A 144,179-nucleotide genomic window follows, 5' to 3' on the forward strand; every position below is an offset into this window, starting at 1 on the left:
CTGTAGCTTTCTTTTACTCCTGCTACGTTACTGAGCCATCCGATTGGCCAGCGGTAGGCCTATAGTGCACTTGATATGCTCTCCGGGCACACCGGTAAAACAAAGTTTGTACCTTCAGACACATTAAATGGTTCAAGATGGCAACAGTTCGCCTACCCGGTGCGCACGGCAGCTGAATCAGGTGCACCTACAGGCAACAGCCTGAGACAAAAAAAAAAATAGGAACGGAAGGCTTTATCGTTGGGTTTTTTACAGAAATGTTTGCCGATCGACTAGGAATGCCTTGGCGATCAACCAGTTGGTGACCGACCACTGCTCTAGAGAGTTGAGTGAAATTACATCTCGTGCTTCTCTCTGTGGGCTGATATTTATTTATTCTGCGCAGCTGTCCCAGGGCAGTTGCGCGCAGTTTAGAGGGATCATTGGTTATGGCCTAAATTCAAAATGGATTAAATAGATTTTTTTTCTCACCCATCTACGCACAATACCCCATAATGACAAAGTGAATACTTGTTTTTAGAAATCTTTACAATGTATTGAAAATGAAATACAGAAATATCTCATTTACATAAGTATTCACACCCCTGAGTCAATACTTTGTACAAGCACCTTTAGCAGCAATTACAGCTGTGAGTCTTTCTGGGTAAGTCTCTAAGAGCTTTCCACACCTGGGTTGTGCAACAATTGCCCATTATTCTCTTCAAAATTCTTAAAGCTCTGTCAAATTGGTTGTTGATCATTGCTAGACAACCATTTTCATGTCTTGCCATAGATTTTCAAATAGATTTAAGTCAAAACTGTAACTCGGCCACTCAGGAACATTCACTGTGTTCTTGGTAAGCAACACCAGTGTAGAGTGGGTCTTGTGTTTTAGGTTATTGTCCTGCTGAAAGGTGAATTCATCTCCCAGTTTCTGGTGGAAAGCAGACTGAACCAGGTTTTCCTATAGGAGTTTGCCTGTGCTTAGCTCCATTCCGTTAATTTTTTATCCTGAAAAACTCCCCAGCCCTTAAAGATTACAAGCATACCCATAACATGATGCAGCCACCACTATACTTGAAAAAATGGAGAGTGGTACTAATTAATGTGTTGTATCAGATTTGCCCCAAACCTAACACTTTTTATTCAGGACAAAAAGTTAATTGCTTTGACACATTGTTTGCATTATTACTTTAGTGCCTTGTTGCGAATAGGAATATTTTTATTCTGTACAGGCTTCCTTCTTTTCCCTCTGTCAGTTAGGTTAGTATTGTGGAGTAACTACAATGTTGTTGATCCATCCTCCGTTTTCTCCCATCACAGCCATTAAACTCTGTAACTGTTTTAAAGTCACCATTGGCCTAATGGTGAAATCCCTGAGTGGTTTCCTTCCTCTACGGCAACTAAATTAGGAAGGACACCTGTATCTTTGTAGCGACTGGGTGTATTGATACACCATCCAAAGTGTAATAACTTCACCATGCTCAAAGGGATATTCAATGTCTGTTTTTTTGTTTTGTTTTTTTACCTACCAGTAGGTGCCCTTCTTTGCAAGGCATTGGAAAACCTCCCTGGTCTTTGTGGTTGAATCTGTGTTTGAAATTCACTGCTCAACTGAGGGACCTTACTATTGTATGTGTGGGGTACAGAGATGAGGTAGTCATTCAAAAATAATGTTAAACACACTATTATTGCACACAGAGTGAGTCCATGCAACTTATGTGAATTGTTAAACAACATAACAAACCATGCCATAACAAAGGGGTTGAAAACTTATTGACTCACAACATTTAAGCTTTTCATTTTTAATTAATTAATTAAAATTCCACTTTGACATTATGGGTATTGTGTGTAGGCCAGTGACAAAAAAAAATCTCAATTTAATCTATTTTAAATTCATGCTGTAACAGTCAAGGGGTGTGAATACTTTCCGAAGGCACTGTATGCATGAAAAAACACTCAAATAAAAGGTGACATTATGTGCTGTCATATGAAACATGCTGTATAGAGTATAGAACCAAATTATTATTTTTTGCATCACTATCCAAATGCATACGTAGTGGAGTGTATATATTGTAGTATACATTTGGGTTTATTTGTATTCTATTAGTTTATGACTACCGTGTATGTTCTTTCCCTTGTTTGTAGATCAACCATCCAGAACCTTCTAAAATATATCACCCCTTCCATTCCTACCAAATAAACCGGGCGATAGCCCTTTGAACTGTACCTTAATCTCCTCCTGTGTTCTTATCAACACACCATCACAGTAGCCCACACCCAAACCACCAGCATGTTCAACTCAAATAACAGTCGTTTCAACCACAACTCTAACAACACAAACGTTCTGTTCAGTTTTTAAAGGCCTTGCTGTTTATTCATCTTTTCCTACAACAGCAAATTACAGAATTAAGTATATAGTAGAAGCAGTATTGAAAATACACTTTTTTTTGTAAAAAGAAGTTGCACAAAATGTTAATGACAGTACAAAACAAAGCAATAATAATCCAGGTAAATGGGGACATTACTATAGGAAATTTGTATACCTTTTTCAATAATGAAAACATCTCAATAATTTGTACATTTCAGAATTATATCACATAATCTGAAACTTTAAAAAATAAGAAAGAATATGAAGTTTTTTCTCAGTTTTTGCTTTTCTTTACAAATAACAACCTTATTGAATATATTTATCAGTGCAACATAGTTTCTTTTTAGTTTCCACGCTACAGTATCCTTTTTCTCTAGTTACCAGACTGAGGCTACTGTCCTCGAAGCTGAATGCACAAAACAGTAAGCATTGCATCAAATGCACAAAACAGTAAGTGGGACATCAAACCTGAAATGAACAAAAGCCAAGCTGAGAATGTGTTCACCACAGCACATGACATAGCACACAGATATAGCAGATGTCGTCCTGTTCAACATCATTATGTCTCTCTGATGGTTGTGGTGTAGAAAATCCACTGGGCATTTCCAATGGTCCTCCTCAGACCTGATACTGTGAGCCTCTTACTAAGTCCTTACTACAGATCCCCTTACTTCCCCATCCCAAACTCTCTAGGAGGATTGATAGCTAGATCCATTGGTAGAGTGAGTCTGAAATCCAAGAGTCTTGAGATTTCAGAGAGTTCACATTGACGCAACTTCAGCTGAAAAAATATGAACCATCGAACATTATCGTTTCTACTGTCAACCCACCTTCCCCTCTTGACTTTGCCGGGAGTCCAGTCAGTGCAATGAAAGAGGTCCATTTACTGTGAACATTTGTTAAAAAAGGGGTGGTTGTGGTTGAAATGCTGCAGTCCAGTAGTAGTAGTATTGTGCTGATAACAAACCCCTCCCCTAGTAGAAGAGGTATCCAATCATCCTTTGGTAATGACAACAGGGCAAGTGGCCTGATTCGCAATGCTTGATGACATCACTCAACCCCTTAGCTCTGTACCAGCGTCCCTTCCTAATGAAATCAGCCTTGACATCACAACGTATGGCTGCTACACGTTACACATAAACCTTACGGCACGACTAGGCCGTAGTAGTGTAAAGTATGTGACAATACAATACAAACTGTGTTATAGTTATGATTATGAGCATCTAGCCTGCAGTATGAATGCGATAGCACCGTTGATATAACTCAGTATGTGTAACCCTCCAACCCTCAGTATATCTCATTAGTGAGGATTTAGATGTTGGATGACAAAGTGCATGGTCGTAAAAGTTAGCACTTTTTTGTAGGACAATCCACAGATGAATGTAGCTGGAGATAACTAGCCACTGGTCAACTCCATGTAGCTAAAGCAAAGCAAAATTTATTTTTTGGTATGCTGGCAGACAGACATTCTACATATCTTCCTCCACTGCTGCCGTTGATATGAGAGATGACAGGCCCTGTGACCACAGAATGATATGGGGTGTGTGGCTGCCATGTGTTAATTAGTGTATAGAAGTTATTAACATGAATACAACTGTTTTCTTTTTTCATTTTGTGTTTATGGTAACTTCTTCTTCGTCCTCCCCGGGGTGCCATGAAGTGGATTGCATCTAGAAAATGTAGAACAAGAACATGTCTTTTTTGAATGTGCACCGGCCTATCTTCACACAGCACACAGAGCCTGCTCGAAATGAAACAATAAAACCAAAACACTTCACTCTTCACAACAACAGACAGATGATTGGATTTACAACACACAACCCATTGGAAAAAGGGATACTGCAGCTTTTTTTCTTTTTTTTTCTTAAAAATAATTAAAATATATTAAAACGTATATACAATTATATGTGGGTCTGGGACAGAGAGAGAAAAGCGCCATGGATGAATTGGATCCTGTTTTGCAGACTTGATTATTAGCTCATTTAAAGCCCCTGCTTCAGATGTCACAACGTTGTCAGAACGTAAGAAATGTAAAAACTCAAAAAATCAACAGAAGAGGCCAACAAATATGTATTAAAGGCACTGTCAGAACCATCTACTGTCAAGGGGCGCAATCTTTACCTTTAACCTCTGACCCACACCTGTAGACAGGGGCAGAGGTCAGGGGGGCAGGGGGGCAGGGGGCACACCCTGCCGCTACTCCACCATGGTGCAGTATGACCAACAACATTGTCAGTTATGGTTAATTTTGGGTTTTGATACTTCTCCTTCAACACAAACATTTCTTTGATTTAAAATAATTATAATAACAAAAAGGTTTCTTCCTCACAGAAAATGATAAATTCTTTAAATATTATGATAATTCAATTGGTCTCAACACCAGCATCATATTGTAAAAATGAATGAAAATCAAATAGAACAATTTAAATAATAATCTAAACATCTGTACATATTTTTTCCTCCTGTATTTAATTTTGTACACAGTGTCCCCTACTGGTATGTTCCCATTACTGCAGCTCCTGAGAAAAGCAATGGATCAGTCACAACCTCCTATTGGTTCCTGAACCTGGGCCTCCTCCAATGAGAGGCCTCCCGCAGTCCCTTTAACCCCAGCCACTCATTGAGTCTTGGCTATGCCTACAGTCTTGTGCACGCTCATGGCGTGCTGCACTCCCCACACACACATCTCACTTCCCCCTTCCCATTCATGCCTCTGTGTATGAGTTCTGTGAGTTGAGTTTGTCCTTCTTTAGCTTGACTCCGTCCACAAGCTCAAAGTTATAGTTCTCCAGAGCGGATAAGTTCCTGTTGGACATGTGGCCATGTGAGCAGGCACAGTAGAGGACTACCCCACAGATGGCCCCCAGGAAGACCCCCAGGGCACTCATAGCGATAATGGTGATGAGGATGGGGTCCAGTGTCTGCAGCATGTTGCCTGCCCCGCCACTGACACCATTGAGGATCTCATTGTTCTCCATGATGTCAGGGAGGTCTGTGATGTCCACAACTACAGGAGAGAAGAAGAAGAGGGTGAGTAGACATGCGTTATGTGAGCTATATGGACAACATTAATCTGATTTTCAACCATCGCACTATTCAGGGAAATCTACAGCTTTGTAGATAGCTGTTGCATATGTTTGGACAATGCTTGTTATTATTTTTCCAACACTGAATCCCTAACCTTTGTGTTACAGAGTAGAGAGAGAGAGAGAGGTAGAGGGTGTGCAGATGGACGTATTAGTGAAATCTACTGTATTGGTAATACATTTCATCATAAGTATGTTACTCTGTTTTACAACACTCAACCCCATAGACGTTTTGTATTAATATGTAATATGGTGACATACTGATTTCATTAAATCGGTCTTCAGGCAGCATGGTCTCTGTGGGAACATCAGGATCTATTGAAAATGACAGGACGAGTCAGTTACAAAAGTCCTTCCCTACAGCACAATAGTAGAAAAATCAGCTCACTCTTTACATTGAACATGACATAGAGGGCCAATTATCCGGACACAGATTAAGCCTAATCCTGGACAAAGAAACACTTTCAATGGCGAATCTCCATTGAGTTAGATTTTTTGTCCAGGACGTCGCTTAATCTGTGTCTGGGAAACCATCCCTAAATGTCAGGCCTGTACACACTGGTGTCCTTAGGTCACTGGTTCAAATCCAGCTCGAAAGATCAATGTAGCAAAGTGACACTTACCCTTGCAGTCAGCCATGTTCAGATTGTCCAGGATCTTGATATCATCCACAGCAATGTCACCCCAACTCTTTCTCTCCACCAACCCTTCAATCACCACCTGGGAGAGAGAGAACAGTTATTATGATTTTTTACCTGTATTTAACAACCTTTTAACAAGCCTAGAACAACCTCTCAGCAACTCATTTCACAATTCTAACTTTATCACCTCGCCAATCACTAAGTAGCACTAATCAAACAAAACGAATCAAACAAAACTGGCCCTGCAATTCAAACATGTTGTATTTATACACGTCAAACATAGTTGTAATGTATATGATACTACATTGATCTGTCCAAGCTTATAGTTCAGTGTATGGAGACTCTCTCTCCATACCATACCTGATAGGGTTTACTGGAGTGCGGCACCAGCACGCGTCCCTCTCTCCAGCGGTTGCCCTGGTGACCGCTGACGGTCCACAGCAGTATGTCAGCCATGCCGTCGACCGTCTCCTTCCTTTGTTTGATGTGCAGCGTGCCAATGTGCGAGCCGAACATGTGGTACCAGAACGACACGCACAAGTCAGACTGACCGGCTGTCACCACCGGACTGACCAGCCTAGCAACCTCAGTTTCCTGGGCGCCCGTCGCTAGGGTGTAGATGAAGTTACCGGATCCGCCTGAAGAGGGAAATTATAAAGTTGGAATAGCCAATGAGAAAAGGGGTAGGTGATGACATCACTCTTCAGCTAAAATAGTGGTGGGGAAACAAATAATCTAGTGACAACCCTTGGTTTTGACAGTTTGTACACTGGACATAAATGACGTATACTGTTATCATTAGCTTCTGTTGTTGTTGCTGTTGTGTCTGTACCTGTGTGGTCCATGTTGGGTCCGGTGTTGAGCGTGGGCGTGCCGCTGGACTGTATCTGCCATCTGAAGACGCTGTCCTCTGAGGTCCAGTCGCAGAACGAGGGGTCGTTGGCCCAGCCAAAGTCACACGCAAACCACAGGAACGCTGCAGACAGGGGGACAGATCACAGGTCAGTGTGTCTCATAAAGATACATATAAATAGGGGCGGTTTCCTGGACACAGATAAAGCCTTGTCCTGGACAAAAACATTTTTTTAAATGGAGATTCTATTTAATTCTGTGGTGTGACAGGGGTCAGGGTAAGAACACAGACTGGTTGAAATAGACCATTGTTTCAACATGGTACTGGGAGATATACTCCGAGAGTATTTGTGATGAGCTGAGGGTCCAGTAGACTAGATTCAGTGAGTCTTGTGGAGGTGGATTATTTAGGTAAACCACTAGAGGGTAGCAGAGAACTGTGAAACTCAAATCTCAGAGGAAAGGGTAGATACAAAAAACAATGACAGAGAAAGGGAGAGAGAATTAGAGGATGGTAAATTCTTGACAGAATAGGGTGGTGGTGGTAGGAGGGGGATAGTGAAGAGACTCAATGCAGACTTTGCAAGGAGTGAGATGTTGAATAAATCCAGTTAATGATCTATTTTAATAAAAGGGCCTGTGAACGTGATATGGGTTCATAAAATAAAGTGTACAATGACAGTAAAGGGCTACATAGCAGGCGAGAGGAGAGAGACGGAGAGAGAGAGAGAGAGATTGTGTGTGTGTTTTCCTTCACAGCAGCCTACTGAGACAGAGCCCATTGGGCACAGACGTCAATTCAATGTCTGTTCTACTTTGGTTCAACGTAATTCCATTGAAATGATGTGGAAACAACATTGATTCAACCAGTGTGTGCCCAGTGTGAGGTCTTTATAATGAGCAGAGCAGAGCCCTGTTGGACTCTAAAGGCAGATATGGCTAATAGAAAGGACTCGCATTCCTGACACACAATCCCTCTATGGACACACACACACACACACACACACACACACACACACACACACACACACACACACACACACACACACACACACACACACACACACACACACACACACACATACACACACACACACACACACACGTGTGAGAGCGGGGCGATGGGGAGCCTTGCTTTCTTATCAAATTGGATAAAGAAAGAGACTTCCAAAGAAGCAGCACAACAGAGATATGTTTAGGATGTCAGCTATGCCTCAGAAACCCTGTGTGTCTGTGTGCGTTGAGCACTAAGGCCCCAGCTCACCAAAGGATAAAAAATGTGAGCCAATATTCCCTAATAATCTCTGGGTTTTAACTAGTTTCTGCAGGCACCAGAATATATTTACCCATTAAACACAAAGGATGGAATTCTCATGTGGAACCACATTTCAGGCACACAGAAACATTTTGTGAAGAAATTCCATTCCCAGTTAAGAGGGCTTTTAGTTTTTTCCATTCTAGGGAGGACTGAAGCAGGGATACTGACAAGCTCCCCGTAAAATGAGCAGCCCCACAGTTCACATCTGAGGAATACTAGAGAACACATTTTTCTTAAATGGTATCCACCCACACACAAATTCACCTCACAGGCGCACACATGCATTCAAAGCCACTCAAACACAAACAGTCACAAGAGTCTATACAGTACATTGATAATACAATGGATCCTAACCTGGGATGGTGTCCACCTCTGTCTTGCCCTCTGGCACTGTGGTTCCACCTGTCAGAACAACAATACAGTGGCAGCACAGTTAGCCTCGCCATAACACATAACAGCGTTAAATATACTGTATATATATGCCATTTAGCAGACGCTTTTATCCAAAGCGACTTACAGTCATGCATACATTTTACGTATGGATGGTCCCGGGAATCAAACCCACTACCCTTTTGTTACAAGCGCCATGCTCTACAAACTGAGTTAGGAGGAGGATGCTAATAACACATAACAGTGTAGCACAGTTAGCCTAGCTTCCTCTAGCTAAGAACACAATGTACCTCAGTTAGCTTAGATAGCTTCCCTCTGGCGGACACTCGTCTGTGTTAAGGCTATACTTAAAAAGGAGCCTTGCTGACAGAAAGAGAAGCATCCTACACATTAGCATCCTCCTCGTTTATTCTGGTTCAAACGGATGCCCCCTCTCATTCTATCTCTCTTAACTCATACCAAACACTTCCACACTCCCTCTTTCACTACATACAGTATAGGGCCAGGAGGGAGAGAACCAGAGTGATGCAGAGTGCCATGCACATCACTGATCGCTGGAGACTGCTGCTTTAAAATAGGGTTAGGAGGGAGGAATAGCCATAAAGATAACTCTACGGCTAAGTCCCAAATGGCACCCTATTCCCTATATATTGACCTACTTTTAACCACAGCCCTAGGGGCCCTGGCCAAATGAAGTGCACTATGAAGGGAATAGGGTGGAATTTAGGACGTATCCATAAGGAACAGCAAGGTATAGCAAGGTTGAAGGCAGGGGCAGTAAGGCAGGTTATAATTAGGTTAGTGGGGAAAGAGGTCAGGCTAGAAAGAGAACACGGCTGTCTGTCTGTCTGCCTGTGTGTGTGAATATGTGTGTATGCTGGGTTAGTACAGTATATAGCGAGAGTAGGGGCAGAGAGGTAGGGGCGATAGCAGTCTCATGAGAGTGATGTTAGCACCTGTCACATCGTAGTCATCACCTGTTCCACTGTGGCAGCTGGCCTGGTCATCATCACACTCGTCTGACAGAGTGGTGGATGCCAGCATGGTGGGGAGGGGAGTGGGAGCTGCGGAGGAGAGAGAGAGAGAGAGAAAGAGAGAGAGAGAGAGAGAGGGCAAGAGAGTGAGAGAGAGGACACATGTTAAACTTGCATTCAGCTGCTCCTTTGTATGGTTTGCGGTACCACACTCACACGCACATACACACACATATACAAACACATACTGGGTTTCAATCACTGGGTTATTAACAGCCCTCCTTTCATAAGGATGCAGAGGGAGGTATAAATAGATATGTTGGATGGTGCATGGTGGATGCTGAGGCTTTAGGTTTAGGTGTGTGTCCCAAATGGTACCTTATTCCCTCTGTCGTGCAATACTTTTGACCAGGGCCAATAGGGCTCTCATCAAAAGTAGTGAACTTTGTAGGGAATAGAGTGCCATTTGGGACACAGTTTGGGTTTAGGCTGGATATGAGATGCATAGGGCCTGGGATTGGGCTGAAGGCTGGGCCCCACCCTGGCCTATCATTAGGGCCCGCTGGCCTTGTTGGATGTGGGCACGGCCCCAACTCTGTTCCACGTTCCGCTAACACACAGCCTGGATGTGTTTACCCTGACAGAGTAATGAGCGGGCTTCCCCTGGACAGAGGGAGGGAGGGAGGGAAGGAGGGAGCGAGAGTGAGAGAGAGAGCGAGCGAGAGGCAGAGAGGCCGAAGGAGAGAGAGAGGGAGAGGAAACAGTGCATGTGTAATCTAGAATTCCCCTCGCCCTCTGCTAGATGAATTATGAGTAACATCAACCTCTGTCAGACTCAGGGTGAAGAGGTCATTGACAGGTTCAGTGTTCTAGTTGGACACTTCCAGAGAAAAATATGGATTTAGCTTTACTCCCTGGGGTTAGTGGTGCGCAGGTCAGCTGTTTGTTCACCCGCCCGCAATTGCTAATAACCCATCCGCAACCGCCCGACTATGTGTGATAAAGTGAAAAACTGAGGCCCGCACCCAACCCTAACTCGCAAATATAGAAAATGCTCCATAGGCTACAGTCAAAGTCGGCAGAACGATTTTCTGACAGGGGGTGCGGGAATTTTTTTGGCCTGATTTAGATATGTTTCTGCTTATAATTTCCGACCTTTTGGTAGGCTATTTGTTAGTCAACTTGTCAATAATTAGATACATGAAGCTTCTATTCTGTAATTATATGTTGCCCTAGAAGACTAAATAAACCCTTACTCACCAGAATGATGTCATAGATCTATAGAATTGAATGCTTCAGTCTAGTTGACATCGGTAAAGTTCTCTCTGTCATCTTTCGTGGAGCAAAAACATTTAGGACTGGGAAGACAACCCAATAACGGAAAAAAAAGATTTTCTGTGCAAAATGTCCAAATGACATCAGTTTGATCGGTTGTAAGGGGAAAAGGCGGTGAAAATGACCCAAAATGTTTCTGATAAGATTTCAGTTCGGCTTCGATGCATTTTTATGTGGTTGAAATACTACCAGCTTTTATGATGCTTTTATGATGAAGACAGCACCTCTACAGATGGTATCTAACTGAGCATTGCATTCTCTCAAGATGCAGAAATAAATCAATCATATTTCTGTTCTAAAATCCAAATTTTGCCTATCATTTTACTGCAAGAAATGCTTAATTCTGCAGGAGTTAATATGATGGCTATGTGAGAGGTTATAGACCTACAGTCAGTGTCCAGATTTCAGTTTCCATTTAACCCATCTAAACAGTAGGCTACAGTTCCCTTGACATGCCATAGGCCTATTTGAAGTCCTGTCTTGTGACTGTCCAACTGGTAAAGCACCTCACAATCATCACACATAACATAGCTGGCACTGCTATCATCCTCTTTTACCCCTTCACCAAATCTTTTCCAAACATTACTTTTCTGGCCTTCCCATCTCTTTATTTTTTTAACTCTCCTTTCGCAGCCTAAAATAATGAAAGAAAAACCTAAATGTAGCCTATATAAATTGCACATGGATTTTTTAAGGTATTGTTTTCTCTTTCTTCAACATGCCCGTCACCCACCCACCCACCCTTCAGCCACACAATATTTAATGACCCTAAACCTGTCCGCCCCGCGGATATAACAGCGGGGACTGAGGGTTATAAGTCAACCCGCGCATCGCTAGTGTGTGTGTGAGAGGGAGAACATATGTGTGTGTGTTTGAGTGTGTGGTGGCATTAACAGTGAAAACAAGCATTATCATCCTTTCTAAGGCCCCCGGTGGGACTCCATGTCTTACACAGGGCTGCGCTCGCTACAGCCTCCCTGAAATCCAATATGTAAATCCACTTAGGCCTGGCAGAGCATGTTCTCATAGCTGAGCTGGTTCTAGTCTAAATGAGCTTTCAGAGAGAGGGGGGAGAGAGGAGAGGGATAGAGAAAAGGAGATGAGAGGAGAGTTGGAGAGGGAAAGAGAGAGAGGGGGAGAAGGGGAGAGAAAGAAGAGGTAGAAAGCGAGAGAGAGGGAGAGAAAGGGGGAGAGGGAGAGAGCGAAGGGTGTGAGAGAGGCCCCAGAGAAAGGATGGAACAGGGACTAGAAGGGGCTTGCAGTAATCCTCAGGCCAGGTGGGGTTTCATTTGATCCCATGTGTAATGTGCATGAGTGGTCTTGCTTCAGGAAAAGCTTTGATGCAGCATGCATGGAGACAAGACAACTGTCCTCTCAGGGAGATAGTGGTGCCTAGTGGGCCTAGGACAGCTGTTGACTCCACAGGGGGAATAATCAGAAGCTTCTTTAAATACCCCCACCTCGACAAACACCATGCATTCAGCTCTAAAACTGTCATCACACGGATGATAGAAGATGTACTGTGTGTGTGTGTGCCTACAATTAAAATGTGTGTGTGTGTGTAGGATTCCATTTGAGGCTTACCTTCGATCTCACAGCCCAGGAGCTCGAGTCGCAGGCCCATCCCAGCAGCGGTGGACCTCTCTGGGTAGACCCTGACATAGCGGGTCAGCAAGGGCTCCACAGTCCTCAGCTCTGGTGTATCGTAGTTCTGATTCCCCTCGAAAATCTGTGGAGAGAGAGGGAGACAGAGAGAGAGAGAAACAGATGTAGAGAGAGGTAGAGAGATGTATTGTTATTTTTATAACCCTTTATTGGCACCATTTAGCTATTGTACATACAAAGCAAGAGAGATATAGAGCGAGACAGATACATTCAGAGAGAGATACAGAGAGATAAAAAAAGAGAGATACAGAGAGAGAGAGCGCAATATTACTGTCTGATAATGTCATTGCTCTGTCTGATATCTCTCTCCTATCACAGAGGCACAAAAGCATGCTTATTTCTTCCTTCTGAAAAGGAGCAGGGCTTGAGCAAGGCTGAGAGGGGGGAGAAAACAATGGAACATTGACCAGATTTTTCTGGCTGACATCTAAAGTGCTGTCAGTGGGACTGCAAACAAGAGCCCGGTGGCTACAACTAGCACCAGACGCCCAGCAGGACACAGCAGTCAAAGACAGACTTAGCTCTCTGCTCAGCCTCTGAAGTTCTCTACTTAGAGGAAAGAGAAAGTGAGAGGCTTGGGGCCCTTTCTTTGGTAATAACGTAGAGAAGAGGTACAATAGAGGAAAGGAGAGGGTTGATGCTGTCTCTCTCTGCTCAGCCTCTGAAGTTGTCTTCTGAAAGAAAGGGGGATTCTCTTTGGGAATAACAGAGGTAGACATAGAGGAGAGGACAGTATAGGAGAGGAGAGTGATGGAATGCAGTGGATTAATGGCCGTTAACACAGAAACAAGTCTTGTCTGTCTTTGATGCTCAGAGGTTCTTAGGGAAAAAGGGAGAGACGGAAAGAGAGAGGAAGAGAAAGGAGGGATATGTAGGACTGGTGGATATCGAGCCTCTCACTCCTTCATAAATCAACCATCAGGCCATCTGGAACACATTTATATCCTGTCGAAGGAGGTTGTAATTGAGGACGGGCTGTAGTGGTACTTCCTGGAAAGGTATGTGTGTGTGTGACACGGTCAAAGCATATCGACGCCGGCAGATACATCTGGGGTCGTTTCTGCGTGTCAGATGCTCTCTCTCAGCTCTGCTGCCTCTTCTCACCTCTCCTCTCTCTTGAGAAGAGCAGAACTCCACTGAAAGGCTTGAGCAACACCAGTAGAATATTAAGAGGAAGGACGCTAGGCAGCAGTAGCACTAGGAGAAGCATTACAGATGGTTATACTAATGTGCTATAGAGTACTACCCAAATGGACTCCGTAAATGATTCAACGGCAACAGGACAGGGATTGTGTGAAAACTTAATTAATGGATTATTACCTGTATCAATGTCACTGTATCTCTGTGGATGGTTTTCAGTTGAAAATATGAAGATCATTTTCCATTAGTTAGTCAACCAACCCCTATTTTTTGTCAACTCCTCAACATGGTAAACACAACAAACAAACAAACAACCAATCAAAACCGTCCTTCCTCTCACCTTTGGCTTGTTGCCATTAGCGTCCTGGACCATCTTCCAATCAGATCCATTGTTACTGTATCCCAGTCTGAACTTCTTCATGAACACCTTGTTCTCTCTGTGTTTCCCTCCCTGGATAATGAGTCCTCTCACCAGCTTCTCCTCCCCCAGATCCACCTGCAGATGAATGGAGATTAAATGCCTTATAAGCAGTTCATAGATATGCATGACAAGTCTTATAACGCATTATGACATAATCATAATGCATTATACCTGTATGCCTTAAGTAAAGCATTACCAAACTGTTTATTTGTAATGTCATCATAATTCTGGCCAAATTCTTTGTACGTGGATGCAGAATATATTCTCAGAAAACGGACATTTCTTGTGATATGTTACTGTATATGAACCAATATATCATAACCATCAAACCATTCTCCAATTACAAAGAGATTAAAAACATAAGAAAAGTATATTATTGTAGGTGATCTAACCTGTAGCCACTCTGAGGTGAAGGGCTGGGGCTGGGGCAGCAGGGTCCACCCGGAGCGGCTGGTCAGCAGGCGGGCGTTCTCAGGTACCCAGCTCCGGTCAGTGTGGGACGAAGCTGTGATCTGGGCATCTGTGATCAGACCTGACACCATGCCAAGAATGCCCGAACATGGGTACTCTGAGAGTGTGAGAGTGAGAGGGAGAGAGAGGAGTTAGCAGAAGTCTTTAATTGAGCAAGAGGTGATTTGAGAGAGAACCAATAAATTATTTGTATCAGCAGCCAGAGAAGGTTGTTCTTCATGGTTTATGTGTTTATGGAGGGAAAGATAGGGATGAGGGGAATGATTGAGACAGTGAGTTATACTGATGAGTAGGGATGGTGTGAGAAACAGTTTCTGTGATGCCTCCACCTCTTTAGCCACTTCTCTCTCTCTCTCTCCCTCTCCCACACCCCCTCTCTCTCTCTCTCTCTCTCTCTCTCTCTCTCTCTCTCTCTCTCTCTCTCTCTCTCTCTCTCTCTCTCTCTCTCTCTCTCTCACACACTCTACCTCTCTCCTGACGTCTTGCATACTAATCTCTCCGCCTGCAGTGATTGTCTCCCGGCAGCCAATTAAAACAATCCTCTCCTTCGGCGTTAGTTTCTACACCTATGCATTCTGGGAGAGATTTTCTTTCATCTCTAACCCCCTCCCTCCCTCTATCCCCGTTATCTCCCCTTTCCTTTTGTCTTTCTATACCTCCGCTCTCATTTAGCCCTGTGTTCTCATTGCTTTCATCCTGAATCTGCGCTAGTTCATTTTCACCCCCTTGAGAACCTTGTGCATTCTACCTTTAATTCTATGTTTCTTATGCCCTAACTGCATGCTGCCAGTACCGATTTTACCGTTTCGTTTGCTCGCAGAAATGTTCCCTCAATGAACCCACACACGCACATGCTGGCTGTCTTGTCTGTCTCCTGGCTGGCCGTCTCTTCTATTTCCTTCCACTTGATCAAAAGCGTCTGAGTCTGCAGTGACCTGCAGTAACCAATATCATCTTTACAATCTGCTCCCAGGGAGAGGGATAAAAGCAGATACATTATTGGAAAGTCTGCATCTGTATCAAACTCAGTGTAACTCTGCCAACTCATCAGAAAAAGGCTTAATTTCAGTCCTGTCTCTGTCGTTATAGTTATCTAATGCAGTTCCTGTTCGAATCAGAGAATAAACTAGTCCAAATCAAATCAGAGAGAACTCCATGGTTCCTCAAGACAGGTCCAAACGCTCATTGGGAGATTTGTCATCCGTTTGAGGGTTCCCTTTCGTCACCTGCCAAGAGCCCTGTGAGTGTGATCTCTGATAGTGCCATGTCAGAGGGAGGCTAAGGCACTCCACTGCGGTGGCTCGCACTCTTGCTCTTTGAAGTGGATGGATAAGACAGAGTTAGAGGGGGGTTCCAGGGGGTTGGGAAGTTTGGGTGATCAGAGCCACCCAAACTGTTCTCATGAGCTGTTAATGCACCTCAGCTGTCTTGTTGGAGATTGTTTGGGACGGCACGCATGGCGGACACACCGACCGTGTATATGTGTGTGTGTGGTGGAACGCCACTGCAAGGGACATGTCTGGGCAGGGTAACCCAGGGTTTGGGTGGAGAATTCTGTGGCTAAACACACACATGGGCTGATTTACCAACAGAACAGCAGAGAGTCAGCAGTCAGCAGGGATGAGGTTAAGGTATTAATAAGTAGCTGTGTATCTCTGACCGCAGAGCACATCTCACATGTGCAAAGACCAGATGTGATTAGACACAGCCTGAAGGCCCTGTTTTTCTGTGGGCTTAGAATGGACCACTTTGGTATCTCATGAAAAGCATTTGTATACTGTCAGTAATCTCATTAAATGATGATTCTCTCTGAATGTATTTGGTTATAGGATTGCCAAGTGGAGCAGTAGGACTGAAAGCTGAAAACAGCCTTAAAACCCCTTTGACCCTTATGAACACGTGGGTGTGATCATTCTACAGTGGTCCCTGCAGCATATGCTCAAACCGGTGTATTTAGAACACTTCATTAGAACATCTAGTTACGATTGACGCAACAGTCAGCGTTTGAGCTGGCCACAGTTTTTTCACAGAAACATTTTGCACAAACACAGTCTTTACAAGGTTATGTCCTCAATGTGAATAGTTTATTTCTGGATGCAATGTTCAGACAGTCACAGAAGTAGCAACAGCATAACTATCGTCATCCAAACCGGAAAATGTAGGCTACATTAGTCCTAGCGCTAACTGAGTAAAGGGTGAGCTAACACAAGCGGTTATATTTAGCCAACTCTCAGCTAATAGTAATTATGCAACGGGTGGGTCTAATCCTGAATGCTGATTGGTTAAAACCGCATTCCGGCCGGTGTCTATTCCACATGTTACCACTGGCTAAATCTATGACGTTAAAATGACTATTTACTCTGTTCCATCTGACTGAGCAATCCACTGTCTCATCAGCTCTGTCAAGCAATTTATAAACTTGATCTCCACTATAAAAAGCATCTAGACATTATCTCACATTTCTTTTAGACTAACATTTAGTCTCTCCAACATTTGCAACATTGTTTCAATATTCAAATTCAATCTCCAGCTGTCCCTTATTAATAAACGTGTCGGGAGTCGGGACGAGTCATACAGGCAGGCAACGTTTCTCAACCAGTCTAAATCATGAATCAGCTGGCATCATTTTTATGGATATATACAAAGAAAATGTCAATTGAAAAAAGGTAAAACGAAACGAAGTGCAGCTAGTTTGCCTTCTTTCCAGCTTCAGTTTGAAGTGTTGTTGGCTAGCTCCTCATCAGTTTCCTGACGAGTGAGCACATTTTCTATGCCAGGCGAAATCGCGCCTCATTAGCTCATTGTTATGGATGTGTCCATATAAATGTCTCTAGAAAACAGCTTAACTGTAAATTAGCCGTAGTTGGCTAGCTAGCAAGCAAAGGATAAGAGCGTTGCCAGCCAGTATGGAACACTTAGATACAGAACAAAAAGACTGAACGACTAGGTCGCGTCTCTAGCAACCGAACCGATAGAACGAAGGACCAGCCGGCTTGGGTAGCAAACCTAGATTTGTGTCAGGACTATATCTTGTGGAAGGATGAAATAATAGTATGAATAAATAATTCAAAATAAAGTTTTTAATGAAAATATGTCAATTATGATTTCAATATGTTGGTAACCCTTTGTATAAAGTGATAATGCCCTCGGATCACCTAACAACACCCGTGCCAATATATCCTCCAAACATCGGCTTCTCTGGCATTATCACTTAATTATAAGACTGGTTGTTTGGATCCTGGATGCTGATTGGATGAGCAGCGTTCCATGCCGTGCTGTATTGGCCCTTACAGACACACCTACTGTATGCCTGCTAATCTGAAAATTATCACTGCGCCTCCATAAGAATATCATGTTCATGTTGCTGTCCGAATCATCTCTTATATTTATCTCAACTTGCACATTATTTTCCCCTTGCTTCCAGCCGAGCATTTAGTTTGGTACAGCGGGGGTTATAAGCCTGTTTCACCTTTTAATTTCGATCTCTGTAGTATCAGAGTGAACAGTGCCCAGACGAGAAGAGACAACATTTTCTGAGCCATTCGAAATCACGCATCAACGTCATTATCATGGACATATCCAAGTAAATGCCAATAGAAAAAAGCTCAAACAAAGTAAATGCAGCTTGTGTACTGTTATTCCAGGTTCAATGTTAACTGCAGTTGGCTAGCTAGCTAGCATGTGATAAGAACCTTATCTAAGCTGCATAGCAACCATTTTTTAAGAACTAATAACCAGATTTTTATGTCTTCTGGTAGAAGAATGAAATTGTATAAATTGACTTATTAAATAACAATTATTACACATTTTCATTAAAACTTTATTTTGATATGTTGGTAACAGTTTTATAAAAGCAATAATGCACGCGAGGCAGTGCTGTATCATGAATACAGTCACTGGTAAATGGGTTGACGAAGAACTCCATTTACCTGTAACTGTATTCATGATACAGCACTGCCTCTTGTACCTTATTGCTTAATTACTATTTACAGTTCATCACATCACAGGTGCACCAGTGGTCGAAATAATTGAGTAAAACACTTTCTAAAATTCGAAAGTAAACCGACGGTGGTTAGTTTGTGCATGCCGCCATGTTCGTTTTTCTTTGTCAACCAAAGATAAGAAGAGGTGACAAGATGAGTTGGGTTTGTTTGCAGTATGCATGTTGAAGGCGAAGGGGGTGTGTCGTCTACCATCATTCACATCCCATCATTCATTTCTGGAAGTTTACTCGAAAGATGAGTGAACCATCCCTTCACCTCGTTTTGCTATAACATCTTTGGTCTGACAGACGTTTACGTGACACCCAGAATGCTTTGAATGATGTCAACAAACATGGATCCACATATAGCTGGCAAATAGCTTAGCTTATCATAATCAGTACAACCCTCAAAAAAGTATTTAATACACGTGTCCATTACAATCTATGCAAGAATTGGAATGAATGATTTGTCACCAGTACTTGAAAACGTGAATAAAACAGTAAATAAAGAAATGATTATCACACAAACCATTTTCTAATAGTGATTTATTGATACAAGTGCCATTGTTATGATACTGATGATTTGTTGCCACAGATGGATTGTTTATGTTTCCACCATTGTGGCTAGATGGAGTAGCTAGGCCTACAACAGCTCTATCTCGTGGTCGCGTCGGGGACAACAGCTGTTGACAACTGTAGCATTGTAGCTAAGCCTAACCCTTTTCCTAACCTTAACCTCATTATCTTAACCTCCTATGTTAATTCACCTAACCTGCTGCATTAGTTCTCCTAACCTGCCACGTTAATTATCCTAACCTGCTATGTAAACAAACAATCTGTGGAGACAAATCATCAGTATCACCACACCGGCAGCCAATCCCGTCAACTGACACTCGGATCCATTCATTGTTGTTGTTTATGTAGCCTATGTAGCTAGTGGGCTAAGCTGTAGCATTAGCAATGTCTTTCAAAAGGAGACAACTCACAAATGCGGAAATTCTGTAGATCTTTGTAGATTTTGACAATGATTATGTTTTTGGTGATGTAGGCAGACCAACAGTGGGTGAAGTACAGTAGGTCTGCGGTAGCTGGAAGGACTCCAGACATTTCACCCCTCCTGGCCCTGCTCTTGGTTTTGATGAGTCCCAGTCTTGAGTGCAAAGACCCTTTTTTTTGTAATTGGACATACAGTTCACATACAAATCAAATATAGTTCCATTATGCAATTATATTGACAATATCTCACCCACCTCCCCACTCCCTCATCATCCTCTCCACTCCCTCATCCTCCCTACACCTACTCCAAACAGTATGTTGCTAGCATACAAAAGCTCGGCACAATCTTCAGCACAAAATATGTTCAATTCCAGTTATGATGTTGGCAAGTTATGTTCAATACTGTGTGTGTGTGTGGTTTCTGAAATACAGAATAAAGAGGAATTATTAGTAATTAGAATACAATATCAGGATATAGCAATAAAACACTATGACATGTAACATAATAACTTTAGAGCTCCACAAGGGGGCAGGGCATAGCTATGCAGGCCAAATACAGGCCAATGCAATGGTCATGATAAGGCCAGCCTGGGTAGCTTCAGGATACAACACAAGTTTTTGCACAGCACACACTTCACAGGGTAGGCATTCCCTAACAGAAATATTCAAATAAATGCTAGAACGCACCAATAGGATATTACTAGCTCATGCTTGGCTCTGCCCACCTCCTTACTTGTTCTGCCCACCTCCTTGCTTGTTCTGCCCACTATGATTAATTTGCTCCCATTGGAAACGACAGGCTCTGGTCTATCTTGGGTTAGTTATAAAAATCTTTGCTAATACTTATTCGATGCCATTAGCATTAGCATTGTTTTACAGAACTAATAGAAAAATGTAACTACATAAGCACAATTCAGTATAACCATGAAGGTTATGAAATCAGTACCTTGCTTGTCCGTGGTTATAAAGGAATACACACAGAATACATTATGCTCCATACATAAATATGGTGAGCTACAGTAGAAATGACATAACACAATATACAGAAACTGTATTATGATAAAGTAATAAGGCACTTACTTTGATACGAACGCACAGAGTAATTACTAGTAAGGAAAACAACAATAAAGGCAATAAAGCCAGGGTGAAAAAGTTCGGGCAGGTTCTGTTCTGTTCTGACTGGAGATGTGCAAATGTCTGCATACTTGACCTGAGGAAACACTGGTGGAATGCTTGGGCCATTGAGCTCTCATTGAAGAGAGAAGTTTGTCCGCCTCATCTAGCTAATCCTTGTCTTACATCAGCATAGCATGCCTCAAATGTAAGTTGTCCGCCACAGTGAAATGGGCTACTTCTATGTGAATTAATGAGGAGGAGGAACGCACCTAATTTCAAACTGTTGTAAAATGTACAAGTTGAAAGATAGCCTATAGATTATTAGCAGGCAGTGTGCCTTGGTTTTTACGGGCAGTGCGCGTTAACTGTCCTGTTGCGTAAGAATCCCATTTTGGAACACTAACCATGTTTCCATCCACAGTTTTTTTGCGAGTAAAGTCATACCGTATAAAAAAAGTCACGACAGCTGTGATGGAAACAGGACGTTTCGGTACAATTTTATAAATGCCGACAGATAATTTGTTTGTCCCACATTGTGGGATCTTTTTGTGTCTCTAAAATTAATTAATAATGTGAGAAATGGCGGTGGAAATGCCTTTATGCTCAAATATTTATATAATAACCATCATATCGAAGTAAACTTGGAGTCAAGCAATGATATGATGTGTGGTCCCCCCACTATGACTCGGGAAAGGCTACAGATTAAATAAGTTATGATGAACTTCACAGGGTGGTGAAAGTGCACTTTCCAATAAATATCAAGGGTGTCATTCTGGTGACATGATGATCGATGCTGGACTACCGTTTGACAAATACAAATATTCTCGCTCTTATCCATAATAACCTCATCATGTAGACTAGAGACCCCGAACAGCCTACCCGCACTGTATCTGCCAGCTGTTGGCTAGAGTGCAGGTGCCAAGAACAGAGTAGGCACATTTGCTATTTAACGCAACTGTTTATTGTGACAAAAATATCAGTAGAGTTGAAAATAGGATGGAAATATATTGAACTTTACATTTTTATTCAGTACATGAAAACTTAAGCGAAAAAGTAAATTTTGTGTGCACTACATCACCACGCATTGATTTTTATCAGCAAAAAGTGCAATTGGTGAAAACATACCACTGGTGGGAAAATGTGCATATTTTCTTTATCCGGATTCTAGAGTATTTGTATAAAAATCTGTTGCCAATTGGATGGAAATCTAGCTACCGAGCAAATTCTGAAATCACGTGCATAAGAATATATATTTGGAACCCTCTCAAACCTGACTTGAGCATTACAAGACCTCTCTCCCGCTCTCTGAGTGCCTGCAGAACATCCCAGCTGGCAGCATGATCAGAGTGGTGCTATGCCCGCCACAGGCTGATGACAGCACAGAGGGGCCCTGTGGAGCTCCCTGCTCCTATGATGTGTCTGCAGTGTGGTCTTTGTGTGTGTGTGTGTGTGTGTGTGTGTGTGTGTGTGTGTGTGTGTGTGTGTGTGTGTGTGTGTGTGTCTGCAGTGCGGTCTGGTCGCACGCCCCAAACACTGCCGCTCCCCAGCTGTGTGCCAGCACTGCACTGCCCTCCTCTCTGCCACAGATGCACATATATGTAGATTCACACACATAGACACACACGCACAAACACTCAAATGCACAGAGACGCACACACATAAAAGGCACAGGCTCTCAGACACACTAACAAGCACAAATACTAATAAACATTCAAAAGCAAGAGAACACAGACAGAATTGCAGACAAACAAATGCACACACATGAAAAAGAACCCCCCACACACATAAAGCCTTTCACATGCCCATAAAATAAATGCATGTTGACAAAATGGGCAGTGACAATATGAACCCAGCCACAATCAAAGCCTTGCAGTGGGTAGAAAGGTTCCAACATCACACTGACGAGGATCACTGCAGCGGGGGACTGAGGCTAGGGAGGTTGGGGAGGAGGGACAGGCGGGTGGACCAGAGCCATGGAGGTGGTGTGTGTGTGTGTGTCTACACAGTAGAAGCAGCAGCACTCAGCTAGGGGAAGGCGCTTGCCTACCCCCTGCTCCAAGAGCTCTGCCTGCCTGCTGTTGAAGTCATCCATATTGAATGAGGTACATTCAAACATCAGGTAACATAAATACGTAATCATCTTCATGTGCCTCTCCTTCATAATGTAGAAGTCAGCACTTGCCTCAGAGTAAACCCTCTCTCACTGGGCTCTCACTACTGTGAGTTAGTAAACCATTTCAGCTAAGAAGAGGAGGAAAATATCAACCAGGTAGGTTACATGAGACGAAAGGCCTAAACAAATCCCAAAGGAGCCCTGTGCAAAAATAGCACTTACTCATTTTACCAAAAAGGTAAAATAGGGTAAAAAAAAATATCATCAACAGTGACTTGCATGCATTTGAATGTTGTTTTGTCATTTGGATGGCAAACTAACATCGCTAAGTAGTGTCTGGCCTGCCAGTGCCAGACAGTGTGAAACGCTGGGATCTCTATGGTACTGACCTGATATCTTACAGCCGTACACCTCGAAGCGCAGAGCAATGCCCGTTTCCCAGGCAACGGGCCGGACCCGGACGAAGCGGGTGAGAGTGGGTTTGGGAAGCATCGTCCTGGTCACGTCAGTAGGGTTGGTGTTCCCTTGGAAAATCTGGGATGGAGACAATAAGTTGTTAGTTATTCACAGTTTGTTTAGTACGTGATGTAGATTCACCAGGAGAGAGGCCTACTGGGCCAACTGAGGCCTGGACTCGCCTCACACAGTGCCCCAGACAGCATGTCATTTATTTTAATGGCCACATTAAATATTTGACTTGTAACACCGCTGCAAAAAGCAACACGGGAATTCAATCTTCTAACCTACAATTTTACCACCAAAATGAGGTACCACCAAACTGAGTGTTGATGAAATGTCAACTAAATTAATACATAAATGTAATAAATGACTTCAAGAAAGGACAGACACAGACAGATGAGTGTACAGTACAGGATAGTGCCCATTCTTCTACTCCATCAGTAATCTGAACAACTTTTATTACAGGTCTTGGATAAAGGTCAGTGATGATGTCACTATCCACAGACCCAGGGTCAGTTCATATGTGTCTTACACACACACACACACACACTCACACACACACACACATACACACACACACATACACAGGACTGGCATAATGTCCTCACTTCTCAGAATTTTAGTTGGTTTACTATTCTTGTGTGGACTTCTGGTACTCACAAGTATAACAAAATGTGTACACACACACACACAGACACACACACACACACACACACACACACACACACACACACACACACACACACACACACACACACACACACACACACACACACACATATACACACACACACCTTTAGTCTCACAGTGATGGTGTGACCTGTTTGACCTGTCTGACTGAGTGACTCTGTACTCTGTAGGCGTCCGGTGGTACGGTGGTGTAAACCCCATGGGAGGAGAGTGCTAGCCAATCAGTAGCAGTGTAAACCTAATCTGGGCTGAAGTGTACGTGACGGTGGCAGCTATGAAACATCAGCAGGCAGGACCAATGGAACCTTTAGTCCATCCAAGAGCCTTCCTTTCCCTGTCCCTATCCTCACTTCCCTGTCCCTATCCTCACTTCCCTGTCCCTACTCCCCACTCCTGGTTCCCTATAGATAATAGTCATCAACTGAGTAACGGAATGAAGGAATGACAAAAATATATAGTTATCCACTCTTAAATGTCATGCCGGTCGGAGTTCCTCTCTCTCTGTCGTATTAGCTGGCTTTTTCCAGCTAGCTAGTGCCATCACCATCACGCTAAAGCTACAAACTGCAGGCTCAGCAACTAGTAAATGGGACCCACTCCTCACAAAAGCACTTTAGAGGCCGGAAACAGAGAAACATGGTTTTCCACATCACCTTTAAGCACCCAGTGCTTTAAAAAGAGAACTGTATACTTTGGAGAGGTACACAATGGTGACTGTTAACAGGTTACACAGATCCTTAGGCTGGTCAAACTAACATCTCGATGGCCCTGTAGAGTGTGAACACCCACAAAGAGAGGTTTGTTTACAGATGGAGAGCCTGCTGGTCTGTTTGACAGGCTGATCAGTGATCGATCGTTAGGTTAGTCACGCTCTGGTCGAGTCTCTATCTCCATCTCGCTCTCTCTTTTTGTCTCTCTCTCTATTTCACTATTAGCCACCTCTACCAGCTGCTCAAACATGGAACCTCTCCTCTTTCCATCAATTCATCTATTTCTCTCTCTCTCTCCTCCCCATTCCATTCATCCATCTCACTCCTGGTTTATTAAAGCCTTTGTTAACCCCTCTCCTTCTTCAGACAAATACCAGAGCCTGACACACAGTAAACAATGACTTCATCCAGCCCTCACTAAATGACTACTGCCTCCTGCCGACTTACTGTAGTCTCTTTATAAGACAGGCAGTAGCACTGCACTGTAAATACAGTCTCTCTCACACAACGTTGTGTGTAATAGCATACCATGCTAAGCACATAATATTATTGTGGGAAAATGTTTGTTCTACACAGACAGAACAGAACACAGACCAGACCAGGGGCATTCCCCTTTTGTTGAGCTATGGTGTGGCTGAGGCAGAGTTCCAAGCCAATATTAAGGAGGAGACCATAATTCAACTCTGGCTGACTATTAGTTTAAACATGACTGGCTATTTAAAGTACTGGGTCTGGTTGGTCATGTCTTCTGCTTTTACTATACTATTCTATTACTACTGCTACTTCTCCAGTAATACATACAGTGCTGAAGTATAGGAAAAGTTGATGTGCTTATGACACCTTGCAATCTTAGAGGTGGGCAGTGGGGTACAGAGTGGGTGAGGAGTAATCTCTCTTACCTTCTGTTTTGACCCCTCCTTCAGTGTGATCCAGTCTTCTCCGTTAGAGCTGACGTCCACCTTGTAGGACTTGATCCAGTAGGTTTTCTTGGTCTCCTGGGAAACGGCCCCCTGTGTTCCGATGGCCGAAACAAACCGGAGGAAACCCAAGTCCACCTGAGAAGAGAGGGAACGGTCAGTAACGTTCAATTCAAACTTTATCTTTTTCATTAGGGAACTTCTTGTGTGGAATAGTACAGCGCATACAGAAATAATGTACTTTTAGTATAAAAATAAACTGTACTGCAAGTAACAAATTCTGACGATATAAAATAGTTATTGGAAAGCACCTTTAGCCCGCACCTCATCAAACTATGACTGACATTTAATAAACAGCAGATGTACGGAATGATATTCTACTGATAAAAAAGGACACTGGATGACAACTTAATTTTCTGCGATTGGGAGAGCTTATTCGATAAAAGTGAATATTGAATGGAATGGAGTCTCCTCATATTCAAAACAGAAAAAAAGATGATATTAGATTGAATTTAAAATAGTACACAGCTGCATAAAAAAATTAGAGCTTCATAAAGTAATCATGAACTGCTGTAACATTACTGATCGTTATTATATTTATACGAGCCGACTGCCAGACTGGGAGAACAGGGCCAAGAGGCTATTGGAGAGAAGAGAGTCAGAACAGAGTCAGTAAGTTTGAAAGGACTGTGATGCTGAACAGACTAAAGCGAAGGAGGTTTCCAAGCATCAGGGTTTCTGAACGGTTACACTGTTTTCTATCAGAACTGTGGACAGTGTGTGTGTGTGTGTGTGTGTGTGTGTCTGTGTTTGTTTGTCAATTCAATTTCAATTTGAAAGTTCCAAATGAATAAAGACATTTCAAGTGTCATATTATGTCTATAGTGTTGTAATGATGTGCAAATAGTTAAAGTACAAAAGGGAAAATAAATAAACATAAATATAGGCTGTATTTACAATGGTATTTGTTCTTCACTTGTTGTGCTTTTCTTGTGGCAACAGGTCACCAATTTTGCTGCTGTGATTGCACACTGTAGTATTTCACCCAATAGATATGGGAGTTTATCAAAATTGGATTTGTTTTCTAATAATAATGCAGAGGATTTTCCAAAGATTGCTGTTGATGCATATCCCACAGTAGTTATTGGGGTCAAATTTGTCTCCACTTTTGTGGAATGGGGTGATCAGTCCTTGGTTCCAAATATTGGTGAATATGCCAGAGCTGAGGATGATGTTAAAGAGTTTAAGTATAGCCAATTGGAATTTGTGGTCTGTATATTTTATTATTTAGGATACCATCAACCCCACAGGCCTTTTTGGGTTTGAGGGTTTGTATTTTGTCCTGGAGTTCATTCAATGTATTTGGAGAATCCAGTTGGTTCTGGTAGTCTTTAATAGTTGATTCTAAGATTTTTATTTGATCATGTGTAAGTTTTTGCTGTTTGTAATAGGGCCAAAAAGATTGGAGAAGAGGTTTATCCATACATCTCCATTTTGGATAGATAACTCTTTGTGTTGTTGTTTTCCAATTTTCCCAGAAGTGGTTTGATTCTATGGATTCTTCAATTACATTGAGCTGATTTCTGACGTGCTGTTCCTTCTTTTTCCGTAGTGTATTTCTGTATTGTTTTAGTGATTCACCATAGTGAAGGCGTAGGCTCAGGTTTTCTGGGTCTGTCTCTGTCGGTCTCTGTCAGGAAGAAGCAAACCCATACTCCTGGCACTGCCTCTCCATGTGTTGACTCCTACTCCTCTGAACAACCAGGACATCTCGACCACAACCACCCCATCTCCCCGTGGATCCCCTTAAATGGACAGGTCCATGTCCCATCCAGCTTGTCTAACAGGGCTAGTTATAGTAGGGGCTTGAGCCTGGATTGATTCAACAGTTCAGATGTGGCCTGTTAGTTACAGTAGCCCCCACTCTGAGAGAGAAGATGTGGCCTGTTAGTTACAGTAGCCCCCACTCTGAGAGAGAAGATGTGGCCTGTTAGTTACAGTAGCCCCCACTCTGAGAGAGAAGATGTGGCCTGTTAGTTACAGTAGCCCCCACTCTGAGAGAGAAGATGTGGCCTGTTAGTTACAGTAGCCCCCACTCTGAGAGAGAAGATGTGGCCTGTTAGTTACAGTAGCCCCCACTCTGAGAGAGAAGATGTGGCCTGTTAGTTACAGTAGTCCCCACTCTGAGAGAGAAGATGTGGACTGTTTCGGCTCGCTGGTCCCTCACGCAGTGAAAGAAAAACAACACTTGTCCTCTTGGCTTGTCTTCCATCTGCTGGTCTGCCCGTACGGAGGCCACTTAAATCCTGCATCTCATCCCTCTATCCAGAACAGAAGAGAAGGAGAGGAAAGACTGGTGGACGACTGACGGAGGAGAGGAGGGCCCGTGGGAGAGGCCTCCAGTACCGGAGAGTGAGGTTATGCTGCGTTGGTAGTATTTAATGGGCCCTAGTCTTGCTCTCCCTCTCTCTCACTTGACAGGCCACACTGATGCTAATGAGGAGTAATGCAATGGTGTGCCGGGGCTGCAGAATGTGATGTGTGTGACAGCAAAGGATGCATCCCAAATGGTACCCTATTCCCTATAGTGCACTAATCTGACCAGGGCCCATACAGCTCTGGTCAAAAGTAGTGCACTAAATAGGGAGCCATTTGGTATGCAACCACAGAGAGCCGAGGAGATCAGCCTTTCAATACCAGCTTAAACCAGTCGACTAGAGCACCAGCCAGCCAGCCAGCCAGCACAGGCAGCCCAGGCAGTGCATGTTAAAGACATCCATACAGTCTTAAACAGTGAACAGTGCTCCTCTCTCTCTCTTGCCCCACTGCACATGCTTAACATATCATAGTTAAGACTCAGACTCACATCTGCATATCACAGTGAATATAGTGTATACATTGTCATTCGTGAATACATTGTAATTCGTCTACTTTAAATGCATTCTGATCCAAAAACGAAGGATAAAACCAGATGGGGAGACAGTGAATAAAGGTCTATATATGACTTTCTTTTTTGGGGGAGCAGAGGGATAGATGAAGAAAAAAAGAAAAGAGAGAGCTCAACTGGGCTTACGGAATAAGACCCAGATTTTTTTAGCCCCATAAACAGAGACAGAAACAAATCCCCTGTTTCAGAGCATTCCTTTTTAATAACAGACAAGTCACAATCCCCATCGCATGGCTGGGAGGGAGAGGGGAAGAAAGGAAGAATGTGCCAGTACAGATGGAGAGCGGTCTGGATGGGGGGAAAATGAGAGAGGAGAGGAGTGAGGCGAGGCAAGTAAGTCCTCTTCCTCCTCTTCCTCATCTTCCTCCTCATCCTGCTCCTCCTCATCATCATCTCCTTTCATGGGGGATGACATGACATGAGAGCTGCCTCCTGTGCTGCTTCGCGGCTGACCTGGACCAATGACAGAGCGGCTTACTGAGAAGACATGGTCGAATGGGATGACTTGGCCTTGGATCGTCCTTCTGATTGGACCCTCATTAGCCGTAATGGAATAATGGAATTAGAACGTTACGAGAGTTCGGAGCTCACTCAGTCAGTGACCAGCCCTAATTGAGAACACTCATGAACACTCATAGTTAGTCAGTTTGGCTGTGTCATTGGCTGGCTAAATGGTTCCCTCTGCCTGTGTCTCCTCCACTCTGCTTAGTTATGAGTCAGTGAGCAGTCACCTGATCACCATGTTCTGCCCTGTACCTCCAGACCATGGACTCAGACACACAGAGTTGTGATTCATCCCTCAGGCCCAGTCTGAGCATATTCAAAAATGCATGGCTAGAGAGAGCAGTACTCTGAGGGTCGGTAGAGTGAGGGCCATGAGGAGAGGTGAGGAGAAGGAGAGAGGGAGAGGAGAGGAGAGAACAGAATACGGCCTCGTCATCCCTCTCTCGTGCGCCCTCTCACGACGCCTATTGTCTACCCGCACCGAGAGGTCGACGAGGCCGTCCAGTCGCTCAGGCAGCTCCCTGAAGGAGAGTTCGTCCTTCATCCCCTCCGATATCCCCTGCGCGTAAAGGACGACCAGGGCGGCCTCCTCCCATCCTGCCTCTCGAGTAGTCCGCCACCGAACGGTCACCCTGCCGACAGGCCATGAGCCGCCTCCCGGCCTCGTGCCCCGACACCACCCGAGAGGTGTCGAACACCTTGCGTATCTCCCAGGTGAATTGGTAGGAGTCGGAGCACGCCGGAGTTTGGCTCTCCCACTCTGTGGTAGCCCAGGAAAGGGCCCGACCTATCAACAGAGTGATGATGTAGGCCACCCGGCCCTGCTCCGTCGGGAAGGAGGAGGGTTGTAGGCTGAATACCAGGGAACACTGGGTGAGGAATTCCCTGCAGCCCTCTGGACGTCTGTCATACCTCTCCGGAGGTGGTAGGCGGGGTTCCCGCGATGTCGCAGGTGAGATTGGACACGCCGCTGCCGCGGCTTCTGCTCTGCCGGTTGCCGAGGCTGGTCGGGTGTCCACCCTGCTCTGCACGGCGATTGTCAGCTGGCGGAGATTCTCTGTGATCTGCTGCAGGCTGCGGTCGTGTTCAGCATAGCTCCCTGCGTTGCCAATGCACTCCGATACTGTACTGCCTCCGCTGGGTCCATATTGGCTCAGTTTTCTGTAAGGGTTGGTGTGAGGTGTGACCCAGGTGCGGTGCAGGATAGACAGTAGGCAGTAGGCAGAGATGGTGAAACAAGGATCTTTACTGGTGGTCCCGAAGCCAGGATACAAAACAACAGACTTAACACGATAAAAGAAAGGTGGAGCAAATAAGTCTCCAAAAACAGGCTGACAGCCAAAATACGAAATAGTAACTATGACTGAAATAATAAAGAAACAGGGAGAACACTTCTCGAGTACCTGTACATACTTCTACGATCAGACACTGATTAGTACTGCTGAGCATAGAGAAACTAGCAGAGAAAACTGAGCAAGGGAACACAGGGAAGTGAGGGCATAAATACACAGGTGAACAGGTAGACACATGTGACACCAATAGGATGATGATTAGTCCAGACTGTGCGTAAGGAGGTGCCTAAGGATGACACCTAGTGGGTCGCTCCAGAACTGTGAGGAAGAATGGCGGATCCATTTGTGGTTTCAGGGTGTGTGAGAAAGGAGTTGGGTGCAGTTGAATCAGTGAAGGTAACCTGTAGTGGACTTGTGATATTGGTTTGTGTTTCTTCTGACCAGAGGGAGCAGGTGCTCCGAGTCAAGATCTGTTTTTGCTTTGCTCTTAGGAACAGGCCACCATTGAAAGGAGTTATTTCTGGGGTAGCGTTAAGTGTGGAGGTGGAGCAATTGAAGTTGAAAATTCCTGGTGTTTGTGATGCCCGCCGTTTGGTGCGACGCAGACATTTACATTTTAGTCATTTAGCAGACGCTCTTATCCAGAGCGACTTACAGTTAGTGAGTGCATACATTTTCATACTGGCCCCCGATGGGAAACGAACCCATAACCCTGGCATTGCAAGCACCATGCTCTACCAACTGAGCTACAGGTGACCCGGTGGGGAGCGTGGTGAAACAGAGTCACTGTCAGTCCTTTTCAGTTTTGAGTCAGAGTCTCTACCAGACAAAGTCATGTTAGGATGTATCAGTTATCCTGTTAGAGCTTTGTGAAGACTCCACTGCACTGTTTCAGGTGCAATGTTTATGGTCATGTTGCAGCAGTGTGTAGGACGGAGATTCCAAGATGTGGGAAGTGTGCAGGATGGCATGGGACAGAGGATTGTGTCGTTTCGGTGGATAAAGTTGTGTGTGCCTACTGTAGGGGTGCTCATGTTGCTGGGGCTCAGAAGTGTCCAGTGCGAGTGAGGCAGGTTGAAGTGGCCAGAGTCAGAGTAGTGCAGAAGGTGTCGTATGCTGAGGCAGTGAAGAAAGTAGAGGAGGATGGGTCAAGGGTGATTGATCCTGAGAGGATTTGTAGTAGATTTGTGCCAGCATAGAGGGATAGGGCCACGAGTGATTTATGCTTCAGTAACGTTGGCTTCTTAGCGTTCATAGCAATGGTTATCAACTATACCGCAGAAATGGAACATAAATCACAGAAAATAGATGTTGTGGTGGCAGCTGCAGAGAAGTATTTGGGTATGCGAGATTTGACATTAGAAGCGTTACAGGGTGTGTTGAGGGGTGGTGTCCTGTCCTCCCAGGCAGTTGGTATGGTGCAGGAGCAGATAGGGTCAAAGTAGTGGAATGGGATAGTGGGTTTTTAATGAGTGTAGGTGGCAGTTGCAGAGGAGTACTTGGGTGTACTTTTTGATTATTTTTATGAAATAGTGCTATATACACTACCGTTCAAAAGTTTGGGGTCACTTAGAAATGGCCTTGTTTTCGAAAGAAAAGCAATTTTTTTGTCCATTAAAATAACATCAAATTGATCAGAAATACAGTGTAGACATTGTTAATGTTGTAAATGACTATTGTAGCTGGAAACTGCTGATTTTTTATGGAACATCTACATAGGCGTACAGAAGCCCATTATCAGCAACCATCAGTCCTGTGTTCCAAAGGCACGTTGTGTTTGCTAATCCAAGTTTATCATTTTAAAAGGCTAATTGATCATTAGAAAACCCTTTTGCAATTATGTTAGCACAGCTGAGACTAGACTTCTTGAGACTAGTTGAGTATCTGGAGCATCAGCAATTGAGTGTTCGATTCCATGCGAGAAATTGCCAAGAAACTGAAGATCTCGTATAATGCGGTGTACTACTCCCTTCACAAAACAGCGCAAACTGGCTCTAACCAGAATAGAAAGAGGAGTGGGAGGCCCGGTGCACAACTGAGCAAGAGGACAAATTCATTAGAGTGTCTAGTTTGAGAAACAGACGCCTCACAGGTCCTCAACTGGCAGCTTCATTAAATAGTACCCGCAAAACACCAGTCTCAACGTCAACAGTGAAGAGGCGATTCCGGGATGCTGACCTAGGCAGTTGCAAAGAAAAAGCCATATCTCAGACTGGCAATAAAAAGAAAAGATTAAGATGTGCAGTCTGAGATATGGCTTTTTCTTTGCAACTCTGCCCAGAAGGTCAGCATCACGGATTTAGTGTGTGTTTACCAAAGATGGTAATGTGAAGAACAACATGGCCTGCAACAAAGTCAGATTAGGATATAGGCCATGGACTAGATAAAGTTACTTTTATTCCTTATTGTAGGCTACTACACTCTAAAAATTAGGGGTTCAACAAGGGTTCTTCTAAGACCTTCAAAGTCCTTCGAATAACCTTAGGGTTCTTGGCACTGAAAATTGCACCCAAAAGGTTTTTCCAAGAACCCCATAGGAGGTGGGGTTAATCGAGGAATCTCCTTAGTTGGTGGGAACCTAACTGCCCAACTAAAACATTTGGATTTGAATTTGAAAGGACAGCAGGTGCAGGCCCTTAACTGAAAAATGTAAAGATCTCCTCAATTGAAGGTAAGGTTTGTCCCTTGTATGATCTAAATTGATATTGTTTTCTGATGACACTATCCATCTTTTCATATTTGTGCAAATCTTTCTAAAACAGATAATGGACACAATTCAATGGATATCAATCAACAAAGAGGTAAGAATATGTACTGTAGGCTATAAGAATATGTTGAAGGCAAGCTGTATTGGGTGCAGATGACTGAACTGCTCACTTTTGTGTCTGTAGGTATACAGACGAGGAGGCATACAAAGGTATATCAATTGGTATTGGTATGTTATGCAGATCACATTTACCATCCTCCTCCCTTACCTTTTCAATGAATATCCCATAGGTCTCTACATTATGGACAAGGTATGTGTATGAACATTCACATTTACCACAAAAGTACACAGTGTCTCCCGAGTGGCGCAGTGGTCTAAGGCACTGCATCGCAGTGCTAGCTGTGCCACTAGAGATCCTGGATAAAAATAATAATTGTATTCACTAACTGTAAGTCGCTCTGGATAAGAGCGTCTACTAAAATGTAACTACTATTTTTGGGATTCACAGACTTCACCCTCCCTTCACTTCTGATGAATATAACAGGAAACCTGCTCGATCACCATGCACTGCAAAATCATTCTGGCTATGGATATGGAGAACATCAACACATTAACATCAACATGCCAGAGGATATAGCCATTGGACTTGGGGCTCTGCTGGGAGTTTACCTCATATTTAGATTGTTTAATTCTGCTTTGCCACTAAAATCATAGTAAACACTGACAACTAAAATATTGTGTTATTGTTGTTATTGTTAAGCGTATTATTATTAATAATAATAATAATAATAGGGGGGGGGGGGGTAGTTCAAAAATTAACCCCAAAAGGTTCTTCAAAAGGTTCTTTGAGGATCCATTAAAAGGGGTAATTTGAATAACCCTTTTAAAGAGTTCTTCAAAGAACTTATAGGGGTTCCCCCACAGTTTCAATTTGAAGAACCCCTAAAGGATCCTCCAGGAACCTTTACTTTTTAGAGTGTACTTTTACCACTTTTAATCTTTACTGTCTTGAAATCTTTGGTTGTTTACTACACTACTCTGTTTAGCACATGGCCTCACATGTGAATCCTTAAAGAGATGGGTGGGGCTAACGCTTAAGGGGGTGTGAACGATGCTGAATAGGTGTAGACAAAGAAGAGCTCTCCAGTAGGTGTACAAAATCATTCAAGGACCATTTATAAACTTTCAAAGCAGAATTACTTTCTCATTGTTCCTCAACTGCAGTGTTTGATATACCATTTTCTAGCTCTGAGTCTCTACTTTAATCCAATGTAAAAAACATTTCAAATGTTGCTACATAGGACCAAATCCAGGTGGTGGGTCACATATTTACATTTCCCATGAAATGCCGTGTTAATAAAATCAGACAACTACAGCAAATCATCCGTCTCCTGCTGAATGGGAGAGACCAAATAATGTATCTTTCTCTCTTTTTCCTCTGTTTTCTCTATCTATCCCACTCTTTCTCTCAGGGTTTTTCCCTGTTCCTACTAAAGGAATGGTTCTTTCACCTGGCCCACTGGTCTGTGTGTGTGTGTGTGTATGTGTGTGAGAGGGCTGCCTCTAAGTCATGTTTAACAACATGTAAAGAGAAAGAGCAGGCTCCAGTCATTACGCTGACTAATGGAAGCAGAAAAGGAGAATTAGTGTCGTTGCACAGACTTGTAGGCCCACAGTTAAGCCTGTTGGTCCAATTAGATTAACGTTGAGGTTTTCACCACATCAGACGCTGTGTGTGTGTGTGTGTGTGTTCCTAGGCTGTGGCGGTCATCTCATTTTGTCAGCCGGTAATTGTCATGCAAATGTCTGCCGGTCTCAAAGTAATTTACCATTAACATAAACACTTTTAGCATCTCAAGGCCGCCTCCACGCATACAAGCCGCTGATAATAATAATAATATGCCATTTAGCAGACGCTTTTATCCAAAGCGACTTACAGTCATGCGTGCATACATTTGTTTTGTGTATGGGTGGTCCCGGGGATCTAACCCACTACCTTGGCGTTACAAGCGCCGTGCTCTACCAGCTGAGCTACAGAGGACCACATGCTGACCTTTGGAACATCTACATTTAAAAAAGTATAATAAATCCATTTAATATACATCCTCACAATAAGTATATTATTTATTTTAGGCAGGTCTAAAGAAACATTATGATATGAAGATAATTTATTTCAGAAGAATAGAATATGAGTCAGCCTACTGTATGTTATCTGGCTATGTGCCATGCCATAGGCTGTAGGCTAGTTAATTTATGCTTATAAGTCCCGTGCCATTATTTTATATTATATGATTTTATAGTAAGAAGAATATAGTTGAACTTAGCTGAATACAATAGAAAGGACATTTTTCCTATTCCGAAGCGAGCGCATATGAAGTGGCTATGTTGAGCGTAAAAGTGATCATTTGAAACAAGTCCTATACGCTAGATTTACAGTTATTTGGCAACTTCAGTTGTGAATGTTACAAACTTTAGAATGTCATAGAAATCAAAACATACTGTATATGGGCTGCATGATGTGACTATAGGCTATTGATGATTTTAAAGAGTCACAAAAAAAGCTTGCGCTCTGTTCCTTGCCTCAGGCTGCACACGCTGTTCTCTCATCAAGCAATCATATTTTCACCCATCAAACAATTCTCAATTTAATATTGTCTTTACTAACATATCAAATTTGTTTAGATTTAGATTGGCCCATTATCAAACGGGCAGGAACAGGGGCAGGGGAAAAAATACATGTCCCTGTATGCGAATGGAGGCTGCTTTCCCAGTTTTATAGTTGAGCAATGCTTAATATTAGCAACTGAGAAATAAATATACTAGCAGTAGAAGGCTGGGATCCTCCTGTTTTTAGTGGAAACCATAAAAACTTTGCTTTCACATGGGATTGCATGTAGAAATGTCTGGGCTTAGAACACATTTCAGTCCATGCATCAACCACTGTTTGAGGAACATGCAGCCTCTCGCTGTACGACAGGTGATATTCCACTCAAACTCTGTATGCCATGGGCTCTCCAACCCTGTTCCTGCAGCTACCCAGTGCCCTTTGATGCTGTGAAGTTGTCCTGTCCCCTTAGCAGAAAAACACCCCCAAAGCATAATGTTTCCACCTCCATGTTTGACGGTGGGGATGGTGTTCTTGGGGTCATAGGCAGCATTCCTCCTCCTCCAAACACGGTGAGTTGAGTTGATGCCAAAGAGCTCCATTTTGGTCTCATCTGACCACAACACTTTCACCCAGTTCTCCTCTGAATCATTCAGATGTTCATTGGCAAACCTCAGACCGGCATGTATATGTGCTTTCTTGAGCAGGGGGACCTTGCGGGCGCTGCAGGATTTCAGTCCTTCACGGCGTAGTGTGTTACCAATTGTTTTCTTGGTGACTATGGTCCCAGCTGCCTTGAGATCATTGACAAGATCCTCCCGTGTAGTTCTGGGCTGATTCCTCACCGTTCTCATGATCATTGCAACTCCACGAGGTGAGATCTTGCATGGAGCCCCAGGCAGAGAGAGACTGACCAAGCTGCTTGGCGATGGTCTTGTAGCCCATTCCAGCCTTGTGTAGGTCTACAATCTTGTCCCTGACATCCTTGGAGAGCTCTTTGGTCTTGGCCATGGTGGAGAGTTTGGAATCTGATTGATTGATTGCTTCTGTGGACAGGTGTCTTTTATACAGGTAACAAGCTGAGATTAGGAGCACTCCCTTTAAGAGTGTGCTGATTGAGAGGGGGTCAAATACTTATTTCCCTCATTAAAATGCAAATAAATTCATAACATTTTTGACATGCATTTTTCTGGATTTTGTTGTTGTTATTCTGTCTCTCACTGTTCAAATAAACCTACCATTAAAATTATAGACTGATCATTTCTTTGTCAGTGGGCAAACGTACAAAATCAGCAGGGGATCAAATACTTTTTTCCCTCACTGTAGGTATTTGTAGTTGTCCACATATTCTAAGTCAGACCCGCCAAGAGTAGTGATTCTAGTCGGGTGGGCGGGTGCAAGCAGCGTTCGATTGAAGAGCATGCATTTAGTTTTACTAGCGTTTAAGAGAAGTTGGATGATACGGAAGGAGTGTTGTATGGCATTGAAGCTCGTTTGGAGGTTTGTTAGCACAGTGTCCAATGAAGGGCCAGATGTATACAAAATGGTGTCGTCTGCGTAGAGGTGGATCTGAGAGTCACCAGCAGCAAGAGCAACATCATTGATATACACAGAGAATAGAGTCGGCCCGAGAATTGAACTCTGTGGCACCCCCATAGAGACTGCCAGAGGTCCAGACAACAGGCCCTCCGATTTGACACATTGAACTCTATCTGAGAAGTAGTTGGTGAACCAGGCGAGGCAGTCATTTGAGAAACCAAGGCTATTTAGTCTGCCAATAAGAATGCGGTGATTGACAGAGTCGAAAGCCTTGGCCAGGTCGATGAAGACGGCTGCACAGTACTGTCTTTTATCGATCGCGGTTATAATATCGTTTAGGACCTTGAGCGTGGCTGAGGTGCACCCACGACAGCTCGGAAACCAGATTGCATAGCGGAGAAGGTACGGTGGGATTCAAAATGGTTGGTGATCTGTTTGTTCACTTGGCTTTCAAATACTTTCGAAAGGTAGGGCAGGATGGATATAGGTCTGTAACAGTTTGGATCTAGAGTGTCACCCCCTTTGAAGAGGGGGATGACCGCGGCAGCTTTCCAATCTCTGGGGATCTGAGACAATACAAAAGAGAGGTTGAACAGGCTAGTAATAGGGGTTGCAACAATTTTGGCGGCTAATTTTAGAAAGAAAGGGTCCAGATTGTCAAGCCCTCGTAGATGGACTGTGTTTATAGCATGAGCGGTTGCGAGTAGATGCGCTTGCTTTGATATCAAAGCGAGAGCTGCATGTAGCCACCTGTGCACATTTGTTCATATTATTTGCTAGTTAGTGAGTTATTAGCCCAGTTTTTAGCTAATTTCTAGTCAACAATAGGGGAGTGGTTGCTTCCTACAAGAGCAGCAAAATGTGTGCATTTCTAGCGAGTCAGCTAAAGAGCTTTTTTTTATGTCTTAAAGGGGCAGTGTTGTATTTTGAAACGGTCTTGAAGTAATAATAATAACATGCCATTTAGCAGACGCTTTTATCCAAAGCGACTTACAGTCATGTGTGCATACATTTTTTGTGTATGGGTGGTCCCGGGAATCGAACCCACTACCCTGGCGTTACAAGCGCCGTGCTCTACCAGCTGAGCTACAGAGGACCACTAGCCAATAGGCAGAGGGTAGCATAATTTGTCTGCTCTAATTTCTCTAATAATGGTATGGGAATAATAATGAATTTTATTTTGTAAAGTGGTTTCTTGCATCAAACAACACAACATTTTCAGTCACCTCCTTGTCTGAAGGACAAGTGGATAAACAGGTGAATGTCAATGTAGGTCTATATTGAACACCACACATTTGCTGCTACTGACAGAACAGCTATTTCCATGTTAAAATTTTATGGGATGCATTTTTCTCCATTGTTTTTTATGGTAGACCACTCTCGTAGGCCTACATTATGATCAAATAGTCACAGCAGCCTGATTGGCCACTGCTAAAACTGTAACTTAAAGCGGGTACAGCTTCAGTGTTCACAGTAAATGCATGCCGGAAGTTGCACAGAATTTTCAATGTTCAAGTTTGTGCTCAGCAGAAAAGTTGAGGGAACATTAGTCATGACTCATGACTGCCGGTGGGGCGGTAATACGGTCACCGCAACAGCCCTACAGTATGTGTTCCTCAAGTTCGATGAGATTACTTCTATGAATCATCTCTTATTATCATCACCACAGACAGGGTTGGACATGGACATAATCCTCATCCATTGCTCTATATAGTGAATAGGGTGCCATTTGGGACTCAGACCCTGGAACAGTTAACTCATTGCTATGTCTGCCAACTGCCTAGCAGAGCAGAGCCGAGGGGTGGGGTGTGGTTGATAGAAGCGGAGGGGAATACAGAGTTCATTTCAGAGAACAACGACTTCCAAAGTTTGACTACCTCATAATTGAGCTGGTGGGAGTTAGTACAATCAGTTCTCAAGGATAGTTTATAGATACTTCTGTTTTTTACTGAGTTTGGGCTCTCTTTTGCCTCCCTGACTGTGCATTGGAAAAATAGACTCCCCATCTGTTGGTGTGTGGGCTGTATGAATAATCAAGAAACTTTGGGAACACAAGAATACATTTTCCCTTCTTCTTCTTTCTCTCTCTCTCTCTCTCTCTCTCTCTCTCTCTCTCTCTCTCTCTCTCTCTCTCTCTCTCTCTCTCTCTCTCTCTCTCTCTCTCTCTCTCTCTCTCTCTCTCTCTCTCTCTCTCTCTCTCTAAAAACAACAACAACCACAGAAAAAGCTGATCACCACACAGAGAGGGGGAATTATCTTACTGTGTTTCAAAGTCAAACACCAGCTGGTAGTCGTAGACCAGACAGACAGAAACACAGACTCCCAGCTACAGTAGATCTCTGGCTGCATGGGGAGGTTGTGTGATCCTCTTTGGCAATCCAAAACAAACAAACGGATAACTTGTTCAGGTACAGTATTTCTAAACTAGCCTGGTCCCAGACCTGTTTGTGCTGTCTTTCCAACTCCTATGGTCACTGTTTGGTGTGACCATAGAGTTGGTAAGACAGCACAAAGATCTGGGGCCAGACTAAAGTACTTCTGAACAGTGTGATAGATAGTGATTCATCAGTATTGGCTTCCTCTAATTCCATGTAGAGCACCTGGCTAGATGGTGTTATATAATTGTATTGGTTTGGGCTTTGAAAAAATGCCATTAGCCTAAAGTATAATGAATTCCTCTTTCATGCAAATTGTATAACCACGACAACGCTGTAATGCTGTGAAACCTATGAGCTCCTTCGAAGACCTTCCATTCATCACAGGGTTTACCTGACAGAATTACGTGCATATTTTTTGCCCTTTCTGCTGTTAAATTATGCACATCTTTCCATAGCAGTTGATCATCTATTTTATCCTGACAAAGAGGGATGATGTGTGAGGTGGGTGGGTCTAACGGGTGTCACAGGTATGAGTATGTGTGTGTGTGTGCATGCATGTGTGTGTATGTGCGTGTGTGCGTGTGTGTGTCAGACAGTGTGATGGATGTGGCATGATTACAGATTTCAGTCTGAGACAGTAGCCTTGTTTCAGGACAGGTCGTTTCAGGTGTTTGTTTAAGGGTTTACTACCTGTTGAATCAAAGCTTGATGATGAGTTGGTTATTTGAATCAGGGCAAAAACCAAAACGTGCACCCAGGGTGGGCCCCAGGACTGAGTTTGGGAAACCCTGGTTTTGGGTGATTCAACAGGTAGTAAACTCTTGGAATGCATCCTAAATGGCACCTTATTCCCTATATAGTGCACGACTACGGGCCTTGTGGGCCCTGGTCTAGTAGTGCACTAAATATGGAATAGGATGCAACCATGGTCAACCATGGTTACCCCCAGATGGTAAGGGTAGGTAACAACACATCTGCCACGCTGATCCTCAACACAGGGACCCCTCAGGGGTGCGTGCTCAGTCCCCTCCTGTACTCCCTGTTCTCCCCGCTCAGTCCCCTCCTGTACTCCATGACTGCATGGCCAGGCATGACTCCAACACCATAATTAAGTTTGCCAATGACACAACAGTGGTAGGCCTGATCACTGACAACGATGAGACAGCCTACAGGGAGGAGATCAGAGACCTGGCCGTGTGGTGCCAGGATAACAACCTCTCCCTCAATGTGATCAAGACAAAGGAGATGATTGTGAACTACAGGAAAAGGAGGACCGAGCACGCCCCCATTCTCATCGTCGGAGCTGTAGTGGAGCACATCACCAACAAACTATCATGGTCCAAACACACCAAGACAGTCGTGAAGAGGGCACGACAAAGCCTATTCCCCCTCAGGAGACTGAAAAGATTTGGCATGGGTCCTCAGATCCTCAAATAACTCTACAGCTGCACCATCGAGAGCATCCTGACTGGTTGCATCCTGACTGGTTGCATCACTGCCTGGTATGGCAACTGCTTGGCCTCCGACCGCAAGGCACTACAGAGGGTAGTGCGTACAGCCCAGTACATCACTGGGGCCAAGCTTCCTGCCATCCAGGACCTCTATACCAGGCGGTGTCAGAGGAAGGCCCTAAAAAGTGTCAAAGACTCCAGCCACCCTAGTCATAGACTGTTCTCTCTGCTACCGCAAGGCAAGCGGTACCGGAGCACCAAGTCTAGGTCCAAAAGGCTTCTTAACAGCTTCTACCCCCAAGCCATAAGACTCCTGAACAGCTAATCAAATGGCTACCCGGACCATTTGCATTGTCCCCCACCCACCCCCTCTTTTACGCTGCTCCACTCTCTGTTTATTATCTATGCATAGTCACTTTAACTCTACCTACATGTACATATTACCTCAATTACCTCAACTAACCTGTGCCCCCTCACATTGACTCTGTACCGGTACCCCCTGTATATAGCGTCGGTACTGTTATTTTACTGCTGCTCTTTAATTTTAAATTTAAATTTTAAATGTATCTATTTTTTACTTAACACTTATTTTTCTTAAAACTGCATTGTTGGTTAAGGGCTTGTAAGTAAGCATTTCACTGTAAGGTCTACACCTGTTGTATTCGGAGCATGCGACAAATATAATTTGATTTGATTGAAAAGTAGTGCACTAAAAAGAGAATTTGGGAAGCAACCATGATGACTGCCGAGTGGCGCAGTGGTCTAAGGCACTGCATAGCAGCTAGCTCTGTCTGGGAGACCCATGGCACACAATTGGCCCAGCGTTGTCCAGGGTAGGGGAGGGAATGGCCGACAGGGATGTAGCTCAGTTGGTAGAGCATGGTGTTTGCAACGCCAGGGTTATGGGTTCGATTCCCACGGGGGGGGGGGGCAGTATAATAAAATAATGTATGCACTCATGTAAGTCGCTCTGGATAAGATTACTACTAAAATGTAAACGTAATGTTACACTGTTACCACAGATGACTGAATAATGCTCATTGGCGTTGAGAAAACAAAGCAACAGGACCTCAGGAAGGAACTGAGAATGACGTCATGACTTCATGACATGTCTAGTCATTCAGTTATGTCAATGACAACACTTGTATAGGATATGGAGCAACCTATGACCACTTTATGATACAGTACAGTGTGTATCAGTCAGGAGGATGTAAAATCAGGTCCTGTAGTCAAAAAACATGCTGATCTAGGATCAGGTCCAATCCTCTTCATTATGGGAAAATTGATCCTGTATCAGGCAAAATTGATCGATCCTGTATCAGCCGTATAGTCTAGGCCTAGATACTGAACTGTACAGTAGATCTCACAGGGCAGCCAAATCCCAGGCTCCCTCCCTCCAACCTTTCTAGCCAGACTTAATCAACAGAGAGAAGCTGATGTTACTTACAATCTACATTCTAATTATTCAACAGGACAGGCCCTTGTTACAGGAGGGGGTCGCAGTTCCGGAGTGACCCACTAGGTGTCATCCTCCGACAACCTTAGGCACCTCCTCACTCACAGTGTGGACTAATCATGATACTATTGGTGTCACCTGTGTCTACATGTTGGTGTCACCTGTGTCTGCCCAGGCCTGGCAGGCGTTCCCCAGGAGTATTGGGATCTGGGGGAGGTGTTTAGTAAGAGGCGTGCCAAGGGCCTACCTCCTCACAGGCCATATGACGGCTCGATCGATCTCCTGCCGGGCGCCAGGCCCACACGAGGGCGATTGTTTTCCTTGTCCTGGCCGGAGACGCTGGCCATGAGGGAGTACATCGACGAGGCACTCGTCGAGGGTCACATCTGTCCCTCTACCTCACCCGACGGCGCGGGCTTCTTTTTCGTGGGGAAAAAGGACGGTGGGCAGCGGCCGTGCATTGATTACCGGGCACTGAAAGACATCACGGTTAAGAACCACTACCCACTCCCCCTGTTGACAACAGCACTTGAGTTGTTGCAGGGAGCCCTTGATGTGTCTGACATGTCAAGGGAATAGGGAATCTGGATTATTCCATTTTTTCCTCGTTAATGTAAGAAAGCTCAAAGGATGCCTGTCAGTCCATCCATCCGCATGCACACACACACACAAACACTAACACACACACTAGCCTTATAGAGAGCAATAGTAATACCGTCTTTTTGTAGGCACTAACTCGGCCATGGGGGGTGGGGGGGTGGTGGCTATGGGAGGATATCCAGTTTTTCATTGTGGACTCTCCGGAGTGTCCCCTCATCCTCGGGCAACCCTGCCTGGTCGTCCACAAACCCCGGATAGACTGGTCCACGGGGCGGCTCATCCTGGAGGGAGGCTCCGCCATCGTCCCGTTCCGGTCTCCACCGACCACTCATCAGCCCAAACCACCATCCCAGACCACCTACCAGTCCTCACCTTTTCCCCAGGTCCCGCACTCTGAACCGCCTACCGCCCAAGCGGCGGTTGCCACCGGGAGGACGGCGGCTACAGACTCCGTCACCGGCCCAGACCTGGCAGGCGTTCCCCAGGAGTATTGGGATCAGGGGGAGGTGTTTAGTAAGAGGCGTGCCAAGGGCCTACCTCCATACAGGCCATATGACGGCGCGATCGATCTCCTGCCGGGCGTCATGCCCACACGAGGGCGATTGTTTTCCTTGTCCTGGCCGGAGACGTTGGCCATGAGGGAGTACATCGACGAGGCACTCGTCGAGGGTCACATCTGTCCCTCTACCTCACCCGACGGCGCGGGCTTCTTTTTCGTGGGGAAAAAGGACGGTGGGCAGCGGCCGTGCATTGATTACCGGGCACTGAAAGACATCACGGTTAAGAACCACTACCCACTCCCCCTGTTGACAACAGCACTTGAGTCGTTGCAGGGAGCCCTTGATGTGTCTGACATGTCAAGGGAATAGGGAATCTGGATTATTCTATTTTTTCCTCGTTAATGTAAGAAAGCTCAAAGGATGCCTGTCAGTCCATCCATCCGCATGCACACACACACAAACACACACACACACACTAGCCTTATAGAGAGCAATAGTAATGCCGTCTTTTTGTAGGCACTAACTCGGCCATGGCCGTTGGCCAAAGCCTATGGGGAAACAAATGTTTTTTTTGGATGGTTTTTGGATAAATGCCGAAAATACTTAAACATTTTCATCCTGAAATATAGCTGAAGCATGTCAATCAAAGACAAAATGACCAAGTTACCAAACACTGGTAAACACAGGCTTAAGAGACCTTATACATTTTGTTCTATGAGATAATCTTCAACAGCTAATGTCACTTTTTGTAAAATTTGTGCCCTGGTGCTTTGAGGGCACCTGCCATTAATGATGGGTAGAGATTGTTGTTGCTGCTGCTGCTCCCTCCCTCCGACAGGCTTAATGAAATGAAGAATTCCACTCTTTTAATAACACTTGCTATAATTAAACCTCTCTCTTCATGAGCGCAGGGAGGGCATAAGTGCAGCAGCAAAGATTTCATGAAATTATAAATGACACACCATACCAACCACGGAATTCACTCTTTGTTACCCTAGAAACAGATGTGCCAGGCTTCGACTTCTTTGTCATTTGATTGGCTGAGGAGGGAATTGGAGCACCCAACAGAGCATATCCCCTTTTTATCCAGTTTGTATTTTACTGCTAAATAAAATGAAATAAATAAATAAGAAAACCTCAGACTAATCAATACTATATTGAGCATTCTGAACTGTTCCAGAATCGTTGTTCTACTGCTCTGGCATCAGCACAGCGGGAGAGAGACCATTTAGAGTTTAATTACAATCTGAAATGACTAGCAGAGTTAGGAGAGAAAGTCTATGAAGTCTACTTAATTATTGGGAGTAGTATATGAAGTGGCAACTGTTAAGCAGTGCAGAACAGAACAGAGCAGAACAGAACGGCCCACTTGGTTTTAAAGGGCTGGTTTTAAATAACTCCTCATTAGCAAAAATAGTCATTCTAAACAGATTTTCACAGAATTAAAGTCTCTCAGGACAGATAATACTGCATCTAGCATCACTGGAAAAGAAAAAGACCATAGTATCTACAGTATGTCTTATAAACTGCCTATCCTTCCACTTACAAGTTATTATTGCTTCTTGATTGTTGATTGTTGATGAAACTAAGCCATATGATCTCTATGTTCATAAAGGCTTCTGCATGCTTCAGAACTCGGCTAGGCGAACCAAATGAGTGTGTTCGCATACTCCCTTAATAGAACGTTGCTTGAAAAATGAGAAAAAGCAGCATTAGCACTGTTTGTCCATCTTGAGACGTCGTAGACAGTATACACTTCCTCAAAATGGTCAGATAACTCAAGATATCAGTCATTAATTTTGAAGTTTTTGCCAAGGGATCTTAGTCGCGCAACTTTACATCTAACTAAGATGTTTGGTGCAGTATCTTGCAAGTACATTGTTTTGCATGAAAACAAGTAATCTATCGTTGAATGACAACAAACACTTCCCTACTGTTGATCAATGACCGATGAAGGTACGTAGACTTCGGGTCCCGAACTTCAGCTTGCCTCAATATTTTTTTTGTTGTGCACGAACAGCCGAAAGAAACCTTGCCAAAGAGCAAAACAAACAAAACATCACAAAATGTCGTCATAATAGATGCACACTGTTCCGAACTGTTTCGGATGGGAAGCAAGTGGACACCTTAACTCTCTGGTCAAACTCACAGGTTATTCCAGACATGATAGGACCTATGACAATGGATATGTGCCTGTCTACAGTATGAATGTGTGTTCTGTCGATCAGTAACCTCGTCTCTGTCCCACTGACCTACTAATGCATCTTAGGGCTTAAGTGTGGAATTTCCCCTCTGAGAGACTATCAGTGTTACACAACTTTAACCGTCCGTCCCCTCTCCTATAGAGGAACTGCTTCAGGAAGTAGTCTGGGACGGGATGGGAGGGCAGTGTGTGTCTGTGTCCCAAATGGCAACCTATTCCCTATATAATGCACTACTTTAGACCAGAGCCCTATGGGCCCTGGTTGAAAGTAGTGCACTTTATAGGGAATAGGCTGCTATTTGGGACACACACACACATGGGTTCCTCTCCAGTACAATGGGCCCCCGCCAGGCCCAGCCAGGCCCTGGGCCCTCCTCTCACTCACCCACAGAGCACAGAGCCAAGAGCCCCCTCCACACACACATACACACACACACACACACACACACACACATGCATGCAAAACACACACACACAAATACACACTCCCCCGCCTCTGATTCAATTAGTCTGCAAGGAGCAACAGGGGCCCTCAGGACAATATTTTCATAACAATAAGGAAAACCTTGATTATGGACCTCCCCATGTGAATATTTGGCTGCAGGTCAGATCTATTATAAGCCCCCTGAGGATTATATACGTATGGTCGGGCCAAACTTTAAACTTTTAAGCGACGTGGGGATGGATTGTAGGCCTAATAAAAAAAACAAATATGGAAAAATACGTCTGAGCATTTACAAGGCCTGGAGGCTTTTGGGTTACTAAATCAAACATGCTCAGAACTATGTATAGGTATTAGTGTATGGTTGGGTCAAGAAAGGTTGTCATGTCAACACAGTAACAGGTTCCAGTGTATGTGACATAGTCATGCCTTTGGGATCAGAAACTCAGAGCTCCAGTCTTTTCATATAAAGTTCCCTTTCTGTGAATGATAATGCCAGATGTCCTAAAACGCATACTCTAGTTTACAGTATAGCAATACCCTATGATAACAAAGTTATGTGTGTGTGTGTGTGTGGATGGGGTGGATATGTCCCCTGGGGCAGTCACCACAGCGGATAACAGGATGCCAGCGATTATCAGGTAGGAGAGGAAGAGAACCACAGAGAGAGAGAGAAAGAGAGAGACAGAGAGCTTTGTGGAGTGTCTGGAATCCACAGCTAGCCTGGAGTTCCATCAGACAGGAAGCAGAAAGTAATCATCAGATTTCTGGATCACCTTAAAGGATTTACCCAGCATGGCACAGGGGTGTCCACAGAGGACACAGTGAACAGACAGACTCCTGGAATTGGACCAGGAACTAGAAAGTAGGAAGGAGTCACCTCTACTGTAGTCACAAGTCTGAGTCTGAAATGGCACCCTATTCCCTCTGTAGTGCACTACTTTTGACCCTATTCTCTATGTAGTACACTAACTTTGACCAGGGCCCATGGCACTACTTATTAACCCATTCCCTATGTTATGCACTACTTTTGACCAGAGGTTTATGCGGGAAATGTTCAAAAGTAGGTCATTCAGCTTCAATAACACAGTCAAAAAGCCTGTTGTTGTTTTGTCTCCAAACAGCTTTGGGTCAATGACTTTGGAGAAGTTTTCAAGAAGTTACAGTATTGCTTATAGGGTATATGGCCTTTTTTCAGCCATAAACACACCCATTCTTCAAATGTATTTATGATAAGACATTAGCCATCTCTGTGACAGTCTGTGACATTTTATGGTAGTCCCATGTGGCTCAATTGGTAGAGCATGGCGCTAGAAACTTTAAGATTGTGGCTTTGAATCCTGCTGGGGCCATCCATACAAATATGTATGCACTCACTGATGTACTGATAGTAAGTCTCTTGGGATAAAAGCATCTGCGAAATAGCATATATTATATATTGCTTTGAGGTTATGGTGCAGACCATACCTGTATCCACTCTTTGTTGTTGTCCTCTCCTGGTGTCCATGCGTTCTCATAGTAGTTGAGTCTGGCTCGCTCCGGGGACCAGCCTGGGTTGTACTGAGAAGAAGCTACAATCTGCTCTGATGCTATCTCCCCCGATTCCATACCTAACGGGTCTGTACAGTCAAAATCTGAGAGAGAGAGAGAGAGAGAGAGATTGTTGAGACACTTTAGTCAATTTTTTTTGCTGAAAGCACCATCCAGGTGTCCCAGGCCAGAGTACACATCAACTCCCTGGGGATAGGGACACTCAGTGGCAGGGTCCGGGCTGGCACTCTGGTGGCCGGAATAAAGAGCCACATCAGCGCTGCCTCAGTGGATCCCCGCTTCCACTCCCTCTCTCTCCCCCACCACACACAAAGGCATTAATGGAAGGCAAGCACAGTGGAACTATGGTGCTACAACAAGACATAAAGCTTTATTCATAAAACATTCAGTGTAGGGCTAAGTTCACTGTACACTTGTTTGAAAAAAGGGAAACTATTATGCATGAAAGTAGAGCCAGTAGGTTTTCATTGGAGTTGGTGCTGGTTCATCCCTCCTTCAAAGCTCGCTGTAGGCAGTTTGTGTTTCACACATGGTGCACATTTCCTAATATTGTTGTCCCACGGGATTTTAAGGCATATTTAGTGTCAGTGTTCTGGGCTGTAAATTCTCCCAGAATGCCTGTACCACACAGGATAGAGGGCATCTCCTTGTTTGTGTTGATATGGTGCAGTCGGCCAGGGTCAGCCTGAGTGAGTGTGTGTGTGTGTTTGTTTGTGTGTGTGTGGGTGTCTGAGTGAATGTGTTTAAGTATACAACTACCGGCCAGGTCAAGAGGTGATCTCTTCCTCTCTCCATACTACATCATTCTCCAGAGCCCTATATGTAACACACACACACACACACACACACACACAGACATGAAGGCAGGTGCACAAGCACACACTCACATTCAGGCAGGCACATTGCGTATACCAGCGCTGTGCAGCTTCAAGCAGATGGAGAGACCATCTGTATTAGCTCATAGACAGTCCTTGACTGCTGCACACCCTATACTATACACACTACAGCAGAGAGAGAAAGCAAAAGAAAGAAAGGTAAAAAAGAGAAAACCGTTTCACACTCCCTCAACTCTCATCTTCTTCTTTCTTAAATACCCCCTCTTTTCTTCTTCTTCTTCTTCTTCTTCTTCTTCTTCTTCTTCTTCTTCTTCTTCTTCTTCTTCTTCTTCTTCTTCTTCTTCTTCTTCTTCTTCTTCTTCTTCTTCTTCTTCTTCTTCTTCTTCTTCTTCTCAAACTCTGGAAGGAGGAATCTGAATCTCTCCATAAACATCAACCAGACCCAGATTCTTTTATGTATATTCCCTCTGATTGTAAACAAAGAGCCTCTAGTTTGCAGCCTGACGTGTAGATGTACTCATGTGTGTTGCTATCAGCTATTAGCCTGCGTTTTAAGCAGCACACTCTGTGAAGTGTGGTGGAGGGTGATCAGGAAGATAGTATGGATGCGTTCTAAATGGCACCCTATTCCTTTATAGTGCATTACTTTTGACCAGTGCCCTATGGGCCCTTCTCAAAAGGAGTGCACTATAAAGAGAATAGGGTGCCAAGTGGGACACCCTAGCAGGGCTGTCAGGGAGAGAAGAGAGAAGGCAAGCCTGCTTTATCACCATCAAAGCAACACCTTATCACCCCTACATCACCCCCTCTCAGCTAAAGTGTACAAGTATTACATTATGTAGGGGTAAAAAGGAAAAGCCATGGATTATACATCTAAGGGCTTATTAATAAATAACTAAGAGTACAAGTCTAAACCACAGTGGATAGAAACTGTGATGGACTGGATCTGTCTACTCTCTGAGGATTCATTCAGCCAGGTTGTTAGCAGCCGAATGCATAAATAGTAGGACAGACGTCAAATAATGCAGTGACTTGATGAGTTTAGTCTTTTGATTGTATGTGTCCCTATCAAATACATGTAATATTGGGGCTTAGTGTTCAGTGAGAGATTATGTTATGTTTATGTTGCCGTGGTACTGAGCTGTTGGGACTATAGAGACTAGTGACACGGGCAGTCATCACTGTATGTGACTGTGCTCAGGCTCTGTGTGAGTCTATCTAGGGGCCTATGCATACATGCATATCACTACTCCCCACGGGGGACATAGAACCATCTGGGATGAATAGTATTTTATTTAACACCAGCCCTCGCCATAATAACCCGACGGGGGTGGGGGGTGGGTGGGGGGGGTTGACTGGGTGAGTCTGTGGAAAGATTTACTGGCTTCAAGGTGGTTGTGTTTCGCAAGTGAAATGTTTAGTCGGAGCATTTCTCAAATTGTGGTCATGGGGGCCAGGCCCTAGGACGATGATCATGCTGTGTTAGAGGCTGGGAGCTGGGACACTGTCTGTCTGGAGAGGCTGTCTGTCCGCCCCACAGTGTCTCTACCACTGCTGTGTTAAAGTTAGGCCTCATAAACTGGGGGAGATGGCACGTGCCTTGTAACACATCCACTTAATGAAAAGACCGGGAGCTGTTGATTTAATAACTCCCTTTAGTGCCACATTAAAGTAAATGTGTATAGCAGTGGGACAGGGACCACCCCTTGTATGTATGAAGGCATGTATGACGCTATTGTATTGACCCAAACCAAACTTTCCTTATTCTGATATTTTATTTTCACATTGTCTCTTTCAGTATGGTTCCAGCAAATGTGGTGGATGCGTAATCAGGCCAGCTAAATCCAGCTTGGTTTGGCTACAGATGTAAGATCTTAATTTGATCACTCTTTTGTTGCTGAGAATTTCCCCGCACAGCAGGAAATGCAGATGAGCTTCATGATTTACATAAATTCACTGAAAACCCGCACTAACACATGGCTATATTAACAGTATTGCATTTTTCATGTAGCCTAATTTTGGCCAGCTAATAGCCCAAACATTGATCAAGCAACACTATGGACTAAACGTTCAAATCCTTTTGCTGCAAGATTATTCAGCTGCGACAATACTCGTCAAAATAAGATCCAACACTGCAGATTCGGCTCAGTAGCATGAATTCCCTCTAGATTGTTTCTCTGGTCCAGTTTGCCAATCAATGATGAACAACACTCACCCTCTGGCACAGTCCGCTCCAACACAGTGAAGTTGGCAGAGAAGCCCTCCTTGGCGATGGCGCTATCGGTGTTGATTGTCAGTGCCAAGATGCCCGTGTAGGAGATGATACGACCCGGGGTGTTCTGACCACAGTACCGTCCAATGTACGGACCAACTGCAGAGGGGGGGGAACAGACGGAGCGGTAGATAGAGAGAGGGGAGGAGAGGAAGAGAGAGGGCGATGGGAAGAAAGAGAGGGAAGGAGAGTGAGAGATAGAAATAGAGAGAGAGTGAGGGGGTGGAGAGAGAGGGGGAGAGCGAGAGAGATCATCAGTTACCAAGGTTACAACTGAAGATGGGAGTGTGTGTAGAGTTAAGAGTTAAGTCAGTATTTGCTTGCCGTAGGTCTGTCACATGGGTGTTTATACACAGTAAACACAACCCCCCACCCCCATGGAGGTAAACCCCCCCCCATATGCCCACAAAACAGACACACATATAGAGAGAGAGAGAGAGAGAGAGAGAGAGCGAGAGCGAGAGCGAGAGCGAGAGAGAGAGAGAGAGAGAGAGAGAGAGAGAGAGAGAGAGAGAGAGAGAGAGAAGATGAAGAACAACAGGGACTCCTGCTTAAGACAAGGCAAAGTCGAGGTTTCTGTCTGTTTTATACCAGTCATACATTCCTGGGCCTTTTTTAATGTGATGGTATAGTGCTGAGGTGGGTATGATCTGGCCACTAAGACTAAACAAACAGAGATAAGGGGAAAAACAAGGGAATGTCAAAAGAAAAGAGGGCAATAAAAGTGAACCCAGGAGCTGATACCATATTGTATCTATGAGTGTGTGTGTGTGTGTATGTGTGTGTGCCTGCTTGCTTGCTTTCTTACATGGCTGTCTGTGTGTGTGTGTGTGTGTGTGTGTGTGTGTGTGTGCCTGCCTGCCTGTGTGTGTGTTCCTCTGTCTAGATGTTAAGCAGGTCTGGAGGCCTGGTGCTTATCAATGATTAGTAAGCCTGTGATCAGTGGCAAGTGACAGCCAGGCTGCTGCCCTGCTCCCCTCTAAACCTCTCACATCCCCTCACTCTGACATGTCACTTACAGCTTGGCATTACAACTAGACACACAGATGAAAGGGAGAGAGGGGTTAGCCTGGGTGGGGACCTGATGGCTCAGATTCATCATCATAACACAGGAGGGTTAGGATTAGCCATCTCCTAGATTATCTGCATGACTCAATGGCGCTATGCAAATGTAAAAGGCTCTGTTGTGAACTCTGTGTCTCTGCAGGAGGTCTCTATGGTCCTGGGGGAGGCAAGAGGAGGGTAGAAGGAGAGAGGATGGGGAGGGTGCCACAACCACACTCTCTCTACCCGTCTCAGTCTGCCTGAGACGTGGGAGAAAGGGAGGAGGGAGCGAAGGAGGGAGAAGGAGAGAGGGAGGGAGGGAGGCGCGACTCCACAGGCGCTACATGGGAGTCCTCACCCTCACCGCCCCCCGTCTTACCCCCTCATCGCCACCCGTGGCGAGCACACCTCCAGCCTTTCTTTCGTGCTAATGCACTATTGATCCAAAAGGGACCACAGGTACTGTGCCCAGCCCTCATCAGACATGGCCCGACACACAACATGGCCCCCAGCCTCCCCTCTATGTCTCCCCTGTCTCCCCCATGGCCTTCCACCTCTAACTCACCTCCCATGTTCCAGGCCCCACTGTCTCACACACTCAATTACTCTGGATGTGAGAAGAGTGTTATTTTGTTATTTTCCCCATTTCTAGACACCACAAAGACAAAAGAGGAGACACTCTGCTGTTGGTGGCTATTTGAAACATGATATGTTCTTAGATAAGAAGATGAACCCTTAGTCTAAGAGTGTTGTAAAGTAAAAGTTTCAGAATTTCATACTCAGAATAAACGTGTGTTCCTAAGACAGTTAGTCTCATGGTAAAAGTCTCCATTGTCGATCACAGATGTCAGTTTTCTGAATGCATTTCACTGAGTGGCGAAAATAAAGGTGATAATAACGTGAAAGACTGAGCCCTCAACGTCTTCACAGCTTGTTTAATCAACACTGTTCGTTTTAGAGAAATTATAAACCTCCCACCTTTGAAGAAAATATATAAACAGGTTCTGGAAAACCCTGCAACACTTTTATATTAAATACCTGAGTCAAGTCTGGCACTGTTACAAGCCAGTTTAACTTCTAGAAGAAACAACAGCTAAAACCCAAACCCAGACAAAAGGGTTAGGTTGTTTCTGGACAGAAAAGTCCTCTCCTGACCGATCGATCAACAGTATGGTGGAGTACCACCCCTGTCTACATACCATGGCCTCCTCCCAACTGACAAACATAAACAACTCCACAAACACAATACATGTCTGTAAGGGGAGGAAGGGAGTATTGTAGACTATCATAATTAGGACATTTTTAGCATTGAGTTATGACAACTAGGCTACGTGTCCTGTCCACAGTCATCGCCCTATTCATATTTATTGAGTGTGTTAATATTACAAAACTGTATAATACTGAGAACGCTAACAAAAATACTAGCTATATCTGACTAGATATATGACTGTCACTCACCTCCAGGGAAGCCGTCCCAGATCTCCAGCCTATCGTATCGACAGAAGACCCCGGTGGGAGGAGTGGTGTCAGGCTCCAGCTCGAAGCTCTCGAACTCCAGGATGATCTCGGACATCTTGGGGGCAAAGATCATGAAGGTGCAGTCTAGGTTGTTGGGATACTTCTCTGGAAAACCAGGTGACTTTATTACCCCATTGTTTTTAGACGTGAAGTTCCTGGAACATTCCGGACCTGAGAGGAGGAGAGGAAAAGAGAGATTTCTAGTTTATTTATCCTTTATTAAACCAGGGAAGTCGCATTGAGATTGACATCTCTTCTGCAAGTGAGACAGGAGAAGACCCACTGGGCACACACTGATTGAATGAATGTTGTTTCCACGTCATTTCAATGAAATTATGTTGAACCAATGTGGAATGGACGTTGAATTGACGTCTGTGCCCAGATGGGAGAGAAAGATATAGTCGAGAGAAATAAAGAGGAAGATAGAGAGAAGAAGAGAAAGAAAGAAAGAAAGAAAGAAAGAAAGAAAGAAAGAAAGAAAGAAAGAAAGAAAGAAAGAAAGAAAGAAAGAAAGAAAGAAAGAAAGAAAGAAAGAAGGAAAGAAAGAAAGAAAGAAAGAAAGAAAGAAAGAAAGAAGGAAAGAAAGAAAGAAAGAAAGAAAGAAGGAAAGAAAGAAAGAAAGAAAGAAAGAAAGAAAGAAAGAAAGAAAGAAAGAAAGAAAGAAAGAAAGAAAGAAAGAAAGAAGGAAAGAAAGAAAGAAGGAAAGAAAGAAAGAAAGAAAGAAAGAAAGAAAAAAAGAAAGAAAGAAAGAAAGAAAGAAAGAAAGAAAGAAAGAAAGAAAGAAAGAAGAGAGGAAAGAGGAGAGAGCGAAAGAGATGAAAGTAGGTGATACTTTTGAGTGTCTTGTTTTACGGTTTGTTTGTTTGCCTGTTCCTTTGTGCTTTGTGATGGTTTGTGATGGAGAAGCTCTGTGAGCCAGCTGGCACTTTAAGACAGTGCTTTATAGCCCTGAGAGGGAGACCACCTTGAATCTGTTGCATTCATTCAATGGGCTGCTGATACACAATTCACACCATCCTTTGCTCTCTCTCTCTCTCTGACTGTCATCTTCTTATTCTTTGTCAGTCGTTGACTTCGCAGTTCTGTATTCCTCTGTGTGTGTGTGTGTTGAATCTGTTGTTGATGCTGTAACATCTGGCCAGAGTGATTGTAAACATCAGTGAAAGGCCTCAATCACCAGCACGGGACTGAATAAACATGTCCCCCGACACACACACAACCCCCCCCCCCCACAGCCACGTCATTACGCGTCTGTGCAACATATGAGAAGTGCTTACACACACATACACACAAGCATGCACACACTCACACACACACAATCACTCATGCACACACAGACACAAACACCACACACACACACACTTGCCAGTTTTATGTTTTATAACAGCAAGTCAAAACATTTACTCATGGCTCCCTGGAGAAGAGGCCTTCAGCTGATTAGGGAAGTGAGCAGATTTCACACATTCGTCACTTTACACAGCACACGTTGGAAATGAGAGTGGCTTACTTATTTTCTTTCTTTTTTTGGGGGGGGGGGGGGGGCTGTAAGGCAAGACAGGAACACCAGTTCAGTTTGACTGTAAGGCGAGTTTACATTTAGTGCTGCTCTGAAAGCTAAAGATTCCAAAACAGCGGGTCTGGCCATTAATTCTGCAGTTTTCCTCCTTTTTCCTGTTTGAAAAACCGTAGAGACCAGAAATACTTTTCTAAAATATCAGGGCCAGGGATGTGATTGTCCAGAACTCTGTGGACCTCCACAGACTGATCCCAGGGATGACTGAGTTTGGGATCAGAGGGAGGTTCAGGGGCACAGAGGTGTGTGTGTGTGTGTTTCAAGTTCAAGTTTCAATAATAAATAATAAAATAAATAATAAAAGATAAGAATACAAACATAAAGTAAATGGCTCAGTACAATAAAATAAACATTTTAGAATAAGTATAATATAGAAAGGCTAAATTTATAGTCCACTATTTACACGTTTTGTGGAAGGGGGGACTGGAGGGCAAGTGTTTAAATTGTGTAGTATTTAGCAATAATAATAAGAGTCTGGTAGCAGCAGTTGTGATGTGGTGTAGCATGAATATATACACTACCGTTCAAAAGTTTAGGGTCACTTAGAATTTTCCTTGTTTTCGAAAGAAAAGCCATTTTTTTGTCCATTAAATTAACATCAAATTGATAAGAAATACAGTGTAGACATTGTTAATGTTGTAAATGGCTATTGTAGCTGGAAACGGCAGATTTTTAATGGAATATCTACATAGCCGTACAGAGGCCCTTTATCAGCAACCATCAGTCCTGTGTTCCAATGGCATGTTGTGTTTTCTAATCCAAGTTTATCATTTGAAAAGGCTAATTGATCATTAGAAAACCCTTTTGCAATTATGTTAGCACAGCTGAAAACTGTTGAGCTGATTAAAGAAGCAATAAAACTGGCCTTCTTGAGACTAGTTGAGTATCTGGAGCATCAGCAATTGTGGGTTCGATTACAGGATCAAAATGACCAGAAACAAAGAACTTTCTTCTGAAACTCGTCAGTCTATTCTTGTTCTGAGAAATGGCTATTCCATGCGAGAAATTGTCAAGAAACTGAAGATCTCGTACAACGCTGTGTACTACTCCCTTCACAGAACAGTGCAAACTGTCTCTAACTGGCTCTGTGTGTGAGTGTGTGTGTGTGGATGAGTGTATGTCTGTATAGGTGTGTGCGTGCGTGTGTGAGTGAATGCATGTGTGCTAAGGTGCGGAGAGTCAGTGCAGGTGGTCAGTCCAGTTCAAGTGTTCAGCAGTCTGATGGCTTGTAGATATAAATAGTCTCTGAGACTGTTGGTATCAGACCTCATGCTCCGATACGTCTGCCCGACGATAAGGGAGTGAACAGCTCGTGGCTGGGGTGTGTGGGGTACTTGATGCTGCTGCGGGCCTTCCTCAGGCACCGTTTTGACTAGATTGTCTGGATGGGTGGGAACACGGTCCCAGTGATGTACTGGGCCGTCTTCACCACCCGCTGGAGGGCCTTGCGGTCGTGGATGGAGCAACTTCTGCACCAGGCCGTGATGCAACCGGCCAGGACGCTCTCGATGGTGCAGCAGTAGTATTTGGAGAGGACTCGGGGTGGCATGCCAAATTTCTTCAGCCGCCTTAGGAAGTAGAGACACTTTTGCGCCCTCTTGACAAGAGTGGTGGCGTTGTTGGTCCATGACAAGTCCTCAGTGATGTGGACGCAGAGGAACTTAAAACGACTGACTCTCTCTACTGCAGTCCAGTTGATGTGGATCAGGGCAGGGTTCCCTCCCGTTTTTCCTGAAGTCAACAATCAACTCCTTTGTTTTTCTGACGTTGAGGGAGAGGTTGTTGTCCTGGCACCACAATGCCAATTAACTTACCTCCACCCTATAGGCTGACTCGTCAAAACACCTCATGATGACCGTTGACAGTGCGAGGGGGCAATAGTCATTTGGCCATGTCACCTTGTTTTTCTTGGGCACTGGGATGATGGTGGTCTACTTGAAGCAGGTGGGGACTACAGCCTGAGACAAAACAAAGGAGATGATCATGGATTTCAGGAAACAGCAGAAGGAGCACCCCCCTATCCACATCGACGGGACCGCAGTGGAGAAGGTGGAAAGCTTCAAGTTCCTCGGCGTACACATCACTGACAAACTGAAATGGTCCACCCACACAGACAGTGTGGTGAAGAAGGCGCAACAGAGCCTCTTCAACCTCAGGAGGCTGAAGAAATGTGGCTTGGCACCTAAAACACTCACAAACTTTTACAGATGCTCAATTGAGAGCATCCTGTCGGGCTGTATCACCGCCTGGTACAGCAACTGCACCGCCCGCAACCGCAGGGCTGTCCAGAGGGTGGTGCGGTATGCCCAACGCATCCCCGGGGGCAAACTACCAGCCCTCCAGGACACCTAAAGCACCCGATGTCACAGGAAGGCCAAAAAGATCATCAAGGACAACAATCACCCAAGCCACTGCCTGTTCACCCCGCTATCATCCAGAAGGCGAGGTCAGTACAGGTACAAGCTAGGACCGAGAGACTGAAAAACAGCTTCTATCTCAAGGCCATCAGACTGTTAAATAGCCTTCACTAGCACATTAGAGGCTGCTGCCTATATACATAGATTAGAAATCACTGGCCACTTTAATAAATGGAACACTAGTCACTTTAATAATGTTTACATAGCTGCATTATTCATCTCATATGTATATACTGTATTCTATGCTATTCTACTGTATCTTAGTCTATGGCGCTCTGACATTGCTCGTCGATATATTTATATTTTATTAATTCCTTTGCTTTAAAGTAGAGAGGCCTAAATAAGTGCCCTTCAGTGCACTGGACTACAGTCTACTGCAGAGTTCATAGTGGGTGTACAAGTCAAAGAAAGAACAGCTTGATACGGCTTTCCGACTGTAGCTGTCTAAGAGGAGCTTTCCATTTGGTCGCCACTGTCTGACGCTGTTATCGCACATGGTGTTTGACAAGTGCAGAATTGAAAGAAAATCCGTTCAGATAAAAAATAAAATCCTTTCAGACTGTGTGGCTTTGCTCCCAATGCCTAGGCAAGGAGAGGACAGCGCTAGCCGCTCGCTAGGACTGCAGGGCTATCTCAGAGCAGGATCAACGTCTAGTCAAAGTGAGTAGAAAAGATAAAGTGCTAGCCTCGTGGGTAACAAGAGAGCATGTCTGTCTCCGCTATGTTCTCTCTGTGTACCATAATTACATGTTATCACCACCTACCTCCATCCCGGCTCCCTCCCTTTTCTAGTTTCATTCAGCCACAGAGAAAAAAGGGACAGGCAAGGGCAAACTGGCGGCCATTGTGTGCCTTTGTGTGGGTGTCTGTAAAAAGATAACGGGCACAGAGAAAAGAGATCAGAACAGAATAAAATGGAATAAAGGAAAGGTCCAGTCTGTCCCCTGAAGAGATATTCAGCCAATAGATGTATTTTTATCTCTTATTATCTTCGTCTCCACAGGGCTTCGGGCCACAGAAGTCCCGCCGGCCCTCGTCGCTAGCTACCTCTCTACCCACAATGCTTTGTGTTGTGTGCATGGTATTTATGTGCTACAATCTGACTATTTACTGTGTGTGTGACCAGCTTCAGGAGGCAAATAATGTGACATTTGCTAACCACACGCTAACTCACAACCCCCTGTCTGTCTCTTTCTAGTTTTACTACTGCTGTTGTTTTTGTTACGTTGGTGAATCGCATCACCCCCAAGAGCCGAGCAGTAGAGGCAATTTCACCAGAGAAGAGGGAGAGAATTGAAATGGCAAACAAGTTGCACAGGACCTGTAAACACGGCAGAGCTTTTCTCCGAGAAACAAATAAACTTCTCAGAGCGAAGCTCAGTAGAGCGCATCCCATCACCACCCACTCCTCTACCACCACGGTCCACCGCCATCACACACACGCGCACACACACACACACACATTTCAGTTTATGTGACAAAACAAGCAGCCATTGTGTAGAGAATCATTGCATCATCTAAACTGCTGTGAAATATATTTTCCATAACCAAATATGTTGTATTTTCAGCTGTTTGAAGCTGGTGTACAAAACCGAAAGTAAAAGACGCAAAAACAAAACTTAAGAACGGGAAGCATAGGAATAGTGCACATATAACAGATCTACCGCATCTTAGACTTTTGGTTGGGTCGCCCAAAAGGTTACATATTGCAGCTTTAAACAAACTATAGAATTTATGACGGGATGTTGAGACAAGCTGCAGCCTTAAAAACACAGTTTTTAAAAACACAGTATGCACCGACATTTTTTTTTTTTTAGCAAAGCACCAGGGTTAAGCTAGGTTTTTCTATTTAACATTTCCAAATGTTTCTTTTAGATGGTGAAAGCAGACTGCTGCTTTAAGACTGTGTTGTTAATCCTTGGGTGACTCTCTTTCCCACCATCCCTCCCCCTCCTTTCCCACCTCCCTTCCCCCTCCGTGGTCAGCGTTATTAGGGACTGGGGCCTTAATGGCCTGAAGTGTTGTTCTAAGACTGCTGAGAAAATACCTATAGTTTATATTCCATGTATCGGTCTGGTTGATAATTAGCCCAGTCCGTCTAGTAACTAGCTAATCCTGGATGGACGTTTCCTCCCCTGTAGCTAGGCTGATAGAAGGGTTAATGAGCAGTGGAGAATTACCGGTAACTCTCAGGACACATAATGTAATATTAACCTGAAGCCACAGCTGGGGGTATGTGTCATTCATTTATACAAAAACACGAACACACGCACACACACACACACACACACACACACACACACACACACACACACACACACACACACACACACACACACACACACACACACACACACACACACACACACACACACACACACACACACAGTCGCTCTGACACACTGACACTCAACATGCTGATGACATCATTTCCCCCCTGTATTGTCAGTGAGGTATGAGAGAGGGGATGAATGAGGGGCCCGTGCCCCCCTGTGGCCTTTAGAGAGTTTGGGTCTTAAGTTTCCATGGGGGCTGGCTGTGTGTCTGTTTGTGTGTGTGTGTGTGTGTGTGTGTGTGTGTGTGCTTGCGTGCGCTCGCGTCAGACAGTGAGTGCCTGTGCCAGATGTGACCTGTGCCCATCAGAGCGCTCATCAGATGAAAGCCCAACGGCTCACGTGCCCTGCCTCAGTCTCCCCCTTCCCTCCCCTCCACCCCCATCCCCCCTTCTCCACCACGCTCCCCCCTCCTGGGTGTTGACACAGGTGTCCTCGTAACAAGCGCCCGCATAGCCGCGACATGATGAACGGCTCTGGTGGGTGAAATGCCGATGATGGGGCTTTTCACTTAAAGGTAGGGCAGGGTAGGGCAGAGGACCCCCCCTCCTCACCTCCTCTCTCCCCTCCATCATGCAGTGGCATGATCCCTGAATCTCTCTCCTCCCTCTCTCTCTCTCTGCCTCCAGCACCAGACTTGATGTGGCTCTAAGAGTAACAAATTGCAGAGTTGTTAACCAGAAGCATATTACTTTTTTCAGAGAGAAAGAGACGCAGTTGAGAAAGACTTTAAGTGAGACAAGATTAGAGGATAAATATAGAGGCTTCTAGTCAGAGAGGATTGCCTGTTTGTATTCTGAAATCCGGAGAGGCGGACATTAGGGACCATTTGGGCTAAATGGGTGGTAGTGGTCAATTTGTATTAGTGACCTTAGTGGACTCCAGCACTAGACAACACCAGCAGTACCACAGGTACAGTGTGTTCTCTTCCCGTAGCTGACTATCTACCGCTGAGTTCAGTGCATCCATAAACATAAGCTGGCCTTATCCCCTTTCTCAGCTCTCTTTTATTCCTCTCCTCACCCCTCTCTGTCTCTGTTTTCATCATTCACTCTCTCTCTCCCTCCCTCCCTCCTACTGTTCGGTCAGTGGAGTGAGGCTGGCAATTTTGCTGCCCATAAAATAAATAGCCCGGTCTAATTAAGATCCCTGGATTGAAAAAGCAATGTGTGTCTGTGTGTGTATGTGTGTTTGAGTTGTGAAAGCCGATGGACGACCACAAACAACCTGTTTTCTCCCAATTAGACATTCCTCTGCTGCACTGCTGATGAGAACCAGGGCTGCTCTCCAGGTTCATTACAGAGAGAGATAGTGTGTGTACCCTGTTTCCCATCTGACCTTGAACCCTCATTTACCTCTGAAAGAACCCAGCTCCATTCCCTGAAGCTGCCCTCTAACCCGAGTCTCGTACTGTACACACAGCATTCTTCCATCCAGACTCATTAAGATGCACTGCATTCCTTGCATTACTTCCCCAGCGCTATCTCAACATCTGTGTTTACCATCATTAAGTTTACATGTATTAGCCAAAACAAATCTGCTGATTCTATCCACCTAATACCCATCCTGGTGTTGATAAGCTTACTTAATCAACAAGCTAGCTGCTCTCTACACCAAAGGAGGGAGGCTTAGGTTATGTTCCAAATGGCACCCTATTCCCTATATAGTGCACTACTTTTGACCAGAGCACTATGGGCCCCAGTCAAAAGTACTGCACTAAACAGGCAATAGGGTGTCATTTGGGACACAACCTTAATTGATCTCAGAGCCACCGCCTTGGCGGCAGCCAGCTCTGCTGTAGTCAAAACACAGCACTGGTTTCAAAGCTAAACAAGCTTCTGCTGCCTGCTTCAGAAGAACCGGCCCGGCCCCACGACACACCCATGGTGCCAGCTCTACAGGGGATGGTCCTGGAGCAAAAAACATCCCACCTGGTGCATCCCCTCTTACTAACAACACATCTGGAGATCCATATTTCTTCATATCTCAACACTCTGCATTCAGTACTTCTTCCCCAATCCCTCATAGCCCAGGGGCCGTAACACAACTAATTTATAATCAGTCCTTTTAATGGATGAGACTGGGAAATACCTCATCAGGAGATGAATGTGGTGTACACATTTTAACTGCATCATCAAGAGGGAATGCTGCACTTCACTGAAGTGTGGGGAGATGTGTGTGTCAAGCAGCTGGCAGAGTGTGGGCGCACACACATTTACATCAGATCAAAGGGACATCCCCTCAGACACACACACACACACACACACACACACACACACACACACACACTTCTGGGATTAAAAAGAGGGCATCCGTCTTCTCTGTGGGTCACTGGGTCGTCCCATAGACTAGCTGAGGGTTAATTAATCAGAGTGGAGTCTGCTCTCTGTTGCACCTGTCTATGTCCTCCTCCCTCCCCCTCTCCCAATCACTCAATGGAAATCTACCCCTGTCCCATGGCAGCCATAAACACAAAACACAGTCAGGAAGTCAAGCCAACAACAGGAAGCTCTCCCTCTTATTGTATTGTCTTCAGATAAGGAAGAAGGACATCCCCTGAGTGTATTTGTGAAAATAGGGCTGCTTGGCGAGTTCTCGTTTCAGCAGGGACACGTCTGTGGTCTTTCTTTGTGAGATTTTATTGTTGAGGAAGGAACTTCTCAGGGTTGGACAACGTTATCAGTTAATCTGATCGTCTGCATGAGCAGCACTTATCTACCGCAATGGAATATATGAGTATGAATTTAGCTTATCAGAAGCAGGAAGAGGAGAAAGCACTTCCTTCATTCATGTTCTTTAAACCGTTGGTGACTCACTTTCTCCACTTAACCATGATAATGTAGCATCACATAAACAGAGAAAGGGGACATTTCTCTGTCTGGATGAACAGATATTATCATATGTCTATAACTACAGTCAGTCTTAGAAGTACCATAAATACATTCAGTTGTTACAGATGGTTTACGGAACATATGGGGAAAAGGATTGATCTGTTTGTGTGTAACCTTATTGAAAAGCTATGTAATACCTTGATGCATTAAGCAGCATGAATACATGACAAACAAACCATGAAATAAGCAGAAACATCCTGTTCTTAACACTAATTAGACTCACGATTAGATGTCTCGGTCTAACATATATCATCCCGCTTCACTGGTGTAACTTCCCAAGCTGTGTGTGTATTTGTGTGTGTGTGTGTGTGTGCGTGTGAAGATATTTTGTGATTGTGTTTTTGTGATTCACTCTTTCTCCTCTCACCTGTTTTGAAGATCTCGTAGCGGATGGAGAAGCCTGCTCCATGGGTCTCGTAGTCGGACACAAACTTGATGTAGAGCTGGTACCCAGAAGACACCACGGGTGATGGGGCGATCTTCCCACAGTACTTCCCCACCAGCTGCCCACTCTCGTCCACGCCGTCACGTACCTCCACATAGTCATACCTGGACAGAGAGACAGAGAGGGGGAGAGGGGGAGCGAGTACCTGTCAGTGACCTGTTGTTGTATTGGGTATTCTATGCACGCACGCACACACGCACACACACACACACAAAGTTGGAATTGATGGAACAACAACCAAGTTCATGTTTTGATAGGTGATCCTCCCTAATGCAGAAAAAACATGCTCTAGTGGTAATGAGGTCTACAGGATAAATCCAAGACCAGGTGGGCAGGTTGGTTAGCCTACTCATACTTCCTCCATGTGGCACGGCTCCAAGTTGTTAGCTAGACAATGCAGACACTGCAGAGATTCTATAACAATGACTCCCAGCTGTACAGAGTCTAGGTTTACATAAAACTGTTCTGGTGGAGCTGTGAGTGTGTGTTGAATCAGTGCAGCTGAATAGCGGTCTTCTCCCTATAAAAGAGCCTGATGCCTAAAGAGAGAAGTGTGTGTGGGGTTTATATGTGTTTTTGTGGTGTATGTGTGTGTGGTTGTGTGTGTGTGTGTGTGTGTCTGTGTGTATTTGAGTATAATGTCAGTGATCATATTATACTCCTTGGAGGCAGGTACAAGGATACCACCAGACGCAAGTGTTAACACAATCAGGCGGCAGCTATGGGATTGCAGCTCATGCACACGCACGCACGCACACACACACTCACACACACGCGCTCCACATCCTACTCAAATGGAATTTCAGACCCAGGGCCATTGACATGAGGAACTGGCTAATTGAGTCAGCAAAAGCTTTAAGACCAGGGGAGGAAAGCACCTTCAGAATAGGCACGGTTAATAACAGGAGCCAGGGCACTCACACATCGTGTGTGTAACATAAGATGGAGCGAAGAGGGCAATCTGAATCTGAGCCATTGGCCAACCAGGGTGGCCTGAACGAACACAGCCCACGGTGATCTGGGCTGAAAAGCAATGTGTTTCTGTGTGTGTGTTTGCGTGTGTGTGCGTTTATGTGCACCTGTGTATCTGTATGTGAGTATGCGGTGTATGACTATGCCTATGTATGTGTGTGTGTCTGTAGTGCAGGAGAGATGAATCAGCCATGCTTTGTTAAGGGTTCAAGTAGCGAAGCGGGATGAAACCATATTGTATTTGTTCCAGTTCATTATTAGGGGTTCAAGTAGCGAAGCTGGCGAAACCCTATTGTACTTGTTCCAGTTCATTATTGTTATTATTATTATGTTCCTTTTCTGCCGTGAGATGAAAAGGCCCAGGACTGTGCAACTTAGCAACATGTTAAAGGCCCAAGGGCCACACTCTCTCATGCAATACCATGCCAATTGGCCACATGGTGGCGCTATAGCAAGCGATTGAAAAGGCAAACTTTGAAAGGTCAGCCCCTGCACTCCATGTGACCTATAGTCATAAAATGTTGTCCATAGGTCCCTCTCTTCACATGGAAAAAAAGTATGAAGGTTCAACATGTGCAAGCACATTCATATTGACCACTCAGTGAAGCTATAACGGGCAATTTTTTTATATCTTTTGATTTGTTTGACTCAGAGTGATGAAATTTGGCACACATGCTCAAGGATATGAGTCTAGCTAACCTGTTGTTGACTTTGGCCACATTATGGTGCTGTTGGAAAACAATTAATGCAAGTTCATTGGCAAATAGCGGCCATATTGTTTCAGCTAGATTCTTGGAAAAAAGTGCCAAATTTGATGCCGATCGTTCCAGCGGTTCTAGAGAAGAAGAAGTTTAAAGTAGTAAATATCATTTTTAAAAAATCCAAAATTCATCAACAGCATATAGTATGATCTGGTTGATTTTCAGTTCTGATATTTGGTAAGAGTGGTAAGGAGTACAGAAGTAGCTCATCCTAGGGCGATGTGTCCAATTTGTCCTGATGATGGCACAGTGGGCCCACAGCTTGAACCCCGGCAACACTGCCTGCAGCTTTAATTATCATTGTGATTGACAGGCAGAGTACTATAAGGGGAGTAGTGTGGTTTTAGGTTTCCATGGTATTTAATCCCTCATAACGCCCATTCCCAATTAATTCAGCTCAGTGGGGCACTATCTAACGTTTTCCTGCTCCAGCCTCACGACCTGCTGTCTTCTCCCTCCAATTCTCCTTCTCACGCACACACGCACACACGCACACACACACACACACACACTGTCACGACTCCCCTCCTTGTTCGGGCAGGCTTCGGCGTTCGTCGTCACCGGAGTACTAACCACTGCCGCCCCAATCATCATCACCTCATCACAGAATCACCCACCCGAATATGGAGTCAGCGGGAGAAGAGCGCATGCCTGGAGTCGTGGCACAGGTCCAGGAGCATTCCACGATGCTGGCCAGCTTGGGGGAAGCGATGGATCTGTTAAGACCAGCTGGCCAACCGGATCCAGCCACCTACACCCCAGCACCCGGAGGGATCCAGATATCCCGACCACGGGCGTTTGATGGGACGACATTGCTGTGCCAGGGATTCCTTCTCCAATTGGAGCTTTACCTCGCCAGCATCAGGCCGGAACCATCAGAGCGGGAGAAGGCGTCCGTCCTCGTTTCCTGCCTCTGTGGGAAAGCCCTGGAGTGGGCCAACGCGGTGTGGAACGAAGGAGGAGCCACGTTGGAGGACTACAGGGAGTTCGCTAGCCTCTTTCGGGTGCCACCAGAGTGGCGACAGTGCCAAGGCAGTGCCAATACCGTCAAGGCATAATATTGGTTCCCCTATCCATTCCACTCCCCATCAGAGCACTCGATAGTCGACCAATAGGGTCGCGGTTTGTTACGGAAGTAACGATACCAGTCACCATGATCACCCAGGAGACTCATTGTGAGCAGGTAATTTTTTCAATTATTGAATCTCCTGTGGTATTAGGTATCCCTTGGCTAGCACTCTACAACCCCACCTTCTCATGGCCGCAGAGGGCTCTCACGGGGTGGTCGCGAGAGTGTCAGGGTAGGTGTCTAGATGTTTCCATTGGTGCAACCATGGTGGAAAGTCCAGACGGTACCTCCACCGTGCGCATTCCCCCCGAATACCTCGATTTGGCGCACATGTTTTCCAAGACGCGTGCAACTAAATTACCACCTCATCGGGCGGGGGATTGCGCGATAGACCTTCGGGTAGGCGCTGTACCTCCCAGGAGTCATGTGTACCCCCTGTCGCAGGCTGAAATGGAGGCTATGGAAACATACGTCTCCGAGTCCCTGGGCCAGGGGTATATAAGTCCCTCCACTTCACCCGCCTCCTCGAGTTTCTTCTTTGTGAAGAAGAATGACGGCGTTCTGCGCCTGTGCATTTATTATCGGTCACTGAACAAGGAGACGATTAGATTTAGTTATCCTTTTCCTCATTCCTTCAGTGATTGAGTCAATGCATGGGGCACGCTTCTTCACAAAGCTAGATCTCAGGAGTGCATACAACCTGGTGCGTGTTCGGGAGGGGGATGAGTGGAAGACAGCATTCAGCACAACCACGGGGCATTATGAATACCTGGTGATGCCCTACGGTTTAATGAATGCTCCATCCGTCTTCCAGTCCTTTGTGAACGAGGTGTTTCGGGACATGCTTGGTCGCGGTGTGGTGGTCTACATCGATGACATCCTGGTGTATTCCGCTACTTGCGCCAAGCATCTCTCCCTGGTTCGCAAAGTGCTGGCCCGACTATTGGAAAATGACCTTTATGCCAAGGCAGAGAAGTGTATGTTTTTTCCAGCGTCTCCTTCCTCGGATACCGCATTACCACCTCAGGTGTGGAGATGGAGGGAGATCGCATTTCAGCCGTGCGTAATTGGCCGACTCCAACCACAGTGAAGGAGGTGCAGCGCTTCCTTGGCTTTGCCAACTACTATCGGAGGTTTATCCAAGGCTTTGGCAAGGTGGCAGCTCCCATTACATCCCTGTTGAAGGGTGGGCCGTCCCGGCTCTGCTGGTCTGCTGAGGCTGACCTGGCCTTCAGGAGACTGCGGGGTCTGTTCACCTCAGCTCCGATACTGGCCCACCCAGATCCATCACTACCGTTCATAGTGGAGGTGGATGCGTCCGAGGTAGGGATAGGTGCTGTCCTGTCCCAACGCTCGGGCACGCCACCCAAGCTCCGCCCCTGTGCCTTCTTCTCTAAGAAGTTCAGCCCGGCGGAGCAGAACTACGACGTTGGTTATTGGGAGCTGTTGGCTGTTGTCCGAGCCTTGACCGTGTGGAGGCATTGGCTCGAACGGGCGAAACACCCTTTCCTCGTCTAGACGGACCACCGTAACCTGGAGTACATAAGGGCAGCGAGGAGGCTGAATCCTCGCCAGGCCAGGTGGGCCCTATTCTTCACCCGGTTTGATTTGACATTATCATACATTTCGGGTACGAAGAACGTGAAGGCAGACGCACTGTCCCGGCTGTATGACACAGAGGAGAGGCCCAGAGACAACACCCCCATACTCCCGGCCTCCTGCATTGTGGCGCCGGTAGTATGGGCGATGGACGCGGATATAGAGCAGGCATTACGCACAGATCCATCTCCACCGCAGTGTCCAGCTGGGCTGCGGTATGTGCCTGCTCTTATCCGTGATCATCTGATCTTCTGGGCACACACGTCACCCTCCTCTGGTCACCCAGGTATCGGCCGTACAGTGCGCTGCTTGAGCGGAAAGTACTGGTGGCCTACCTTGGCTAAGGATGTGAGGGTGTACGTCTCCTCCTACTCGGTGTGCGCCCAGAGTAAGGCACCTAGGCATCTCCCAGTGGGTAAGCTACAACCATTACCAGTTCCACAACGACCATGGTCTCACCTTAGTATTGATTTTCTAACTGATCTTCCCCTCTCCCAAGGTAACACCACCATCCTGGTCATTGTGGACCGCTTCTCCAAGTCCTGCCGCTTCCTTCCTCTGCCCGGTCTCTCCATGGCCCTGCAGACTGCAGAAGCCCTGTTTACTTACGTCTTCCGGCACTACGGGGTGCCAGAGGATATAGTGTTGATCTGAGGTCCCCAGTTCACATCCAAGGTTTGGAAGGTGTTCATGGAACGTCTGGGGGTCTCGGTCAGCCTGACCTCTGGGTTCCACCCCGAGGCAAATGGGCAGGTGGAACGAGTAAATCAGGATGTGGGTAGGTTCCTGTGGTCCTACTGCCAGGACCGGCCGGGGGAGTGGTCGGTGTTCATGCCATGGGCAGAATATGCCCAGAACTCTCTCTGCCACTCCTCTACTAACCTAACAACATTCCAATGTGTTTTAGGTTACCAACCGGTTCTGGCTCCGTGGCACCAGAGCCAGACCGAGGCTCCTGCGGTGGATGACTGGTTTCGGCGCGCGGAGGAGACGTGAGACGCTGCCCACGTTCACCTCCAGTGCACCGTGCGTCATCAGAAGGCCAACGCTGACCGTCACCGCAGTGAGGCCCCGGTCTTCGTACCGGGGGATCGGGTCTGGCTCTCGACCCGGAATCTGCCCCTCCGCCTACCCTGCCGGTAGCTGAGCCCGTGGTTTGTGGGGCCGTTCAACGTCCTGAGGAGAATCAACGAGGTTACGTATAGGTTGTTACTCCCCCCTGATTACCGTATTAACCCCTCGTTTCATGTGTCTCTCCTCAGGCTGGTGGTGGTTGGGCCGCTCCAGGAGTCTGAGGTGCGGAAGGTTCCTTCACCTCCTCTGGACTTCGAGGGGGCCCCGGCGTACTCTGTCCGTGCCATCCTGGATTCGAGGCGTCGGGTGGGGGGTCTTCAGTACCTTGTGGAGTGGGAGGGGTACTGTCTGGAGGAACGGTGCTGGGTCCCGGTGAGGGATATCCTCGATCCCTCACTGTTGCAGGATTTCCACCGTCGCCATCCGGCTCGCCCTGCTCCACATCCTCCTGGCCGTCCCCGAGGGGGGGTACTGGCACAACTTCGGCCGAGGATGCCTCCCCTCCTTGTTCGGGCAGGCTTCGGTGTTCGTCATCACCGGAGTACTAACCACTGCCGCCCCAATCATCATCACAATTGTCTTGTCTCATTATCACACACACCTGCCCTGGAGTGTGTTTGACGCATTTCTGCGTAAACCTGTATTTTGCGGATTAAAGCCTGTTATTCTGTGATTTACCCTCCTGCGCCTGACTCCTTCAACACCACCTCATCACACACACACACACACACACAAACTATGCCAAAATAATGTGTCTCCGAGGCATACTATAGAAGGGGCCTGCTGTCTTAGTTAGGTTACATCCCGATCCCCAAATTACAGTCAAAACCCTTTAACTTCCCTCAGTGAAGGTAGATTAATTCAGTTAATGCACACGGTATTTGCACAACAGACAATTTAGGCTACACTGTGAGTGATGGGTTAGGGTAGTGGGCTACGCCTCGGTTGGAAGGAGACAAGTATCCACATGCTCCACCCTTCACCAACCTCAAAAGGTTTCTAGGAGGAGAACGAGGAAGAGGAGAACGAGGAGGAGGAGGGGGAGGAGGAGCATCCCTGTCTGGTCTTCAGGACCACTTTATGACTGTGGTGTGGTGTAGTGCAGTCGGTGGCCCCTAAAGATGTAGGATCTTAATTGGATCACCCTGTTGCAGGATACAGTGAGGGAAAAGAGTATTTGATCCCCTGCTGATTTTGTACGTTTGCCCACTGACAAAGACATGATCAGTCTATAATTTTAATGGTAGGTTTATTTGAACAGCGAGAGACAGAATAACAACAAAAAAATCCAGAAAAACGCATGTCAAAAATGTTAGAAATTGATTTGCATTTTAATGAGGGAAATAAGTATTAGACCCCCTCTCAATCAGAAAGATTTCTGGCTCCCAGGTGTCTTTTATATAGGTAATGAGCTGAGATTAGGAGCACACTCTTAAAGGGAGTGATCCTAATCTCAGCTTGTTACCTGTATAAAAGACACCTGTCCACAGAAGCAATCAATCAATCAGATTCCAAACTCTCCACCATGGCCGAGACCAAAGAGCTCTCCAAGGATGTCAGGGACAATATTGTAGACCTACACAAGGCTGGAATGGGCTACAAGACCATCGCCAAGCAGCTTGGTGAGAAGGTGACAACAGTTGGTGCGATTATTGGCAAATGGAAGAAACACAAAATAACTGTCAATCTCCCTCGGCCTGGTGCTCCATGCAAGATCTCACCTCGTGGAGTTGCAATGATCATGAGAATGGTGAGGAATCAGCTCAGAACTACACGGGAGGATCTTGTCAATGATCTCAAGGCAGCTGGGACCATAGTCACCAAGAAAACAATTGGTAACACACTACGCTGTGAAGGACTGAAATCCTGCAGAGCCCACAAGGTTCCCCTGCTCAAGAAAGCACATATATAGGCCCGTCTGAAGTTTGCCAATGAACATCTGAATGATTCAGAGGAGAACTGGGTGAAAGTGTTGTGGTCAGATGAGACCAAAATGGAGCTCTTTGGCATCAACTCAACTCGCCATGTTTGGAGGAGGAGGAATGCTGCCTATGACCCCAAGAACACCATCCCCACCGTCAAACATGGAGGTGGAAACATTATGCATGGGGGGGGGGGGGGTTTCTGCTAAGGGGACAGGACAACTTCACCGCAATCGACGGGGCCATGTACCGTCAAATCTTGGGTGAGAACCTCCTTCCCTCAGCCAGGGCATTGAAAATGGGTCGTGGATGGGTATTCCAGCATGACAATGACCCAAAACACACGGACAAGGCAACAGAGGAGTGGCTCAAGAAGAAGCACATTAAGGTCCTGGAGTGGCCTAGCCAGTCTCCAGACCTTAATCCCATAGAAAATCTGTGGAGGAAGCTGAAGGTTCGAGTTGCCAAACGTCAGCCTCGAAACCTTAATGACTTGGAGAAGATCTGCAAAGAGTAGTGGAACAAAATCCCTCCTGAGATGTGTGCAAACCTGGTGGCCAACTACAAGAAACGTCTGACCTCTGTGATTGCCAACAAGGGTTTTGCCACCAAGTACTAAGTCATGTTTTGCAGAGGGGTCAAATACTTATTTCCCTCATTAAAATGCAAATCAATTTATAACATTTTTGACATGCGTTTTTCTGGATTTTTTTGTTGTTATTCTGTCACTCACTGTTCAAATAAACCTACCATTAAAATTATAGACTGATCATGTCTTTGTCAGTGGGCAAACATACAAAATCAGCAGGGGATCAAATACTCTTTTCCCTCACTGTAACTTTCCTGCAATGCAGGAAATGTTGAACTTGTAGTGTATTTGAAGTTTAAAAAGGCTTCTGAAGTTTGTAATTTCCACTTTGAAATTTCAGACTTGATTTTCACCTACAATAATAATAATAATTCACATTTCCTGTTGATGCAGGATAATTTTCCTGTTGTAGCAAACAGGCTCAATTTAAGATCCTACATCTGTAGTGACCCCTGTCTGACCACTAGGTCTTTACTTTAGGGCCTTGGTGTGGTATGGCTACAATACGTTCGTCTGGCTGTGATAATCATGTCTGCATGTCTGGCAGACATATCAGTATGGATGACGGATCACCACCTCAAGCTGAACCCTGGCAAGACGGAGCTGCTCTTCCTCCCGGGGAAGGACTGCCCGTTCCATGATCTCGCCATCACGGTTGACAACTCCGTTGTGTCCTCCTCCCAGAGTGCGAAGAGCCTTGGCGTGACCCTGGACAACACCCTGTCGTTCTCCGCTAACATCAAGGCGGTGACCCGATCCTGCAGGTTCATGCTCTACAACATTAGGAGAGTACGACCCTGCCTTACACAGGAAGCGGCACAGGTCCTAATCCAGGCACTTGTCATCTCCCGTCTGGATTACTGCAACTCGCTGTTGGCTGGGCTCCCTGCCTGTGCCATTAAACCCCTACAACTCATCCAGAATGCCGCAGCCCGTCTGGTGTTCAACCTTCCCAAGTTCTCTCACGTCACCCCCCTCCTCCGCACACTCCACTGGCTTCCAGTTGAAGCTCGCATCCGTTACAAGACCATGGTGCTTGCCTATGGAGCAGTGAGGGGAACGGCACCTCCGTACCTTCAGGCTCTGATCAGTCCCTACACCCAAACGAGGGCATTGCGTTCATCCACCTCTGGCCTGCTGGCTCCCCTTCCTCTGCGGAAGCATAGTTCCCGCTCAGCCCAGTCAAAACTGTTCGCTGCTCTGGCACCCCAATGGTGGAACAAGCTCCCTCACGACGCCAGGACAGCGGAGTCACTCACCACCTTCCGGAGACATTTGAAACCCCACCTCTTTAAGGAATACCTGGGATAGGATAAAGTTATCCTTCTACCCCCCCCAAAAAAAAAAAAAAAATAAAAAAAAAAAATACATTGTAAAGTGGTTATCCCACTGGCTATAGGGTGAATGCACCAATTTGTAAGTCGCTCTGGATAAGAGCGTCTGTAAATGACGTAAATGTGCCCTTGAGCAAGGCACTTAACCCTAATTGCTCCTATAAGTCGCTCTGGATAAGAGCGTCTGCTAAATGACTAAAATGTAAATGTAAATAATGGTGTGGTCTGGCTACGATGTTTCAGTCGTAATGAGTACTCTCTGTGTTTGCATGAGCCTGTTTGGCTTCTTTTCCCCCTGGTTGTTTTTTAAGAGCCAGCCCTTCCTTTCAGCTTTTAGGACCAGCTGTGGCAACAGCCCCTGTACTGGTTGGCTTGGACAAATAAGACTGATAAAGTCTACTTTATCAGTGTGCTTGAGACATGTAAAAAACAAGGGACTGTGTGCCCATGCTGGGGAGTTTATCAAGGTACATTTGCGCAGGAATCTGGCGGTTTACAGTGTTTTTTCTGTGTTTTACAACACAATGACCATGAAGGCTCCCATTATCCAGTTTAAGACAGATCGGGTTTCTTGCCTTTCTTATGTCACTGTGTGTGTCCCAAATAGCACCATATTCCCTACATAGTACATTACTTTTTAACAGCATTACTTTTGAACAGAGCCCTATGGGCCATTATATAACTAGCATTTAGACATAGTCATAGAGTAAACATCGTGTTGCATAACACAGCTTAAATTGGCATAATGTAGCTTCCAATAAGCATTATATGCAGCTTATCATGTGTCAGAACAGAAGATAATATCAGAAATAGATCATATCTACTGTAAGTCATATGTTTCTGTGGTGTATTGCTCTACAGTTTTTCTCAATATCCCCTACTGTAACTGAGCTCCTGTGAGGTAATATTGGGCTCTCTGCAGGCTGCATTGGCCCTGTCTGTTCCACAGCTCACAGCACAGAGAGGGCATCAATCTTTTGCAGCACTGTTCTGTTCTCCCAACTTATATATAATTCACCTCAGTGCCTCTGCCTTGGTCTCTGCAACCCACCTATCTCCTCCTCCCTCACTGCCCTAACCTGAGACTTGCCAGGCGTTTAAAAAATTGATGTGGAAATGCATCAACGTCGAAGGAGGGAGGAAAACTGCAGGACTCTATGGATTTGTGTGTGTGTGTGTGTGTGTACAGATACGGATGAGTGGCTCACTGTTTGTGTGTGTGTGTGTGTGTGTATGTTCATGTATGTGTGTGTGTGTGCCCTAGGCCTTTTCTCTAATGTCTAGTCCTGTTATGATCTGATCGGAGTACAGCGGTACAGTGGCCCAGACCAGGCTGTTGTCATCTGGAAGACATTATGGGATCATTTGCAAGAATGTCCAACACAACACCTCAGAACAACTTTCGCTTTCCAGCTGTATTAAATGCACTATGGACTAATCCGTGTCTGTAAGCACCTGCGGCGTACTTACTGTATGTTGACCCATGTGTGTGTGTGTTTGTGTGTCTGTGTGTGTGTTTGTTTGGGAGCCCTATGAGATGAGGGAGGACTGTTAACAACAACTCTAATTGACCCAAAGGCCCAGGACAGACACCGTTGGAGAGTATAGAGGTGGATACCGTTATCATCAAAACACAGTGGTGGTGGCCTATTTTTTAAACCTGGACAATCCTCCTGCTGCCCCCCACTCATAATTTCTCTCCTCAGGCTCCACCAAGTTACATTTGGATCCCCCCACAGAGAAAGTATCATACATTGTTATGTGTTGTTGTTGTTGTTGTTGTTGTTGTTGTTTCCCCCCCTCATAGACAATAGGATCCAGCTGAGTCATGCCCCGACTATAACAGTCATTAATCTGTCTGCTCCACTCCAGTCTGGGTAGGCCAGCGCCGTGCCAATGGAGCACACACACACACACACACACACACACACACACACACACACACACACACACACACACACACACACACACACACTCACACACTCACACACACACACACACACACACACACACACACACACACACACTCACACACACACTCACACACTCTCACACACACACACACACACACACACACACACACACACACACACACACACACACACACACACACACACACACATACACACACACACCCTCCCGCAACGCTAATGGTGAAAATGATCTGCCAATCCAGAGGGCAAATTAAAAACAAAAAGGGATGAATCTAATTCTCCCTGACTTTCGCTTCAGCGCCTCCAAATGTATTACCCTGCCTTCGTACTGCGGTGAGAGAGAGTTAAAGCAATCCTGCAGTGTGAAATGGGAACATTAGCCCACCTCACAAAGCCCAAGAGGATGCAATGAACCACAGTCTAACAATATAACAGGGTTTTAAATGCCTTGAGCATTTCCTTTTAGAAAGTATTGTCTCTCTATAGTTCTATATAAAAACATAGAATGATTTGTTATGATATATGGAATATGATCCAGGTAAAGGAATAATGTTATGAAGTGCTTGATACAAGAGGTTACAGTTTCTTAATCAGGTAAATTTATAAACATAAGCCCATGACCTAGTGGAAAGCTATAAAACCAATGTTTTTTTTTATATTCCCTCCTTTGGTAGAACTGTGTCAAGTTGGTAGAGCATGGCGCTTGCAACGCCAGGGTTGTGGGTTCGTTTCCCACGGGGGGCCAGTATGAAAATGTATGCACTCACTAACTGTAAGTCGCTCTGGATAAGAGCGTCTGCTAAAATGACAAAAAATGTACATGTAAAACAAACGGTCAAAGAGAGCATTCCAAATGGCAGCCTATTCCCTATATAGTACACTACATGTGCCCTGCCATTTGGGACAGAGACCATGTCTGTTCTCTAGTGTTTCTCTTTCTAGACCTGTCGCTAGGGCTAACGATCACACCATAAACATGTCACCTCCAAACATTTCAAAACAACTCTCAGGGTTAAACTAAATAAACTGGTAAAGGCCAAACAACAAAAGAGATCTGGGACATCTCAGCTCAGTGAGGTCTAGGCTGCGTCCCAAATGGCACCCTATTCCCTATATAGAGTGCACTACTTTTGACCAGAGCCCTGTGGGCCCTGGTCAAAAGTAGTGCACTACATAGTAAATAGGGTGCTATTTTAGCCGCAGCCCCAGCGAGGCCTAAATGGGGTTTACAGGAAAAGCCTGTTGTCGGCTGTCAAGAAATCCATCTCAGAGATCTGAAATCCTACTCAAGTACTAGCTAGACATCAGGGCTAACAAACTGTCACTTAGGACTGGAGCATAACATCATTAACGTTTCTACAATGAGGTCGCCAGCTGAGACGTTTCTTTTTTTGAGCCTGGCGGGGACATACCTCACCGAGTCAGATGGACTGCACTTACCGCTTTCCTCCAGCATATGACATTCATTAACCAAAACTGTAATAAAAGTCTCACCCTCCTCACTCCCCCCTCCTCAGTGCCATCCAGGACTGTAATGAACTGTCAGTTGCTGAGTCTGACAGACAAGGAGGGAACGGGGTGGGCAGCAACAGACTCTACATTTAAACGTCCGACTCTTGTGACTTCTGACTGCCGAGAGGCATGGAACGGGTAGAGTAGGAAAGACCCGCAGTTCACTGAACTGAAATGGAAACCAGCTCAGCCCAGCTCAGCTCATTGCAAAACCCAGTCACTCTCATATTTTTAGATGCAACTGGTTGGTTTAGATTTCTGCGGCTGCCTTGGCAGCGTATGCTTTTATAAACGGGTAATTATCATTAACATTGATGGATCTAGTGTGCCTCCATCCATTAGGTTCCCTCTAATGACGCTGTTGAAAGATCCTGCATATGCACTCTACCCAACAATCAGATTAATGAATTGGGGTATTTAGACCTAATTATTGCATCTCACACAACACAATAATCCTTTATTAGGAAATATGAGAGAGACAGCAGACAGATTGGAGAGAAGTTAGTAAGCCTGAAGGGGAGTCCTGATTACTTTAAGTTGGTTCACGCTGCAGTGGAAGGGTAGAGTAAAGGAGAGAGAGAGCAAAAGAAAGAGATTGAGAGAGATATAGAGAGAAAGAGAGAGAGAGAGAGAGAGAGAGAGGGGGAGGGAAAGAGAGGGAGGGGGAGAGATAGAGAGGGAGGGGGAGAGATAGAGAGGGAGAGAGAGCATGAGAGAGACCAGTTGTTCCATAAGTCATAAATCAATCCACTTTGGATGAACACCCTTAAACTTGATCTAATCACTAAATGTATAAAGCACATGCTTTGTGTAAAGCACAGGCTCAAACTGCAAACAAACACCTTTATTCCTTCCCACCCTTAAATCATCACATTTTAATGTCTATTCTATTCATGGGGTTAAACATTTAATGGAAGCAGTGATTGCAGTAGAGTTTCATGAGAAACCGGTGAAGTGCTTGTATTTTGCCCTAATTATAATCCCTTCATTTTCCATAATACATCTTGTTATCATGAATAAGGCAGGAATGAATAACCACAATTCATTAGAGAATCGCCCAGGGCAGAATGGAAATATGCATTTAGCACTTGTTCCTTTTCAAGTCAGCGCCTAAAATTAAATCACTTAGCTAGGCTACAATATGGCAGTGTTTCTGTGCATATTTGTAGAAGAACGTTGTTATGAATATTCAGGTATTCACGGAGCTGTCGCTGAATACCCCAGCAGCTGGTTTTCTAGGAAATGCATGATAACATTACCTCAGGGTCGTGTGACATTGAATAACCTAAATTATTAGTAACTGACTAATTTACTCAACAATCCCCACATACTGAAGTCTAGCCTCATGTCTTGCAACATGGCCTTTACTATGCAAACCGCACCTTGGTTCAATTTCACAATTTAACACAACAGAGTAACTAGCAACCTTATAAAGAAAAAGAGAGAGAAATGCGCAAATTGGAAGAAGAAAAAAAAGACAGAAGAGTGGCTAAAAAAGCCCTGAAGACATTGAGGTAGACACAGACAGTAGCACAGTAGCAGGTCCTCATATTGTCAGTGTCAGGGAGCCATTACTGAGAGAACAGCTCCCATTTGTCGCACCATGACATCTGTGAGCCCTGTGATTACAGAGAGAGGAGAGGAGAGGAGAGGAGTCTCTGCATAATCCCACTCATCCATATGATTAAGATGAAGCTGATATGATGAATACTATGATGGAGCTCATACAAAACAAGGAGAAAAAATACGAGGTGAGGAGGAAGAGGATATAAAAGTGGTTAGCTGTAAACAATGGGCTCGTGACCCACTGAACTTTGTGTGGGACTAGAATTAGACCAGAGAAGATATGGTATGATTTCTGATTTACGTGACATATGTAAAAAACTAAACAAAAACACGCACACTCAAAAACAAGATAATTTTCAAACTATATGTCCCATTTGTTGACTACTGAGAGATGCATTCTCCCTCCCTCGTGGGTAATGAGCTGTGTGTATTCTGCACAGTGGATTCTAAGGGTGGGGGGAGGAAAGGGGGAGGAACAGGGTCAAACAGAGGTAAAGCCTTTCAAGGCGGTTTCAAGGCTGGGTGCCGTTTCAAGACTCTTTCCTCTCCACAATGAGGAGAGAGAAAGGAGAGGATAGGAAAAGAGAGAGGGAGTGGGAGAGAGATTACGGAGAGAGAGAGACAGAGGAGAGGCAGCACAAGAGACAGAGAGAGCAAGAGAGAGAGGTAGTAGTAGTAGGCTAATGGGTGACAACATGAACAATTCTGGCGGTCTGGGGGAGCAGTGTCATGTGAAGGATTCCTGCCGGGCAGAGCAGGCAGAATAGACCAAGCTAGGCCTCTCTCCTCTCTCACTCAGCTGTCCCCTGATTATTTTATCTGGCTCCGCCCTGACTAGAGAGCTGGGGGGCAATAGCAATAACTGCACTGGGACTTATTCAATTAAAAGGTCCATCCGTCTCTCTCTTCCTCCCCATCCACCCTCTCCTCTCCTCCCAGAAGACTGCAGCAGAGAAACAGCAGAGGTTTAGGGGAGGCCAAGCCCTGCTGCCTCTCAACCAGGTCAGAGAGATATACAGCAAGCTGGGAGAGGCTATAGAGCCTGGGATAGGACAGTGGTTGGCTGGAGAGAGGAGCAGGGAGGACAGGAGGTCAAAGGATTTTGGGCAGGGAGCCCTTTCTACTCTAACATACACACATACAGAGACACACACACACACACACACACACACATTTAAGACCGGCAGGCAGCTATTTCTACTCTTGACAGGAAGCGGAAGAGGATGACGATAACAAACAGGAGTGATTTAGAATGTGTGTGCCAAATGTATTTTGGCGTGACCAGTTATTTGACTGATTGCCAGATAGCCAAGGACACTCACATCCTCTATCTGATACGCTGATCATCCCTAGTGATCATTCACCTCTCATAGCTCCCTTAGTCCATCCTCATTTCCAATAAAATGTCCCCTTTGTTCACACTAGCTATAGGATACTTAATTTTTTTTATGACAAGGTTGTTTGGAAGCCAAATAGGCCATGCTGCGAAGGCTGTGAGGGTGAGGTGCCAGGCAGTGCATCTCTTCCACAACAACAACAACGTGTGTGGGCCGTGGGCTGTAGGCCGGGCAGAGCTGACGGTAGGGGGTATGGAGGGGTTGGCATTACCCAGTCTTTACCCACTGCCCAGGCTGATCAAAGTGCTTTTCTGATGGGCCAGCCTAGCAAATCGTGCCAAGTTTTTGGAGGGCGAATTAACTGACCTCTCCATTTATTGGCCCTTCCACGCACACCCTGGTCTGTCAGCCAACATGGAGCCCATCCGCTTAGTAATTAGCTGCCTCTGCATTCTGACCATGGTTGCATGCTTAACTGCACCCTATTCCCTAAATAGTGCACTACTTTTGACCAGTGGCCCTGGTTAAAAGTAGTGCACTATATAGGGTAAAGGGTGCCATTATGGAAGCAGTTGTCCCCCTCTGGCCTCTTAAAAGGGTAGTATATTGAGGTGTAGAGGGGCTAAATGTACCCTCTATATGCCTATTGAGTCTATTTAGGTAATAGAATTATGCCGTGAGAAAAAGGCGGTAGCTTTTCTGGTTTACAGAGAAGAGATCAAGTTGGAAAGCCAACAAAGCGAGTGTTTGTGGGGTGGCTCTAACTCAATCAGAGAGCAGCGGGGTCCAGAGGCATCCATCAAAGTCTGCTTTGCTGCTGCTGCTTCCACATGCAGCCAACCCAGACCCACACACATACACACACACACACGCACACACACCCTTGTCAACCTGCGGAGAGCTGTGGAGTTAGGGCCGGGGAACACCACACCAGCTATCGATGGACGGGCTGGCAAACCGCCCCACGGTGTGCACAAACACACAGACGGATGGAGAACGATGGACCACGGACGGTTGGAATGTGCCGGCCTGAAATAGGAGGACTTTCCTACCTACTGCAAAACAAACCCACTTGGCTTCAGAGCCTCTCCTGGTTGATGCTGGAAGCTGGAAGAACAGCCCCCAGCCAAACTCGGCTGTTTGTAATTATACCTTGAGTCTTCCATTCCTCGCCGCCCTGCAGCTCACAAAACACTGAGGCTTTAGGGCAACCAGGTCTGTGAGGAGCTGAAAACCAGGGGCACATCAATCAAACCCTGAGGGCCATTCAGGGCTACGCCACTAAACTAAACACGGCTGACATGCCTGGACATGGTGTATTACAGACTTCACAGACTCTACAGCTCCATCTGGCCTCATCAACAGGCCTCCACAACCTCCAACTGGCCTCATCAATTAAAACAGGATTCCATAGACTCCACTCATTCTTCTAGGGACTGGGAGGGTGGATGGAGGGAGGGTGGATGGAGGGAGGAGGGAGGAGAAAGACATTGTGAGATGCTGTTTTCTACTAATCCCCCCCCCCCCCCCCCCTACTCCCACCAACATCCCATAATCACCACTAGTTTATTTCCCCCTTTGTTGTTTTGGAAACAGAGAGAAAGAGAGAGAGAATATTATGTATATCCAAAAAGAGCTTGAGTTGAGACTGAGTGCTCGTATTGCCAATGTCTTTGGAAACAGAACACGTAATTGAATTACGGCCTGAGAGTTTAATGCTTTTTCATCTTTCGCTGGAAGGAACATTTTTATGAATTTCTTAGAGTCCATAGATCTGTGTCCATGTTACCATGCTGTCCTCTAATCATGGACTGCATCCCAAATGGCACCCTACTCCCTATATAGTGCACTACTTTCGACCAGGGCCCTATCTTTTCACCAGTGCCCATAGTGCACTAGGGAATAGGGTGCCATTTGGGACGCACCCATGGACTTGTCCATAAAGCTCTTTTCCTGGGAGTCGGTTTCGGATAAAAGCAAAAGCATACTACAAGAAATCCCTCAGCTGTGTGGGCTGCGACTTCATCCACCAAAAACGTCCATATAGGGATGCTTGTATGGCTCTGGAGGGAAAAAAAGAAAAAGCCGGCTGCCAAAAAAACCTCAAGATACTCAACCCTCCATCCTCAGTGAACATGGGAGGATAACTCCCCACATTAAAAACTAAATAAAAACCTAAAACATGATATCTTCATATCGTTGTGTAGCAGAGTTATAGGTCTCCAATTCAGTTTTTTTTTTTTTTACGACTGTGGCCCCTTACTCCTCTTATCCTTCCATTCAACTTCATCCCACTGTTTCATCTCCCCCTTCTTCTCCTCCTCTTTCTTCTCCTCCTCCTCTGAATTGGAGTCCCCTCCTGTGGGGTAGAGGAGTGGCTCGCCTCCCAATCGCGGTGTGCGTGAGCTGGGCACGCATGAATCAAAGTGGTGACAGAGCAGCAGGGAGGACGGCAGATGTCACGGTGAGAAAGCTTTTCAATCAAGCTGTCCTTCCAACACTGACCAAGGTGAAAACTTCACCACCGGCACAACGGTAAACCCTTCTCCTCTACTTTAGCCCCAGCCTGGGATAGACACACACACGTACACGTACGGATGCACACACACACACACACACATAGACACACACATTCACACTAGGACTTTACCACCATTAACGCTTTGAGTAACATAGAAGATAGATGAGAGAGAGACATAGAGAGAGAGAGAGAGAGAGAGAGAGAGAGAGAGAGAGAGAGAGAGAGAGAGATTCCTACCCCACTCTCTTTTTCAGCCTTTTGTCCGTTAACTCATGCCAGAGGTGAACCTCTCTTTTAAACATAACTAAAGAGAGATAGTTTAGACAGTGCTTTCATCTGCTCGGAAATGCTAATTACACTAGTTATAATGGATCACCGGATGGGCCAGAGGTACTTCAATATTCTGTGAATGTAGCAGAAGAACAGGGATTTCTGACAACCTGTTTTCTATCATGGCAAGTTATGATTTGGGATAATTCATAGCAAGTGCTAACAACTTCACTTGAATCAGTGGTGCTGTCATAATGTAATTTGAGATACAATGTACGTCCTACTGTACAACAGGTGCATAATTTCAGCCGCCATTGTCCTAAAAGAAACAGTGCTGCTGCACTCTGTATTTTGTCTCGTTGTGCGAATATGCCTCTGTTATTTCAACTCTGCTTTGATCTTGAAAAGCATAAATGCCTCACTGGTAAATTCTTACATAAAAGAGACCCATAAACAACTAGAAATCATGTATGTTATCCAGGCTATAAGTGTCTCAAACAATTAATGTCAGCCCAAGCCTCTTCCCCTGGCCCTGAGAGGTCGCAGCCTGCCAGCCCGTTTTAAAAGGCCTGACCTTGCAGACGGAGGATAGAAAAGCCTTGTTACATTCCTGCCTTATTTATTTTCCTCCATGACAACGGCTGATGGACGATCACGCAGACCACTCACCATTTTTCATTATTTGCTTGTGCGGTGGTGGAGCGTGAGAGGCTCTGCATCCCAAATGGCCCATAGGGGTCTATTCAAAAGTAATGCACTATATAGGGAATAGGGTGCCATTTGGGACACATCCAGGGTGTGATAACGGAAGTGAGTGGGGGAGTCAGCGCACTTTATTCAGGGTTTTTTGGGGGAGACTTATGGGGCACTTCCACAATGACATGGAGCCTCTCCAGAGAGGAGAAAGGACTCCCACTGATCCCAAACCCCATCAGGTAGCTTCAGATCCAGCCAGGCTGTATAGACGTTGTGTGGCAGTACCATGGGAAACAGTCACAGCAGTGAGTCCCATTCACAAACCCTCTTCTTCCCCACAGTACCCCTCCTCTACTGAATAACTCAGTGGAACAGGTGGACTTCATTGTTAAACATGAGTGTTGTGTTATGAAGCTATGAGTCAGTCAGGGTCTCAGGATTCCTGCTTAACAAAAGAACCTGTAGGAAAAGAGAACTCTCCAGAACCAATAGGGGGCTGAGTACTACTTTCTCCTTTCCCCTGCTTTCCCTGCTGTAACTCATATCTGCAATGTAGGTCTGCATCCCAAATGGCACCCTACTCCTTACATAGTGCACTACTTTTAACCAGAGCCCTATTGCGCCTGGTCAAAAGTAGTGCACTATATGGGGAATAGGGTCCCATTTGGACGCAAGCCTGTAGTCCAGCAGGCCTGACCAAGAGGAATGCCTGGCAGGGCGGGCGGAGGGTAGAGGGCAGAGGGGCAGGCAGGCAGGATGTGCATTGTCTCAGGCCACAGAGAAGAGTGTTTGTCTTCCCAGCAGGGTATGTGGCTCTCCGAGGGGGCTACTCGACAGGAGAGGGGAGGTGGTCATTTTTTTCAAGCCTAGAATTATGGGCAGTCACAGTCAGGAGCAGGGAAGAGAGGAGAACGAGTGGGGAGCTCAGCTCTTCTGAGCTATTGTGTGTGAGGTGAGCTGAAGCTTTCCCTCCCTCACTGACTGACTTTCTCACTCTTCCTCTCTCCACTCCTCTCTCACCACAAAGGGCAGACCTTCTTCAGAAGGCATTCCCCAAATATTTTCCCCCACCCTCCCCAGCTAGCACATTTGGTTCTTTGGAAGTTGTGGGAACGTACGTTTCTGGTTTCTCATTGGTTCTGGGAACGAAGCCATAAGTTTCCTGACTGATAAAACATAACTTTTTTTTTACTTTCTGAGAACAGAAGTGAACATTTTGCCTGTTCTGGGAATGTACATTTTTTTTAGGTTGCAGGGATGTTCTGAGAACGTTTTACTACGGTTCCCTGAAAGTTTTCCTGGGAGGTTTTATTATCGTTCTGAGAATAAAAATAATAGCTTATTTGAAGGTAAGTAATTAACATTCTGAGAACATGTTTCAATAAGAATTGTAATAACACTGCTAGTATAATAACACTAACTGTATTGACCTCCAAGCACAGATAGGACACATGGAAATTAATTTGCTTTAATTTGCTCATTAATCATGCAAACATATTTATTTTTATTGTGGGACAGCGTCAGTGAGATTCAAACCTATGATCTTCTATCCATGGAATTAATCCACTGCGCCACCAGGATGGACCTAGCATGCCATGTTGTTTTATTTACTCATACAAAGCTGTTAATTTTAGTCTATTCAAACAGACCCCAATTCAAAGGAAACAAGCACTCATTATTATCAAGTGTGGCCAATTAGTGCGCGTGGCCAACACACCTGAACACATTTAACAAGATAGAGGATAGAGAGAGTTTAGTTGATGCTTAGAACGGAATGTATATGTTTTTAAATAACATTCTTAGAACACTCTCTGAACATTACTAAAGTTTTCTTGTGGTTTTTATGGAAAGTTTTCTGAACGTTCTCGGAACATACTGAAATTCCCAAAGAAGAACATTGTTTCTTAACGTTCTCGGAACAATGTGAGAACATGACTTTAAATAGAACAATGAGAAAATCTGTAGGAAATGTTATGCTGTAATGCTAAAATTCCCACAGAATAAAGTTGTTTCTTAACATTCCATTAACTATTTGAGAATATTCCCAATGTCAAACCAGTTGGAGAACATTCCTAGAACATTACCAAAATGTAAATGAAATTGTTTGACATTTTAGGAAATATTCTGTTCAAGTAATGAAATATCAAGATAATAAAGTTTTTTTTTGTCAAATTCCTTAAATGTGTTAAGAATGTTCCTGCACCATTCCCCTCTAAGAAACATATGGTTCTCAGAACGTTACAGTGCCTTGCAAAAGTATTCATCCCCCTTGCCGTTTTTCCTATTTTGTCCAAATTGGTGAAGTGAAATGAAAAAAATAACTTGTTAAAAGAAATTCAACAAAATAAATTACGGAAAAGTGGTGCTTGCATATGTATTCACCCCCTTTGCTATGAAGCCCCTAAATAAGATCTGGTGCAACCAATTACCTTCAGAAGTCACATAATTGCTCGCTAAAGTATTCACCCCCCTTGGCATTTTTACTATTTTGTTGCCTTAGAACCTGGAATGAAAATTGAGTTTTGGGGGGGTTGTATCATTTGATTTACAACACTTTGAAGATGCAAAATATTTTTTCTTGTGAAACAAACAAGAAATAAGACAAAAAAAACAGAATACTTCAGTGTGCATAACTATTCAACCCCCCAAAGTCAATAATTTGTAGAGCCACTTTTTGAAGAAATTACAGCTGCAAGTCTCTTGGGGTATGTCTCTATAAGTTTCGCACATCTAGCCACTGGGATTTTTGCCCATTCTTCAAGGCAAAACTGCTCCAGCTCCTTCAAGTTGGATGGGTTCCGCTGGTGTACAGCAATCTTTAAGTCATACCACAGATTCTCAATTGGATTGATGTCTGGGCTTTGACTAGGCCATTCCAAGACATTTAAATGTTTCCCCTTAAAGCACTCGGGTGTTGCTTTAGCAGTATGCTTAGGGTCATTGTCCTGCTGGAAGGTGAACCTCTGTCCCAGTCTCAAATCTCTGGAAGACTGAAACAGGTTTCCCTCAAGAATTTCCCTGTATTTAGGGCCATCCATCATTCCTTCAATTCTGACTAGTTTCCCAGTCCCTGCCAATGAAAAACATCCCCACAGCATGATGCTGCCACCACCATGCTTCACTGTGGGGATGGTGTTCTCGGGGTGATGAGAGGTGTTGGGTTTGCGCCAGACATAGCGTTTTCCTTGATGGCCAAAAAGCTCAATTTTAGTCTCATCTGACCAGAGTACCTTCTTCCATATGTTTGGGGAGTCTCCCACATGCCTTTTGGCGAACACCAAACGTGTTTGCTTATTTTTTTCTTTAAGCAATGGCTTTTTTATGGCCACTCTTCCGTAAAGCCCAGCTCTGTGGAATGTACGCCTTAAAGTGGTCTAATGGACAGATACTCCAATCTCCGCTGTGGAGCTTTGCAGCTCCTTCAGTGTTATCTTTGGTGTCTTCGTTGCCTCTCTTATTAATGACCTCCTTGCCTGGTCCGTGAATTTTGGTGGGGGGCCATATTCTTTCCATTTTTAATAATGGATTTAATGGTGCTCAATGGGATGTTCAAAGTTTCTGATATTTTTTGATAACCCAACCCTGATCTGTACTTCTCCACAACTTTGTCCCTGGCCTGTTTGGAGAGCTCCTCGATCTTCATGGTGCCGCTTGCTTGGTGGTGCCCCTTACTTAGTGGTGTTGCAGACTCTGGGGCCTTTCAGAACAGGTGTATATATGCTGAGATCATGTGACAGATCATGTGACACTTAGATTGCACACAGGTGGACTTTATTTAACTAATTATGTGACTTCTGAAGGTAATTGGTTGCACCAGATCTTATTTATGGGCTTCATAGCAAAGGGGTTGAATACATACGCACGCACCACCTTTCCGTTATTTATTTGTTCGAATTTTTTTAAACAAGTTATTTTTTTCATTTAACTTCCCCAAGTTAAATGTCCATTACATGAAATCCAAATAAAAATCAATTTAAATTACAGGTTGTAATGCAACAAAATAGGAAAAATGCCAAGGGGGATGAATATTTTTGCAAGGCACTGTATATACACAAAAATATGTGGACACCCCTTCAAATTAGTGGATTTGGCTATTTCAGCCACACCCGTTGCTGACAGGTGTATAAAGTTGAGCACACAGCCATACAATCTCCATAAACAAACATTGGCAGTAGAATGGCCTTACTGAAGAGCTCAGTGACTTTCAACGTGGCACAGTCATTGGACGCCACCTTTCCAACAAGTCAGTTCCTTGAATTTCTGCTCCGCTAGAGCTTCCCCGGTCAACTGTAAGTGCTGTTATTGTGAAGTGGAAATGTTTAAGAGCAACAATGGCTCAGCCATGAAGTGGTAGGCCACACTAGCTCACAGAATGGGACCGCCTAGTGCTGAAGCTCGTAGCACGTAAAAATCGTCTGTCCTTGATTGCAACACTCACTACCGAGTTCCAAACTGCCTCTGGAAGCAACGTCAGCACAAGAACTGTTCATCGGGAGTTTCATGAAATGGGTTTCCATGGCCGAGCAGCCACACACAAGCCTAAGATCACCATGCGCAATGCCAAGACTCGGCTGGAGCAGTGTAAAGCTCGCCGCCATTGGACTCTGGAGCAGTGGAAACACGTTCTCTGGAGTGATGAATCACGCTTCACCATCTGGCAGTACGACGGACGAATCTGGGATTGGCGGGTGCAAGGAGAACGCTACCTGCCCCAATGCATAGTGCCAACTGTAAAGTTTGGTGGAGGAAGAATAATGATCTGGGGCTGTTTTTCATGGTTTGGGCTAGGCCCCTTAGCTCCAGTGAAGGGAAATATTAATGCTAAAGCATACATACAATGACATTCTAGATGATTCTGTGTTTCCAACTTTGTGGCAACAGTTTGGGGAAGGCCCTTTCCTGTTTCAGCATGACAGTGCCCCTGTGTACAAAGTGAGGTCCATACAGCATACATACAATGACATTCTAGATGATTCTGTGTTTCCAACTTTGTGGCAACAGTTTGGGGAAGGCCCTTTCCTGTTTCAGCATGACAGTGCCCCTGTGTACAAAGTGAGGTCCATACAGAAATGTTTTGTTCAAGATCGTGTGGAAGAACTTGACTGGCCTGCAGAAAACCCTGACCTTCAAACCCATCGAACACCTGTGGGATGAATTGGAACGCCGACTGTGAGCCAGGCTTAATCGCCCAACATCAGTGCCCGACCTCACTAATGCTCTTGTAGCTGAATGGAAGCAAGTCCCTGCAGCAATGTTCCATTATCTAGTGGAAAGCCTTCCCAGAAGAGTGGAGGCTGTTATAGCAGCAAAGGGGGGACCAACTCCATATTAATGCCCATAATTTTGGAATGAAATGTTCGACGAGCAGCTGTCCACATACTTTTGGTAATGTAGTTCATGTCAGTCACTTGTTTATGACTTCATATCCAGCCAAACAACCATTTCTCCATGAGACGGCATAACTGCCACAACTACATGTCTGTCTGACAGCGTTATCAGATTGTAGTGAACCTGAGTACCCAGAGGGCAAGCTCACAAAATATACATTTACTCAATTTTGCCTTGTCGCCAAGAAAGCTGTTCATTCCACTGAAGATCAGAGCGAATTTACTTAAAATATTTGTCTTTACGGGCCCGGCTTTTACCTCAAACTTCATTAGGTTTCTGTGAGCATACACGTTAGCGCGACCCAAAAACACGCCATGAGAGTCTGTACAACGGTGTGTGGAAAGGTAAACATGACCAACATTTACATATCAATGCCCACTTAGTCCTTATCTACACTCTTAGAAAAAAGGGTTCCAAAAGGGTCCTATGGCTGTCCCCATAGGAGAACCCTTTTTGGTTCCAGTTTTAACTATTTTGGGTTCAATGTAGAACCCTCTGTGGAAAGGGTTCTACCTGGAACCCAAAAGGGTTCTATCTGGAACTAAAAAGATTCTACCTGGAACCAAAAGGGGTTATTTAAAGGGTTCTCCTATGGGGACAGCTGATAGCACCTTTTTTTCTAAGAGTGTACTGATGAAGTATTTTCCTCCAACTCTCTGCTCAGCCAGGATACAAGCTGTAGACCTAGTCTGAGTCCCAAATGGCACCTCATTCCCTATAGGCATTGGTCAAAAGTTGTGCACTATACGTTGGGAATAGGGCGCTATTTGGGACATAGCCCTAACCTTCCAAACAAACCCGTCAGGGAGGGAGCGCCAGAGGTAGGCTCAGCCACTGACGGTTTTTACAAGCACTTTCAGCTTGCTTCTTCTTTGGTTTGTTGATAACGGTCATGTAGGAGCACATGTGTAGCATGTGTGTTCCATTTGGACCATTAATTAGATTGCAGGGGAGTGCACTGAGGCCTGCATTGTAGCTGCCTGCTTCCCCCCTACCCGCTGGTCCATCAGATAAGGAAGGCAAGGTCGCCATTCTGGGGCTGGCCATTATCAGTTTCTATTATGTAAGGGGTGTTTGTGTGAGTCGAGCTGCGACTAGATGGCCCATGGTAGTCTGCTTACTGCTGCTGTACAAATCACACCAACCAACTGAACTGCTATCTACCAACAAAGACACCATGGCCATGAAGCACATGTCTCTCCCTCTCAAGCCTTAATTGATTTAGCTATGACATGTCCCTCTAGCTATTAACACAATAGCGGCATTCACTTTACAAAGCACCATTAGGCTACTTGAGTTGAAACTTTTTGAATGAGAGTAATTTAATGACTGCATCTTAAAAGGCACCCTATGGGCTCTGGGGAAAAGTAATGTAGGGAATAGGGTGCCATTTGGCACCCAGACAATGTCACTGACCATCTTCCTCATCCAGTCTAAAGTGAACACATAACAAGGTGAAATAGTGAAGTGGAACTTGTGGAACTAAAGTCCCATGAAAACCGCTCCATTAAAACATTAAATATGAGACAGTAGCAGACCAAATAGAGCAGAGGAGAGGCGGTTAAAATAGAAGAGCCTTGAGATCAATCTGACCCTGTTTCTCCACTGTATCCAAAAAGTCTCCCTATACCCTATGTAGTACACTACTTTTCAACCTATGGAAAACCCTATGCGCTCTGGTCAAAAGTAGTGCATTATGTAGGGAATAGGGTGCCATTTAAGATACAGATATATATATAACTGTATGAACAACGAGTCACTAGTGACTTGATTAAGTTTTACAGACATCTCTGCAGGTTAGTTGTTAGTGTGTTTCTCTCTAGCACTGAGGTTTATAACCCGTGACCACTCTATGGGCAGCATTACACAGTAATATGCACAGTACACCCTGGCTCTGCTCCAAACATAACAAGCAAAGGTAGGGACAAGGAAAATAACATGCTCTTTATCCACATCTAACACATGTGCAGACAGACAAGCAATTGATGGCATGGCAGTTCAGTCCCAACTTGGAAAACAGAAAACTTCAATTGACTTTGAAATGAAATTAACGGCAGAAGTAATTTGTAAACGATACGGAAATGGATCAAACTTGAAGATCACAGAGTATATTTATTTTAACTGAAAAAGGGAAGCCATTTGATTTGTGCTTCGAGGTTATATTCCTTGACTTTTAGAGTGTGCTTTTAAACACCGGAAACTCATTCCTGGTTAATTTAATTAACAAAAGTATTGTTTCCTCTTTCTGTCTGTATACACACACACACACGCACAAGCACTTGCACGCACGCACATCCACGTGCACACACAGCCATCCCTCTGCGCAACCTTGGGTCTGGGGACACTTTAACAATTGCTGGGTGTGGAGACCTGAGCCAGGAGAAGTCAGGACCATCAGGATCCCCCTCTGGAAGACAGGAGCGGTCCACCAGGCAGTAAATTGCAGACTGCCCCTTTAAAGAAGCAATAAAGTGGTATATACCTACAGTGTCTTTTTTCACCCAACTTTTTACCTAAATCTAATGACATGGTTGAAATTATTGTTGATTTCACTTTGAATTCACATTAGTTGACAACTCAATCAAATGTAAATGAAAACTATAGTTGTTGAACTGACATCTGTGCCCAGTGGATAGAGATCATGTTAAAACAGCCCAATCTATGGGCCTACATAGTATTCAGCGAAAACACAAAGGGCGTAGCAGTAAGAGGAAGAGCTTGGGCGTAGTGTGTAGTGGGGATACAGTAACAGTATCCAGCCCTATTCACTCTGCGTGTTCTCTAGATGCCCCTCCAGCATAAACAAAGGCTCAGAGGGAACACACACGCACTTACACACAAACACACACAGGGAGCAGGCTGGAGGGTAGGGGCACAGTCAAAGATAGAGGCAGAGCCAGTCAGCCCAGACTAAGGCATTGCATGTCTTGCTTTACCTCAGGGCACCACTTACACAGGGAGGCAGCAGGCTCATCACATTACTGTGGAGCTCCGGTTTCATAGGTAGCTGCCAGGTTAACCGTTTAGCCCTAGCCTGGCTTAACACCTTACAGCTGAAAAGTTAAACAGGGATTTGTAACAAAACCAGCAAGAAGGGTAATGATGACAAAAAGTCGACTGAGAAGGGGAAGAGACATCTATAATGTATGGAAGTTCAGACATCCACTAAATGGGCTTACTTCCTTAATGAAGTGAACTCATGATAACAGGAAAATATTACAACATATGAATAAAATAATTCTCAAACAATGACCAGCAAAGAAACTCCAAACCAATTTTTTTTTTTTAACACTAATTTTGCCCAGTACTGCGCAGTCTTGAATTCCACGACCGCTAGATGGCGGGCTTTCATGTACAATATGCACGAGTGGAGTAGAGGGCAGCCAACTTACTTGCACTCTCTATCCTCGAGATCAAAATGCGGGTTAAAGTTGATTAGAATTCTCTGGTGAGGTCCAGGCGCTGTAATCACCCAAACGCATTTCTGAGATGGCAAATATGATGCTGGATAGCCAGGTGAAGTGAGGTAATTCGCATTCGTTATTCTGATGTTGTCCCCACACTTGTCTGTAAGAAAGAACGTGGAGAAAAAGACAGTCAGCACAATAGCCCAAAGCAACACAGATAGCCTACAGAGATTCAATGAGTCGATAATGTCCGCTAGAGTATGTGTTATAAGCAATTATAGCCTAGGTGTTTTATTATTGTCGAGATGGAGATGAATGTGATCTGTTCAAAATCAAACTGGAATTGAGTTGATTTGAATGTTAAAACAATCATTATGAAAGTCAATTCAAGCTCATCATTTATAGGCCCACCCACGCCATACAAGTATTGTCCTACATTGTCTAAAGATGTCTTAACTAGACCAATCAAAACCAATCGAATATGCTTTTTGCTACTTTAGATAGGCTACATGCGTAAAGACGCACGGGTAAGGTAAATCCTTTCTGACCATCAAAATGCTAACAATTAGGTAGCCTATTTCCCCCAAATCTGAGAAATCGAGAGTTTGGGACTATATGGTTCTATCTACATTTTTGTCAAAATTTAGTTATTGACATAGCCTTGTTCTGTTCAATGTTCTCTACCTATATAGTACTCTAAGTACCCCTATTCATGTTGTTAACTTAAAAATAATGCAATATAACAATTGTTCATTCAATTAAAGCCAATTATCTCAGAATCATCTTATTTTCTGATAGAACCTTATAGTCCCAAGCTCTCGAAATGTGTTATCTATTTTAAATGTATTAATTTGCTCAGATGAGATAATTCACATTTTACAGGCTTGATGAAAAGCTATACAATTGTTCACAAACATTACCAAAAGTGTAATTAGTTGTATTATTCTTATTTAGTGTTATTATCGATCACTATTGGTGTTTTATGTTGGGGCATAACGGTTAGGATGAATATGTTAGTCACTTATAGCCCAAGTGAAAATTATAGATGTTCTTACTTTTACGCTTTAAAAATCTTAAATTCTGTGAAATGTCACCAACAGTAATTAGCTAGAACAACTCGTAATGACTAAGGACCATTAGACCTGCAGGGAGCAATTGATTAATGTAGCGGACGGAGAGTGGACGGGGAACAGCTACTACACTGTGGCTGTGCCGGGGTTTGGCTGAGCTTCGATAGGAATGGCCAATATGATGCCATGCGACTTGTAGATAATAAGCCAAACAATTCGAAAGTATTATAGACCCGAGTATTTCCCAGATTATCTGTGGGGAGCATATGTAGGCTACATTTATTTGTGGTTTGGGGGTATGAATACATAGGCCTATAACCAAATATATATGCCATCTATTTTCGTTTGCTGAGTAAACTTTATTAACGAATGATTCTCGCCTTATAAAACGTGTTTTTCTTTTCATACAGACCACTTCTCCAAGCTTCATAGAATAATGCGCCTTTCTTGTGTCTAGAGGCAAGCCACTTCAAGTAGCCCAAATTAGCCTCTCAGTTTATTTTAATGTATGGGTGCGCAGTCATGCGTTTGGATTATAACTACCATCTGCCATGTAAAGTAGGCTACTTGAAATTAGTTTTGAATAGGTTAGGCTACAATGCAATGTTCAAGAGAATGGGAAATATAGCTAGCAGTTCTTTCTTCGTCTTTCTATCGTTTTTCTCGTAAATAAGTTTGCTCATGGAAACGAAACAATACGCTAAGTGTCGCCTATATGCTACAGCAAGAAACAGCCTACTACTGTACCCAAACTTTGACAGACTCTTTTCATAACAGCCTACAAAAATATAAGAACCTGCACACTAAAATAATATGCCGGTGGCAATGACAGCACAAACCGGCTGGGAAGAATGACAGGTGAATGCATGGAGGTTTAAAGACTAATTTATCCTTAATGGTCCAATGCAGCAGTTTTAATCTAAATACCAAATCATTTCTGGATAACAATTAAGTATCTTACTGTGATTGTTTTCAATTAAAATTGTCAAAAAGAAAGAAAAAGAGCTTCTTAGCAAAGAGCAATTTCTCAAGCCAAATTTTGCTAGGACTGTCTGGGAGTGGTCCGAATGAGGAGGGGAAAACTGAAAACTGGATATTATTGGCAGAGAGGTTTGGAACTCTTTTTTATTGGTCTTATAACTAATTTACCGCCTGGTGATGTCACCAGACCTGCCAAAACTCCATCCCACCAAAACAGGCTGTCTTTTCAAAAAGCTCTTAGGCTACACTAAAGGGGTATTATCATCATTTTCACAATTTCAGAGTATTATTCCAACCTTATTGTGTGGACATGTATATACAAGCTAAATCATGTTTGTGGCTGCACTGGGCCTTTAAAACATCAGGATAAGTATCCCAGCATATAATAGCTGTCACTTACCATTTTTGAAAGCCTTAGCAACAAAGAAGATTCCCATTAAGAGGAACAGCACTAATCCACAATGCATCCTTGTTTTGTTAGAAAAATAATAATAGGAAAAACAAAAACAAAAAACGAACCTAAATAAAACTCATCCCAAGGTTTTTCAGGCCGTGTTAGTCTTCCTTATTTTCAAGTTTGGGTCCGAAGGAAAACAAATAAAGCAGAAGTGTCTTGACTGAAGCAGTTGAAATGTGTCTGGATATGTCTCAGGTTGTCCGCTGCATCCTGTCATTCAGCTCCGGTTTCCTCTCTCCTCTTCCAGTTGGGTTCCTCTCTCGAACGCTGGCGTTGCCATTTCCTCCACACAAGTAATCAGAGCCAGTAAAGGAAGAAGTAAAAATACAGGGCACCAGCACCAACAACTCCCGTTTCAACTCCTTGGAAAGATGACAAGGCAAGAGGTAATCCGTCGGTGCTAAATGGAAAGAAATATTGAGAGTAAGTAGCAGCAGTGGTGGTGATATTCGTTTCAAACGTGGGAAGATTAGCAAATCAAGCTCGTGTTGTGCCCCTTCGCGCTCTACTCATTCTCAAATCTGACAGGGCAAGAACTAGTAATACTAACATCTGGCGAAAGGCATTGCCATAATAGGGGCTTAAAGCGAGTGATACACCCCCTAACTTGAGAACGCTTTTCTTCCTTTGAAAGGGTGTGCTGCCTACCTCGCCTGGATGCTCTAGCCGAAATCTCAGAGAGGTCTCTGATTGGTTTGATTACAAATATGCAAAGCCCAACCTTTGGAGGCCCGGCTCTCTTTATTAGCGGAGGAGGTCTCCGCTCCTGCTCGGAGACTCACTCGACTCGCTCTCACTCGCAGATCACCAGCCAGACCTGAAAGTCACAGCGCACAGGCGCGGGCGCTGTCTCTCTTTCACTATCCCTCCCCTAGGAGATGGACTGTCACACTGTGTAACTGGCTACTGAATGCCACTAAACTCCCTAATCAACTACGCTAACAAACATCTCAACTGGAGAACAATAACATATACCACTGTCTGCCTCCGAAACTTGAATTGTTGTGTGACAAACGACCTCTCTCAAAGCTGCAATGCTAATTCTGAATTAAATTGAGCTCCCTAGGAGAGAATAGCCTCATTCCAATGCTATTTGGAATGATAATATGGAATTATCATTCTAAAGAAGCGATATTGATTTGCAATATTCCTAGATTTTTACAATGTATCTATTTTTACGCATCAATGGGCTATATAGATGTCCTAATCGTAAAAGCAGTTAAAGCATGAATCATGATAGAGCATTCATTAAAACGTCACATTGAAATGTTGGGAAAATCAATAGAAGTGCAAAGCATCAAGTAATTTGGCTTTTCAAACTGTCTGTCCTTATGGCACTGCACAAAATAAGGAATTGTATTCAATATGAAATGCTTTCGACAAGCTGCTATGCACACCAAGTCACATCTAGGATAAAATGGTGTGCAACTTCTCTGACACGAATCCAAGGGCGTCTAACATTCCTTACATGTGGAAATCTGAATTACAGAGTAATTCAACATTTAAAGCAATATGCCTATAGACACCACACAACTTGCCCATTCCCTGCGTTATATGCTGTTCAGAGAGATAATACTTAAATGAAGTGTATTTTCAAAATCATGTGAATGAAAGCTAAGAGCATTCTTCACTCAGTGCTCTCCATATAGCAAAATTGTTCTGCCTTCTCTGGTAATCACCTGTGTCTCGTAGACTCACTCACAACCCCATATGTATCCAATATCGAAGCGAAGCAGCTATCGGCAGGCTGACAGTAACCCCTCTCTCTTTCTCTGTATCAAATGCTCCAGACGTCTTTCCCAAATCCATAAACATCAAAATCACCACAGGAAAGGACAGGTCTCCACCGCTGATGAGAGAGGAAGTCAATTTCCAAGTGGTTTCCCAGTCAATCAATAGCTTGAGTACGCTTACGCCGGGAACGGTCCGGGGCAGCCCTGTAGTGCAACTCCTTCACCGCTCGGAGCAAAGGCACGCAGCCGCTGCGGATATCCCGGAGACACAACTCAGCGCATAGACAGCCACCTTTCCGCCGTCACAAGTAAGGAAAACGGGATTTGCGCTGACAATGAGCAGCCCTGCGCGGGTAAAGGACAGCCAGTCCAAAATATCACAACATTGGAGAAGATGTCTTCAGTATAGATCCTTGATTGATTATATGTATTGAATGCTTGAATTGAATGTAGGCCGATTCCTTATTGCTTTATCTGTACTACGCGTCAGGCACCCCTCTTGTTTCTGACTGCTGTGTTCGGCTACTGTAACGCTGCTGAGAACACAGGATTGGTTTGGAGTCTCCGGCTTCTCGAGACCAAGCCAGCCAATAACACGCCCCTTTACCAGGGGTTGCCTCAGCAATCGAGATGCAGATTAAACTGCCGGTACAGTCTAGACTCTGTACATACAGTTAAAGTCAGAATTTTACATACACCTTAACCAAATACATTTAAACTCAGTTTTTCACAATTCTTGACAATCAATCCTAGTAAAAATTCCCTGTCTTAGGTCAGATAGGAACACCACTTTATTTTAAGAATGTGAAATGTCAGAATAATAGTAGAGAGAATTATTTATTTAAGCTTTTATTTCTTTCATCACATTCCCAGTGGGTCAGAAGTTTACATAAACACAATTAGTATTTGGTAGCATTGCCTTTAAATTGTTTAACTTGGGTCAAACGTTTCGGGTAGCCTTCCACAAGCTTCCCACAATAAGTTGGGTGAATTTTGGCCAATTCCTCCTGACAGAGCTGGTTTAACTGAGTCAGGTTTGTAGGCCTCCTTGCTCGCACACGCTTTTTCAGTTCTGCCCACACATTTTCTATAGGATTGAGGTCGGGGCTTTGTGATGGCCACTCCAATACCTTGACTTTGTTGTCCTTAAGTCATTTTGCCACAACTTTGGAAGTATGCTTGCGGTCATTGTCCATTTGGAAGACCCATTTGCGACCAAGCTTTAACTTCCTGACTGATGTCTTGAGATGTTGCTTCAATATATCCACATCATTTTCCTTCCTCATGATGCCATCTATTTTGTGAAGTGCACCAGTCCCTCCTGCAGCAAAGCAACCCCACAGCATGATGCTGCCACCCCCGTGCTTCACGGTTGGGATGGTGTTCTTCGGCTTGTAAGCTACCCCCTTTTTCCTCCAAACATAACGATGGTCATTATGGCCAAACAGTTCTATTTTTGTTTTAACAGACCAGAGGACATTTCTCCAAAAAGTACGATCTTTGTCCCCATGTGCAGTTGCAAACCGTAGTCTGGCTTTTTTATGGCGGTTTTGGAGCAGTGGCTTCTTCCTTGCTGAGCAGCCTTTCAAGTTATGTCAATATAGGACTCGTTTTACTGTGGATATAGATACTTTTGTACCTGTTTCCTCCAGCATCTTCACAAGGTCCTTTGCTGTTGTTCTGGGATTTATTTGCACTTTTCGCACCAAGGTACGTTCATCTCTAGGAGACAGAACGCGTCTCCTTCCTGAGCGGTATGACAGCTGCGTGGTCCCATGGTGTTTATACTTGCATACTATTGTTTGTACAGATGAACGGGGTACCTTCAGGCATTTGGAAATTGCTCCCAAGGATGAACCAGACTTGTGGAGGTCAAAAAGAATATTTCAGAGGTCTTGGCTGATTTATTTTGATTTTCCCATGATGTCAAGCAAATAGGCACTGAGTTTGAAGGTAGGCCTTGAAATACATCACAGGTACACCTCCAATTGACTCAAATGATGTTAATTAGCCTATCAGAAGCTTCTAAAGCCATGACATCATTTTCTGGAATTTTCCAAGTTGTTTAAAGGCACAGTCAACTTAGTGTATGTAAACTTCTGACCCACTGGAATTGTGATACAGTGAATTATAAGTGAAATAATCTGTCTGTAAACAATTGTTGGAAAAATTACTTGTGTCATTCACAAAGTAGATGTCCTAACCGACTTGCCCAAACTATAGTTTGTTAACAAGAAATGTGTGGAGTGGTTGAAAAATTAGTTTTAATGACTCCAACCTAAGTGTATGTAAACATCCGACTTCAACTGTAGATCTGTGTCACAAAGGGGATTAGATTAGGACACATCTGAACACACCCACAACATTAGCACTGACAGTACAACTGCCATTCATTTTACTCATTCGGTACGTTCAAGGCTATTAGTCTTCTGAAGCTCTCACATTGAATGTGTTGAAATTCACATTTAATATTGACCTGCATCTTGAAGGGTCTAGTAGGGTTGAGACATGGGCCGGGGAGCACGCATAGGGCACACTCAGTCCTGTGAGTCAGGAACTTGCTTTTGACCTAGAAGTAGGCTAAACTAACCCTGTGCCATGATTTGAATAATGTCTTGTGAAAATAAAACAAATGTGAGTTACATGACAATTTAAACAAGCTGAACACAGAAGGTTCCAAAGTCCTTTGGAGATTGTTGTTCATTAACATATAGATATAACTCCCATTGTTGTCATATTTAAATTAATTGCATTAAAATGATATCCCGTCCTGATATTTAGGGGGTTGCTGAAAATATTGACTCAGACTGCATTCTCAACACACCAGGGTGGCACCGAGGTTGGAGGGTCTGTGAGACAGAGAAGGTGTCTTGGAGACAGCCTCCGATGGAGAGCTCACACGATAAGGTTAAAGCAGACACATTGATGGCTTATCACGTTTTTCCAATAAGCTCACGCGTGACAGTCAAGAGTAGTGCATTGTCTGGTGCGCAATAGTGTGACCGCAGTAACCAGAGTAGGGAAACCACACGGTAAAGGGATAGTTAATATCGCTCTCTCCGGCCTGTAGGTGGTGTGGAGGCATCTTGGGGAATTCCCTTATGCCTATAAGACTTCTATATTTACAAACAAGTGTAGACTTAAGCAATAAGGCCTGAGGGGGTGTGGGATATGGCGAATATACCACGGATAAGGGCTGTTCTTATGTACGACCAGTGGCGTGTATTCATGTATGCCAAGGGAAGCCAGGCTTCCCCAAAAATGTGTCCAAAAATAATAATTTAAAAAATCAAATAATTTCTGTGTTTCATAATTTTCCTTCAATTAGCAAGAGGCTGAATGTATCTCACAGGAGAAAGCATCCAAGCGAGCAAAACAGCGCCCCTCTGTCTCTCTACATGTAGGCCATCTATCTGATGCTGTCTGGTCCAAACGAGTATGCCATTGTTGCCGCCAGTAGCATTGAATGCAAGGGAAGCCAGCAAGCATTTGGCCTCCCTTGATAAAAAAAGTATACAAAATTAGTCAATCAGCATTGAGCTAAACTTAGCGAGCTCAACTGTAAATGGTCCTGGCACACCAAATAAAAGTGTCAAGGGAAGCCATCTTGGATTTGGTATCACTCCTGTCAAATCCCATTGAGAGCATACGTCATTGACAGAAAAACTTGAATTGTTGCATCTCGTTGTGTTATTGTCCTCCGGTGGTTAGCTAGCCAGCTAGCTAAAATTGACCCTTTCCATGGATGGAGATAGGGATTTGGACTTGTGGTTTTACCTAATTCTCCGTACTGGCCAATGATTATAACGGCGATTCTAACCCAACCATTAATTCATACATTGTTGAACCCCTGGCCTGAGAGGATGGAAGTTCAATATGTAGCTAGATGTAGAAGGTTAATGTTAACTAGCTAACGTTGCCCATTAATGGAAGTTAGGCTAATGAGCAAGCATTTTAGCCAAGTAGCCTAGAACAACAAAAAATAAAAGCGTGTACTGTATGACAGAGTGATAGACCGTGTCGTCAACAGTAAAAAGGGGAGGAAGGCATTGGCGTTTCCCTACAAGTAGGGTGAGTCAACATGTTTTTCTACTTGCACGAATGCGCACGCACGCACGCACGCACGCACACAAGCACACACACACACAAGCACACACACACACACACACACACACACACACACACACACACACACACACACACACACACACACACACACACACACACACACACACACACACACATACACACACACACACACACACACACACACACAGAAATCCGAACCATGGACAGCCACATCATATTTAGCTTACGCTGATTGGACTAAATTGTTTTTGGTATCTTTTAGTTAATCTTACTGTATTAGACTAAGCAGGTGATTTGATGATGTTGAAATGTTGAAGTTGAAATGGTGCTGGAATAGTGGAGGCAGCTCCTGTTTTCTTTGCCACACTCTAAAAAGAAAAGGTTCCTGGAGTATCCTTTAGGGGTTCTTCAAGTTGAAACTGTGGGGGAACCCCTATAAGTTATTTGAATAACCATTTAAAAGGGTTCTTCAAAGAACCCCTTTTAATGGATACTTGAAGAACCGTTTGAAGAACCTTTTGGTGTTAATTTGTGAACTACCCCCCCTCCCCTATTATTATTATTATTATTATTATTATTATTATTATTATTATTATTAATAATAATGATACAAATATGAATAACAATAACAACAATAACACAATATTTTAGTTCTCAGTGTTTATTATGATTTTAGTGGCAAAGCAGAAAAAAAAATCTAAATGAGGTAAACTCCCAGCAGAGCCCCAAGTCCAATATACAGTGAGGAAAAAAAGTATTTAGTCAGCCACCAATTGTGCAAGTTCTCCCACTTAAAAAGATGAGAGAGGCCTGTAATTTTCATCACAGGTACACGTCAACTATGACAGACAAATTGAGAATTTTATTTCCAGAAAATCACATTGTAGGATTTTTTATGAATTTATTTGCAAATTATGGTGGAAAATAAGTATTTGGTCACCTACAAACAAGCAAGATTTCTGGCTCTGACAGACCTGTAACTTCTTCTTTAAGAGGCTCCTCTGTCCTCCACTCGTTACCTGTATTAATGGCACCTGTTTGAACTTGTTATCAGTATAAAAGACACCTGTCCACAACCTCAAACAGTCACACTCCAAACTCCACTATGGCCAAGACCAAAGAGCTGTCAAAGGACACCAGAAACAAAATTGTAGACCTGCACCAGGCTGGGAAGACTGAATCTGCAATAGGTAAGCAGCTTGGTTTGAAGAAATCAACTGTGGGAGCAATTATTAGGAAATGGAAGACATACAAGACCACTGATAATCTCCCTCGATCTGGGGCTCCACGCAAGATCTCACCCCGTGGGGTCAAAATGATCACAAGAACGGTGAGCAAAAATCCCAGAACCACACGGGGGGACCTAGTGAATGACCTGCAGAGAGCTGGGACCAAAGTAACAAAGCCTATCATCAGTAACACACTACGCCGCCAGGGACTCAAAATCTGCAGTGCCAGACGTGTCCCCCTGCTTAAGCCAGTACATGTCCAGGCCCGTCTGAAGTTTGCTAGAGTGCATTTGGATGATCCAGAAGAGGATTGGGAGAATGTCATATGGTCAGATGAAACCAAAATATAACTTTTTGGTAAAAACTCAACTTGTTGTGTTTGGAGGACAAAGAATGCTGAGTTGCATCCAAAGAACACCATACCTACTGTGAAGCATGGGGGTGGAAACATCATGCTTTGGGGCTGTTTTTCTGCAAAGGGACCAGGACGACTGATCCGTGTAAAGGAAAGAATGAATGAGGCCATGTATCGTGAGATTTTGAGTGAAAACCTCCTTCCATCAGCAAGGGCATTGAAGATGAAACGTGGCTGGGTCTTTCAGCATGACAATGATCCCAAACACACCGCCCGGGCAACGAAGGAGTGGCTTCGTAAGAAGCATTTCAAGGTCCTGGAGTGGCCTAGCCAGTCTCCAGATCTCAACCCCATAGAAAATCTTTGGAGGGAGTTGAAAGTCCGTGTTGCCCAGCGACAGCCCCAAAACATCACTGCTCTAGAGGAGATCTGCATGGAGGAATGGGCCAAAATACCAGCAACAGTGTGTGAAAACCTTGTGAAGACTTACAGAAAACGTTTGACCTGTGTCATTGCCAACAAAGGGTATATAACAAAGTATTGAGAAACTTTTGTTATTGACCAAATACTTATTTTCCACCATAATTTGCAAATAAATTCATTAAAAATCCTACAATGTGGTTTTCAGGATTTTTTCTTCTCATTTTGTCTGTCATAGTTGACGTGTACCTATGATGAAAATTACAGGCCTCTCTCATCTTTTTAAGTGGGAGAACTTGCACAATTGGTGGCTGACTAAATACTTTTTTCCCCCACTGTATATCATCTGGCGTGTTGATGTTAATGTGTCGATGTTCTCCCCATCCATAGCCAGATTGATTTTGCATTGCATGGTGATCGAACAGGTTTTCTGTTATATTCATCAGAGGTGTAGAGAGGGTGAAGTCTGTGAATCCCCCAAAATTGTAATTATACAGATGATTAACAAAACATGCACACGACAGAATTCATACCTTGGTTTTTGTGGTAAAAGTGAATGAAAAAAACTATTTTGATAATGGTTTCCATACACATTAAGTGAGGGAAAATGTTTTTTGATCCCCTGCTGATTTTGTACGTTTGCCCACTGACAAAGTCTATAATTTTAATGGTAGGTTTATTTGAACAGAGAGAGACAGAATAACAACAACAAAAATCCAGAAAAACGCATGTAAAAAATGTTACGAATTGATTTGTATTTTAATGAGGGAAATATGTATTTGACCCCTCTGCAAAACATGACTTAGTACTTGGTGGCAAAACCCTTGTTGGCAATCACAGAGGTCAGACGTTTCTTGTAGTTGGCCACCAGGTTTGCACACATCTCAGGAGGGATTTTGTCCCACTCCTCTTTGCAGATCTTCTCCAAGTCATTAAGGTTTCGAGGCTGACGTTTGGCAACTCGAACCTTCAGCTCCCTCCACAGATTTTCTATGGGATTAAGGTCTGGAGACTGGCTAGGCCACTCCAGGACCTTAATGTGCTTCTTCTTGAGCCACTCCTTTGTTGCCTTGGCCGTGTGTTTTGGGTCATTGTCATGCTGGAATACCCATCCATGACCCATTTTCAATGCCCTGGCTGAGGGAAGGAGGTTCTCACCCAAGATTTGACGGTACATGGCCCCGTCCATCGTCCCTTTGATGCGGTGAAGTTGTCCTGTCCCCTTAGCAGAAAAACACCCCCAAAGCATAATGTTTCCACCTCCATGTTTGACGGTGGGGATGGTGTTCTTGGGGTCATAGGCAGCATTCCTCCTCCTCCAAACACGGCGAGTTGAGTTGATGCCAAAGAGCTCCATTTTGGTCTCATCTGACCACAACACTTTCACCCAGTTCTCCTCTGAATCATTCAGATGTTCATTGGCAAACTTCAGATGGGCATGTATATGTGCTTTCTTGAGCAGGGGGACCTTGCTGGTGCTGCAGGATTTCAGTCCTTCACGGCGTATTGTGTTACCAATTGTTTTCTTGGTGACTATGGTCCCAGCTGCCTTGAGATCATTGACAAGATCCTCCCGTGTAGTTCTGGGCTGATTCCTCACTGTTCTCATGATCATTGCAACTCCACGAGGTGAGATCTTGCATGGAGCCCCAGGCGATGGTCTTGTAGCCCATTCCAGCCTTGTGTAGGTCTACAATCTTGTCCCTGACATCCTTGGAGAGCTCTTTGGTCTTGGCCATGGTGGAGAGTTTGGAATCTGATTGATTGATTGCTTCTGTGGACAGGTGTCTTTTATACAGGTAACAAGCTAAGATTAGGAGCACTCCCTTTAAGAGTGTGCTCCTAATCTCAGCTCGTTACCTGTATAAAAGACACCTGGGAGCCAGAAATCCTTCTGATTGAGAGGGGGTCAAATACTTATTTACCACATTAAAATGCAAATCAATTTATAACATTTTTGACATGCGTTTTTCTGGATGTTTTTGTTGTTATTCTGTCTCTCACTGTTCAAATAAACCTACCATTAAAATTATATACTGATCATTTCTTTGTCAGTGGGCAAACGTTCAAAATCAGCAGGGGATCAAATATTTTTTTACCTCACTGTACCTTGTCCATAATGTAGAGGCCTATGGGATATTCATTGAAGAGGTAAGGGAGGAGGATGGTAAATGTGATCAGCATAACATACCAACACAAATTGACATACCTTTGTATGCCTCCTCGTCTGTATACCTGCAGACACAGACACAAAAGTGAGCAGTTCAGTCATCTGCACTCAATACAGCTAGCCTTCAACATATTCTTATAGCCTACATATTCCTACCTCTTTGTTGATTGTTATCCATTGAATTGTGTCCATTTTCTGTTTTAGAAAGATCTGCACAAATTTGAAAAAATAGATGGTATCATCATAAAACAATATCAATTTAGATCATACAAGGGACAAACCTTACCTTAAATTGAGGAGAACTTTACATTTTTCAGTTAAGTGCCTGCACCTGCTGTCCTTTCAAATTCAAATCCAAATGTTTCAGTTGGGCAGTTAGGTTCCTGCAAGAACCTAACCAAATAAGGAGGTTCCTTGATGAACCTCACCTCCTATGGGGTTCTTGGAAGAACCTTTTGGGGGCCATTTTCAGTGCCAAGAACCCTAAGGTTTTTCGAAGAACTTTGAGGTTCTTAGAAGAACCCTTGTTGAACCCCTAATTTTTAGAGTGCACTTGCGGTAACTCTCTGTGATTCTAAATCAATAGTTGTTTAGTGGTCCGAAAATGTTGGCAACATTAACTTCCTTGACCATGCTGTAGGTCATGTAACTGTCTCTTACTGTACATGCAATTTGCTTTGTGGACTTCACTGGACAGAGGTTGCTATCTGTTTTTGTGATAAAACAAAGGTGTGGTTGAATTTATTCTGTCACTGTGTCTTCTTATTGTCTCGGCCTTTAGGCCTATATATCACGGTCGCAAGGCATATGAATGAACAGGTTATAGAGCAAACAACGCAATTATCACAACACACATTTTTTTGGGGTGGGGGTGGGGGTGGGGGGCTTGGCTTCCCCAGTGATCTTACCCACGCACAGCTACTGTGTACGACACAATGCAGAGTGCCTCGATACAGCCCTTAACCATGGTATATTGGCCATATACTACAAACCCCTAAGGTGCCTTCTTGCTATTATAAACCGGTTACCAATGTAATTAGAACAGTACAAATAAATGTACCCTTGGTACCATGGCTTTCAGCCAATCAGCATTCAGGGCTGGAACCACCCAGTTTATAATTATGAATAGACTCTTGGGTCTTCATTCAATCAATTCACAATGCAGAAAAAATTGCTCTGATACAGTGAAGGTTATCAAATTTAAAAAGGGTTTTATTTTTATACTGCATATTATCAATTCATTACATAAAACAAGACATTAGAACTTGGATCGCTGTTGTTCACATCAGCCTGCTGAAGAATACAGAATAATAGGCCTATAGCCTATATGAGGACTGTATAGGCCTAAAAATGATTTTAAAAACAATACATATAAAAAATATTGAAGTTTATAGATACAACTCTTCTTCAAATAAATTGCAAATATTAAATAGAGATGTTCTCTTTGTGTATTGTTTTGATATGCCATAGCCCTATAAAGAACTGGAGCAAGATAAACAATCATGGCACTAGCCAGGCTAATGGTGGACTGTCTGTAGTCTTTCTAAAAAGAGAGGAATGAGCTGCTTTATTCCATTCACCACTGGTAATTCCCCCTCTTGCAGATAGCACTCTATGTTAGAGAGGTATTGGACCCCTCTATCAAAGCGCCACTAACTAGACTTGTGTGTCTTGTGGATAACAAGGCTTTGGAATAATGGGACGTGGTAATTTCACAAGGGCAGCTGCCTACTGACATATCTGAAATGAGGGGGATTGTGAGGGAACAATGAGAGAGCCATTTAAAGGATTTGCTCCTTCATATCCCACAGTAATCTTTAATACATTCATGTGGAATAATTAGCCAAAGCACAAAGACAGACATTTTATATTTTGCTCTGTCGTGAGCTGAGTTTACAGTCTGAATTCATTAGGGGAGCCTTGCCTTCTTCTTGCTTATTCTTCTTTCCCTGAAACAGAAGAGTACTGCCGCATTGACCAAAACACATGTTCATTTATTTAATACAAACTCAGGGTGAAAGATTTCATTATTGATTTTATAATCAACGGAAAATAGACTATACTAAGTAATTGAAGGCTAAGCTACTTGGACAATGAAGAGTGACAGGGTTAATGTAGGTTGCGTCCCAAAATGGCACCATGTCCCCTATTTATTGCACTACTTTTGATCAGGATCCAAGGGGCTCTGGTCAAAAGTAGTGAACTTTATAGGGAATAGGGTGCCAGTTGAGATGCAGACAGAATATGGCCACCCATTCTAGGGCCCTCCATGTCAGTTTTCCAATTACAGCTGCACAATAAAGACAATATTTTCAGTTTTGCCCCAAATGACTGGGTGTGTGGTGCCAGTCCTGATGTCATATCAAGCCTATGGAGCCCAGACATTCACTCTGGTTAATCCTGCCATATGAACAGTAACCGCTGGAACCATGGCTTCTTATGATAATATAGACAATGCCATAGAAAACATTTATTCATTTGTATGGTAATATTCTTATTAGATCTATTTCCTTTGTGAAAACAGGTGATATTTTGGAACGTAACATTATCAGAGTCACCTCTGTACTGTAGCTTTACCTCTTCTTTCAGCATTAAATGGCTGTGATGGCTGATGGGATATTTCCTCAACCATCTGCCACTGTTAAATATATGTTCCTATTTCTCCAGATCATGAAGTGGGATTTGGGGTTCAGACCATGGACTTTAAAAAAACCTAGTTACCTAATAATCAGAGCATGTGTCTTTCCTCCCTCCTCTCCCCATCACACACCACAGTTAAAGACAGCTATTTTGTTCATACAAGCTGCATCTGTGTTGTGAAGGGGACCGAAGCAGATTGTACAGATTCGTAACACTTTTGGCAGCTGTTGGTAATTATTTTCCATAACAACATTTCACACAACCCTGCAGACACAGGCTTCGGGGCTCAACTGTATATCTGAAACTATGATTTAGATCTAGGCTATGTGTTTGTGTGTGTGTGTTTGTGGGTGTGTGTGCGCATGTGAGAGAGAGAGAGAGAGCGAGAGAGAGCGAGAGAGAGAGAGAGAGAGAGAGAGAGAGAGAGAGAGAGAAAGAGCGAGAGAGAGAGAGAGAGAGAGAGAGAGAGAGAGAGAGAGAGAGAGAGAGAGAGAGAGAATATAATTTTTTTGGGCATCACTCAATGCTGAACTTCTAGAAAATGTTCAGACTTTATATATTTCGTCTGGGTCTGACAAAGCTTTTTCAGACGGAGTTGGCTCTTTCATAGTCAGTTACTTTAGCTTTGGTTGCATCATGGGAACAAGGGAGAATCAAAACGACCCCTGTATACTGAGTCCCATAGTGCCTCCATAAGATCAAGGTTGGAAGTAATTGTAACAAAGACAGCTTTTCTGCCTCCAGGACCTCTAGCCATCCAAGTCATAGACTTCTCTCTCTGTTACCTCACAGTACCGATGCACCAAGTCTGGAACCAACAGGACCCTGTACAGCTTCTACCCCAAAGCCATAAGACTGCTAAATAGTTACCAAATAGCTACACGGACTATCTGCATTGACCCCCTTTTGCTCTACCTATACTGAACAAAAAGATAAATGCAACATGCAAAAATGTCAAATGATTTGACTGAGTTACAGTTCATATAAAGAAATCTGTCAATTCAAATAAATTCATTAGGCCCTAAACTATTTCACATGACTGGGAAGGGGCACAGCCATGGGGAGCCAGGCCTAGCCAATCAGAATTAGTTTTTCCCCACGAAAGGGCTTTATTACAGATAGAAATACTCAGTTTCATCAGCTGTCTGGGTGGCTGGTCTCAGACGATCCCGCAGGTGAAGAAGCCATTGAAGAAGCCAGATGTGGAGGTCCTGGGCTGGCGTGGTTACACTTGGTCTGCGGTTGTGAGGCCGGTTGGATGTACTGCCAAATTCTCTAGAATGATTTTGAAGGCAGCTTATGGTAGAGAAATTAACATTCCATTCTATGGCAACAGCTCTTGTGGACATTCCTGCAGTCAGCATGCCAATTGTACGCTCCCTTAAAACTGCACATTTTAGAGTGGCCTTTTATTGTCTCCAGCACAAGCTGCACCTGTGTAATGATAATGCTGTTTAATCAGCTTCTTGATATGCCACACCTGTCAGGTAGATGGATTATCTTGGCAAAGGATAAATGTTCACTAACAGGGATGTAAATACATTTCTGCACAACATTTGAGAGAAATAAGCTTTTTGTGCATATGGAACATTTCTGGAATCTTTTATTTCAGCTCATGAAACATGGGACTAACACTTTACATGTTGCGTTTATATATTTGTTCAGTATATTTTGACTCATCATATACTCTGCTGCTACTGCTTATTATCTATCCTGTTGCCTAGTCACTTTACCCCTACCTATAGTATCTACCTCAATTACCTCGTACCCCTGCACATCGACTTGGGACTGTTACCCTGTGCTTTAATATGTTTGGACCCCAGGAAGAGTAGCTGCTGCCTTGGCAGCAGCTAATGGGGATCCCTAATAAATACAAATACAAATACAAATATATAGCCAAGTTATAGTTACTCATTGTGTATTTATTCCGTGTAATATAATATTTCTATTATTTTTCTATTTATCTCTCTGCATAGTTGGAAACAGCCCTTTAAGTAAGCATTTCACTGTTAGTGTACACCTGTTATTTATGAAGCATGTGACAAATAACATTTGATTTGATTCTCCTCAGAGGCTCAGTGAGCGAGGTGAAACTAAGTGTGAACGGAATTAGCAGAGTTGAGAGACATTATGGTAATGTAACGAGAAACAACAGTATGCAGAGCATGGTGGTTTTCAGGAGGAATGCCTAATTTAAACAGGGACAGAGGCAGGAACTTGGAGGAGGAGCAGGAGGAATAGGAAGAGATGGAAGAAATAAGAGTAAAAGATGAGAATGCCTTCATTAGAAGATGAAATATTTACAATGACATTTAGTGAAGCGGAGGGGATGTATGTATAAATATGCATAATGTTGCCAGAAAAATATTGAAGAGTTTCTCAGGGGTAGAAAGATGATAGAATGATGGATTCTTAATGATGAGGTAGTCTTTCTCTGTGTGTGTGTGTGTGTGTGTGTGCGTGTGTGCGTGTGTTTGTAAGTGTGCATGTGTGTGTGCGTGCATGCATGCGTATGTGTGTGTGTGTGTGTGACAGCATCACACTGTAATTGGGTGCGTGCTTAACTTTCTTCACATTTAACTCTAGCAGCACCCCAAATTCATATAATCACAGACAGAAATATCCCAATGCTCGATGCCTAATCAAGCAAATATTTTTTGGGAGACACGGAGGACTCAAAGTCTGAGACTGAGAGAACAGTCTGGTGAATTCAGATTTCGAATTTCTGGAGTTGTTTTAACATAATTTTCCCAGACAGTGCAGATTCTAGGTTGAGAAGATAAAGTATTGTGATCAATGTTCCCTCTAAGCTGCGGAGGCACGCCGGGCAGAAGAAATATCAGCCCGCACAGAGAAGCAGGAGATTGAACTTCACTCAACTTTCTAGAGTTTTCCCCTTTAGTTAACACTATCAACGTTTCACTCTACTGTGGGAATTGTGCTCGAATCAACACAATATTAGTCACTTTCAATGTAACATACCAAAACAAAACTAACTATTCAAGATGTTTTATGCAAAACGAACTGTGCAACAGAATTTCTTGTAGGCAGTGCGCATTTGAGTAGGATTCAATTGTACTGACAGGCACGACTGAGGCCTGTACTCTACACAGACCGGTGCACCATAACCAATCAGAGCTGCAGTAGGCCTATATGCAAATAGCCATTGCCATATGTGACTCGTTTCAGGAAACTAGGCGTATGTCGCGGGTCACTACTTCACAGGAGAGCTAATTGAACATAAACCTTTTTTTAAATGCATTTTTTTTTCTCAGAAATGCCTTCTGGAACATGTGAACTTTCATGTGCCTTAATAACAAACTTGTATGCCATCTGTAAATACGAATAAAATTGTTAAATTACGAGCCTAGTTGGTTAAGCCACAGAAAAAGACAGCAACCTTCCCACTAGCCATGATTGGCTGAGATAATGAGTGGGCTGGACATGCCGAGAGAGGAGTTCGGATTGGCCTGCCATATAGAAGGCTTCTGTCTATTTGAGCTGGTCAGCATGTGTAGGTAATCCTGTCTAATGCGACTTAAAAAAAAAAAAAATGTATAGTGGAGCTGCTAACCTCCCGACTGGCGCAGTGGTCTAAGGCACTGCATCGCAGTGCTAGCTGTGCCACTAGAGATCCTGGTTCGAATCCAGGCTCTGTCGTAGCCGGCCGTGGCCGGGAGACCCATGGGGCGGCGCACAATTGGCCCAGCGTCGTCCAGGGTAGGGGAGGGAATGGCCGGCAGCGGGTAGAGCATGGCTTTTGCAACGCCAGGGTTGTGGGTTCGATTCCCACGGGGGCCAGTATGAAAAAAATAAAAAAAAATAATCTATGCACTCACTAACTGTAAGTCGCTCTGGATAAGAGCGTCTGCTAAAATGACTAAAGTGTAAAATGCATAAGTGTTGCTCTCCACTTTCTGGAGGATCGAGTTTTGAAATCTGTGGAATTAAAGTATGATGTTATTATTCGTGTCTCAGAGCCATTTGCTTGGCTAGTTAGAGCCTAATGTTAGCTAACTAACATTGAACCTGGTTGGGTAGCTACCACCACCAGCAGATTCATGCAAGGGTAGTAACGTCATGTTTTGGCACTATGGTTCATTGTTTAACTAGCTAATGTTAGCTGGCTGGATCGCTAGCTAACATTATGTGTATGATGTTATTATTCGTATCTCAGAGCCGTTTGCTTGGCTAGTTAGAGCCTAATGTTAGCTGGCTGGCTGGCTAGCTAACGTTACATGTATGATGTTATTATTCGTATCTTAGAGCCGTTTGCTTGGCTAGTTAGAGCCTAATGTTAGCTGGCTGGCTGGCTAGCTAACGTTACGTGTATGATGTTATTATTCGTATCTCAGAGCCATTTGCTTGGCTAGTTAGAGCCTAATGTTAGCTGGCTGGCTGGATAGCTAACGTTACGTGTATGATGTTATTTATCGTATCTCAGAGCCGTTTGCTTGCCTAGTTAGAGCCTAATGTTAGCTAGCTAACATTGAACCTGGTTGGGTAGCTAACACTACCAGCAGATTCATGCAAGGGTAGTAACGTCATGTTTTGGCACTATGGTTCATTGTTTAAGTAGCTAACGTTAGCTGGCTGGCTCGCTAGCTACATAATGTGTATGATCTTACACATTGTTTACCTAGCTAGGTTCATTGTTTACCTAGCTAGCTAGCGACGTGTCTTAACAAAAGACTCCATTATGCAAGTAACCATTTCGGGTGCGTTCGTAAATTCAGTCTGAGTATGCCAGAGCGCAGAATAACTGATGAATTTATGAACGCGCAACACCCACTGAATATGGCCTGTGTCAGTAAATGTCGGCAAAAAAGCGTAATGAAATTGTTGCCAGCAGAGTTGGTTAGGCTGTTTTCATGTTATCCAGAGGTAAACAATGAACCATATTCCCAATTTTGTGTCTGAAAGTAAATAGCAAGCTAGCCAATGTTAGCCAGTTAGATTGGGTGCTTTACTGCCGTTTTGAGGTCAGAACGCTCAGATCAACCCTGCTCATCGGCCAGAGCGTACCCCCCTGTATATATAGCCTCCCTACTGCTATTTTATTTTACTTTTTTTTTTCTCAACACTTTTTTGTTGTTGTTTTATTTTACTTTTTTTAAATAAAAAAATACATGCATTGTTGGTTAAGGGCTGTAAGTAAGCATTTCACTGTAATGTCTACACCTGTTGTATTCGGCGCATGTGGCCAATAACATTTGATTTGATTTGATTTGAAGTGTGTGCTCTGAAAGCTCCGAGAGCGAAACGAGATGGGTGGGGCTAAAGCTTAAGAGGGTGTGAATGATGCTGAATGGGTGTAGATAAAGAAGAAGTCTTCAAATGCCATTTTCTCAAAAAAGAGATTACAAGTTTATCAACTTTCAAAGCAGAATTACTTTCCCATTGTTCCCTTAAATGCAGTGTATGATATACCATTTTGTAGCTCTGTGTCTCTGCTTTTATCCAATGTAAAAAACACAATTTCAAATTTTGCTACATAAGACCGAATCAAGGCTGTCAGTCACATATATGGATTTGTGCGATTCATTTTGAACTGGACTTAGTTTACAGCATGAGCGGTCTCGAGTAGATGCGCTCCTTTTGAGATCAAAGAGAGAGTTGCATGTAGCCACCTGTGCACATTTGTTCATATTCTTTGCCAGTTAGTGAGTTATTATCCCAGTTATAGCTAATTTATAGTCAACAATGGGGCAGTAGTTGCTTCCTACAAGAGCACAACATGTGTGCATTTCTAGCCATCTTTGAAAAACGAGTCAGGTAAAGAGCTTTTTTTATGTCTTAAAGGGGCAGTGCTGTATTTTGAGACGGTCTTCAATAAGCTAAGTAGCCAATAGACAGAGGGTAGCATAATTTGACTGATTCTCTGTAATAATGGTATGGGAATAATAATACATTTTATTTTGCAAAGTGGTTTCTTGCATCAAACAACATTTTCAGTCACCTCCTTGTCTGAAGGACAAGTGGATAAACTGGTTAATGTCAAGCCCTGCATGTTCTTTTCCAAAGTTTCATGGAATGTAGACCTTCATTGAACACCACACATTTGCTGCTACTGTAGGCTGAATGATAGAACAGATATTTCCATGTTAAAATGTTATGGGATGCATTTCTCTCCATTGTTGTTGATGGTAGGCCACTCTGGTAGGCCTACATTATGATCAAATAGCCACAGTAGCCTACTTGGCCACTGTTAAAACTGCAACTTAAAGTGGGTACAGCTTCAGTGTTCAATGTAAACGTGCGGCGGAAGTTCAAGTTTGCTCTCAGCAGACCTGAAATTTGCTCAGTGCCGAAAAGAAATTGAGGGAACATTGATTGTGATCCCTGACTGCTCGTCATGATCAAACGCAGAGAGAGAGAGCGAGAGAGAGGTAGAAAACCCAGAGAACAACCCAAAAGAGAGAGAAAAACAGAGAGACAGACAGAGGGAGGGAGAGCGATTGAGACAGAGAGAGCACAGAGAAAGAAAGAAATAATAAAAGAAAGAAAGAAAGAAAGAAAAGAGAGAAACCCCAGAGAACAACGCAAAGGAGAGCGGTGTAGACGGGAGGGGAGCTGTCAGAAACGAGACATGTTATATAGGTCAATGAAGAATTGTGTTGCATGGTGGAGATGATATTTCTGCTTCAGCTCAGCCATCACTCTGTCTGGGAGGCTGATTTGATTTCCCCATGAATCCGTCTAACTTGAATTATGAAAGATCACCCCATTTAAAATCACCTCAGTGACCGCCCTGGAAATCTGCCTTTGAAACTCACTTTCTCAGAACAGAAATCAATACACTGAGTGTACAGAACACACCTGCTCTTTCCATTACATAGATTGACCTGGTGAATCCAAGTGAAAGCTATGTTCCCTTATTGATATAATTTGTTAAATCCACTTCAATCAGTGTAGATGAAGGGGAGGAGACAGGTTAAAGAAGGATTTTTAAGCCTTGAGACAATTGAGACATGGATTGTGTATGTCTGCCATTCAGTGGGTGAATGGGCAAGACAAAATATTGAAGTGCCTTTGAACGGGTTATGGTAGTAGCTGCCAGGCTCACCAGTTTGTGTCAAGAACTGCAACGCTGATGGGTTTCTCACGTGTGTATCAAGAATGGTCCACCACCCAAAGACATACAGCCAACTTGACACAACTGTGGGAAGTATTGGAGTCAACATGGGCCAGCATCCCTGTGGAATGCTTTCGACACCTTGTAGAGTCCATTCCCCGGGGGGACACCCTATTAGTGCACTATATAGGGAATAGGGTGCCATTTGGGAAACAGACAATATCTCTGGGTTACTGTAGTGTATTTTACTTTAAGATGGAAGTGTGGTGTCATTAGATAATCAGTTTCCTGGCAAGATGAAAAACTGACCAGTGAAATTGACACCTTTATCCACCCTCCCCACCCTTCCTTCCTTTCCTCCCTCCACCTTCCCTCCATTCTTTGTTTAGTCAATAACTACCATAACAGTTGGTAAGGCTAGTCGCCAATCACCCTCTGGCCTAGCCTACATCTTACAGGAGGTTAAAGTCCTATACAAGAGACAGGGGCAGAAATGGTGCCTGAAACCTCAGCACAGCAAATTAAGTACAGGAAACCCCTACAATAGCAGCCTGGATTGTGATGGTAAAGATTAGCTGACACAGTGAGAGGGATGCCGTGCAAGATGAGACCCTGACCATTGTGAGTGAGAGCTAAAGGAGACACCTCTATCACTCATTCTGTTCTGTGTATGTGTGTGTTACACTGTGTGTGTGTGTTACACTGTGTGTGTGTGTGTATGTGTGTTACACTGTGTGTGTGTATGTGTGTAGAATGTGTGTAGAATGTGTGGACGTAGTATGCGTGTGGACGTAGTATGCGTGTGTGCATAGTATGCGTGTGTGCGTATGTATGTTTATGTGCATTTCTGTGTGTGTGTGTGTGTGCTGTCTTCCTTTTGGCATTAAGTGCTGACTTGGGGTCATTTGACGGCTGTAATGATTTAGTGTAGGATCATTTACAGACAGGAGACTGACAGGACATGGAGTAGAACATGAGTCTCCACTCACACAGATAAGACCTCTTCTGATTAGTCTAACCTCATCAGGGAAGTGGGAGAGTTGGCCACTATCAGCACAGTAACAACACTGCATTTCCTACTATTCATAGGAGTTATACACAAACATATTAGTCACAAACAGACAAGGGAGGCTTTTGGTTTGCCTCACATTATAACATATAAGTGCGTACGTTTTAGTATGAGGTTAGTTATGAAAGGCAAGATTTAAAGTTTGGAATTACTGTTAAATGATAGTTTTTTTATGAAGTTTTGCAGCCACATAAGCATGAAATAAATAGCTCTCAAAGTTCTTGGTTTCTGCCATTCGTACAACCTTTTCTTTGAAAAATAGCAATTTTGTTCCCTTCCCCATGTCTCAGCGAGCCATTATTACTGCTGAAGAGGGAGAGCACTCCTTTCGAGTATTGGAACTCATTCCATAAGCTTATCATGACCCCTGAAGTTACCTCTATCCTCTCTGTCAGTATCTCTAGTTGTTATCCTGACGGCGCCTCCGCTAAGACGAGCAACTCCATCTCACTGGTGTCAGAGTGCGGCCCCCGGAGAAATCAGCCTGTCCGGTAAGACAAATAAATAACGTACTCCAACTGAGGGGAATGCAAACGTGCAGGGTTATCTAAAGAAATACCAGAGAGGTCTTGGTGAATGTAAACGCTCCTAACTGTGAAAGCCGCTCTGAGCCTGGCGAGGCAGTAGTTTATTGGTACGGGGTTGTACGGATCAGATCAAGTCTTAAGACTCACTTTTATGGAGGTTGTTTGTTATTTCTCGTCCTTTTTTTTATTTATTCTGTGAAGTATTATTTACTGTGTTTGTTGTAGGATAAGAGTCCCAGAGGTTTGACCGGAAGATTGCAGTGGGAGAGAGGTGAGAACGAGAGGAAAGAGAGGGAGGGAGACAGAGAGAGGAGGGGGGGGCGGGGGGGCGGGGGGGAGCGAGAAAGAAAGAGACAGCGGTGTTCCAATGGTAGAAAGATGTAATGATGTCAAAGGTCAAACCATGAAGTGTCTTTCATGAGGTCAGAGGAACCTAAAAGCATTACAGCCTAAAATACTCTCTCTTCTTAATTCGGCAAAGAGTATCTTGAAGTCATCCCATTAGAAGACTCTCAGCACGTTTTGGATTGGCGACAAAAGCGACAGCTAATCACAGTTTCCTCCAGTCATATAGTACGCTTAATTATAAAGCTTTGAATGAAAGTGGCTGTTTTACAAAGGCCAAATGGATGAGAGGGAGAGAGAGAGGCAAGCTGTGTTGTTCACAGAGGCCAAATGGTGTAATCTGTAAAAGGTATCAGCAAACATTCAGAGAGCTAAATGCACATCCTGATTTCACCAAGTGTATCAACACAGCTAAATGGCGACCCAGGATAAAATAAAATACAATAAAATAAAAAGAGACATAAAAAATTAAACATTGTGTAAATCCCATCTTTCATTAAGTGATTTGGTTTTCTCTCTCTTGTTATAATAGATAACCGCTCCTGCAATCATAAGCACCAGGCCCGTTCATTACTTCAGGATCCTACTCTCAACCCTCAAGGCCTACGCTCAGGTTATCACACCCCAGCATGCCAGTCATAATCAATGACATGTCACAATCAGGAGTGGTCTACACACTCTCAAAATGATCCCTGTAAAATGATGTGTTCAGGCCTTATGGTTTCTTGTCTAGTCTGTTTTCCCATTATACATGGCCATCATGCTGTCTAGCAGACGAGGAGCGGAGCTGAGGCAGGCAAGGCAGTTCAGCAGCTCAGCAGCTCAACTAAGCAGACACTTAATTTGTCTTTTTTTGTCATTAGTTCAATGGCCACCGTCTGACCCACGCAAACATGTCCTTTATCGATTTAACATCACATCACTCCATGGCAGTTGCACAACTCGCAGCTAGCTGAGCTGCTCTCATTTTGGTAAAAACTAATGGACATTATATCGTAGTGAAATGTACTGTATGTAGCACATCCAACTGGCAGATTGTTGACAATGAGAACTGATGGTTGTGGGTCTTCTTGGGCTGAAGGCCTTTTATATGTTGTCTGTGGCCTCACTGCTTTGAGCCAGGACACAATCTGAAGATGTGAAATACTAGTGAAGATTGGATAATACATGTATGGCAAACCACTGTCATGAGCTAGATACATCATGGTCATCCTGCTTTTCTACCATGTTTTGACATTGTAATTCCAGTCAAAAATGGTTGGTAAGGTGGTCATGAGATTATTGTTTCAAAAGTCCTTACTTAAGAAGAAGCAATAATCCTTAAGAATCTGAAATGAAACACAAAGAGAGAGTGAGAGAGAGAACAAAATTCAGCAACAGATAACTGCAAAACAATTCTCAAACTATCAAAAAGGTCAAACTGGCATTTGTATCTGTGTTAATTCAGACTGCCAAAGAGACCAATGATTAAGATGCTTTAGAGAACATTTAACCACCCTTTTCTGTTTTTAACATACATTCTGGTTCATAGGCGTGTTTTGGAGTTCTGATGATCTGGGATGATGAACACAGAACTCCCCAGAGTTCCGCTGAGAACTCTGAGCCTGGAGAATGTGGGATGTTTTGCTCGGCTCCGTTAAATGACGGATGTTTGGAATTTTTGATTTTCTAACGTGGGTGAGGTTTCTCTAAAGATAGCCAAATGTCTTTTGGAAGAGTTTAACTTGGCTGAATTCACCCCATGGGTTTTGTGGGGTTTAGAGGGAATGCGAAAAATAGAAGTTTGTGATCAAAACTTTAGCGAACTGGATTAGTAAGCTTGTTTTTGACCTGTACAGAACATTGGTCTGGTCAGTGTGTCTTGTATATCCACATATGGCTATGTACTATGGATATGAAATTGTTTATTTTGAAACCTTTGTAGATCAATGAAATACCCCAAGAAGCTAATGTAGCTGGGTTTGAAGTAAGGGAAAGGGGATACAGTGCATTTGGAAAGTATTCAGACCCCTTGACTTTTTCCACATGTTGTTACGCTACAGCCTTATTCTAAAATGGATAAAATGTATTTATTTCCTCATCAATCTACACACAATACCCCATAACAACAAAGCGAAAACAGGTTTTTATAAAGTTTTGCAAATTTATTAAAATTAAAAAACAGAAATACCTTGTTTACATAAGTATTCAGACCCTTTACTATGAGACTCGAAATTGAGCTCAGGTGCATCCTGTTTCAATTGATCATCCTTGAGATGTTTCTACAACTTGATTGGAGTCCACCTGTGGTAAATTCAATTGATTGGATATGATTTGGAAAGGCACACACCTGTCTGTATAAGGTCCCACAGTTGACAGTGCATGTCAGAGCAAAAACCAAGCCATGAGGTCGAAGGAATTGTCCGTAGAGCTCCGAGACAGGATTGTGTCAAGGCACAGATCTGGGGAAGGGTACCAACAAAATTCTGCAGCATTGCAAGTCCCCAAGAACACAGTGGCCTCCATCATTCTTAATTGGAAGACGAGCTGGCCGCCCGGCCAAACTGAGCAATCGGGGGACAAGGGCCTTGGTGGTCACTGACCTGATGGTCACTCTGACAGCGCTCCAGAGTTCCTCTGTGGAGATGGAAGAACGTTCCAGAAGGACAACCATCAGGATCGAGGGAAAGATGAATGGAGAAAAGTACAGAGAGATCCTTGATGAAAACCTGCTCAAGAAGGCTCAGGACCTCAGACTAGGGCGAAGGTTCACCTTCCAACAGGACAATGACTCTAAGCACACAGCCAAGACAATGCAGGAGTGGCTTCGGGACAAGTTTCTGAATGTCCTTGAGTGGTCTCACCTGATCAAACATTTCTGGTGAGACCTGAAAATAGCTGTGCAGTGATGCTCCCCATCCAACCTGACAGAGCTTGAGAGGATCTACAGAGAAGAATGGGAGAAACTCCCCAAATACAGGTGTGCCAAGCTTGTAGCGTCATACCCAAGAAGACTCGAGGCTATAATCACTGCCAAAGGTGCTTCAACAAAGTACTGAGTAAAGAGTCTGAATACTTATGTAACGATTATATATATATTTTTCTAAGAACCTGTTTTTGCTTTGTCATTATGGGGTATTGTGTGTAGATTGATGGGGGGGGGGAATGATTTAATCAATTTTAGAATAAAGCTGTAACGTAACAAAATGTGGAAAAAGGGGTCTGAAAACTTTCCGAATGCACTGTATTTAGTCAGTTGCACAACTGAAATGTGTCTTCTGCATTTAACCCAACCCCTCTGAATCAGAGTGGTGCAGGGGGCTACTTTAATTGAAATCATTGGCACCCTGGGAGTAGTTGCTGTTGGAGGTTAACTGCCTTGCTCAAGGGCAGAACACCAGATTTGTCCACCTTGCCAGCTCAGGGATTCGAACCAGTGAGCTTTTGGTTACTGACCCAACACTCTTAACTATTAGGCTACCTGCCAACCATTACATGTAAAGCAAGTAAGTAAGTAAAGTAAAGTAAAGTAATTAAAACTACATAAAACTATCAAACACAGCTTGCATGTACATAGGAGGTCCACTTTTTTCAAATGTAATACATCGCCAGTTTGTTGAGATTGTCTCCTTCTCAAAATACCAAAATATAGCTCTTACATTTGACCAAACACACACAGAGACGAGGAGAAAAATTCAAAATAATCTGACATAAGAATCACACAGAGTTGCTAATCTCAGTAGCGGTAATGGTAAACTGTGTCATAGACCAGTGTGGTTTATTTTGTTTAATGTGCTTTGAAGAGAACAATAAATAGCTGATTGTTCATGTTCAGTGTACTTTTGAATTCATAACTGTAAATCTGCGGGGATCCTCATCACCTCAGAACTTCAAAGACTTTATGGTGACAGACTCTCTATGCACTGTGTTATATGAAATATTTACCCAATTGCAGACATTTATTGTTTTAATGTTGTCTTACAAGTAATATTTTCTTACATGCTTTTATTTCACACATTTTTAGTCACACTTTACTATAAAGTGGTGAGGGAGAGTTCTATTCCATCCTAAACTATATCATGTCAATATTTCACAAAGGAATGAATAGATAAATATATACAAACTGGGAATCTTTAATCACATTATTGTGTAAAATGCCTAATATTGCTCTGAACCACTTCTTTTAACACATTTCTCATGATTACAGTTCTCTCTTAAACAGTTTATGTTGCATTACCATGTGCAGACATATTTACATCACAGGGAACCCATTCAGGACTGTGTTATTCTCACATTTCAACATTACGGCAAATAGAACATCTAACACGTTATTACAACAGTGATAAAAAGTTGTTTAACAACCTATCAGATCATTCAGCAGTCTTGTATAGGGGCATTTAGAAATGTAACTGATATTTGAGTCTCTGTGTGCGTCCCAAAATGGCACCCTATTGCTTCCTTATATAAATACGATATATTCCTTATACACTATGGGCTCTGGTCAAAAGTAGTACACTATAAAAATAATAGGGTGCCATTTGGGATGCATACTTTGACTCTGTCTGAGCTGGGTCTGTGGGTGTTAGTTCCCATACAATTATGTTTATCAGTAGAGATAGAGGTGGAATATGAGTTAGACTGTTTGAGTTTTCCTATGGGTTAATGACCCAAACAGCATCAAACACAGAACAAAACAGATGGTGCAGCATCTGCAGCTGGCTGCCTGGACACTTGCTTCAGTTCACATTATGTCCGTACTGTGATAAGGTGTGTGTGTGTGTGTGTGTGTGTTTGTGTGTTATTTTACAATCACACTGGGTATCCCACAACAACGCTGACAGGAAGCAGATAAAGAAAAGAGAAATGCAATGTATGCTGGTAGGCCTGTGATAGGCTGAGGACCGCTGCGCATGGAACCTTCTTGGAGATGTTTGGTGCACATTCCACTGGTTGTAGTGAAAGCAGTGTTCTCAAATATATGGCCCAAGATGTTTCTTTGTGTCTTTCACAGTGTCTTTATTTCACTTTAGCTCTATGACAACTTCCCTTAAAGTCTTGCAAAGTCTGACTTTTTTATGACCTTAAAGAGACTCTCTTCTTCAAAAAGATCTGAATCATTTTCAAAAGTTAGCAAGAGTTTAGTCAAGTCTTTTTAGTTTTTACCAATTGAAATAAATGCACTGGGTGATCTTTGTTGGCAGTCAAAGAAATAACAATGGGTTTGGAAACTACTATTCTCTACTCTATTGCTTTTTATGCGTACTGAGTCATGTTATCACCTCGCTTTATTAAAGCCTCCATTTCACTACCCTGTTTTCTTATTGGATTCTCGTCCAGGCTCAGAAAATGCCATAATAACCTGATATCTTATTCAATTTAAATGCCAGCAAGCAATAATGATTTGGTACTGCAAACAGATTTGAAATAAGCCTTTTATCTGAGCTGTAATAAAAAGCCTCATGTGGTATGCGTTATATTAGAACATACGGCACAAAATCAAATAGATATTGTCTATATTGCTTTCTTATTTCTCTGGAATTCAGAGAGGATTTTAGGTACTTGGGGGAGGTAGTGCAAACATGACAGAAATATTAATATGGAGTAAAGTTAACACAGTTAACTGAAGCAACGTCTACACTCTAAGAAATCCTGGGTTAAAAACAACCCAATTTGGGTTATTTGGTAACCCAGCGCTGGGTAAATGTTGGACAGAACAAACACTGGATTAATTTGACCCAGCCAGTTGGGTTGCATGAACAACCGAACATGTTGGGTTGCTGGGATTATCCAAACATGGGTTAATTTAACCATTAGTTGGGTATTTTTTACTTTCATGCTGGGTTGACCTAGCAGCTGGGTCTTTTTTAAAGTAATCCTTAGGTTATTTTCAAGAGGCGTGGCTTATTAGGGACATGGCATTCAGCTAGATGTAATTGGCCACCCGTGAGAGTAAATGTAATTCCTGTTCATCATATTACGTTTACATACTGAAAATTAAAATGTTCCTTAATTTGTTTAGCATTTTACACATTCTTCTAGAATATTAAGATGATTTATTACATTTTACATACATTTTAGTCATTTAGCAGACGCTCTTATCCAGAGCGACTTACAGTTAGTGAATACATATATTATTATTTTTTTTTATACTGGCCCCCCGTGGGAATCGAACCCACAACATATTATAATGAGTTGGCATCCATCCCAACAATGGGATTTGCATAGGCTTTAAGGCAACTCATACACTTCTGTAAGCCTCATTGAAGCTACAAACATTTAAAATGTTCAACCTTAACAGAACAGACAAACAGGCATGACATTTACTCTCACGGGTGGCTAAAAATAACTATCTGAAAGCTACGCCCCTACTAAACTACACCTCCAATTTTCTGATCTGACCCGCTGGGTCATATCTCAATAACCCAGCACCAATAACCCAGCATCAACAAGCCAACTCTGCTCTTTTAAAAGAAAACAACCCAACTAAGTGACCCAACGCCTGCAACCCAGCAGTTGGGTCAACCAAACAACCCAGCAATTTTTTGAGTGTATATAAGATAAGAAATGCATTAATAGTTATCATCCTGGCCGGAAATGATTCTATCAGCAGACAGAGATACAATTCTGTTGGCTCTGTCAGTTCAGATACACAGCCGGCCCTCTGTTCAGACGGAATTAAATGTTATATATTTTTTGGGGCTGAGGGTGTTGGTTTCTGGGGGTGACCAGAGAGAAACTGTATCTATCTTCCCCACCCCTCTACCCTTGGGATAATAACCATGTGCCATCCCACAACAACGTCAACCATTATGAGGCCATCAGCATTTTTAAATACATGTTTTATAGATAATGTTTTCACAAAAATAATATAAAAATAATATTAATACTTTTTGTGATCTAGAAGCTTGTTTAATATGTATTTAATGGTGAAAGACAAAGATATCACACAGGTTTTTTTTCTACTCACATGGTCGAGTCAGATGAGGCCCAGGTTACATCCCAAAGGGCACCCTATTCCCTACATAGTGCACTACTTTTAAGCAGAGCCCTATCAAAAGTAGTGCACTATATAGGGAAAAGAGTGCTATTTCAGACACAGCCCTCCAGTTTTGGCAGGCCAGGAGATGACAACCTATCCTATCCTAACAGAGGGGTCCTGGGACCCTGTAAGAATTACATAATGACTAACAGACTATCAGTGTTTACAAAGGTCATATATTAAGCTCCAAATGAACATCCCTCAGCTTATCAGTCACCTGGCCTTGATGACCATGGCCAAACAGGGCTTCTGTGTGGAGGGATGGGAAGGTATGAGTGTGTGTGTGTATTTGTGTTCATGTGTGTGTGTATCAGAGGACGCTGGTGGGAGGAGTTATAAGACGACGGGCTCATTGTAATGATATTAATGGAATGGAGTCAAATGTGTGGTTTCAATATGTTTGATGTGTTTGATACCGTTCCATTAATTCCATTCCAGATATTACAATGAGCCCGTCCTCCTATGGCTCCTCCCACCAGCCTCCTCTGGTGTGTGTGTGTGTGTGTATGTGTTTGAGGAGGGTGGTGTGAGAGTGGACAAGGCCATGGATACTATCTAAACAAGTTCTGACAAGTTCTACGCCATGAAGGGGCTAGTTAATGGTTAACAGAGCAGCGTTGAGAAGGGCCCCTGAACGCAATTAGACTGGCCCCATCAGCACAACATACCACTGACTGACCACCCCAAGAGGAGAGGAGGAGAGGAGAGGGGGAGAGGAGAGGAGAGGAGAAGAGCTTGCATGTAGTTTCCCTTGTGTTTAGTTCCCTTGTAATTGTAATGTAATATGTGACAATTGCTAATATCCTCAAGTGCAATAGACTTTATTATTTAAGTTGGTTGGGCTGCTTTATCAAAATTGCGTCCATCAGACAGAGGGGAACACTAAGGCGTCCATTGTACTCTTTGTCCTACAGTGGGGGAAAATAGTATTTAGTAAGCCACCAATTGTGCAAGTTCTCCCACTTAAAAAGATGAGAGAGGCCTGTAATTTTCATCATAGGTACACGTCAACTATGACAGACAAATTGAGATTTTTTTTCTCCAGAAAATCACATTGTAGGATATTTAATGAATTTATTTGCAAATTATGGTGGAAAATAAGTATTTGGTCACCTACAAACAAGCAAGATTTCTGGCTCTCACAGACCTGTAACTTCTTCTTTAAGAGGCTCCTCTGTCCTCCACTCGTTACCTGTATTAATGGCACCTGTTTGAACTTGTTATCAGTATAAAAGACACCTGTCCACAACCTCAAACAGTCACACTCCAAACTCCACTATGGCCAAGACCAAAGAGCTGTCAAAGGACACCAGGAACAAAATTGTAGACCTGCACCAGGCTGGGAAGACTGAATCTGCAATAGGTAAGCAGCTTGGTTTGAAGAAATCAACTGTGGGAGCAATTATTAGGAAATGGAAGACATACAAGACCACTGATAATCTCCCTCGATCTGGGGCTCCACGCAAGATCTCACACCGTGGGGTCAAAATGATCACAAGAATGGTGAGCAAAAATCCCAGAACCACACGGGGGGACCTAGTGAATGACCTGCAGAGAGCTGGGACCAAAGTAACAAAGCCTACCATCAGTAACACACTACGCCGCCAGGGACTCAAATACTGCAGTGCCAGACGTGTCCCCCTGCTTAAGCCAGTACATGTCCAGGCCCGTCTGAAGTTTGCTAGAGTGCATTTGGATGATCCAGAAGAGGATTGGGAGAATGTCATATGGTCAGATGAAACCAAAATAGAACTTTTTGGTAGAAACTCAACTCGTCGTGTTTGGAGGACAAAGAATGCTGAGTTGCATCCAAAGAACACCATACCTACTGTGAAGCATGGGGGTGGAAACATCATGCTTTGGGGCTGTTTTTCTGCAAAGGGACCAGGACGACTGATCCGTGTAAAGGAAAGAATGAATGGGGCCATGTATCGTGAGATTTTGAGTGAAAACCTCCTTCCATCAGCAAGGGCATTGAAGATGAAACGTGGCTGGGTCTTTCAGCATGACAATGATCCCAAACACACCGCCCGGGCAACGAAGGTAGAGTAGATCTAGAGTAGATCTAGAGTAGATCTGCATGGAGGAATGGGCCAAAATACCAGCAACAGTGTGTGAAAACCTTGTGAAGACCTACAGAAAACGTTTGACCTGTGTCATTGCCAACAAAGGGTATATAACAAAGTATTGAGAAACTTTTGTTATTGACCAAATACTTTATTTTCCACCATAATTTGCAAATAAATTCATTAAAAATCCTACAATGTGATTTTCTGGAGAAAAAAAATCTCATTTTGTCTGTCATAGTTGACGTGTACCTATGAGGAAAATTACAGGCCTCTCTCATCTTTTTAAGTGGGATAACTTGCACAATTGGTGGCTGACTAAATACTTTTTTTCCCCACTGTATATCATTCTGCTGCTTCCCTCCTGCATGTAGAGCAGAGAGCACAGTGATCCCCCTGTAAACGGCTGGGGACATGGGTCTTCACCCTCCCTCTGCTACACGCTCACACATACAAATACTAACACACTTGCATATTTCTCGCACACAGTGAGTCATTAAAGTGCACCTTCCTCCACTCCACCATGCTCCTCCACCCCTCCTATGCTCCACTCCACATCTTCCCCTTCTGCTATTCCTCTACTCCACTGGGCTCTGCTTTTTTTCCATGCTAGTGGTCCACAACCCTGCACAGCCACCACACGCTGCAAGAATGTCACACTGCTGCCAACCCAGTGCTCTGGGACTGAAGGGGGTGAGTGTGTGTGTGTGTGTGTGTGTGTGTGTGTAGAGGGTTGTTAACCCAACCCAGAGGGCAAGCAAAGGGGGAGTGTAGGGTTGGGAGGTTGAGGGCTTTGCACTACGCCTCACTAGATTAAACTTTGACCCTGAGCATGAAGCCCTACATTTCGGAGAGGGAAAACTGTGAGAGGTGTTGCATATCTGTTTAATGACATGGTGTGAGAGGTGCTGGCCAGGGGGTGAAAGCTTCAGCTAGCTCTTCTCTGGAGTCTGTAATTAACCAGGGTCACTGTGGAGGGCCTGTCATTAGACTAGGAAAGAAAAGGTAATGTAGTGTTTGTCTCATAAAACATATTACAACATCTAATCGAATAAATGCTCACCAGTAATTATCTATAAGACTGAAAAGACTTGTGTTTGGATGTTTTATCCAGGCTTTAAAGAAAGTTGTCATTCCCTTGTTTAATCTGACAACTGTGAATATGTAGGCCTAACTGGAAAATGGTTATTCTACATCAATGAGCATGAGTGTAATTTATTTTCCCATCTGAGCTTGCACAACAATGGCCCTGCATGCTTTAGTTTATTAGTCATTATACAACAGGTGGGTCTAATCCTGAATGCTGATTGGTTAAAACCGCATTCCAGCCAGCGTCTATTCCACAAGTTGGCACCGGCTAAATCTATGACATTAAAATGCTTATTTACTCTGTTCCATCTGACTGTGCAATCCACTGTCTCATCAGCCCAGCCAGGCAATTTATAAACTTGATCTCCTCTATAAAAAGCATCTAGACATTATCTCACATTTCTTTTAGACTAACATTTCATTTTCAACAGTGGAGATTTGTATAAACCTTGTTGTCTATCTCTCTGACATTTGCAACATTGTTTCAATATTCAAATTCAATCTCCTGCTGTCCCATAGTAATGGACGTGTTGGGAGTCGGGACGAGACAGACAGGCAAGCAGCGTTTCTCAGCCAGTCGAAATCATGAATCAACTGGCATCATTTTTGTGGATATATTTTTTTTAAATGTCAATTGAAAAAAGGTAAAACGAAACGCAGCTAATTTGCAGTCTTTCCAGCTTCAGTTTGAAGTGATTGTGTTAATGTAGCTGTGTTGTTGGCTAGCTCCTCTGAACAACAGTGTCCTGACGAGTGAGCACATTTTCTATGCCAGGCGAAATCACGCCTTATTGGCTCATTGTTGTGGATGTATCCAAATAAATGTCACTAGAAAACAGCTTAAACAAATGCAAATGCAGCTACTTTGCTGTTATTCTGGCTGCACTTTTTTACGTGACTGTAAGTTAGCCGTAGTTGGCTAGCTAGCAAGCAAGGGATAAGAACGTTTGCAATGGAACATTTAGAACGAACGACTGGGTCGCGTCCACAGATACAGAACAAAAAGACTGAACGACTGGGTCGTGTCCATAGATACAGAACAAAAATTATTTGTCTCAGGCTTAACAACACCCATGCCAATATATCCTCCAAACACCGGCTTCTCGGGCATTATCACTTAATTATCCATATTCAGCAGGTATATTATTAATAATATCTTTGTAACACGCTTTCATGTTGATACAATAGCTGCTCTTGACAACGTTTAATTCTCCCACTATTTATCATTCTAAAGGAGTTTATGTGTTTTAATAGGTGTAAATGTGTCCTAAAATTACATCTGTTCTTGCTTCATATTTATCTGTTTGTAGAGGAACAAAATAAATGTGAACAGGCAAAAACAAAGATGAAATTGGCCTGTTGAGAAGCCATCGTATGTTAGGCTGATTGCAGAGTGTGACTACATCCCAAATGCCACCCTATTCCCTATATAACGCACTGCTTTTGACTAGAGCCCTATGGCTCCTGGTAAAAAAAGTGCACTATAAAGGGAATAGCGTACCATTTGGGATTAATTCTGTGTCTTCAGTTTCTGTTTGTTAATGTGCTGGCTGAGGCTATGTCTTAAATGACACCTTATTCCCAATGTAGTGCACCAATTTTGACCAGGGCCCATAGGGAATAGGGTACCATTTGGGGCTAACTCTGAATCAAAATGGGTCTGATTCTGAAGCAGCACCCACTCAGGAACATTTTGAGACAGCACTTTAGACTACTCACTAGTTGCTGATTTCCTTTGCATCCACAATGAAACACTCAAAGAGGGACAAGCAAATCTGAGATAATATTTGTGTTTATCGTTTTCAACATGTGGGGAGGAGAATAGGATTGGCTTCACTTTGCACTTGCCTTGACTTTTAGTCTGAGACAAACAGCAAGTAGCACATCTGGTGGTTGCACATCAACCAGTTGCAATACATCCATTGTCTCTTTGTGTACCCCTTAGATTGACAGTAGCACTGTGGCTCATCCAATGCATGTCCACTTATTGTATAAAACATAAATGTCATGCAATTTTCTTGTCATAGTTATTGCCATATAGGTAGTAACCCACATACTGTACATTATCAAAATCCTACCTTGCTTCAGTGTTCATTATTTGCTCACACTGTATACTGTAGAACTACAGGTAACTGCTAAAATAAAGGAAACACCAACATAAAGTGTCTTAATAGGGCATTGGGCCACTACGAGCCACCAGAACCTTTATTTTGGCAGTTACTGTACCCCCCATTTCCTGTTACACATATGGATGATATTTTGCAAAACATTTAAGATATGTACAGTATGTGGTGATAAAGATGTTAGGAAGGAGGGCTTATCCATAATGAAGAGAATGAGGTATTGGGTCATTGGTCAACACCTTGCAATAATTCACAGCTTTCTACATCCCCAGGAGACATACTGAAGCATAACACAGGGGAGCTGGAGAAATATACATCACTGAGGAAATACAGTTAGAGTTAGGAAGAATCTCACCTTTTCACCCTCACATTCCTAATATCTACTGTAACATCTCCACTAGTACATTTTGATTTGTGGCACACAGCAACGTGAACTATGAACCACAACTAGATGTGTAAAATACATCTATCATCTACGTCAAGCAAAACATGGTATGGCAGCGCAATGGCATGGGATTTATAGTTTCGTGGTGAAGGTCTGAGAACTCCCAGATACTGTGTGTATGTATGCACACATATGAGTTTGTGTGGCTGTAGTCACTGCAGTCATGTTCATTCCTCACCCATACCTTACCCATTCCTTAGCCTTCCCTCACCCATTCATTCCTCCCCCATTCCTACCCCATTCCTACCCACTCCTACCCCATTCCTACCCACTCCTCACTCATTCCTCACACTTTGCTTCTTTGTGACTGGATCCTTAGGGAGACCTGAAGATGAACTGTAACAGAGAAAGCATTCCACCCAGGCATGCTTTTGGGCTCACTCGTAAGTAATACACCACCAACTCTCAAATCACAGTCTTAAAAGGACATTAGCCTTTTAAGGACATTAGCCGCAACCCTCCTAATCAATTAGGTCCATTGATTAAGTGGAGAAAGAGAAAGAAAGAGAGAAAAGAAAGGGGAAAATACTTTTACAGGTCCCTCATCACACTTTCTGGGTGATCGTGAAATCCGAATAATGAATGTGAACAATAGAATGGATGTTCAGAAGGGGTTCTTTCGCACAACAAACCCTTGTACAGATGTAAAATCTTATTTTAAGCTAGTTTGCTACAGCAGGAAAATAATCCTTTGCAACAGGAAATGTGAATTATGTGGATTATAGTTATTTGTAAGTGGTGATACATTTCTCGTTAGGACAAATCAAGTCTGACATTTTAAAGTGGAAATTACGAACTTTAGAAGCCTTTTTAAACCTTAAATACACTACAAATGTGTATTTCTAAGCAACAAAATAGTATTTGTATTTATTATGGATCCCCATTAGCTGCTGCTAAGGCAGCAGCTACTCTTCCTGGGGTCCAGCAAAATTAAGGCAGTTATATACAATTTTAAAAACATTACAATACATTTCACAACAGATTTCATAACACATTAAGTGTGTGCCCTCAGGCCACTACCCTACTACCTCATATCTACAACACAAAATCCATGTGTATGTGTGTGTATAGTGCGTATGTTATCGTGTGTGTATGCATGTGTCTGTGCCTGTGTGTGTGTGTCTCTTCACTGTCTCCGCTGTTCCGTAACGTCTTCATCTGGGTCTGACAAAGCTTTCTCAGACGGAGTTGGCTCCTTCATAGTCAGTTACTTTAGCTTTGGTTGCATCATGGGAACAAGGGAGACCCTGAAAACGACCCCTGTATACTGAGTCCCATAGTGCCTCCATAAGATCAAGGTTGGAAGTAATTGGTTGGAAGTACTGCCAAATTCTCTAAAATGATGTTGAAGGCGGCTTATGGTAGAGAAATTAACATTCAATTCTATGGCAACAGCTCTGGTGGACATTCCTGCAGTCAGCATGCCAAATGCACGCACCCTCAAAACTTGAGACATCTGTGGCATTATGTTGTGTGACAAAATTGCACATTTTAGAGTGGCCTTTTATTGTCTCTGGCACAAGGTAATGATCATGCTGCTTAATCAGTTTCTTGATATGCCACACCTGTCAGGTAGATGGATTATCTTGGCAAAGGATAAATGTTCACTAACAGGGATGTAAACAAATTTGTGCACAACATTTTTGTGCATATGTAACATTTCTGGGATATTTTATTTCAGCTCATGAAACATGGGACTAACACTTTACATGTTGCGTTTATATATTTGTTCAGTATATTTTGACTCATCATATACTCTGCTGCTACTGCTTATTATCTATCCTGTTGCCTAGTCACTTTACCCCTACCTACAGTATCTACCTCAATTACCTCGTACCCCTGCACATCGACTTGGTACTGGTACCCTGTGCTTTAATATGTTTGGACCCCAGGAAGAGTAGCTGCTGCCTTGGGATCCCTAATAAATACAAATACAGATATATAGCCAAGTTATAGTTACTCATTGTGTATTTATTCCTTGTAATATTATTATTTTCTATTATTTTTCTATTTTTCTATCTGCATGGTTGGAAACAGCCCTTTAAGTAAGCATTTCACTGTTAGTGTACACCTGTTATTTATGACGCATGTGACAATTAACATTTGATTTGATTCTCCTCAGAGAAACTAAGTGTGAACGGAATTAGCAGAGTTGAGAGACATTATGGTAATAGAAACGAGAAACAACAGTCTGCAGAGCATGGTGGTGTTCAGGAGGAATGACTAATTTAAACAGGGACAGAGACAGGAACTTGGAGGAGGAGCAGGAGGAATAGGAAGAGATGGAGGAAATAAGAGTAAAAGATTAGAATAAATATTTACAATGACATTTAGTGAAGTGGAGAGGATGTACAGTGAGGGAAAAAAGTATTTGATCCCCTGCTGATTTTGTACGTTTGCCCACTGACAAAGAAATGATCAGTCTATAATTTTAATGGTAGGTTTATTTGAACAGTGAGAGACAGAATAACAACAAAAAAATCCAGAAAAACGCAGGTCAAAAATGTTTTAAATTGATTTGCATTTTAATGAGGGAAATAAGTATTTGACCTCCTCTCAATCAAAAATATTTCTGGCTCCAAGGTGTCTTTTATACAGGTAACGAGCTGAGATTAAGAGCACACTCTTAAAGGGGTGCTCCTAATCTCAGTTTGTTACCTGTATAAAAGACACCTGTCCACAGAAGCAATCAATCAATCAGATTCCAAACTCTCCACCATGGCCAAGACCAAAGAGCTCTCCAAGGATGTCAGGGACAAGATTCTAGACCTACACAAGGCTGGAATGGGCTACAAGACCATCGCCAAGCAGCTTGGTGAGAAGGTGACAACAGTTGGTGCGATTATTCGCAAATGGAAGAAACACAAAAGAACTGTCAATCTCCCTCGGCCTGGGGCTCCATGCAAGATCTCACCTCGTGGAGTTGCAATGATCATGAGAACGGTGAGGAATCAGCCCAGAACTACACAGGAAGATCTTGTCAATGATCTCAAGGCAGCTGGGACCATAGTCACCAAGAAAACAATTGATAACACACTACGCCGTGAAGGACTGAAATCCTGCAGCGCCCGCAAGGTCCCCCTGCTCAAGAAAACACATATACAGGCCCGTCTGAAGTTTGCCAATGAACATCTGAATGATTCAGAGGAGAACTGGGTGAAAGTGTTGTGGTCAGATGAGACCAAAACAAGCTCTTTGGCATCAACTCAACTCGCCGTGTTTGGAGGAGGAGGAATGCTGCCTATGACCCTAAGAACACCATCCCCACCGTCAAACATGGAGGTGGAAACATTATGCTTTGGGGGTGTTTTTCTGCTAAGGGACAGGACAACTTCACCGCATCAAAGGGACGATGGACAGGGCCATGTACCGTCACATCTTGGGTGAGATCCTCCTTCCCTCAGCCAGGGCATTGAAAATGGGTCGTGGATGGGTATTCCAGCATGACAATGACCCAAAACACACGGCCAAGGCAACAAAGGAGTGGCTCAAGAAGAAGCACATTAAGGTCCTGGAGTGGCCTAGCCAGTCTCCAGACCTTAATCCCATAGAAAATCTGTGGAGGGAGCTGAAGGTTCGAGTTGCCAAACGTCAGCCTCGAAACCTTAATGACTTGGAGAAGATCTGCAAAGAGGAGTGGGACAAAATCCCTCATGAGATGTGTGCAAACCTGGTGGCCAACTACAATAAACGTCTGACCTCTGTGATTGCCAACAAGGGTTTTGCCACCAAGTACTAAGTCATGTTTTGCAGAGGGGTCAAATACTTATTTCCCTCATTAAAATGAAAATCAATTCATAACATTTTTGACATGCGTTTTTCTGGATTTTTTGGTTGTTTTTCTGTCTCTCACTGTTCAAATAAACCTACCATTAAAATTATAGACTGATCATGTCTTTGTCAGTGGGCAAACGTACAAAATCAGCACAAAATCAGCAGGGGATCAAATACTTTTTTCCCTCACTGTATGTATAAATATGAATAATGTTGCCAGAAAAATACTGAAACGTTTCTCAGGGGTAGAAAGATTAGAGAATGATGGATTCTCAATGATGAGGTAGTCTTTCTCTCTGCGTGTGTTTGTAAATGCGTATGTGTGTGTGTGTGTGTGACAGCATCACACTGTACTTGGGTGTGTGCTTAACTTCCTTCACATTTAACTCACTCTAGCAGCACCCCAAATTCATATAATCACAGACAGAAATATCCCATTGCTCGATGCCTAATCAAGCAAATCTTTTTTTGGAGACACGGAAGACTCAAAGTCGTCTTCATGACTTAATTACATTTCTGAAGACATAATGAGACAGTCTGGTGAATTCAGATTTCGATGCATTTCTGGAGTTGTTTTTACATAATTTTCCCAGACAGTGCAGATTCTAGGTTGAGAAGATAAAGTATTGTGATCAATGTTCCCTCTAAGCTGCGGAGGCACGCCGGGCAGAATAAATATCAGCCTGCACAGAGAAGCAGGAGATTGAACTTCACTCAACTTTGTAGAGTTTTCCCCTTTAGTTAACACTATCAACGTTTCACTCTACTGTGGGAATTGTGCTCGAATCAATGCAATATTAGTCACTTTCAATGTAACATACCGAAACAAAAAAAACTATGCAAGATTTAGTATGCAAAACTAACTGTGCAACATTGGAATAGGATTCAATTGCATTGACAGGCACGACTCAGGCCTGTACTCTACACAGACCGGTGCACCATAACCCATTTTTTAAATCTGATTTTACTGCTTGCATGAGTTACTTGATGTGGATTAGAGTTCCATGTAGTCATGGCTCTATGTAGTACTGTGCACCCCTCATAGTTTGTTCTGGACTTGGGGACTGTGATGAGACCTCTGGTGGCATGACAGCTCGGTGCATTCAACATGCAGTGATGAAGTCAATCTCTCCTCTACTTTGAGCCAGGAGAGATTGACATGAATATTATTAGTATTAGCTCTCCGTGTACATTTAATGGCCAGCCGTGCTGCCCTGATCTGGCCCAATTGTAATTTTACTAAGTCCCTCTTTGTGGCACCTGGCCACACGACTGGACAGTAGTCCAAGTTCGACAAAACTAGGGCCTGTAGGACCTGCCTTGTTGATAGCGTTGTTAAGAAGGCAGATCAGTGCTTTATTATTATGCACGACTCCCCATTTTAGCTACTGTTTCATCAATATGTTTTCACCATGACAGTTTACAATCCAGGGTTACTCCAAGCAGTTTAGTCTCCTCAACTTGCTCAATTTCCACATTGTTCATTACAAGATTTAGTTGAAGTTTAGGGTTTAGTAAATTATTTGTCCCAAATACAATGCTTTTAGTTCTAGAAATATTTAGAACTCACTTATTTCTTGCCACCCATTCTGAAATGGACTGCAGCTCTTTGTTAAGTGTTGCAGTGATTTCACTTGCTGTGGTAGCTGACGTGTATAGTGTTGAGTCATCAGCATACATAGACACACAGGCTTTACTCAGAGCCAGTGGCAGGTCATTAGTAAAGATTGAAAAAAGTAAGGGGCCTAGACAGCTGCCCTGGGGAATGCCTGACTCTACCTGGATTATTTTGGAGAGGCTTCCATTAAAGAACACCCTCTGTGTTCTGTAAGACAGGTAACTCTCGATCCACAATATAGCAGGGGATGTAAAGCCATAACACATACATTTTCCCAGCAGCAGATTATGATCGATAATGTCAAAAGCTGCACTGAAGTCTAACAAAACAGCTCCCACAATATTTTTACTATCAATTTCTCTCAGCCAATTATCAGTCATTTGTGTAAGTGCCATACATGTTGAATGCCCTTCCCTATAAGTGTACAGAAAATCTGTTGTTAATTTGTTTACTGTGAAACTAAGATCCTATATCTGCAAATCTCTTCTTTCACCCACTAAACGGATGATTACAGAACCTGAGAATACCTGCTATCTGGTGTTTAATTTCTACGGACACTGTGTGTGAACCCGCTTTTAATTAAGACGTTCCCACATTTAATGAAAATTCAAATAGCCACATTTTGCCTTGAAGACAGCTTTGCACACTCTTGGCATTCTCTCAACCAGCTTCACCTGGAATGCTTTTCCAATAGTCTTGAAGGAGTTCCCACATATGCTGAGCACTTGTCGGCTGCTTTTCCTTCACTCTGCCGTCTGACTCATCCCAAACCATCTCAATTGGGTTGAGGTCGGGGGATTGTGGAGGCCCGGTCATCTGATGCAGCACTTCATCACTCTCCTTCTTGGTAAAATAGCCCTTACACAGCCTGGAGGTGTGTTGGGTCATTGTCCTGTCGAAAAACAAATGACAGTCCAACTAAGGCCAAACCAGATGGGATGGCGTATCGCTGCAGAATGCTGTGGTAGCCATGCTGGTTAAGTGTGCCTTGAATTCTAAATAAATCACAGACAGTGTCACCAGCAAAGCACCCCGACACCATAACATCTCCTGCTTCATGCTTTACGGTGGGAAAGATCATCCGTTCACACACACAGCGTCTCACAAAGACACAACAGTTGGAAACAAAAAATCTCCAATTTGGATTCATCAGACCAAAGGACAAATTTCCACCGGTCTAATGTCCATTGCTCATGGTTCTTAGCCCAAGCAGGTCTCTTCTTCCTATTGGTTTCCTTTAGTAGTGGTTTCTTTGCAGCAATTCGACCATGAAGGCCTGATTCACACAGTCCCCTCTGAACAGTTGATGTTGAGATGTGTCTGTTACTTGAACTCTGTGAAGCATTTGTTTGGGCTGCAATTTCTGAGGCTGGTAACTCTAACGAACTTATCCTCTGCAGCAGAGGTAACTCTGGGTCTTCCATTCCTATGGCGGTCCTCATGAGAGCCATTTTCATCAAAGCGCTTGATGGTTTTTGCGACTGCACTTGAAGAAACTTTCAAAGTTCTTGACATTTTCCGTATTGACTGACCTTCATGTCTTAAAGTAATGATGGACTGTCGTTTCTCTTTGCTTATTTGAGCTGTTCTTGCCATAATATGGACTTGGTCTTTTACCAAATAGGGCTATGTTCTGTATACCTTCTCACAACACAACTGATTGGCTCAAACGCATTAAGATGAAATAAATTCCACAAATTAACTTTTAACAAGGCACACCTGTTAATTGAAATGCATTCCAGGTGACTACCTCATGAAGCTGGTTGAGAGTATGCCAACAGTGTGCAAAGCGTCATCAAGGCAAAGGGTGTGTCACGTCTCCTCCCGTTGCTCCCCTCCGGAGCTCTGATTCGCCGGTCTGCTGAGCCACCGGTCTGAGCGCACCATCTCGGCAACACCGGAATGGAAACCCAACGCACCCTATTCACCTCATCATCTCATCACCTCCCCTATATAGCCCTGGACTGTTCAGTGTTGTGTCGTGTGTGATTGTTAGTGTCTTGTCGTGTACTCGCTCTTTGTTGTTCTCTTGCTCAGTGTTAAGTAAACCTTTACATTGTTGATCCCTGCGTCTGCGTCCTGCCTCTTCGTATCCTCAGTACTCATCACAGGGTGGCTATTTGAAGAATCTCAAATATAAAATATACCCTGAGTAGGTGTCTCCAAACTTTTGACTGGCAGTGTACATCCAACATCTCCCACATCCTCTGCTCTGACTTCCATAGCAACTCCTTAAAAGTCAGTCTGTAAATTACTTATCCCATTTCTCATCACTTATAGAGGAGTATCCACTCGATAACACAAACATCCTCAAATATGTACGACGGCTCCATTGCTGTAGAGATTGAGGTACTCATATAGAACGAGCGTCTCCCCAATCCTAATTATTATTTTTTAAATACATTTTAATTGTACGTTTTCAAAAATGTTAGGGGGTAGATCAGCTTTAATATTGCAGATAGATTGTGGCTTCCATCAATGTAATTGTCTGCATCATTTCCAATCCCCCATATATATACAGTACACATAAAATATACTGTACCAGTCAAAAGTTTGGACAGCCCTACTCATTCCAGGGTTTTTCTTTATTTTAATAATTTTTCACATAGTAGAAAACAATCAAATAATGCATATGGAATCATGTAGTAACCAAAAAAGTGTTAAACAAATCAAAATATATGTTATATTTGAGATTTTTCAAAGTAGCCACCCTTTGCCTTGATGACAGCTTTGCAAACTATTGGCATTCTCTCAACCAGATTCATGAGGTAGTCACCTGGAATGGATTTCAATTAACATGTGTACCTTGTTAAAAGTTAATTTGTGGAATTTCTTTGCTTCTTAATGCGTTTGATCCAATCAGTTGTGTTGTGACAAGGTAGGGGGTTATACAGAAGATAGCCCTATTTGGTAAAAGACCAAGTCCATATTATGGCAAGAACAGCTCAAATAATCAAAGAGAAATGACAGTCCATCATTACTTTAACCTCTTAAGGATCGGCCCCTTTTTTTCAATTTTCACCTAAAATGACGTTCACAAATCTAACTGCCTGTAGCTCAGGACCTGGAGCAAGGATATGCATATTCTTGATACCATTTGAAAGGAAACACGTCGAAGTTTGTGCAAATGTGAAATTAAAGTATGAGAATATAACACATTAGATCTGGTAAAAGATAATAAAAAAAAAAATGCATTTTCTATATATTTTTTTGTTGCCTCATCTTTGAAATGCAAGAGAAAGGCCATATATTAAGATAGGATTCTAGGTGTAATTTAGATACTGTCCACAAGATGGCAGCAGTGTGTGTGCAAAGCTTCAGACTGATTCTTTGAAAACTGAGAAGACTGCATTATATTTTCCGTCAAGTCTCCAAGGTGTCCCTTACGAGTTTGCCCAAATGTACCCAAGTGGCCGAATTGGTCAATTGATACATTTTCAAGTACATAACTATAGAGAACATACAAAAATGCTATGGTAATAAAATATTAGTTTACACACTCCCAGGAATGTCATACATGATGGCTCATTAGCCACCCTACATAAGCCACCTACCTTCACACATCTAGATGGCCGGGCGGGGTGGGTATGGAGGTAGAGACAGGCAAGGCGTCAGACTGGAGGATCCAGAGCCTACATTTGAATAGGTGGGGGATGGAGGAGTCTACCACTGTTGAGGATTTTTTTTTAAAATCAGTTAGAACTGAAATGTACTATTTGGGGGTGGAGCACTGCATCAATACAGCAAATACACAATACATATCTATAAACATATATATATATATATATATATATATATATATATATATATATATATACACTACCGTTCAAAAGTTTGGGGTCACTTTGAAATGTCCTTGTTTTCGAAAGAAAATAAAAAAATTTGTCCATTAAAATAAAATAAAATTGATCAGAAATACAGTGTAGGCATTGTTAATGTTGTAAATGATCATTAGAAAACCCTTTTGCAATTATGTTAGCACAGCTGAAAACTGTTGTGCTGATTAAAGAAGCAATAAAACTGGCCTTCTTGAGACTAGTTGAGTATTTGGAGCATCAGCAATTGTGGGTTTGATTACAGGCTCAAAATGGCCAGAAACAAATACATTTTATGGACACAGTATATTTTATAATGGTTATCTTTTGTTTGTTTTTAGTCCCATCCTTCAGCTCCACTCAACCCCTCCCATCTATCTCTGAACACCAATCCTGATTATTTGAGTGGTGTGAGGGAGGCTCCTTCAGAATAAACAACATTTGTCTTGAGGGTGCTAGCTGTATCTTCCCTGCCCATCTCTATTGTGGGCTTTCCACTGCGACGCTATCAAACAGTAACAAATGCGTCTCCCATTTTATTTTCTTATGGGCTTTCATCTGTGCCATGCCTTTATTTGTACAGAGAAAGAGGGAGGAAAAGAGAGAAAGAGAAAGAGAGAGAAAGAGAGAGACAGAGAGCAAGAAAGAGGGAGAGGGGAGAATGGGACTTGTTGTGACATTTATCTTTGTGTGTTCTGCCGTCTTTGTTTATCTTCAAAAGAGAGGAGAAATTATACAGGAAGTGTTTAGTGCAGCAGAAAAATAAAGATGATAATGAGTGGAGGCAATGGAACGGAGATCGGTATCTATCGATTGCCGCCGGGTCTCTTGTTGTTGTGCTCAGTGGAGGCCTGGGCCGTAGGGAGTTTGTGCGTGTGTACGTGCATGTGTGTGTGTGTGCGTTTGCGTGTGTGTGAAGAAGTTAGAGAGGTGGTAGTTTGTTTGTCAACACCCTTAGTCGTGACGTGCAACTCAATCTACTGTATATTGATTACCAACCACAAACATATGGGCCAAACCCTGTGATGTTTATATATAATTATTAATTATTTATGTTTATCAAAATGGTAAAAATGCTGCACCCCAGCTGAAACGGCTGGTAGGATGGGTAAGTTGATTCAATACATGTATCTTCTAAATGTATTTGAACTAGTATTTGAGCGATGCAAATGGTAACAGTGTCAATCCTCTAGAGTGAAGCAACTGTAAGCAATTCAATAGTCCCCTAGAGTTAGTCATAGCTAAGTATAATAGAACAACTGGTTTCAGAACCTGCTGCTGCTTTGGCATAGCTTTGAAGACGGGGCCCATATTTATAAAACGTCTAATAGTAATGATCTAGGATCAGGTCTCCTCTGTCCATGTAATCATATTTTTTATGATCTAATATACACTTTATGAATACAGGCCAAGGATAAAGGGAAGAAAAGAGGCGTCGTATTGTGTGCGTGCCTGTGTGCTTGTGTGTGTGTGTGTGTGTGAGGGATGTTGGGCTCCACCATCACGCCATTCATCATGATGTCTTCGTACTCACCTCTTAAACAACTCCAGCATTTACATCCCCAAAACAACATTCATCTTGCATGTCAACCTCACTACACCCCCCTGAAACCAACTACTGAGTACTACTGAGGCTGGGATTTAGGGCCCGTCCCAAATGGCACCCTATTTCCAATGTAGTGCACTACTTTTGACCAGGGCCCATAGGGTAGTAGTGCACTATGTTGGGAAAAGGGTTTTATTTAGGATGAACTCTTAGAACTTGGCTTAGAATTTAGATAGTCTACTGTACTGATGACTGTAACTTCAAGTTCTAACTTCAAGATGACTGTAACTCCAAGTAAATGGTGCAATGACAATAATGAATAACTGTGGTGCAACTTCACAGTGAAAAATAATTTCAGTGTCAATGGGGCATCCTTGTTTAATACTCCTTCTTCCCAAATCTAAGATATGGCAAGTATTACTGCCATTCTAATATACACTTTACAATCGAATACTCTACAATTGCCTACAATCTGCAGATTAACATGTACTAGGTCTTTATAGGCTGTGTGTGTTTGTTATCATCAGAAGACGTTTAGATGGGGACAGAATATACTGCTGTCAGATGTATCGTCCATGTCAAAGGATATGTCATAAAGCCAACTAACAAACAACAGCCTCTGAAATAAGTGTAGTCGGTTATGATTGTAACGGTTTAGCAGATTATAAGAAAAGACAATCAGTCTTTACATGGCTAAAAGAAAAGGAATATAACATATACTGTTTACAGGAAACTCACTCTACATCTTTAGATGAATTTGTGTGGAAAAAGGAATGGGGAGGTGAAATTATTTTCTGTCATGAACAAAGGAACTCAAAAGTTGTGATTATATTAATTCACAAAAATGTTGAGCCGAATGTGCAAACAGTCAAGAATGATCCGCAAGGAAGGTGGACCCTTTTGAATATGAACGTGGATGAAAAATAGATTTGGCTCATTAATCTATATGGTCCAAATCAGGATGATCCACACTTCTTCTGAAATATTTATACCAATCTATTGAACTTACAGACAACAAACGATCAAATAATTATGGTGGGAGACTTTAACACAGTGTTAGGTACCTCAATGGACCATACAGGAAATAAATCTACAAACTATCATCACCGTGCCCTTAAGGAGATCACAAATATTATGGACACATTAGAAATAGTTGATATTTGGAGACAAAAAAACCTTGACCTATTAAGATATACAATACATGGAGGAGACTTAATCAAGCTAGTTGTCTTGACTACTTTCTTGTCTCTTTCTCTCTTGCATCAAAGGTAAAAAAAGTATTGATAGGAGACATAATGAGATCGGACCATCATCTAATTGGTCTTCACAAAAGCTCTTACAGAATTTCCTGTTGGACGAGGATATTGGACAATTTATCACAGTCTACTGGAAGACAAATTGTTCTTAACTAAGACAAAATAATTTATAACTGCATTTTTCCAGTACAATATATGTTCAGCAAATCCCCTTATTGTTTGGGATACCTTTAAATGTACCTTCAGAGGTACATTCAATTCAATACTCATCAGTAAAAAAAACAGTTTCTGTTTAAAGAGACAAGACTAGCAAGGGAAATACAGGAACTAATAGCAAACACAACGTGCCATTTGAACACAGGACTGATGGTTGCTGATAATGGGCCTCTGTACGCCTATGTAGATATTCCATAAAAAAATCAGCTGTTTCCAGCTACAATAGCCATTTACAACATTGACAATGTCTACACTGTATTTCTGATCAATTTGATGTTATTTTAATGGACAAAAAAAATGATTTTCTTTCGAAAACAAGGAAATTTCGAAGTGACCCCAAACTTTTGAACGGTAGTGTATGTTTTTTTTTTTTTACAAATGCACAAAAAGATCAGTGCGAAGGCCAAATTACAGAGGAATAACTTTCTGAGGCTATTAAATCCTTTCAGTCTGGAAAAACCCCAGGGCTTGATGACATACCGGTAGAGGTTTTTAATACAGGTTTTTGATACAGTAATAACAGTCACAGGTTTATTTAAGCACCATAGATCAAAGCGGGACGAAACCCAAATGCTGTTGTGCTCAAAATATATCTTCATAAACAAAAAGGTACAGGGCGAACCCAAAGTGCAAAATATAAAGTATTCAGGAAATACTAGGAGAGATTCCTCTCAAGAAAAAAAGTAACATTTACAATGACCGACAAAGACAAATGGCAGAGGGAGTTTACAGTTGAAGTCGGAAGTTTACATACACTTAGGTTGGAGTCATTAAAACGTGTTTTTCAACCACTCCACAAATTTCTTGTTAACAAACTATAGTTTTGGCAAGTCGGTTAGGACATCTACTTTGTGCATGACACAAGTAATTTTTCCAACAATTGTTTACAGACAGATTATTTCACTTATAATTCACTGTATCAAAATTCCAGTGGGTCAGAAGTTTACATACACTAAATTGACTGTCCCTTTAAACAGCTTGGAAAATTCCAGAAAATGATGTCATGGCTTTAGAAGCTTCTGCTAGGCTAATTGACAACATTTGAGTCAATTGGAGGTGTACCTGTGGATGTATTTCAAGGACTACCTTCACACTCAGTGCCTCTTTGCTTGACATCATGGGAAAATCAAAAGAAATCAGCCAAGACCTCAGAAAACAATTGTAGACCACAAGTCTGGTTCATCCTTGGGAGCAATTTCCAAACGCCTGAAGGTACCACATTCATCTGTACAAACAATAGTACGCAAGTATAAACACCATGTGACCACGCAGCCGTCATACCGCTCAGGAAGGAGACGTGTTCTGTCTCCTAGAGATGAACGTACTTTGGTGCGAAAAGTGCAAATCAATCCCAGAACAACAGCAAAGGACCTTGTGAAGATGCTGGAGGAAACAGGTACAAAAGTATCTATATCCACAGTAAAAAAAGTCCTATATCGACATAACCTGAAAGGCCGCTCAGCAAGGAAGAATCCACTGCTCCAAAACCATCATAAAAAAGCCAGACTACGGTTTGCAACTGCACATGGGGACAAAGATCGAACTTTTTGGAGAAATGTCCTCTGGTATGATGAAACAAAAATAGAACTGTCTGGCCATAATGACCATCGTTATGTTTGGAGGAAAAAGGGGGTACTTGCAAGCCGAGGAACACCATCCCAACCGTGAAGCACAGGGGTGGCAGCATCATGCTGTGGCAGTGCTTTGCTGCAGGAGGGACTGGTGCACTTCACAAAATAGATGGCATCATGAGGAAGGAAAATGATGTGGATATATTGAAGCAACATCTCAAGACATCAGTCTGGAATTTAAAGCTTGGTCGCAAATGGGTCTTCCAAATGGACAATGACCCCAAGCATACTTCCAAAGTTGTGGCAAAATGGCTTAAGGACAACAAAGTCAAGGTATTGGAGTGGCCATCAGAAAGCTCTGACCTCAATCCTATAGAACATTTGTGGGCAGAACTGAAAAAGTATGTGCGTGCAAGGAGGCCTACAAACCTGACTTTGGCCCAACCAGCTCTGTCAGGAGGAATGGGCCAAAATTCACCCAACTTATTGTGGGAAGCTTGTGGAAGGCTACCCGAAATGTTTGACCCAAGTTAACCAATTTAAAGGCAATGCTACCAAATACTAATTGACTGCATGTAAACTTCTGACCCACTGGGAATGTGATGAAAGAAATAAAAGCTGAAATAAATCATTCTCTATAGTATTAGATTCTTTCACATTCTTAAAATAAAGTGGTGATCCTAACTGACCTAAAACAGGGAATTTTTACTAGGATTAAATGTAAGGAATTGTGAAAAACAGAGTTTAAATGTATTTGGTTAAGGTGTATGTAAACTTCCGACTTCAACTGTATATACAGTGATAGAGTGGGGATTGGAACCAGGTGTGTGTAATGATGACGAGACAAGTCCGGGGTTGATGAGTGAAGGGCGTTTGCCAGCAGTAGGTTTGGCAGCAACTAGAATGCCAGCGACGCCGAACACCTGAGCTAGACTGGAGGGGGAGCCAAAGCGAAGGCTGGTGTGACAGTACACCCACCCCGAGGCGTTGCTCCAGCATCGGGGCGCTGCCGACCTTGGGGATGAGAACGGAGAAGCGGTGCGTGTTGGTCTGGACGACGCCTGTGGAAGTCCCGTATGAGAAAACGATCCAGGACGTTCCGCGCCGGAACCCAGAACCGCTCTTCGGGACTGTACCCCTCCCAGTCGACCAGGTACTGGAGAAGACCCCCACGATGACGTGCGTACAACAGGCTGCGGATGGAGTATGCCGGGGCCCCATCAACGTCCGAGGGAGGGGGTGTTGCGTCATGGGGTCCAGCACTAGCCAAGGGACCAGCTGCCACCGGCCTGAGGAGAGATACATGAAACGAGGGTGAGATACGGTAATTGACTGGGAGCTGTAATCTGTACATCACCTCATTGACTCTCCTCAGGACTTTGAACGGCCCCACATACCGCGGAATCAGCTTCCGGCAGGGCAGGAAGAGGGGCAGGTCCTTCGTAGAAAGCCAGACCCTGTCACCGGGGTGAAAAACCGGGGCCACACTGCGGTGACGATTGGCCTGCGTCTTCTGCTGGTGGACGACGCGCTGGAGACGGGTGTGCGCTGGAACCAATCGTCCACCGAAGGAGCCTCGATCTGACTCCGGTGCCAGGGTCGGCTGATAGCCTAGAACACACTGAAAGGGTGTGAGGTTAGTGGAGGAGTGACGGAGGGAGTTTTGTGTGTATTCTGAAGAAACGCAGCCCACTCCCCCTACCCAGTTCCTGATTTACCCTTTCCACCTGCCCATTAGATTGGGGACGGTACCCGGAGGTGAGGCTGTCCGTGACCCCCAGTCGTTCCATGAAGGCCTTCCAGACACGGGATGTGAACTGAGGACCACGGTCAGACACAATGTCCTCCGGGATCCCGTAGTGCCGGAAGACGTGAGAGAAGAGAGCCTCCACGGTCTGCAGGGCCGTAGCGAGACCCGGCAGAAGAATCAAACAACAGGCTTTGGAAAACCGGTCCACAACGACCAGGATGGTGGTGTGCCTCTCCGAGGGGTGAAGGTCTGTGACAAAGTCCACGGAGAGATAGGACCAGGGTCATTGTGGAACCGGCAGCAGGTGGAGTTTGCCATAGGGGAGGTGTCTAGGTGTCTTGCTCTGTGCGCAGGAAGAAACGTAAACCCAGACGTCCTGGGCCAAGGTGGGCCACCAGTACTTGGCGGAGAGACAGTCGGTAGTATGGGCTATAACCGGGTGCCCCGACACAGGTGCTGTGTGTACCCAGGCGAGGAGATGGTCCCGCACATCAGAGGTCACGTAGATACGTCCCTCGGGACAGTGGGCAGGTGAGGGCTTCTGTCGCAGGGCTCGACCAATGTCCGCGTCCACAATCCACATGACAGGAGCGACAATGCGGGACAGGGGAATAATGGGTGTCACTTTCTCCCTCCGATCCTCTGTATCAT

At 43.7% G+C, this 144,179-nt stretch overlaps 1 protein-coding gene across 2 annotated transcripts; it reads right to left on the reverse strand.

Annotated features, from left to right (window-relative positions):
• Positions 1-2,337: 2,337 nt before the first annotated feature.
• LOC311138415 (neuropilin-1a-like) lies at positions 2,338-95,838 on the reverse strand. Of its 2 annotated transcripts, XM_084173090.1 has the most exons (19): positions 95,269-95,838; positions 93,533-93,989; positions 91,067-91,241; positions 63,053-63,234; positions 53,412-53,642; positions 50,853-51,008; positions 47,718-47,884; positions 25,609-25,764; positions 23,240-23,384; positions 14,565-14,740; positions 14,092-14,247; positions 12,531-12,675; positions 9,594-9,701; positions 8,602-8,649; positions 6,910-7,053; positions 6,438-6,715; positions 6,060-6,156; positions 5,698-5,751; positions 2,338-5,357 (listed from the first exon to the last, which is right to left on the reverse strand). In XM_084173090.1, the coding sequence occupies exons 2-19, from the start codon at positions 93,597-93,599 to the stop codon at positions 5,056-5,058; spliced, it is 2,787 nt and encodes a 928-aa protein (XP_084029216.1). In that variant the 5' UTR covers positions 93,600-93,989; positions 95,269-95,838; the 3' UTR covers positions 2,338-5,055. The 2 variants fall into 2 exon arrangements, with proteins under 2 accessions (XP_084029216.1, XP_084029217.1); XM_084173091.1 differs by lacking the exon at positions 95,269-95,838 and having other exon boundaries at positions 93,533-94,174.
• Positions 95,839-144,179: the final 48,341 nt, after the last annotated feature.

This window comes from Coregonus lavaretus (genome assembly GCF_964263955.1).
Source record: "Coregonus lavaretus genome assembly, chromosome: 2".
NCBI classification, from domain to species: Eukaryota; Metazoa; Chordata; class Actinopteri; order Salmoniformes; family Salmonidae; genus Coregonus; species Coregonus lavaretus.

What these genes read in the sequence shown, in the direction of transcription:
- LOC311138415 (XM_084173090.1), bottom strand. Translation starts at nt 93,599, where the DNA reads ATGCATTGTGGATTAGTGCTGTTCCTCTTAATGGGAATCTTCTTTGTT. An exon ending in ACAACAAAGAGTGGATACAG is followed by an intron (nt 25,765 to 47,717) that starts GTATGGTCTGCA and finishes CTCTCTTCTCAG; the next exon opens with GTGGACTTGGGTTTCCTCCG. An exon ending in GAACATGGCTGACTGCAAGG is followed by an intron (nt 5,752 to 6,059) that starts GTAAGTGTCACT and finishes CATTTTCAATAG; the next exon opens with ATCCTGATGTTCCCACAGAG.